At 60.6% G+C, this 117460-nt stretch overlaps 13 protein-coding genes across 17 annotated transcripts; 9 read left to right on the top strand and 4 right to left on the bottom strand.

The window, feature by feature from the left end:
* Nucleotides 1-434: 434 nt before the first annotated feature.
* On the top strand, nucleotides 435-20417 carry TCF7L1 (transcription factor 7 like 1; the record flags this gene model as incomplete). Its single annotated transcript, XM_080360395.1, has 11 exons — nucleotides 435-718; nucleotides 796-856; nucleotides 1771-1901; nucleotides 15377-15460; nucleotides 15585-15717; nucleotides 16277-16379; nucleotides 16612-16695; nucleotides 18218-18361; nucleotides 18439-18598; nucleotides 19081-19188; nucleotides 19917-20417. Exons 1-11 carry the CDS (start codon nucleotides 515-517, stop codon nucleotides 20415-20417), a joined length of 1713 nt encoding a protein of 570 aa, XP_080216521.1. The 5' UTR covers nucleotides 435-514.
* A 6161-nt stretch (nucleotides 20418-26578) lies between these two features.
* TGOLN2 (trans-golgi network protein 2) lies at nucleotides 26579-32949 on the top strand. 2 transcript variants are annotated; one of them, XM_080360402.1, is made up of 4 exons: nucleotides 26579-26813; nucleotides 27892-29153; nucleotides 29781-29864; nucleotides 32278-32947. In XM_080360402.1, exons 1-4 carry the CDS (start codon nucleotides 26756-26758, stop codon nucleotides 32395-32397), a joined length of 1524 nt encoding a protein of 507 aa, XP_080216528.1. In that variant the 5' UTR covers nucleotides 26579-26755; the 3' UTR covers nucleotides 32398-32947. The 2 variants fall into 2 exon arrangements, with proteins under 2 accessions (XP_080216528.1, XP_080216529.1); XM_080360403.1 differs by having other exon boundaries at nucleotides 26583-26813; nucleotides 30452-32949.
* A 4691-nt stretch (nucleotides 32950-37640) lies between these two features.
* On the bottom strand, nucleotides 37641-45489 carry RETSAT (retinol saturase; the record flags this gene model as incomplete). The annotated part of the gene is made up of 11 exons (XM_080360283.1): nucleotides 37641-38734; nucleotides 39288-39447; nucleotides 39723-39889; nucleotides 40164-40273; nucleotides 40448-40586; nucleotides 41511-41630; nucleotides 41714-41911; nucleotides 42299-42500; nucleotides 43501-43742; nucleotides 44283-44465; nucleotides 45318-45489. 11 exons carry the CDS (start codon nucleotides 45487-45489, stop codon nucleotides 38589-38591), a joined length of 1839 nt encoding a protein of 612 aa, XP_080216409.1. The 3' UTR covers nucleotides 37641-38588.
* Nucleotides 45490-45942: 453 nt separating this feature from the next.
* ELMOD3 (ELMO domain containing 3) lies at nucleotides 45943-54235 on the top strand. 4 transcript variants are annotated; one of them, XM_080360354.1, is made up of 10 exons: nucleotides 45943-46027; nucleotides 47889-47946; nucleotides 48213-48275; nucleotides 48512-48628; nucleotides 48752-48875; nucleotides 50150-50272; nucleotides 50924-51054; nucleotides 51506-51582; nucleotides 51665-51792; nucleotides 53288-54235. In XM_080360354.1, exons 1-10 carry the CDS (start codon nucleotides 46005-46007, stop codon nucleotides 53449-53451), a joined length of 1008 nt encoding a protein of 335 aa, XP_080216480.1. In that variant the 5' UTR covers nucleotides 45943-46004; the 3' UTR covers nucleotides 53452-54235. The 4 variants fall into 4 exon arrangements, 3 of the variants coding, with proteins under 3 accessions (XP_080216480.1, XP_080216479.1, XP_080216481.1); XR_013923396.1 differs by lacking the exon at nucleotides 45943-46027 and adding an exon at nucleotides 46599-46871 and having other exon boundaries at nucleotides 48512-48603; nucleotides 51665-51979; nucleotides 53288-53374; XM_080360353.1 differs by lacking the exon at nucleotides 45943-46027 and adding an exon at nucleotides 46599-46871 and having other exon boundaries at nucleotides 48512-48603.
* Nucleotides 54236-55488: 1253 nt separating this feature from the next.
* Nucleotides 55489-56622, top strand: ADRA2B (adrenoceptor alpha 2B; the record flags this gene model as incomplete). Its single annotated transcript, XM_080360282.1, has 1 exon — nucleotides 55489-56622. One exon carries the CDS (start codon nucleotides 55489-55491, stop codon nucleotides 56620-56622), a length of 1134 nt encoding a protein of 377 aa, XP_080216408.1.
* A 6875-nt stretch (nucleotides 56623-63497) lies between these two features.
* LOC308050263 (glycerol-3-phosphate acyltransferase 2, mitochondrial-like) lies at nucleotides 63498-75035 on the top strand (the record flags this gene model as incomplete). Its single annotated transcript, XM_080360281.1, is given in 22 exon segments — nucleotides 63498-63611; nucleotides 63697-63770; nucleotides 64478-64579; nucleotides 65425-65541; nucleotides 66845-66973; nucleotides 66975-67172; nucleotides 67260-67359; nucleotides 67430-67581; nucleotides 67699-67780; nucleotides 68460-68654; nucleotides 69700-69798; nucleotides 70502-70575; nucleotides 70853-70962; nucleotides 71198-71268; nucleotides 71977-72241; nucleotides 73124-73272; nucleotides 73362-73439; nucleotides 73520-73630; nucleotides 73701-73821; nucleotides 74656-74709; nucleotides 74789-74844; nucleotides 74919-75035. Coding segments are annotated over 22 exon segments (2568 nt in total).
* A 61-nt stretch (nucleotides 75036-75096) lies between these two features.
* On the bottom strand, nucleotides 75097-76658 carry LOC308050198 (oxaloacetate tautomerase Fahd2a, mitochondrial-like; the record flags this gene model as incomplete). The annotated part of the gene is made up of 7 exons (XM_080360206.1): nucleotides 75097-75232; nucleotides 75334-75421; nucleotides 75492-75600; nucleotides 75783-75942; nucleotides 76019-76078; nucleotides 76159-76375; nucleotides 76474-76658. 7 exons carry the CDS (start codon nucleotides 76656-76658, stop codon nucleotides 75170-75172), a joined length of 882 nt encoding a protein of 293 aa, XP_080216332.1. The 3' UTR covers nucleotides 75097-75169.
* A 509-nt stretch (nucleotides 76659-77167) lies between these two features.
* On the bottom strand, nucleotides 77168-81280 carry LOC308050262 (calsenilin-like; the record flags this gene model as incomplete). Its single annotated transcript, XM_080360280.1, has 8 exons — nucleotides 77168-77563; nucleotides 77958-78020; nucleotides 78165-78269; nucleotides 78348-78455; nucleotides 79699-79769; nucleotides 79864-79933; nucleotides 80024-80148; nucleotides 81184-81280. The coding sequence occupies 8 exons, from the start codon at nucleotides 81278-81280 to the stop codon at nucleotides 77168-77170; spliced, it is 1035 nt and encodes a 344-aa protein (XP_080216406.1).
* Nucleotides 81281-82945: 1665 nt separating this feature from the next.
* On the top strand, nucleotides 82946-84291 carry COX5B (cytochrome c oxidase subunit 5B). The gene is made up of 4 exons (XM_080360141.1): nucleotides 82946-83079; nucleotides 83185-83258; nucleotides 83802-83901; nucleotides 83979-84291. Exons 1-4 carry the CDS (start codon nucleotides 82986-82988, stop codon nucleotides 84089-84091), a joined length of 381 nt encoding a protein of 126 aa, XP_080216267.1. The 5' UTR covers nucleotides 82946-82985; the 3' UTR covers nucleotides 84092-84291.
* A 1310-nt stretch (nucleotides 84292-85601) lies between these two features.
* On the top strand, nucleotides 85602-89368 carry PURB (purine rich element binding protein B; the record flags this gene model as incomplete). Its single annotated transcript, XM_080360211.1, has 1 exon — nucleotides 85602-89368. One exon carries the CDS (start codon nucleotides 85602-85604, stop codon nucleotides 86628-86630), a length of 1029 nt encoding a protein of 342 aa, XP_080216337.1. The 3' UTR covers nucleotides 86631-89368.
* Nucleotides 89369-91910: 2542 nt separating this feature from the next.
* On the top strand, nucleotides 91911-96246 carry LOC308050184 (histone H2A.V). Its single transcript, XM_080360186.1, has 5 exons — nucleotides 91911-92100; nucleotides 94851-94928; nucleotides 95355-95468; nucleotides 95554-95683; nucleotides 95882-96246. The coding sequence occupies exons 1-5, from the start codon at nucleotides 91945-91947 to the stop codon at nucleotides 95941-95943; spliced, it is 540 nt and encodes a 179-aa protein (XP_080216312.1). The 5' UTR covers nucleotides 91911-91944; the 3' UTR covers nucleotides 95944-96246.
* A 1572-nt stretch (nucleotides 96247-97818) lies between these two features.
* Nucleotides 97819-102373, top strand: MAT2A (methionine adenosyltransferase 2A). Its single transcript, XM_080360352.1, has 9 exons — nucleotides 97819-97985; nucleotides 99352-99429; nucleotides 99512-99634; nucleotides 99710-99822; nucleotides 99902-100045; nucleotides 100124-100342; nucleotides 100418-100600; nucleotides 100676-100809; nucleotides 101121-102373. The coding sequence occupies exons 1-9, from the start codon at nucleotides 97895-97897 to the stop codon at nucleotides 101221-101223; spliced, it is 1188 nt and encodes a 395-aa protein (XP_080216478.1). The 5' UTR covers nucleotides 97819-97894; the 3' UTR covers nucleotides 101224-102373.
* Nucleotides 102374-102414: 41 nt separating this feature from the next.
* GGCX (gamma-glutamyl carboxylase) lies at nucleotides 102415-115841 on the bottom strand (the record flags this gene model as incomplete). The annotated part of the gene is made up of 15 exons (XM_080360279.1): nucleotides 102415-102567; nucleotides 102649-102844; nucleotides 102920-103067; nucleotides 103854-103984; nucleotides 104062-104231; nucleotides 105168-105319; nucleotides 105887-106018; nucleotides 107420-107682; nucleotides 109093-109256; nucleotides 110385-110491; nucleotides 110568-110646; nucleotides 111680-111845; nucleotides 113451-113609; nucleotides 114139-114363; nucleotides 115769-115841. Coding segments are annotated over 15 exons (2316 nt in total), but the record flags the coding sequence as incomplete, so codon positions are not given.
* Nucleotides 115842-117460: the final 1619 nt, after the last annotated feature.

Raw genomic sequence — 117460 nt, 5'->3', positions numbered from 1 at the left:
GGGATGCTGGGTGGGATGTGGGGACGCAGACGGGATGGGGGGACCCTGAACAGAATGTCAGGACCCCGGATGGGATGGGGCGACCCTGGATGGAATGTGGAGGCCGCGGGTGGGACATGAGGACCGTGGGTGAAACGGGGGAACCCTGGATGGGGGGTCGCTGGGTGGGATGTGGGCACCCAGACGGGATGGGGGGACCCCGGGTGGGAGGGGGAGACCCTGGGAGCCACGGCCGGACCCCGACGGGACCGGGCGCCCCGGGGAGCCCGCGGCCGCGCCGTCGGTTCCCGCCCGGCGGGTGCCCCGCGGGCAGCGGGAGGTCCCGCCGGGGGCCGGGGCCGTTCGGCGGAGCCGGCGGGGGCGCGGGGCGGTGCCGAGCCCTGCCCTGCCCCGCGGTGTCGGTTTGCAGCCGGGGCTCCTCCTCCCCCCGCCGCCCCGCGCATTCCCGACCCTCCCGGGCGGCGGCGGGGCCGGCGGTGCCGGAGCGGGGCGGGCGGCGGGGCCGGACCCCAGCATGCCGCAGCTCGAACCGGCGGGGGGGGACGATTTGGGGGCCCCCGACGAGCTCATCGCTTTCCAGGATGAGGGCGAGGAGCAGGACAAGGGCGCGGGGCGCGGTTCGGCCCACGGGGACCTGGACGAGCTCAAGTCGTCCCTGGTCAGCGAGACCGAGAACCGGGGCGGCGGCACCGGCACCGGCTCCGGCTCCGACTCCGAGGTGAGTCCCGGGGGTGGCGCTTGGGGACGGGGGGACGCGACCCCCGGCCGGCCCCGCTCACGGGCCTCTCCCCGCAGGCGGAGCGACCCCCCCAGCCCCGGGAAAGTTTCCAGAAGCCGCGGGACTATTTGGCAGAAGGTACCGGCTCCGTTCCCGGCCCCCCCGCCCCGGTTTGCTCCCGCTCCCGGTCCCCGTCGCATCCCCCGGGACCATTCGACACTTCGCAACTTCTTTGTTTCCGCCCCCGGCTGCGGGCGGGACCCCCCCGTGTCCTCCCCCCGTGTCCTCCCCCCGTGTCCTCCCCCCGTGTCCTCCCCCCGTGCCCAACCCTCTCACGGTGTCTTCCCTCCCTCCCCCCGGAGGAACCGGTCCCGACGCCCCCACGGGCCCCAAATCCCGCCCCCCCCGCGGTAGCCGGCCCCCAATCGTTCTCCTACGGATGGATCGGTGCCCCCCCCCGCATGGAGGAACCAGGGGCAGCCGGGGCCTTTTCGGGAGTGACCGACACTGGGTCCCCCCCCACAACCCGGACCCTCCTCCCGCAGTCGGGACCCCCCAGAACAACCAAGGACCCCCCCGCAAAGGGACATGGGCACCCCCAGAGTAACCTACCCGGGAGCCTCCAAATGAGGACCCCCCCAGTTGACATGGGCACCCCCAGAGCAACCTACGCGCCCCCCCCAAGTGGGGTGTCTCCCCAACAAACTAAGGACCCCCTCCAAGGGATTTGGGCATCCCCAGACGACCCCCCTAGGAGAACCAAGGACCCCCCCCAGCTGACATGGGCACACCCAGAGGGACCCCCTCAAGTGAAGACCCCCCCCCCAAACCAACCAAGGACCCCCCCAAGGGACTTGAGCACCCCCAGAGGCCCCCCCAAATAAGGACTACTCCCAAACCAACCAGTGACTCCCCCAAGTGACATGGGCACCCCCAATGGGACCTACCAGTGGGGAGGGGGGGCTCAGACCCACGATCCCCCCAGGCTCCCATCCTTACCTCCCCCCATATGAACATCCCCCCCTTCCTGACCCCCCTTCTTCTCTCCCCAGTGGTCCGACGCCAACAAGAGGGGGGGTTTTTTAAGGGCCCCCCCTACCCCGGGTACCCGTTCCTGATGCTGCCCGAGCTGGGCAGCCCCTACCTCGCCAACGGAGCCCTGTCCCCCGGCGCCGCCCGCACCGTAAGTGCCCCCCCGACACCCCCGGTTCGGGGATGCTCAGCCCCCCCAGCCCCATCCCGAACGGCAACGACAACAAAACCCCAGAAGAAACTGAGTTTATTCCCCCTTCTTTAAGTTGTTTTGCTTTGTCCCTTTAAGGGGGTGCACAGGGGGGGTGGGCTTGAGGAGGGGGAGGTTTTTTGGGGTGGGGGGGTGGAAACCTGACCCTGAGCTGCGCCGCTTTTCTCATTTAAAACTGCTCCTTTGGACTGGTTTAAAGCTCTTAATGGGCTGACATTGTCTGTCCCTCCGCGGCCTTTAGGAACTGATTGAGCAAATTGAGCGAGTGTTAGATGGGGGGGGAAGGAGAGAGGGATTCACCCCCCCAAACCTCCACAGCGGCTCTGTGTGCCCAGACCAGCCCCAGCACCCACCTGGGCCAGACTGTAAACCTGCTTTAGGATGTAAACCTGCTTTAGGATGTAAACCTGCTTTAGAGATGTAAACTTGGTTTAAAGATATACCTAGTTTATAAATATAAGCCTGGTTTAGAGGTGTAAGCCTGGTTTAGAGATATACCTAGTTTATAAATATAAACCTGGTTTTAGAGATGCAAGCCTGATTTAGAGATGTAAACCTGGTTTAGAGATGTAAACATGGTTTAGAGATGTAAACATGGTTTAGAAATGTAAACCTGGTTTAGAGATATACCTAGTTTATAAATATAAACCTGGTTTTAGAGATGTAAGCCTAATTTAGAGTTATAAACCTGGCTTAGAGATATAAACCTGGTTTAGGGATATACCTAGTCTATTAATATAAACCTGGCTTAGAAATGTAAACCTGGTTTAGAGACATAAACCTGGCTTAGAAATATAAGCCTATTTTAGAGATATAAGCCTGGTTTAGAGATGTAAACCCGGCTTAGAGATATACCTGGCTTAGAAATATAAACCTGTTTTAGAGATATAAACCTGCTTTACAAACATCAGCCTATTTTGACAATATAAACCTGATTTAGAAACAAAGGACTCCACACCCAGCCCTTCCCTGCCTCAGTTTCCCCTCTGGGTATGGTGGCACCTGATGGTTTTCAGCTCGGGCTCTGTAGGAAGCTGCGTTGTCCTATGGGATATATATATATATATATATATCAATAGAGCGTGGCAAAGGTTGGTGCGACTGGGACGGGATCATCCCGCCTTCCCGTGTATATTTAGGGTTTGCTTTATGGGAAGCAGCTGGTTCGAAGGGTCGTTGTGTGTCAGTCCCGGCCGGGGGGGTGGGTTGGGTGAAACCCCCACGTTCCGATAAAGGTTTTATTCCCAATTTGTCACTTTTTGGGGGTTGCTGTGTTTTGGAGACGATGCGTGACTGGGCACGATCCAAACGCCAGCGAGGAAGGGGGAATAATGACCAGGGTTGGGATTCAAGAACGGCTGCTAACGATGGTTTAATGAAGCCCAGGAAGGGGGATTAATTAAAAGGAGCTGGTGGGTTCGGGGTGTGGGATGAGCCTGGAATTGGGGCCGGATCGGGGCGTTTCTGTGCCGAGCAGGGGCGGATTTGGGGCTTCGTGGGTGCTCATCATGTCCCAGAGCAGCCGGGGGGTCCTGGAGCCCCGTTTTGCCGTGTCCTGTGGTGAACAAGCTCAGGAAAATCCCCTTTTCCATGAGCTCCTGAAGGATCCACCGGATCCCGGGACATCGTGGTGCTGGTGAGTCCGGAGCGGGTCCGGCCAGGCACAGCATCCTTGATCCTGTACCGGGTATGGCATCCTGGATCCTGCTTGGGATCAATCCAAGCACAGCATCCTTGATCCTGTATTGGATTGGGCCATTCACAGCATCCTCAATCCCGTATGGGATCCACCCAGGCACAGCATCCTCGATCCTGTATTGGATCGGGCCATTCACAGCATCCTCAATCCCATATGAGATCCATCGAGCCACAGCATCCTTGATCTGTACCAGGCACAGCAACCTGGATCCCGGATCCATCCAGGCCCAGCATCCTCAATCCTCTATTGGATCGGGCCATTCACAGCATCCTCAATCCATATGTGATCCACCCAGGCACAGCATCCTCGATCCTGTATTAGATCAGGCCATTCACAGCATCCTCAATCCATATGTGATCCACCCAGGCACAGCATCCTCGATCCTGTATTGGATCAGGCCAGTCACAGCATCCTCAATCCATATGGGATCCATCCAGCCACAGCATCCTTGATCTGTACCAGGCACAGCATCCTGGATCCCGGATCCATCCAGGCCCAGCATCCTCAATCCTGTATTGGATCGGGCCATTCACAGCATCCTCAATCTCATATGGGATCCATCCAGCCACAGCATCCTCGATCCTGTATTGGATCGGGCCATTCACAGCATCCGCAATCCCATATGGAATCCATCCAGGCACAGCATCCTCGATTCTGTATTGGATCGGGCCATTCACAGCATCCTCAATCCCATATGGGATCCATCGAGCCACAGCATCCTTGATCTGTACCAGGCACAGCAACCTGGATCCCGGATCCATCCAGGCCCAGCATCCTCGATCCTCTATTGGATCGGGCCATTCACAGCATCCTCAATCCATATGTGATCCACCCAGGCACAGCATCCTCAATCCTGTATTGGATCAGGCCATTCACAGCATCCTCAATCCATATGGGATTCATCCAGGCACAGCATCCTCGATCTGTTCTGGGCACAGCATCCTCAACCCCATATGAGATCCATCCAGGCACAGCATCCTTGATCCTGTATTGGATCGGGCCATTCACAGCATCCGCAATCCCATATGGGATCCACCCAGGCACAGCATCCTTGATCTGTACCAGGCACAGCATCCTGGATCCCGGATCCATCCAGGCACAGCATCCTCGGTCCTGTATTGGATCGGGCCATTCACAGCATCCTCAATCCCATATGGGATCCATCCAGCCACAGCGTCCTCGACCTGTACCCGGTGGCAGCAAAACCGCCCGAGTTGCGCTTCCCTGGATCAAAACACAGGGAAACGGGGGCCCTCCCACCCCTCTGCTCCAAAACATCGCTACATACATTGATAAACCTGCGAAACAGCGAGAAATCGACCCAAAACGGTGCCTTCGCGCACCCCAAACCCTTCGAGTCGCCTCATCCTTGTGTGAACCCACCGGGTGCAACCGATGGATCCGCGTTAATTGGCTTCACTATTAGCTGGAATGTCTTAATTATTGTCATTTCTAAGCACGACCCTCAACTTTAGTGTTTTTCCCCCAACTCAATGTGATTTTTATGGCTGGGGGGGATTTTTTGGGGCTCCTCGAAGTCCGTGGAGGAATGTGCCGCCGTCTAATGATGGAATTGATGCTCGGAGCAGCGTTTCAACCCGATTTTCCCCCAAAATACACCCGGAATCGGGGACCCCGCGCTCCAAACGACACAAAAAACAGAGGCGGATCTGTCTGGGAGAGAAAAACCCATCGGCGCAACCTGCCAAGGAAAATGATGGAGATGCAGATTGTTTTTGGCAAGGCGGAGGGTGCTCGGGAACGCGGGCGGGACGGCGGCTCCGGCAGCCCGGGGGGGTTTTGGCGCCGTGGGGCGGAGGGTTTGGGGTTCATCGGGGTGTTTTGTGGCCGGGGGGGCTGTTTGATGCTCCGTGCGGCTCCTCCGCGGGATTGATTTGAGATTGATTTATTAGGGATTGATTTACTAGGGATTGATTTATTTGGGATTCCCCCCCCACAGCGCATATTCCCTCCCCCCCCCTGCAAATTTTCAGGGGGAAACCCCCCAAAAAAAGGCTTTTTCACACATTTTTTAGCTTCTTCAGCCGCCAGCCCCATCGCGACCCTCCCGTGCCTCAGTTTCCCCACTCAGACCCTGTCGAGCCTTCGCACACAATAGCCCCTTTATGTCTCCTCCTTAATTATGCTCTGCGGCTAATTACCCTGAGTTGTATTTCTTTCTTTCTTAGGGGGGCTCAACGAGCCCTCCAGGAGGTTCCAACCCCCCCAACTTCTCCCTCCTCCTCCCTTTTCCGACACGATTCCCAAATTAAAGCGATGAAGTAAGCGCTCCGGGCGACGCTCGTAAGGCCGGGGTTCGTTAAGGGGACTTAACGCGCATTCATCATCTTTCTGGTATTCTCAGCAGCTGCTTTTCATTAGATTTGATTTATTTTTGGGGTATTTTTTCGCTTCCTCGAAGCCGCTCGGGGAAGAGGAGCCCGGCCGGGAGCGCCCGGCGAGGAAGAGGAGGGTGAAGGGTGTGGGGGGGTCACACTCGTCCTGTGTCTCCTATTGGGGTTTGGGGAGGGAAATGGGGGGGGTTGGGGTGTGATGGGGCTGGGGATGGTACCCCAGGAGGAGGAAGAGGAGGAGGAAGAGGAAGGGGTGATGGTGATGTGCGGATTCGTGGTTTCTGTGTGTGCTGGGGGTATTTTTTTGGCTGGTTTTTGGTACAGGACCGCCCCCCCCCTCCCGGTGTCCCATGGGCGCTGGGGGGGTGCAGGACTCCACCATGTCCCATGGGTGCTGGGGGGGTGCAGGACTCCACCATGTCCCATGGGTGCTGTTGGGTGGTGCAAGACACCCCCATGTCCCATGAATGCTGTTTGGGGGGTGTGGGACTCCAGCAGATCCCATGGGTGCTGTTGGGGGCACAAGACTCCCCAATGTCCCATGGGTGCTGTTTGGGGGGTACAAGACACCCCCATGTTCCATGGCTGCTGTTGTGGGGTGCAGGACACCCCCATATCCCTTGGGTGCTGTTGGGGGGCGCAGGATGCTCTGATGTCCAACGGGTGCTACTGGGGGGGGTGGTGCAGGACCCCCAGGTCTCCCACGGGTGCTGCAGGGGGTTACAGGACATCTCATATCCCCCCCAAAACGGGGATGCTCTGGGGGGAGGTCACAGCCACTGGGATTTGTTCCACTGGGGCAGGGCTGAGCCCTTTGCACCCACTGGGACCCCCCAGCACTGGGACCCCCCCCGCCCAGCACTGGGACCCCCGGCGCAGCTGCGGGCTGAATGGAGCCATTCAGGCGCTGGAGGGGGCTGGGAGCCGGACAAACGCCTCGGGGCAGTGCCGAAAACTTGGTGCCGCAACTCGGGGGTGCAGGGGGCGACTTGGGGGGCTTGTCTGGCGCCACTCGGGGCTTGTATGGTGGGTAGGGGGGCGTGGGGGAGATGCTGGGGCACCCATGGATGAGGGATACTTGGGGCACATGTGTGAAGGATGCCTAGGGTGCTCATGGCATCCTTGGAGCACCCATGGGTGAGGGATGCTCATGGTTGAGGGATGCTCAGGGCACCCACAGGAGAGGGATGCTTGTGGTGCTCATGGGATGCTCAGGGTGCCCATGAGTGAAGGGTGCTCAGGGTACTCATAGGATGCTTGAGATGCCCATAGGTGAGGGATGCTTGGGGTGCTCATGGCATGCTCAGAGTGCCCATGGGTGAGGGATGCTCACTCAGGGTGCCTGTGGTTGAGGGATGCTTGGGATGGTCAGGGTGCTCATGGGATGCCCAGGGTGCCCATTAGCGAAGGATGGTCAGGGTGCTCATGGGATGCTCAGGGTGCCCATTAGCGAAGGATGGTCAGGGTGCTCATGGGATGCTCAGAGCACCCATGGGTGAGGGATGCTCGAGGTGCTCATGCTTGAGGGTTGCTTGGGATGCTTGTGGTGCTCATGGGATGCTCAGAGTGCCCATGGGTGAGGGATGCTCGGGGTGCTTGTGGTTGAGGGATGCTCAGGGTGCCCATGAGTGAAGGATGCTCAGGGTGCTCATGGGATGCTCAGGGTGCTCATGGGATGCTCAGGGTGCTCATGGGATGCTCAGGGTGTCTATGGGATGCTCAGGGTGCCCATGAGTGAAGGATGCTCAGGGTGCTCATGGGATGCTCAGGGTGCTCATGGGATGCTCAGGGTGCTCATGGGATGCTCAGGGTGTCTATGGGATGCTCAGGGTGCCCATGAGTGAAGGATGCTCAGGGTGCTCATGGGATGCTCAGGGTGCTCATGGGATGCTCAGGGTGCTCATGGGATGCTCAGGGTGTCTATGGGATGCTCAGGGTGCCCATGAGTGAAGGATGCTCAGGGTGCTCATGGGATGCTCAGGGTGCTCATGGGATGCTCAGGGTGTCTATGGGATGCTCAGGGTGCCCATGAGTGAAGGATGCTCAGGGTGCTCATGGGATGCTCAGGGTGTCTATGGGATGCTCAGGGTGCCCATGAGTGAAGGATGCTCGTGGTGCTCATGGGATGCTCAGGGTGCTCATGGGATGCTCAGAGGGCCCATGGGTGAGGGATGCTCGGGGTGCTCATGGTTGAGGGATGCTTGGGATGCTCATGGTGCTCATGGGATGCTCAGGACACCCCCGGACGGAGGTGACTTTGGGCAGAGCTCTGCAGGGTCCCGGCAGCGTCTCAGCACCACACTCCAGCCCCGGGACCCTCATCCTGCTTCCTTCCCACCCCGGACCCAGGGCCAACGTCCTCTGGTGCCTCAAATCCCGATGGGAAAAGCGATAACCCCGCAGGTGTGTTTGGGGGGGACACAAGGGACCCTCCAAAATGGCTCATCCCAGTATTGGGAACCGACATCTGGAGGAGATTATTTGGCCTGGACAGGGGGACACGGGGATTTACGGTGTGTTCCCAGGCTCTAAATCCCGCGGAACTGGGGTTCCCCCCCCAGTTATCCACAGGGAAGCGGCTCCTCACGTGGGGGGTGGGATGGGGGGGACAGGACGTTTTGGGGGTTTTTCCCCATTTTTGGTGGGTGTGAAGGTGATTTATTTGAGCTGGAAGGACACCCAGGCCCCTCTGTCCCTGTGTCCCCGGCCCCTGCCCTGTGTCACCCCCAGCTCGAGGGGATCAGGACCCTGATCCCCTTTTCCCCCTTTTTTCTGTCTTCCCCCCTTTTTTCCCCTTGTCCCTCTTTTTCTCCCCATTTCCCCATTTTCCTCCTTTTTCCCCTCATTTCCCCCCCATTTCCCATTTCTCCCCATCCCCATTTTTCTCCTCAATTACTTTTCTCCCCCATTTCTCTCCCTTTTTTTCCCTTTTCCCCCTTTTCTTACCCTCCTTTCCTTCCCTCCTCCCTCTCCCCTATTTTTCCTATTCTCCTATTTCCTTTTCCTGTTCTCCTTCCTCCCTCCCCTATTTTTTCCCCATTTTTGAGGACCCCCATCCCCCTTTCTAACATCCCCACATTTGCATCCCCAGCATCTCCCGCCGTTCATTAAACATCCCACAAAACCCCATTTCCCGCTGTGTCTCCCCGGCACGATTTGGGATGATTCGGGATGGATTTGGGATGATTCGGGATGGATTTGGGATGGGTCGGGATGGATTTGGGGGCGAAGGGGCCGGAGCGGGGCCGGGAGGGGGAGGGGCGGGCTGGCAGTGACCGGCAGCTGTGTAAACAGGCTGGGGGCGCGGGGGCCACATTCGGGATCATCCAGCCCCGAGATTTTGCAAAACCCTGGGAATTCGGGCTGGAAAAGGGGACGGTGGGGACGGGCAATTCAGGGGCACCGACCCCCAGAAGCTGCCCCAGGGATGGACGGGCATGGGAGGGGTGGATGGACATGGGAGGGATGGACAGATGTGGGAGGAGTGGATGGACATGGGAGGGATGGACAGATGTGGTAGGATGGATTGACACAGGAGGGATGGACGGACACGGGAGGGATGGACAGATGTGGTAGGTATGGATGGACCTGGGAGGGATGGGCGGACACGGGAGGGATGGACAGATCTGGCAGGATGAACAGTCACGGGAGGGATGGACGGACGTGGGAGGGATGGACGGACGTGGGAGGGATGGACGGACGAGGTAGGGATGGACGGACATTGGAGGGATGGATGGACGTGGGAGGAATGGACAGATGTGGTAGGAATGGATGGACCTGGGAGGGATGGGTGGACCTAAGAGGGATGGACGGATGCTGGAGGGATGGACAGATGTGGGAGGGATGGACGTTGCAGATGTGCCCACGGGATGTTTCTTTGGATGCAGGAGCTCGCCTGCAGGTTTTGGGGACGGGGCTGCGGCGGTGCCGGCATTGCCGGGACAGCGCCGGTGGCTCCCACGGGCTGGTCTCAGCGCAGAGGCTGCTTGGCCCTGGAAAAATGTCAGCTCGGGTCCCAAATGTGCCTTTTTTCTCCCCAAACGAGAGGCCGGTGGCCACTGAGCCTGGGGCTTTGAGCCCAGTGCCACCCTGTGCGGTCACACGGGGACGTGGGACACAGGGACACGCCGGGATGTGCGAGGTCAGGGGAGGCAGCGCCGGGATGCACAACCTTGGGACGCGAGATGGTGGGACACGCGACACCGAGACACGTGGCACTGGGACAGGATGTGGAGTTCTGGGACATGCGACCCATGCGATGCCAGGAGATGCGACGCTGCGACATGAGGTGTTGGGACATGTGGCACCAAGACACGTGACACTGGGACATGCGGTGCCAGGACATGAGACATCGGGACACACGATGCTGGGACATACAAGCCAGGATCTGAAGTTCTAGGACACGCGATGCCAAGACACGTGACGCTGGGACACGAGATGGTGGGACGTGTGACACCAAGACACTTGACACTGGGACATGTAACACCAGGATATGCAGAACTGGGACACGTGATGCCAAGAAACGTGACGTTGGGACATGCAGTCCGGGGACACGTGATGCCAGGACGTGATGTGGGGACGTGAGATGGTGGGACACGCAGCACCACGACACATGGTGCTGGGACGTGCGATGCCAGGATATGAAGCTCTGGGACATGAGGTGGTGGGACATACAACAGCAGGACACGTGATGCTGGGACATGCAACACCAGGATATGAAGCTCTGGGACATGTGACACTGGGACATGAGATGGTGGGACATACAACAGCAGGACACATGACATTGGGACACGCAACACCAGGATATGAAGTTCTGGAACATGCGATACACGCGATGCAAGGACACATGACACTGGGACATGCGATGCTGGGGCACACGATGCCAGGACATGCGATCCGGGGACATGAGATGTTGGGACATGAGACATTGGATGTGCAACACCAGGGTATGGAGTTCTGGAACACACGATACACGTGATGCAAGGACACAGGACACTGGGACAGGCGATGCTGCAACATGGGATGTTGGGACACGCCACACCAGGACACACAAAGCCAGGATGTGACGTTCTGGGACGTGCGATGCCAAGACGTGCGACGTTGGGACAGGCGGTGCCGGGACACCCAGTGTTGGGACACCAATATAAATCCCGCACACACGACACCCAGACAGACAACGCCGGGACATGGGGACACGCGATGGTGTGGCACGTGTCACCGGGACACGCGGCGCCAGCCAGGATGTTCCCAGCGGTGCTTTTCCGCTTTTCCCAGGAAAATCGGCTCGGGCGGGATGGAGCCCCGCGCGCGGAAGAGGAAATCTGCTCATTAAAGCCCCTAATTGGGCATTAGGGGATCCCGTGGCGTTCGCGCCTCCTCCCCGAGCACGGGGGCGAATCGCTGTCACCATCGGCACCAGCGTGGCCCCCCTGTCACCGCCACCCCCATCATCACCACCACCCCCATCATCACCACCACCCTTTCCTGCAGCTCCCCCCCACCGTGGAGGGGACAGACAGACAGACAGGAGCCTCCATTGTGGTCCCGCCGCTGCAGCGGGGAAGGGGTTAACTCGCCGCTTTTAATTGGGGGGCGGCTGGTAACGAGGAAGCAGAACTCGCTCTAATCTCTCTGGAATGTGACCGATTTTCAAACTATTTTCTCGGTTTCTTACCATCCCCGAGGTGCCGCTCGCGCGGTTCCCGCGCGCGGTGGGACGGGGGAGCTGTGTCCGGGCTGGGGCCAAGGGGAAGAACAAGGAGGGGGTGTCTTCATTTTTCCACATTACCACTGAACCGTTCGCCAGCCCCCCCGCCTTTGTATATTTTGAAAGGGTCCCCCACTCCCTCTCCCCTCCCCGGCCTCCCGACGCGGCTTCCAAATGAGAAGCAGCCTTTTATACGCGCGGCCCCGGCCCCCGGCGGCTTCTCCGCTTACAGAATAGCCCTGAAAGCCCCTTTGTGATGGGGCCGGGCTGGGGGGGCTGGGGGTGTCACCCGGCGCGGCCGTGGGGACGGGGGACCACGGCTGGGGGGGACACCGTGGGTATTGCCAGGTGATGGGGTGTCTTGGGGTGGTCATAGGGGTGTTGGGACACCTCGTGTGACACCCAAGTGCGGCCGTGGGGATGCTTGTGGCATCTTGTGGTGGTCATGGGGATGCTGGGACATCTTGTGTGACACCCAAGTGCGGCCATGGGGACAGTCAAGTGCACCTCGTGATGGTCACAGGGATGTCAGGACATCTGGTGTGACACCCAAGGGCAGCCATGGGGTCAGTCAAGGGCACCTCATGATGGTCAAAGGGATGTCAGGACATCTTGTGTGATACCCAAGTGTGGCCACGGGGACGCTTGTGGCATCTTGTGGTGGTTGTGGGGATGTTGGGATATCTCGTGTGACATCCAAGTGCGCCCGTGGGGTCAGTCAGGGCATGTTGTGATGGTCATAGGGATGTTGGGACACCTCGTGTGACACCCAAGCACAACCATGGGGACACTTGTAGCATCTTGTGGTGGTTGTAGGGATGTTGGGACATCTCATGTGACACCCAAACACACCACAGGGACAGTCAGGGGCATGTTGTGATGGGATGTCGGGACATCTTGTGTGACACCTAAACATGGCCATGGGGACAGTCAAGGGCATCTCGTGATGGTCACAGGGATGTCATGGCACCTTGTGTGACACCCAAGCATGGTCATGAGGACAGTCAGGGCATGTGATGGTTGTAGGGATGTTGGGACACCTTGTGTGACACCCAAGCATGGCCATGGGGACAATCAGGGCATGTGATGGTTGTAGGGATGTCGGGACACCTCGTGTGACACCCAAACATGGCCATGGGGACAGTCAAGGCAATGTTGTGATGGTTGTAAGGATGTCAGGACACCTCGTGTGACACCCAAGCACACTGTGGGGATGCCACTGTAATGGCACTGTGGCACAGCTGTGGGGATGTTGGAGACCTTGTCCCATGTGTCACCCTGGCACGGCCACGGGGACATTGGGGCACCTCGTACATCACCCTGACATGGCCACGGGGATGTTGGGGTGTCCTCTGTGTCACCCTGCCACGACAACAGGGACACCCTGTCCCTCACCACCGCCGTCCCCACAGCATCTCTGCACAACCCTCTCCCTGTCCCACGAGCCAGCAGCTCGGTGGCACGCGTGGCGGTGACAGTGGCGACAGGGGTGACAGCGGCTCTTTGGGACCAGCCCGGGGTTGTCTGGCTTCCCCACCACAGCAGCTCCGATCCCCTGAGCTGGAGGCGGCGGCAGAGCCGGCGCTTTGGGGAGCGGATCCTGCTGTCCCGGAGTGCACGGCGGGTCCTGGCGTGGGTGACGGGGACACGGGTGACGGGGACACAGGTGACGGGGACACAGGTGTTCCGAATGTGCTCCCGGTTCCTCGGTACCCACGGGTCCATCCCACCGTTGTCTCATGCACAGGCACCGGGATGCTGGAGCGTCCCACGGGGGTGGGACACGGGGCAGCGGGTTTGGGGTGAAGCCGGTTTTTGGGGGATCCCCTGTGCTGGCTGTGGCGGGAAGGGTTGGGGGACAGGGAATGCTCGTCTCGGTGGCATCGGGACAGTGACACGGCTGGGCGGTCCCCATGGGGTGCTGGGGGCCAAGGGGGGATACTGGCAATGCAGGATGAGGATACTGGAGTTGGAGGGGGACACTGGAGAAGGGGGGGGATGCTGGAGATGTACGATGGGGATACTGGAGATGTATGATGGGGATACTGGAGATGTACGATGGGGATACTGGAGCTGAAGCGGGGAGATACTGGAAGGGCAGGAGGATACTGGGGATGGAGGGGGTGATATTGGAAGCCAATGGGGGAGCACTGGAAATGCAGGGAGGAGATACTGGAGATGGAATGGGGGATACTGGGGATGGAATGGGGGGTGCTGGGGATGCAGAGGGGGATGCTGGAGGCTGGGGGAGGTGGCAGGCGATGCCGGGGGGTACGGGACACTGGGGGGGTGCAGGAGGCAGCGCGGGGGGGACGTGCCGGTCCGGCCCGGGAAGGGTTAACGCTCCCCAGCGCCCCCAGCGCCCCCAGCGCCCCCAGCTCCTCGCTGGGTTTTCCTCCCAGCTGCTGCGGCTCAGGAAGGTTCTCGCTGGGGGAAATTCCTGCGAATTCCTGCGCGCAGCTGCCGCCCGTCCCGGCCGCATTCCGAGCGCCGCGTCGCGGGACCTTCCTCCCCCCGCCGTCTGCTGGGAAATGCCTCCGGCCCCCCCGAAACACACCACACAAAGCACCTTTCTTTTCGGGGGCCAGAGCCAGGGAGACAAACCCGCGCGTCGCAGCCAGATTGAACCCCGGGACGGGGAAAAGCCCGAAAAAAGCCCTAAAAAAGCCCCATATTTACTGCCTCTCATTGCAGTGTGGGGGTTTGGTGTTGGTGTCCTGGGGACCCCCCGGCACAGGGACCCCCCAGGGATGAGCCCCACAGCTTGTGCTGGGCATCATCGTGGCCCAAAAATACTGGTTTTGGGGTCGCCGTGACCCAAAAATACCATTTTTTTGGGGTGGGGAAAGACAATGTCGGTGCAGAGGGGTGAGGAATTGTGGGGGGACAGGGGGCTCGTGGGTCCCCAGCAAGACAGAAACAGTTTGGGGCAGAATTTGGGGGTTTGGGGCTTTGCATCATTTGGGGCAGAATTTGGGGGATTTTCCACCATTTCTGGGCTCCATTGGGGCTTCTCAGGCTGAAAACAGCCCCGTGTGCCCCCCGAGCTCCCTTTGCCACCAGCCACAGTGTCCCCCGCGGGTTGGGGTGTCCCCAGTCAGTGTCCGGCCAGGGCTGGGGGGGCGTTTTGGGGATGGGGGGGTGTGTGGGAGCCAGGGGCTGTTTTGGGATCAGGATGTTTTGGGACCAGGGGGTGTTTTGGGCCTGTGGAGATGATTTAGGGCTGGGGGACTGATTTGGAACTGGGGGGATGTTTCAGAGCTGGGGGGTGTTTTGGGGCTCGGGGACTGATTTGGGACTGGGGGGATGTTTCAGAGCTGGGGGTGTTTGGGGCTGGGAGGCTGATTTGGGGCTGGAGGTGTTTTGGGGATGGGGGGCTGATTTGGGACTGGGGGGATGTTTCAGAGCTGAGGGGCTGATTTGGGACTGGGGGGCTGATTTGGGACTGGGGGGATGTTTCAGAGCTGGGGGTGTTTGGGGACTGGGGATGTTTCTGGGCTGGGGATGTTTCAGAGCTGGGGTGTCTCTGGGCTGGGGTGTCTCTGGCTGGGGGTGTTTCAGAGCTGGGGTGTCTCTGGCTGGGGGTGTTTCAGGGCTGGGGTGTCTCTGGCTGGGGGTGTTCGGGGCTGGGGGGTCTCAGCCCGCTCTCCGGCAGTACCTGCAGATGAAGTGGCCGCTGCTGGACGTCCCCACGGGCGCCACGCTCAAGGACAGCCGCTCGCCCTCGCCCGCGCACCTGGTAAGAGCCGCCAAACGCAGGGTGACGCGTCGCCCCCGGGACGCTGCCCCGCTGCCCACAGGATGGGTTTCGGGGCGGGGGTGGCCGTTGTTTCGCCCGCCCACGCGCCGTCGTGTCCCCGCAGTCCAACAAGGTGCCGGTGGTGCAGCACGCCCATCACATGCACCCGCTGACCCCGCTCATCACCTACAGCAACGAGCGCTTCTCGCCGGGCTCGCCGCCCGGCCACCTCTCGCCCGACATCGACCCCAAGACGGGTGAGCAGGGGAGGGGACAGCGGAGGGACCCGGGCGGTGGCGGCGCCACCCCGGGGTGTTTGCACAGCCCTGGGTGGGGGGATGTGACCGGGGATGGGGTGTCAGCTGGGGACAGGTTTGAGTGGGGGGACCCTGCAGGTGTCTGTTGTGGTTGTCTGGGCGTCTGCACCTCCAGATGGGTGCTCGGGGGGCGATGGGTGCTGGGAGATGGGGTGCTCAGAGAGAGGGGTTGCTGGGAGGGAAACGGGGTGCTCAGAGGAAGATGGGGTGCTCGGAGGGTGCTGGGAGGCAGATGGTGCTTGGAGGAAGATGGGGTGCTTGGACGAAAATGGGGTGCTCGGAGGCAGATGGTGCTTGAAGAAAAACAGGGTGCTTGGAGGAAGTTGGAGTGCTTGGAGGAAGATGGGGTGCTGGAAGGAGGATGGGGTGCTCAGAAGGAGGGTGCTGGGAGGAGGATGGGGTGCTGGGAGGGTGGGTGCTTAGAGGGAGATGGAGCGGTCAGAGGGTGCTCGGTCGCTGCCACGTCCGTGTTTCTAACCCCGCGTCCGTCCCCGCGCAGGAATCCCGCGCCCGCCGCATCCACCCGAGCTGCCCCCCTACTACCCGCTGTCCCCCGGCGCCGTGGGGCAGCTCCCGCACCCGCTGGGCTGGCTCGTGCCGCAGTAAGGATGCGCCGGGGGCTCCGTGTCCCCCCCTTGTCACCCCCATGTCTCCCCGCAGCCCCCTCCTCACCCTCCCCCTTTATCCGTGTCTCCCCCCACGAGCCCGGCGCGATGCTGAGGGTCTGCTGGGGGCCGGCATGGGGGGGACGCTATAAATTTGGGGAATGGGGGACGGAGGTTGGCCGGGAGCATCCCTGTGAACCGAGGAGGGACGTTGGCGCTGTTCCCACAGGCAGGGCCAGCCCGTCTACTCCATCCCCCCCGGCGGCTTTCGGCACCCGTACCCCGCGCTCGCCATGAACGCCTCCATGTCCAGGTGGGTCTGGGGGCACAGGGGACCCTCCCGGGGGTCCCAGCGCTTTGGCCGCTGCCTTGGGGTGGGTGAGGGGCTCCCAGCGACACCCCAGTGGCTCCAGGGGGTTGTAGTGGCCTCATCAGCCAAAAATACCCCCGGGGTGGAGATGGCGCTCACGGGTGATTAGGTCCAATGATTTTAATTACAGTTATGTTTAGAGTTGGTCTTTCTCCCATTTTGATGACGAAGTTGATATTAATTTGATTTTTTCCAATTAAAAGAAAAGCAAGACAAGCTAATGGTGCCATTGTGCTCGCCCAAATTTTTGCCACCGTTATTCCTCCTAAACTAAGCTGTTTCCCCGAAAATAAGACGGGGTCTCATATTAATTTCTGCTCCAAAAGATGCATTAGGGCTTATTTTCAGGGCATGTCTTATTTTTCCATTTATTCTTGAACAAAAATCAACATTTATTCAAATATAGTCATGTCATCACATTGTGGAGCATCACCATAACTCTGCAAACCCGCCCTGTCCATTCTGTTGCCAATTCGTTTTACTTTTTTACGTCTATTTAATTTGACTTTTTAATGAATTGTAACTAGGGCTTATTTTTGGAGTAGGGAGTATATTTTGAGCATCCTCAAAAATCCTGTGGAATCACACTAGGGCTTATTTTGGGGGTAGGTCTTATTTTTTGGGAAAAGGGATGACGGCTTTGGGCACAGGTTGTGAAACGCTTCCTGAAGTTTTTGTTCCATATTTTGGTGGCCTGGAAAACCAAGGGTGTCCCATGGGGGCTCAGGGCAGCGCTTGGGTTGGGTCTATGTGGCCATAATGATACGGAAAATCAGCAATTAGTGATAAAATAAGTCGATATGAATGAGGGTCATAGATTTTAGGCAATGGTACCTGGGGTGGGTTAGAAGGGGGTGGTCAGTAGGTCAGAGAGGTTCTCCTGCCCCTCTGCTCTGCCCTGGGGAGACCACACCTGGAATCTTGTGTCCAGCTGTGGCCCCTCAGTTCCAGCAGGACAGGGAACTGCTGCAGAGAGTCCAGCGCAGGGCAACAAAGATGCTGAAGGGAGTGGAGCATCTCCCGGGTGAGGAAAGGCTGAGGGAGCTGGGGCTCTGGAGCTGGACAAGAGGACACTGAGGGGGGACTCATTCATGGGGATCAATATGGAAAGAGGGAGTGTCAGGAGGACGGAGCCAGGCTCTCCTCGGTGACAACAATGGTAGGACAAGGGGTAATGGGTTCAAACTGGAACACAGGAGGTTCCACTTAAATTTGAGAAGCAACTTGTTGGGGTGAGGATGTCAGAGCCTGGCCCAGGCTGCCCAGGGGGTTGTGGAGTCTCCTTCTGTGCAGACATTCCAACCCGCCTGGACACCTTCCTGTGTAACCTCATCTGGGTGTTCCTGCTCCATGGGGGGATTGCACTGGATGAGCTTTCCAGGGCTCAGCACAACCCCTCACATTCTGGGGTTCTGTGTGTGACCCCGGGTTGCTGACAACCCCCGTCCCTCTCGTCCCACTGCAGTTTGATGTCCAGCCGCTTCTCCCCGCACATGGTCCCACCGCCCGCGCACGGGCTGCACCCCTCGGGCATCCCGCACCCCACCATCGTCTCACCCATCGTCAAGCAGGAACCCGCCCAGCCCAGCGCCAGCCCCGCGGCCACCTCGTGAGTGGGGGGACGGGACCCCCGGGGACGGGGAGCGTGTCCCCAGGGCTCCCGACCCACCGGCCCCGTCCTTGCAGGAAATCGCCCGTGGGCGTGAAGAAGGAGGAGGAGAAGAAGCCACACATCAAGAAGCCGCTCAACGCCTTCATGCTGTACATGAAGGAGATGAGGGCCAAGGTGGTGGCCGAGTGCACGCTGAAGGAGAGCGCCGCCATCAACCAGATCCTGGGCCGGCGGGTACGGCCACCACCTTGTCACCCCCAAAAGTGACGTTTGGCCCCGTCACCCCCGGCTCAGCCCCTCAGCACCAGCCCGGGAGACGAGGGGACTGGGGGGACCTGGGGGCGATGGGATGGGGTGGGCTGGGTGGTCACTGGGGTCAGCATCCTATTCTTGGGGTTTGTGGTGTCATTAGGGGGTTTGCAGCGTGGATTTGGGGTTTGCAGTGTGCATTTGGGTTTTGCAGTGAGACTTTGGGCTTTGCAGAATGGCTTCGGAGTTCACAGCATGGTTTTGGGGTTCTCAATGAGGTTTTGGTGTTTGCAGTGAAGTTTTGAGGTTCACAGTGAGGTTTCGGGGTTCACGGGGAGATTTGGAGGTTGCAGTGTGATTTTAGGGTTTGCAGGGAGGTTCTGGGGTTTGCAGGGAGGTTTTGGGGTTCACGGGGAGGTTTTGGGGTTCGCAGGGAGGTTTCGGGGCTCAGCGTGTCTGTCCCGCAGTGGCACTCGCTCTCGCGGGAGGAACAGGCCAAGTACTACGAGCTGGCGCGCAAGGAGCGGCAGCTGCACTCGCAGCTCTACCCGACCTGGTCTGCGCGGGACAACTACGTGAGTGGGACCGTGAGACCGGCCAGGACGAGCTGTCCCCTCCTGTCCCTTTCTGTCCCTTTCTGTCCCCTCCTGTCCCTTTCTGTCTCACCTGTCCCCACCTGTCCCCACCTGTCCCTTTCTGTCCCCTCCTGTCCCTTTCTGTCCATCCTGTCCATTTCTGTCCCACCTGTCCCCACCTGTCCCTTTCTGTCCCCTCCTGTCCCTTTCTGTCCCCTCCTGTCCCTTTCTGTCCCTCCTGCCCCCACCTGTCCCCTCCTGTCCCCACCTGTCCCCACCTGTCCCCTCCTGTCCCCACCTGTCCCTTTCTGTCCCCTCCTGTCCCTTTCTGTCCCCTCCTGTCCCCTCCTGTCCCTTTCTGTCCCCACCTGTCCCCTCCTGTCCCCACCTGTCCCTTTCTGTCCCCTCCTGTCCCTTTCTGTCCCCTCCTGTCCCTTTCTGTCCCCTCCTGTCCCTTTTCTTCCCCCCTGTCGCCATCTGTTGCCCCCTGTCGCCTCCTGTCCCTTTCTGTCCCCACCTGTCCCTCCTGTCCCTCCTGTCCCCTCACCGGTTCCTCCTCCCGTTTGGCAGGGGTGGGGGAGGTTGCTCTGAGCTCGGTTTTTGGGGCTGATCCGCCGCCACCAGCAGCTCCCACATCCCCCTGAGCTGCTCCAGGGCACCGTCTGCCCCGTTTCTCCTCCGCCAAGGGGGAGAAGAAACACCTAAAGGACCAGGTGTTCTGTTCCCAGGGCAAGAAGAAGAAGAGAAAGCGCGAGAAGCTGGCGCAGCAGCAAAGCCACGACGCCGAGAGTGAGTATCCCCCCCTCCAGTCTCCTCCGTCCCCCCGACCTCGGCCGCTCACGGCGTCCCCGTCCTCCGCAGCCTCTTCCAAGAGCAAGAAGCCGTGCGTGCCGTACCTGCCGGCCGAGAAGCCGTGCGCCAGCCCCGCGTCGTCGCACGGCAGCATGCTGGATTCGCCCGCCACCCCCTCGGCCGCCCTGGCGTCCCCGGCCGCGCCGGCTGCCACCCACTCGGAACAGGCGCAGCCGCTGTCGCTCACCACCAAGGCGGAGGCGAGGGCTCCGCTGGGCTCCGCCGCCTTCCTCGTGGGCAAAGCCGCCTCTTCTTCCTCCTCCGGCCTCGCCAGACCCGTCCCCTTCTCCTCCACGGCTCTGCTGTCCTCGCCTCCTCCGGCCATGCCCGTGCTGCAGACGCAGCCGCTGTCCCTGGTCACCAAACCCGCTGACTAAGGGAAAATTTGTCCCCCCTCGTCCTTGTCCCCTATATCCCCTCCCTGCTGTACGTTGCAGAAGCCACAATCAAGATTCGAATGCAGCCAAAACCATTATTGGTCAATATTTGACCCTTGCTGAACTCTTTCTTTTTCTGTAAGCAGACTCTGGAGGGAAGGGGCTTTCTGCTCGGAGCTGCTGCCAGCAGGCGACCTAAAGACCGTTTTTATTAAAAAAAGAGGAAAAATAATTAAAAAAAAAGAAACCCTTGATGGAAATCTCCGTGGGCAGGAGGAGCCGAGCGCCCGGCGCTGCCGCCGGCCCGGAGCTCCCGCACGGGGACACACCGGGGCCAGCGCCACGTCCCGGGGCGGCAGCAGCAGCGTCGGTACCGACCGGACCCCCCGGCTGCTCCGAGGAGCCGGGTCCTGCCCGCGGACGCGGTGTCGTGCCGGGGTGGGCAGGATCCGGGGCTGAGCCCCGGCTGGGGTGGGCTTGTTATTTTTCTCCTTGAATCCCTGTTATTTTTCACAAAAAAAGGAAAAAAAAAAAGGAAAAAAAAAGGAAATAAAACTACAGCTGCAACTCGCCGCGTGAGCGTGGTCCGTGGGGGGAGCGTCCTCCCGCCTGTCGCAGCGCTCCGGTGTCACCGTGTCCCCTGGGGAGGGGTTCCCACCCAGAGCAGCGCCCGGACGCCCCCAGCGTGGGCGCATTTTGGGGTGTCCGTCACAAAACAGGCAGCGTGCAGTTTGCTGGAGGGATACGGGGGTGAGGTGGAACCAGTGCAGGGGGTGCCCGAGGACTGGGAGTTACTGGTGCGTGGCTGCGCGATGCCCAGTGCCCGCATCCTCCAAACCGGAGATGGAAAGACAGAATGGGGTGAAAATGGAGCTGCACAAAAGCCACCCAGCAGATTTTCAACCGATGTGATGGTCTCAGTTGGTTCAACGCTTGAGCTCATGGAGACTCTCCCATCTCACTTCCCATTCAAAGTCACTGTTCTGTTTTCCGTTGCAGATCTAGTTTCAAGCTGCGCTTGCCCAAAGGTGATTTGGGTGTTTGTAGCCCCATTTTGTTCCCCTTCCTGAATTTCTCGGCCTGTTGCGATATCCCCGGACCCCGTTTGGCTTCTCTCCACTGCACTGGGGACAATGGTGTCCCCAGGCTTTTGCTCGTTTGGGGGACAAATGACACCTTTGCCTCCTGCGGTGACAATTTTCTTTGCTTTCCAGCACCGAGCTGGTGTGAGAAGCCACTGAGGATGGATCTGCAGGGACAGGGGACAAGGGACCATCTCGGTGTCTTGTCCTTAAGGATGGTGGCATTGGCGTTGACCAGATGTGCAAGACGAGCGTGTGCAATGGACACAGCGTCTGTAGATCCTGGCGGGTGACAACGTGCATCTGAGGATTCCTATGTCCATATTGCAGCTGGGCAGAAACACCAAAAGTAAAACCACAGCCAAGCGGTGCCTTGAGCCCTCGCGTGAGCACCAGGGACACGCTGGGGCAAACGCCGGCTCCTGTCACCACGTGAAAGCTCCAGGTGGACCCTGGAAGCGGTGACACCAACAGGAGCTTCTCCCGTCCAGCTGAGGATCATCCTCCGGGCTTAAATCCACGGCCTGGGCGCTCCCGAAATCATCTCTCAAAGGGGTCCTGGTTCCCACAGGGTGCTCAGTGGCCGCCACCAAAACTTCCAAGCGCGAGAAGGCGCCCGGAGCGTCTTTATTCACCATCGCACCCACGACAGCCCCGGCTCGGCAGGCGCTTCCGTTCCACACGCAAAACCGCTTCAAGTCCTTTCAAAGAACGAATTTGCACACGCGGTCGTGCGAGGCCCGGGAGGATTAACGTGTCGCCGCAAACGCGCGCGGCCGTCGTTTCAAAAGAAGCGAAACGCCGCTTTTTTTAATTATGATTTTTAGAAAGGCCATTCCAAGAAGCTGCGTTTTCTGCGGGGAACGTCTGGCTTGCACACAGCCGCCCTCCCCGACACCGGGAGCGGGCTGCGCACAAACCGACTCCCTGAATTAGATTTCATGGGAAATTAAAGGCATGAAGAGACCTGTCACAAGAATTAAAGTCTGAACCGGAGCCAGACAGCTTCAAACAGATGTTGGGCTTCAGCGGGAGAATATTTCTTTTGTTTTCCTCGGCGTTTTCCCATACCGAAAGGGAACATCTGTTGGGTGCTCTCGCGGTGCTCCTCAGCCTGGACGATCCGCTGCCAGAAGAGAAGCAACTGGCCACCAAAGCCCTCGTGGCTTTGACGTGTCTCTCTGGGCTCCAACAGCCACAATCTGAAGGAAGAGGTGCCAGAGCCTGGCCCAGGCTGCCCAGGGGGGTTGTGGAGTCTCCTTCTGTGCAGACATTCCAACCCGCCTGGACACCTTCCTGTGTAACCTCATCTGGGTGTTCCTGCTCCATGGGGGGATTGCACTGGATGGGCTTTCCAGGGCCCTCCAACCCCTGACGTTCTGGGATTCTGTGACAACGAAGCTTGGTTGAACCAGGTTGATCGTGGTATCTATGGTATCTATATGTCCTTCGTGCTTGCAGCGATAAGGCAAGAGGAGAACGTTGCGTTAAGACCGGTTAATTGGGAATTAATTCTTTTGCAGCATTTTTTGTGCTCTGGGAGCTACTTCGATAAAGGTCCTGGGGAGCTCTCTACGGTGTTGCCCTGTTACAATAATTTTCTTCTACAAACAAATGTTGTGGCTAAAGATTCCTGATCTTTCCTTTGGTTGTCCTGAGAAAGCGAAGTGGCTGCTGCTGGTCCCGGCTCCTGCTCTGTGGATGAGTTGGGTTTCTTTGTAGGGTGCATCCCAACCGCATCCAGCCACAGGGAGGGGTTGAAGTGCTGGACCCGCTTCTGGGGAGTTTATGGTGTTTCCAGCACTGGAAATTCACGTCAAGAAGTGGCAGGAGATGTGGCCGGGTGGGAAACCCAGGAGCTGCCGCATGGATGTGACACTGGAACTGGGAATGGACGGCTGCACGTTCATAGAATCACGGAATCAGTTTGGTTGGAAAAGCCCCTTGAGATCGAGTCCACCCATAACCCACCCCCGGCACTGCCCCATGTCCTGAGAACCTCGTGTCCGTCTGTCCAGCCCTCCAGGGCTGGTGACTCCAGCACTGCCCTGGGCAGCCTGTTCCAATGCCCCACAGCCCTTTGGGGAAGAAATTGTTCCCACATCCAACCTCAACCTCCCCTGGGCAACTTGAGGCCGTTTCCTCTGCTCCTGGCGCTTGTTCCTGGGGAGCAGAGCCCGACCCCCCTGGCTCCAAGCTCCTTTCAGGCAGTTCAGAGATCAGAAGGTCTCCCCTCAGCTCCTGTTCTCCAGCTGAACCCCCAGGTCCCTCAGCCGCTCCATCACATTGTGCTCCAGCCCCTCACCAGCTCCGTTCCCTTCTCTCCACTCGCTCCAGCACCTCAAGGGCTTTCATGAGGTGATCCCACCACCCCTGGGGCCGCCATTTTGTGTGCTGAGGTGATTTTGGTGCCGCCATTTTGAGCCCTGAGGTGATTTTGGTGCCGCCATTTTGAGCCCTGAGCTGAGGGGCCCAGAACTGCCCCCAGGATTGGAGGTTTCTCCTCCCCAGGTCCCAGCACAGGGACGGTCGCTGCCCTGGGCCTGCTGGCCACACCATTCCAGAGCTGGGTTTGGGAATGGGCGGCCATATCCTTGGGAAATGCACGTTCATCATTTCCAGCCATTCCTGCGGCGACATGATGTTCATTGCTGGGCAATGGCACCGCAGACGGGTGACACCGGACTCTTCACAGGGACACGATGTGCCTGCCAGTCCATCCTGCTCCAGAAACTGTAAAAGCAAAAGATCCAAAACCTTCCTTAAAGGGTGACATTTGTGCGACGAGCCCAGCCTGAAACCTGCATTCGTGAGGGTTTTATTGCCGGGAGCTGGCGAACGCCTCGTTAAGAGCGAACGTCTCGTTAGGAGCGAACGTCTCGTTAAGAGTGAACTAGTGGGACAGCATCTGGGAGCCAGCTTGATGCTTTCCCTGTTTTTGGAAGCCGGGTCGCTCCTGTCACCTCCGCCCGCTTAATTGCCGCCATGTCCACCAAACGCTGCCCCCTCCCTGGGCGCGCTGGCGAGCCGCTAATTGAAACGCCTAATGAGGTCCCCGGGGTCTCCTGCAGAGATGGAGCTAATTAAGGGCCCCTCCGCGGACTCGGCGAGCGGCAGCAAACGAAATTAAGGGTATTTTGAACGTGTTTTTTTGCGCGGGGCCGGGGGGGACGCACCAGATGTCCCGTTTCGGGGTGAGGCTCCCAGCTCCTGCCCAAGCAGCTGCTGCAGAGGCAGCGGCTACACTTAATACATTTTAATTAGCATCATTAAATTCTTCCATTTGCTAATTGTTTTCTCCTTTTGATCCTTTATCCTGCCCAGATTAGCCCTTGGGGGGCGCGGCAAGGCGGGGAACGAGATGGGGGATGCAGATGCTTCTGACAAGGTGAGGACTTTATTATCATCTTGATTAATATCTCCGAGCGTAGCGTTGTCACCGGACCTCAGGACGCCGCGCTATAAACTCCAGTTAAAACACTAAATTAAAAGCCAGATTTGTGTGTCCAGCCTGGTTTTTGGCCATTCTCAGAGAAAGTCACATCTCCGGTGTAGGAAACCACCCAAAACCTCGCTGAAGTTTGGGTATAAATGAGGTTTTATTTCACGCGACGCAGGACGAGCAGCTGCGGCCGCTTCGGGAAGGGACTGAATGGGAATTTCCTCCTTCTGCTTCCCGGTGGACAGAGATAAAAATCCTCAATCCTCCTCCTCTTCCTCCTACCGGTCTGTGTCCGTGTGATTGCGCCAAAGCCAACGCGACGTCCCCATCGTCCCAATCTGCAGGGGTCAGACAAGGTCGCTGGGCCTATTTATCACATTTTAGCCAAAAAAAGCTATTGAAGGAAAACCAGCCTGGCGCGAAGCACCGAGCGCTAAGTCGGTGTCGGCCTCGTCCTGGGTATTTTGGGCAGAATCCTGTTCCCAGATGCATTGTTGTAAATCCAGAGCAACTTGGCCGCCGTTCAGCTTCCAGGAGCGCGAGTGAAAGCGGGACTGGCCGGGCATGAAAAACAGCCTCGTTCGTCTGGTTTAAATCTTCTGTCTCCTCAGAAAGGCAGAATTGAGCTGCCGAGACCGCCGGGATGTATTGGATTGAATAGAGGATGGGAAAAATCACCCGCAGAATCCATGGCGCTCTGCGGCCACGTGGGGATTGTTCCCCGAAGTGCTGTCGCTGCGCGGGACTAGTTCGGTTTGCGTGTCAGATGATGACGTGATATTTTTCTGTGCTTTAGCGTTAAACGGACCGACCGGAGGAGGGAATGAAGCGGTGAGGTTGTCGCGGTCGTTCGGTGCTCAGCAGGTGACATGTCACGCATGGGACAGATCTGGTGGTGCCAGAGCACGGTCTGGAGCAGCTCAGCACCGATAAGTTCCTCCTGGGTGGAGATAAGGCTGTTCTTGACAAATCTATTGATATAAAAGGAAATTAGTGAGATAACAGCAAGGGGAGGTTGGGATTGTTGCTAATAAAGCAAATTGTGGAGACTTGACGGTGTAATCTCTGCACCTGGAAAACTGATGTCGAAGGTTTGGGCAGGACAAGCAGGGGAAAAGCTGGAGATCAAACTTTGTGGCAGGATGAGGGGCCCTGGCGTCCCTGACGTGGCGGGACAGACCCGCGCGAGGTCACTGGGCGGCAGTAACGGACCCCAGGAGCGCCCAGGAGGAACATCTGGAGCTTCTTGTTTGACCAAAGAGGGGAAACAGAACAGTCTTTAGTAGGTAAATCATCCCCAGAGGAAAGGGGTCGATGCTCCTCGGTGCCCCTGGGGAGCCAAAGCTGACGTTGTGCTGCCGGCGGGAAGAGCTGTGGGCGAAACGGACCCAAAACCGGGAGGTTTTGCATCAAAATGCTGCTTTAAACCCAAAGATGGGGCAGTTTTTGCTGAGGCAGCGGCCGGGCCTGGCACACACGATAGACCGGTAAGTCCCGCCCCTCATTTGCATAAACACAGCCTTTGATTTGCATAAGAACAGCCCAATTAGCAGAGCAAAGCCCGCCCTCCCCAAGCCCCGCCCCGATCCACCATAAGCCCCGCCCCAAAGGTCTGCCCCCGATTCTCATTAAGCCCCGCCCACATTCCGACCAAGCCCCGCCCCAGTCCCTCAGCCCCGCCCCTTCCCTCGCCTCGCCCCCTCGCAGCCGTTCCCGCCCCCTCCCCGCTCTCGCGAGATCTCCTCCCGGAAGTAGCAGCCGCCGTACGGAAGCGGGGGCGGGCGGGCCGGTGCGATCGTTGCTCTCCGGTCGCCATGTCGCCGCGGCTGCTCCTGCTGCTCTTCGCGCTCTGCGCCGCCCGCCGCGCCCAGGGTGAGGGGCCGGGACGGGTTGGCATGGGCTGGAGGGACGGGGTTGGGGAGGGATTGCGGCCGGGAGTACCGGGGCGGGGGATGCGGGGGTCGGCGGGGCAGGAGCGGCCGGGACGGCCCGGGATGGGGTCACTGAGGGGCCGGTTGCGCTGAGCCCTCGGGCCGGGGTGGGTCTGACGTGGGTTCACAGAATCCCAGAGTGTCAGGGGTTGGAGGGCCCTGGAAAGCTCATCCAGTGCAATCCCCCCATGGAGCAGGAACACCCAGATGAGGTTACACAGGAAGGTGTCCAGGCGGGTTGGAATGTCTGCACAGAAGGAGACTCCACAACCCCCTGGGCAGCCTGGGCCAGGCTCTGCCACCCTCACCGGGAACAAGTTTCTTCTCAAATTTAAGTGGAACCTTTTGTGTTCCAGTTTGCACCCATTGCCCCTTGTCCTACCGTTGTTATCACCGAGAAAAGCCTGGCTCCATCCTCCTGACACTCCCTCTTTCCATATTGATCCCCAGCAATGAGTCCCCCTTCAGTGTCCTCTTGTCCAGCTCCAGAGCCCCAGCTCCCTCAGCCTTTCCTCACACGGGAGATGCTCCACTCCCTTCAGCATCTTTGTTGCCCTGCGCTGGACTCTCTGCAGCAGTTCCCTGTCCTGCTGGAACTGAGGGGCCACAACTGGACACAAGATTCCAGGTGTGGTCTCCCCAGGGCAGAGCAGAGGGGCAGGAGAACCTCTCTGACCTACTGACCACCCCCTTCTCACCCACCCCAGGTCCCATTGGCTTCCTGGCCACAAGGGCCCAGTGCTGGCTCATGGTCACCCTGCTGTCCCCAGGACCCCCAGCTCCCTTTCCCCTACACTGCTCTCCAACAGCTCATTCTCCAACCTATACTGGAACCTGGGGTTGTTCCTGGGGTTTGTGGGGGCTCTTGTGGGGCGGGAGGCGCCAGGGGGCCCCTGTTGTCACCAGCCCGTGTCCCCCACCTGTGTCGCCTCTCGGTTCCCTGTCTCGCAGTTTCCTTCCCCTCGGGGCTTCACCAGCCGAGCAGGGACAGCCCTGAGTGACTCTTTGTTCACCGACAGCTGCACCGAGCCCGGATCAAGCAAACACCAACGGTGCCAGGGACGCCACGCAGAACGCAGCGAGTACCGGGCAGGAAAACCCTCCGCAGCAGCAGCCGAATGAGTCTGGAGCAAATGGAGAGACACACTCAGGGGTGAATCAAAAGAATGGGGAAGGCCCCGGAGGAGACGCGAGTAACACAGAGGTGACAGGTACGGGGGAGAAGAGCACAAGTGTGTCTGGTGGCAGCGAGACGCAGCAGGGCAGCCAGAGTAATGGTGGCCAGGGCAGCAGCACCAGCACCAGCTCCCAAACCAAGAATGGAGGTGGTGGTGCTGCCGGCAGCCAGGGTAACGGGCAGAGTGGTGGCGCCGGTAACGGAGGCAGCAGCCCCAGTGGGCAGGGTGACAACCAGAACACAGGTGACAGCCACAGCCCAGGCAACAGCCAGAGCCTGGACACCGGGCAGAGCACAGGCACCAGTCAGAGCAGCAATGAGAATGGCGAAGACAACAACCAGAATGGCGCCAGCCAGGGCAACGGCCAAGGCAGCAGCGGCACAAACCAGGGCAGTGACACCAACAACCAGGGCAGCAGCACCACGAACCAGGAGAACGAAGGCAGTAATGGCAATAACCAGAGCGAGAATGGTAACGGCGACAGCCAGACCACGAATGAGGGCACTGCCGACGATAAACAGGATGAGAACAAGGGCAGTAACACTGAGAAACAGGACAAGAACCAGGGTGGTAATGGCAATACCGTGGACAAGAACGGAGGTGCTACCAGCGATAACGAGGACAAGAACCACGGTGGTAACAGCAATAACAAGGATGAGAATGGAGGCACTACCAGCGATGACAAGGACAAGAACCAGGGTGGTAACGACAATAACCAGGAGGAGAACCAAGACGGTCACACCGATAATGACAACAAGAACCAGGATGGTAACGCCAATAACCAGGGCAGTGACACCGAGAACCAGGACAACCAGGGGAATCAAGCAGACTCGGAGGGAAATAAAAACACGTCACCGCAATCAGGTTCCTCCGCTGCGCATGGCAACGGCTATTCAGACAACACCGGAGGCTCCAAAGAGGAAGAGGATGTGGGTGAGGACGGCGGCGATGGCAGCGACGGTGCCTCCTTTACTGGGGAGCAGGAGAAGAGCGTCCCCTCCGTCCCCAGGGCCTCGGCCGAGAGCAGCCACTTCTTCGCCTACCTGGTGACCACGGCCATCGTCGTCGCCGCGCTCTACGTCGCCTATCACAACAAACGCAAGGTGAGCAACTGTGATCATGACATCCCCCCGGTCACCGCGTAAACCGGGACCCGCCGGGCCAAAGAGTCTTCCCCTTGCTCAGAATTTTCCCGTTGCCCAACACCTCCCGCTCACTGCGCGATGCAGGTTTGGTTAAAATGAATCCGAGCCTTTTCCCAGCAACTTTTGGGGTGGTTGTAACTAGAAAGGGGTCGAATCTCCGCATGAATTGTGTGGCCGTGGCTCTAGGAGTTATTCTCAGAGGTGAAAAGGAAAATACGTGTGAAGTTACCCCATGTTTTTGCACCAACATGGAGTTTTTTGTAGCAGGTTGCAGATTTGTCCTTAAATAGCCCTATGCAGGAGGGAGGCAGCTCAAACGGCGTAACCGGCGTTTGCTGGTTTTGGTTTTTCCTCCTCTAAAGCTCTTTTTGAGGTAGGAAAAGAGAATAAATAAATTCTTATTGTTTTGCGTGTTAGGCAAACCTTATTATTTGCATTTCTTTGTTTCAAGTGTTATTTCAAATGAAATTGCGTCATTAGGAGGGGGGAGAAGCTGCTAGTTAGAAATCGCCTGTGTTTAAAGTGAGAAAAAGCTGATTTATTGGTTTCTGTCCCCACATTTTGTCCCCGTTTCTCTCTCCCAAGATCATCGCGTTTGCGCTGGAAGGGAAAAGGTCCAAAAGTGGCCGACGGCCCAAATCTGGCGATTACCAGAGACTGGATCAAAAGGTAAGAAATGCCCCCAAACGGCTGTCGTGGGGCCCGGTATGTATTATAAACACAATATATCGGCCTTTCACGTTAGGAATGGTCACAAAACCCCAACTTGGTTGATATTTTTCACTCTTGGTCTAGAAACAGGGATTTTTTCCCCCAAAATGGAAGCGCTAACACTGAAAAACAACAGTAGAAATAACACGGGGCTGAAGTTTGAGTCTTGAGCTCTGAATAGTTTCTCGCCAACTCAAATGACTTGTTTTAATTAAGTTTTTAGTGGGAGAAGGGTGGGATTTGCAGGGAAATTCCTTCATTCTGCCCCTTGAAACTTTTTTCACCCCTTGTCCTTGAAGTCAGAAGCATCTGGGATTATTTTGTGCAAGAAGAGGATACAAATGTCGCTGATATTTGGGGAATTTATTCCTCGTTGGGAATTCCCTGACGTGTCCATGAGATGCAGCGAAGCAGCTCGGCCGGTAGAAAAGCCTCATTTTTCAATTGAAATCTCATCACAAACCCTCAAACCCCGACGCTTTGTCCGAGTAGAAAACCAACACCGAGCTTTCAAATCATTTAAACCTTCTTTATCCCCTTTCCAGATCTAGATTCCTCTTTGGAAAGCCAGCGGGATCCCGGTGGCTGGCGATGAAGACACAGGAGCGCTGGGTCACCCACTCAACGTTCGGGTTCAGACACCAGGGGGGAAAGGGGAAAACGCTTTTGTTTTGCACCCGCACCTTGATAACGTTCAACTCTCACTTCTTGAAACGCTTTTCTCCTTCCCCACCTGCTGAAGATGAACTTTATGTTCCACTCGGGCCTCCATGACACGGGAAGAACGAATCCCCAGCGCTCGGCGGAACTTTTGTGTCCGAATGAAATGAATTCGCCGTCTGCTGTACTGACAACTCCTCTTGAGGGGGGGGAACCAAACACCCGCCTGCGAAATGAGCCGCTTGACGTTCCCTCTTCCCCCCGTTGTATTTGGAGGCGAAAGTTCAGAGCGCGACTGATTGCACTAGTTGAAAAATGCTCACCGAAGACCTTCTGATTTAATTTGATTGGTTTTCTTTTTCTCTCTCCCTGTGCTGGCAACGGCGCTCGAGTTCAACGTCTCGATTCCTTTGCTGTGGACACGCTGGAGCTGCCCTTGGGTTGTAGCTTAAACCTTCCCCACCCGCCTCTTCTGCTCCGCTTGTGTCTTTTCGCTCCCAAACCCCCCGAATTCCGAGGTTTGCACTAGAGGTGATGGTTCCGATACTGTGAAGGGCAGGGGAGGTTCGATAAGCTTGAAATTGCCGTTGCAGACTCGGCCTTGAAAAATCGCTGCCCTGCCCCTCGCGAAACATCATTTTGTGGGTGTGTGAGATGTGCGGTGGCCCTGAAGCGCTTGCGATGAACAGAAATTGCGGCTTTTCAAATGCTTTCCTCAAAAATTGTGTTTGGAACCGCTGGCCGAGCCCCGGCGGGTGTTGCCAGCGACACAGCCGCCACCTTTTCCACCCATGAGTCCCCACGGGGCCATTTCTGCGCCTCCCCAGCAGGTGACAACACCAAGGGCTCGTTTTCCCACCAACACAACCTCGTTCTGCTCCCCGCTGCGATTTCGGGGAGTTTGTGGTTAAACGTCACACTCAACCAGAGCTGGGCCCTCCTGGTTGTATTTACACCTGCAAAACACCTCAATTCTCAAGTTACAAGTGTGAGATTGTTTTGATTTTTGTCATTCTACTCCAAATAAGCTGATTTGAGAGGGGGTGTTTCTCAAATAACCACCCACCTCCTGGCTTTTGTTGTCGTTTTTTTCCAATACGGGCAGAACAAAGTTGTTCCGAGGCCTCCGGAGCTCTTGGCACAGGCACCAACTCGCCACAGGAAGAACCTTTGACAAGGACAAAGACGGCAAAGCTCCAGCTGTGTTTTGATTTTTCCTAACACTTCATTCCCCACAAAAGAGGAGAAAAGGAGCTTGATGCTCTCCTAAACCAAAAATAAATACAAATCCTTTTTCCTGTTAAAGCACAAAGAGCAGAAAAAAATCTGCCTTTAAATAGCGTTCGCTGTTTCCATAGATAAACTTTTCCCATGCTAAAATTACTCACGGGAGCTATTTTGGAGAATGGGAGGGGGAAAGAGAAAGGAAAACAAGTCAGGGAGCAAAACCCTTGGGCTGAAATGTGCCTTGTGGAAGGGAAACGAGACTCAGCGGGTTCGGGGATCCTGCACTGATTTACATGCGGGGGGTGGGTTTTATTTAATGCCAGCGCGGGGGAAATGAATTCCACTACACGCTTCTGAGCCACACACACCGGAATTTTAGAGCGTACGCACTGTTTTCCTGCTTTGTCCTGTATTTTTTTTTAATTGAAAAATAATTTGTGAAAATTTTTTATTTCACTTTTCTATCTCGTGATGGTTTTCGAAGGCTTTTCGGTCTCTATCATCCCCTGGTGCGTTGGGAATCGGCTGCGATGGCACCACAGCGAGTTCTCCAGATGGCGGAGCGGGACCCTCACGCCTCAGACACCCTCAGGTTGTACTTTGAGGAGAGAAAGAGCCAAACCCGGGGGGTTTCCCCCCAGAAATCTCCTCCTACCCAGCAGCACATTCCCGGCGCTGCTCGCTGGAACTGCCCCAACTGGGTGAAACCTCCAGAGGTGACGCCACGTTGTTTGGTGGTTCCAGGATTTCGGTTCATGTGACGCATCTCGAAGGGGTCGGGGTGCGCGGAACCTTTTCCCTTTGGCCGCGGGACGGGTTCTAGTATCGACACGTGGGGTTTGTTGCCAAACTTGTGTACTTTTAGAGCAGCTGCCTCGCCGGTTTGAATCAGCAAATTGTTCTCTGCTGCAGTGCAATGCGAACTTTGAAGGATCAGAATTTTTATATTACTTTGTTTTTCATTTTTTTTCTGTGTGGTAAAGTCAATAAAAGGGTTGAAAAATTAAATAAAGCATTGAGTTTTCACTTCTTTTATGTATCTGGTGTGTGTTCTTCGCACGGTCTGCTTTGAAACCCGGCAACAGCAGCGCGGGTTTGTTCCTCTTTGTGCCAAAAAACGGCGGTTTAACAAAACCAGATGTATTTAAGCCAAGCATGGAGCTTTTTCTGCTCTGTTTCCACATGCAAACTCCGTCCTCGCGTGATTAATGCTGCAAGCGGAAAGAGCCGAGCCAGGCTGAGCGGATTTGAGAGGATTCCAGTTTGCTTCACGCTCCCCCAGTTCCTCCTGACCAGTTTGGCTCCTCGCTCAGACGGTAGCGAGCGGGGTTTGTTTAGGACCTGACGTTAAACCCGAGTTTAAATTGCTCTTTGGATCTCTCCTGTATTTCCCCTTCCACCCACAGGGAGGCTCTGGGGAGGACGCGGATCCCAGTGACCTCTGAGCACCAAACTGGGAGAAACTGGGACAGGCTGGGGCGGCACCAGGGATGTTGTGACCGGGCGCAAAAGGGGAGGAGGAGGTGGCGTGACCGGCAGCAAATGCCGCAGGCGCCACCAGGCAGCGTCTGCTGCTTCCTGCGCTGAAATAAACTTTCGCCTTTCCCCCATTTTTCTCTAAAAGGAGAAAGTCCAGCCTCGTGAACTCTCCTCCCACTTGGCCTCGCACCAGCGGCCGCAGCACGGCGACGAGAAAGGGCAGAGGCGCTTGTTCTGTGAGCGGGGAGGGTAAAAGAGGCTGAAATAGAGCAGAGAGCAGAGCTGGGACTGAGGGGTCGGGTTTGGGCCCCGCCGCTCAGGGCTCAGCGTGGCGGCACCAAAATCACCTCAGGGTTCAATGTGGTGGCACCAAATCACCTCAGGGTTCAATGTGGTGGCACCAAATCACCTCAGGGTTCAATATGGTGGCACCAAATCACCTCAGGGCTCAATGTGGCGGCACCAAAATCACCTCAGGGTTCAATGTGATGGCACCAAAATCACCTCAGGGCTCAACATGGCGGCCACAAGGACACTAAAATCACCTCAAAACACAACATTTGAATACTCCTCCTCCAAAAAAATAATTCCTCAGCAGTGGGATGTTAAACAAGGCCTGTGGGAGAGGAGCCAGGAGCACCCTGGGGTGAGGTTTTGGGGGGTTTTCACCCCAAAAATGAATCCCACAGCTGGGGCTGGTTCTGTTTAATCTCCTTATCAATGATCTGGATGAAAGGATCAAGTGCAGCCTCAGTAATGTCACAGATGACACCGAGTTGTGTGGAGTGTTGATCTGCTGAGGGCAGGCGGCTCCACAGAGGGATCTGGCCCAGCTGGATCAATGGGCCAGATTGTCTGAGGTTCAACAGGCCAAGTGCCGGGTCCTGCCCTTGGGCCACAACAACCCCATGAACGCTGCAGCTGGGGAAGAGCGGCTGGAAAGGCCCTGGGGGTGTTGGTGCCAGCGGCTGAACATGAGCCAGCGTGTGCCCAGGTGGCCAAGAGGCCACCAGCATCCTGGCTGGTACCAGCGCTGTGTGGCCAGCAGGCCCAGGGCAGCAACCGTCCCTGTGCTGGGACCTGGGGAGGAGAAACCTCCAATCCTGGGGGCAGTTCTGGGCCCCTCAGCTCAGGGCTCAAAATGGCGGCACCAAAATCACCTCAGGGCTCAAAATGGCGGCACCAGAATCACCTCAGGGCTCAAAATGGCGGCACCAAAATCACCTCAGCACACAAAATGGCGGCCCCAGGGGTGGCGGGATCACCTCATGAAAGCCCTTGAGGTGCTGGAGCGAGTGGAGAGAAGGGAACGGAGCTGGTGAGGGGCTGGAGCACAAGTGTGATGGAGCGGCTGAGGGACCTGGGGGTTCAGCTGGAGAACAGGAGCTGAGGGGAGACCTTCTGATCTCTGAACTGCCTGAAAGGAGCTTGGAGCCAGGGGGGTCGGGCTCTGCTCCCCAGGAACAAGCGCCAGGAGCAGAGGAAACGGCCTCAAGTTGCCCAGGGGAGGTTGAGGTTGGATGTGGGAACAATTTCTTCCCCAAAGGGCTGTGGGGCATTGGAACAGGCTGCCCAGGGCAGTGCTGGAGTCACCAGCCCTGGAGGGCTGGACAGACGGACATGAGGTTCCTAGGACATGGGGCAGTGCCGGGGTGGGTTATGGGTGGACTCGATCTCAAGGGGCTTTTCCAACTCAACTGATTCTGTGATTAAAATGAAAATTCTCTATTTTTCCGCACATGGAGTTGTTGGGTTGAGTCCTTGTCCGACTCTTCCCACAAGAAGATCAGAGCATCACTCCGCTCCATGTGTTTAGGATGGACTCCAAGAGCTCTTTGACCCCCTTGCCCACGTCCACCCTGTCCTGAGGGTGCTATGAAGGTCTCAAAACTCTTTTGTTCCTCCAGGTAGAGCAAACCAGGGAAGGACAAACCCTGCGGGTCCCTCGCTGGCGAGCAGCACCTTGAGCCTCCCGACTGCGCCGGGGTGACCGTGCCACACACCTCCCGCGAGCCAAAGTCCAGGAAGTGGCAAAATAAAACCTTCAATGAAAATTATCTGCCGCTGGGTTGGGCTCAGCTTATCAGAGCCGGATTACTTGGGGCTACACTGAGGAACAGCGATACGACGGGGTTTATCTGCAGGGCTGTTAGTGTGGGGGTGGCGTGGGGTTGCGCACGGGTGAAGGGTGAAGCTCAGCACGTTTTGGGGGAGATCTTTGCCCTCTCGAGCACTCGCTCCTTTGCTCACCCCAGTCCTGTCCCACAGACCAGGGACATCCCTGCGTTCTGCCCTTCAGGCTTTTTTAGTGACAGGGGGTTTGTGCTCTTGGTACCAAAGAGGTGATGGGAGGAAAGGACACGGAGTGAACCCGCCGGGTCCCCGCGGTGTCCAAACCCACCCGTCCCGCCGCAGCTGCTCCCCGTCCCTTTGCTCGCAGTGACCCAGTGAACTCCCACTGCTGGAACTGAGGGGCCACAGCTGGACACAAGATTGCAGGTGTGGTCTCCCCAGGGCAGAGCAGAGGGGCAGGAGAACCTCTCTGACCTACTGACCACCCCCTTCTCACCCACCCCAGGTCCCATTGGCTTCCTGGCCACAAGGGCCCAGTGCTGGCTCATGGTCACCCTGCTGTCCCCAGGACCCCCAGGTCCCTTTCCCCTACGCTGCTCTCCAACAGCTCATTCCCCAACTTATACTGGACCCTGAGGTTGCTCCTGCCCAGATGCCATCATAAAATCATGGAATCGTTTTGGTTGGAAAACTCCCTCAAGCTCATCGAGGTGCCCAGACTTTGGTTTTGTCGCCTTGTCCTGGGGACGTCCCCCACTGTCACCGCTCCCCAAACAGCGGCCAAGCCCTTTAGCCGTAGGAAATGACGCTGGGAGTGATTCCTGCTTGAAAAGATTTGTGTATTTACACAAGATTTGCAGAGCTCACGCTGGTGCTCGTCCAGGTGCTGGATTAGCTGCTTGCTCAGGGCTCTAATCCCAGCAGATCCGGACGTGTTTCCCATCCCTGCCGGGCACCTTCACACTCCCCATGCTTGAGAACCAGCTCCAGGGGGGTGGATTTTCCCCTCCTCCATCACCAGTTCAAACTGGGCTTCTCCCAGTACAAACTGGGCTTCTCCCAGCCCTTCCCTATGGGTTTGCTGTGCCCAAGTGTCTCACCGATGGGATCTGAAGGCGGCGTTTACTGATTTATCTACAACCTGGTGGTGTCTAGGGGGAATATTTGTTCCCAATAATGTCATGTATCATGGCAAATAATTTGGTTTTGCAGAGGGTTCAAACCATCAGGAGAAACGCTGCTGGTTGGAGACACTGGAATAAATGTGGGGTTGTTTCCTCAAGACAGGACACGTGGGTGATGAAAGGCTGTGAGAGGAGTGTTCGCAGTGAGGAAAAACCCGCAAAATTCGTGAAAGTGTGGAAAAAAGAGCTGGAGGGTTGTAGTGGGAAGGTGGGGAGTGACAAAAGGATCGAGCTCCCACATGGATGCAGGAAAATTCACAATTAAACCAGATTTATACTGGCTGCAACATTAAGCCTCATGCTTGTGTCACTCTCGTTCTGGTAAAAAAAGGGCTCAGATTATCACCCATCAGCTCTTATTACCTGGATAAAGATTTGGGATATTTTGGGCACCGGATACTTACCTGAGGGTAAAATATAGAATAATCCGGATCAGCTTAACTGCCTTTTGAGTAGCAGCCCAACACAAACCACTTTAGCCTGAGGCTGGAGGTGGTGCTCACAAAGTCCTCCCTGTGCCACAGCCAAAACAAGGCCTGGAGCGTCGATTCGGGGTGTCAGGGGGGAGCCCAGAGTGAGAGGTGGGAAAAAATGCGCCAGGGGAGGTTGAGGTTGGATGTGGGAACAATTTCTTCCCCAAAGGGCTGTGGGGCATTGGAACAGGCTGCCCAGGGCAGTGCTGGAGTCACCAGCCCTGGAGGGCTGGACAGACGGACACGAGGTTCTCAGGACATGGGGCAGTGCCGGGGGTGGGTTATGGGTGGACTTGATGAGCTCGAGGGGCTTTTCCAACCAAAGTGATTCTGTGATTCTCTGCTTTATGGCACTATTTTCCCTTCCCTTCCCTTCCCTTCCCTTCCCTTCCCTTCCCTTCCCTTCCCTTCCCTTCCCTTCCCTTCCCTTTGTGCCAACCTAGTGTGTCAAAAATCAACCTCCTCATCCCCCGACCCCACATCACACGGTCCAAACCACAAATGATTCTTCTGATTTTATTGACTCCTGGTTTCACACGATTCCCCCACCTTGGAGAAGGCTTTGATGATTTTCACGAGCTTATCCCCGCAGACAGAAAGGTTGGATGTTTTTAATCACTAAAGGAGGGAGTGCTTGCACCATCACACATCGCTGGGTGTTGGGGGGATAAAGCAGCACCAAAATATCATCAGCATCACAGGGCACCCTGATCCTGCTGCTCTCTCTACAAGGCATGACTTAGAGAGCACCACACAGCTAGCAACCACCTTAAGCTGCTTCTAAATAGCTTTAAACCTGGCTTAAATCCCTGATCTTGGTGTAGAGATCCACTTACTCCACCGCCCGTTGAGCCAGATCCTTCCTGAGGGACTGTGGCCATGGGCACCTTTGTTAAAATACAGCGATGGGGCTGAGATTGGGGTGATTTGGGGATTATTGCCCCTCGATTAAACGCAGCTGGTTCCCGCCCAGCAGGGCTTTACCAAACCTGCCTGGACAGGCCCGTGCATGGTTTCGTCTCAGGGAGGTGCCACAACCCCTGGGGCTGCCAAGTCCCACGTGGAGTTTCATGAGCCCAACAAAGCTTTACAAGCCCAAAGTCACCATCTGAGAGGGGGAAACCACCCCTGGGAGGCTCAGCCCCCTCAGCCCAGCAGGTCTGGGGGATGCAGGTGGAGGTTGATGTTCTTCTGATGGTTCATGTGGCCCTCGGACACTGGTGGGGATCAAGCGACCACGGGTGTTGCTGCTGGAAGCTGTTGGGTTTTGCCTTCTGGTGGTTTTGGGGTTGTTTTGACTTCTCTCCTGCCCACAGCAGCTCTTGGATCCCCTCATCCCTACGCCAGGAGAAGGGGTTTGCCCTCTAAAGGGTGTCCAGGGGTCAGCAGTGGACATGGCAGTGGAAAGAGCTCTAGGTGGGTAAGGTCCAAGGCAAGCGAGCTGGGAAGGGGAACAGCGTCTTCCTGGGCTGTTGTCTTGGCTTTGTGTTAGAGCAGGACATGCTACGGGTCATTGAGAGCGGAAAATAAGGCATTGGGGATGACCTGGGGGGAGCGGAAGGTCCTGGCCGGTGGGACGCCAGGTGTTAGTCCTTCTTCGAAGACTTGGCGGCATCCGTGCGCCTTTTCAGCCACATCAGATCGATGTAGATGTTGCGCTTGAGGACGGCGCTGGCGCACATGAAGGCCCCGTGCATGGCGCCCATGAAGCCGGCCACGCTCATGTCTTGCCCTGGAAGACAGTGGGAGGCGGCGATGGCCACAGCCGTGGTGGGGACCAGTGAGCAGCCCACGGTCTGTGTCCCCAACTGACACTCAGTGCTGCTGGATGTCACCATCCCCAGCCACCGCTGACCAGCCCCAAACACTGTTCACCAGCCCCAACCACCACTGACCAGCCCCAACCACTGTTGACCATCTCCAACCACCATTGACCACCCCCAACCACCACTGACCATCTCCAACCACCACTGACCATCCTCAACCACCACTGACCATCCCCAACCACCACTGACCATCCTCAACTACCACTGACCATCCCCAACCACCACTGATCATGCCCGATCACCGCTGACCATCCCCAACCACTGTTCACCACCCCAACCACCACTGACCAGCTCCAACCACTGTTCACTGTCCCCAGCCACCACTGACCATACCCAACCACCATCCACCTCCCAGCTGCTCCTGTGACAACCCTTGGGTCTGACTGAAGGTTTTCTCCCCCATCTCCTGCTGCCCCAGAGGTGTCCTCATGCGAGAACATGGTGTCTGGATGGTGGTACCTGTCAGGTAGAGGTTGGGGACATCTGTCTGTGGCCTCAGGGTGGAGATGGTCTCAGCCTGCAGGCGGGCGATGTTGTGGTCCATTCCATAGAACTCCCCCTTGGCGCTGGCAATGTAGTGCTGGTTGGTGAGGGGTGTCCCTCCGGAGATGTACTCGATCTGGGGGGGTGACAAGGGGACAACATGGTCAGGCATGATGGGGTGGGGTGTCTCATGCTCCAGAACGCTGTGTTCCTGGGGTACAGGCTGGGCCAGGTTTGCTTGAAGACCTTTGCTTGGTGGCTCTGGCCAAGTTTAGTGCCAGGATGGTCCTGGAGAACCATCGGAACCCCCTTGCACCACGTGTGGTCAGGAGGCAGCGGTGATGGGACGGGGCTGGGTAGACGAGGCCCAAGAGAGGAGCTGCAGGCCCCGTGAACCCCGGGTTTCCTCACCCTGTCCTCGATGCGAGGGTAGAGCTTGAAGACGGCCTGCATGATGACGTCCACAAAGGCCTTCTTCAGGTCCTCGTAATCATCTCCCCGCTTGTTCACCTGCTCGTCCTTCCACTCCTCGAACCACTTGTATTTGGCGAAGGTCAAGATGGAAATGGTGGATTTACCTGCAGCGGGACAAGGTTGGGCGGTTGTCCCTCTGTCCATCCGCATGGCGCCGTTTTGCTGCCACAAACCCAAACCTCCCCATGCAAACCCCCGTGTGGCCCCAGGTCTTTGTGGTCCCATGTCCTTCATCCAGTTGTCTTGGAGGCCACTTCCCACGAGCAACCTCCTCAGTGGCTTTGAGGAGAAGCTCCTCATTTGCAGCCAGCAAAAGAACCAAAACCCAAGAGTTCTGAAGCCGCTCCCAAGCGCATGTGGTTGAGTTTCAGCCTTTACCTGGGTGCCTCGTGTCCCAGGTGGGGTCCTTGGCTGATGGGCAGGTGATGAAAATGAAAGGGATGAGCTTGGCGGCTTCTTCTCTGGAAGCGCTCAGGTAGCGATTCATTCTGCAGAGAGATGCAAGGGTTTGAGGTGGGATTTGGTGAAAACCTTCCCCTGAATCATTGCCACAGCTCAATGCCCACCCGGCCAGGACCTGCCCAGAGCATTTTCTGAGTCACCGCCCAGGAATTCATCTCCCTACGCTTAACGAAGCACGGCTAAGTTGAAGCCAAGCCTACATTTCATCCAGGTCGTTTCCTAGGTACAGGTAGTAGTTGGTGGCCTCCAGCCCCAGCTCCTCCTTCGAACCGTTAAGACCCACGAAGACGCTGAAACCCCCTTCACCGTGTGTCACCAAGCGAAGCTGAGACTGGATCCCTGCAAGATGAAGGGGAAAATCAGTATTTTTTGAGGTCCTCAGCTACAGGGACACGGTTTCTCCTAGAAGAAGCCCCATTCATATCTACGTTGGCTTGTAGAACGGATTTATCTCGAAATGCACAGTGTGTGTGCTCAAGGGTTGGGACGGCAACTCCTGCAAACTGCAAGGATAGCGGCAGCACCATGATTGCCTGGAGGGGCTTTAGGGGACATGTGGCTTGAGATTTTGCTGTATTTAATTACTTTATTGGGTTCGAATGCACTGCAAACGTTGAATTATTGTAGACCAAGACTATATCATTGCCCAGAAAGCTCTTCTCAGCTATGTCCCTTCCTACCCAACCATGTCCCCTTCTACCCAACCATGTCCCCTTCTACCCAACCATGTCCCCTTCCACCCAACCATGTCCCCTTCCACCCAACCATGTCCCCTTCCACCCAACCATGTCCCCTTCCACCCAAACATGTCTCTTTCCACCCAACCATGTCCCCTTCCACTCAACCATGTCCCCTTCCACCCAATCACATCCCCTTAAATCCAACTGTGCTCCTTCCCAAGCGAACCGTGTCCCTTTCCACCCAACCATGTCCCCTTCCACCCAACCGTTCCCCTTCCAAAGCAGGAAGGAGCTTTCATGGCACCACCAAACACAACTTTAAGTGGACATTTCACCACCTTCCACCATTTTTGGGGCACTCCGCTGGGGTGTTTAGGGAAATCACACAGCGATTTGCTCATTTTATAGCCAGTTTCAGCAAACTAATTTCATTTTGATTGAAAACCCTGTGAAGAAACGTGTGGCCTTTGGAATGTCGTGAAAAAAGCCACTGTTTTTTGCTGATTTCTAGCAAATAATTATAAAGAAGTCGCTTTTTTGACGTGGCGTAACCCCAACGAAACCCAACGCTGCCGCGTTTTACCGGGTAGAGCCCGCGCCTCCGCCGGCAGGAGCCGTTCGTAGGTATTGAAGATCCCGGCGTCCGAAATGATAACGGGGGCATAGATATTCACCAAATCTTGGCCTTTCTTGACGCTCACACCTGGAATGGAAAGGCGGGGGGTTATAAAAGCAACGCGGCGGTCGGGAGGAGATGTGGATGCCCCATCCCGCGCCGGCGCTCACCGCAAGCCCTGCCCTGCGAGTCCAGGAGGATCTTCTGCACCGGCGCCCGGCCCAGGACGTTCCCACCGGTTTTGCGGATGACGTTGATGGTGTGGAAGGCGATTTCCCCGCTCCCCCCTTTGGGGTACCAGGCGCCTTGGAGAAAGTGGTTGACCAGGATGCTGTGCATGGAGAAGGACGTCTTGGAGGGCAGAGTGCCTGGAAGAAAAGGGGCAGAATAAGGTGGATTTGTGGCAAATTGTGGTTTTGTGGCTTATACCGAAGTTTTTAGGGCAGGGAATCACAGAATCATAGAATCATTCCAGTTGGAAGAGACTCTCAGGGTCATCAAGTCCAACCATGCTGGTGAGGAACAACGGGTGATCAGCACATGGAGGAGCAGGGACAGTGACAGACATGGTGGCTGGTGGCATGAGATGAGGTTCTTAGGGACGCACGTTGGGTCAATGGCTGACGTGGCCTGGTTGACGTGACCAGCGTTGGCCAAACGGTTGGACCCCATGACCCTGAGGGGCTATTCCAACCCCAAACGGATTCCATTCTCATCCCTAAGGAGTTTTAACGTCACGTCCCCGGGTGACCTACCGTAGGTGGGGAAGATGTAGCAGAGGACGGCTCGGAGCTCGGGGTTGGTGGTCAGTCCGTCCACCACGTCGCGGAGGCTGCGCGTGGCCAGGTGGCAAAAGGGGACGAATCGCGGCAGCAGCCCCGAGCGGCACAGCAACCCGGCCAGCGTGCGCGGCAGCGCCTTCAGCACGTTCAGCACCGTGGCCCCGCGGCTGGCGCTCTGCGGAGGGGACGAGGTTGCCACCGAGCGGCCACCCCCAGGAGGAAGGTGGATGACCCTGGTGTGGGCTCAAAAAATGCTCCAAAGTGGCTTTTTCGCCTTAAATTTACAGCGGAGAGGCGACAGCATCTCTGAAGTGCTGCATCTCGGGGGGTTGCGGGCAAGGGGAGCGACTGTTCACCCCAAAATACACCCCCTGCGGCGGAGGCACCTGTGCCAGTGTGTACTGGCAGCTGGCACTGGGAGCTGGCACGGAGTACTGGGAGCTGGTATCTGACACTGGGAACTGGTACTGAGTACTGGGAGCTGGTGTTCGGCGCTGGAAACTGGCAATGGGAGCTGGTACAGGGTGCTGGGAACTGACACTGGGAGCTGGTACCGAGCACTGGGAGCTCATACTGGGCACTGGGAGCTGATGGTGGGCACTGGGAGCTGATGGTGGGCACTGGGAGCTGATGGTGGCACTGGGAGCTGATGGTGGGTGCTGGTTGCTGATGGTGGCACTGGGAGCAGGTGCAGAGCACTGGTTGCTGATGGTGGCACTGGGAGCTGATGGTGGGCACTGGGAGCTGACGGTGGCACTGGGAGCTGGTATCTGGCACTGGGAGCTGATGGTGGCACTGGGAGCAGGTACAGAGCACTGGGAGCTGGTATCTGGCACTGAGAGCTGGCACTGTGCGGCGGTTCCAAGGCATAAATTAATTAACGCTAATTGAGCAGGGCTTGCTGACAGTTCCCATCACTCACAGGGAGCAGCGAGAGCACAATCCCAGGGACCACGACTCTCGCGGGGAGGGGGTTAAAACTGCAGGTGGGGGGTTTTGAGGCAGAAAAGGGAGATTTTGGGTGTCTCTCAGCACTTTTGTGGCCAGGCTGCGCCACACCGTCATTCTCTGCAGTTACCCAGCGCCGGGGGGGGTGTGTAGGGGGGAATTTCTCCTCCCCACACAACCCCACAGAGCCAAAACCCCCTCCCATCCCCTCCCCGCACCCCCCTCACCTGCACCAGCCGCTGGAACTCATCGATGGCCGCCTCCTCCCCGGGAAACTGCTCCTTCAGACCCTGGTAGAACTCCCTCTTTCCCGAGTAGATGCGGTAGGTCTTGGCGCTGCCGGGCTCCCCCAGCACGATGGCGTCGTAGACGTGGGGCAGCCGGGCCCACTCCAGCTGCCCCTCGGTGAGCTGGTCCAGCATGAACCGCGTCAGGGAGCCCTCGTGCATCCGCCCCACGTAGTGGATACCTGAGAAACGCGTTTGTGCTGCGGTTTATTTTGTGTTATCTTACACCCCGGGGTGCTCAGGACCTGCCTCTTGTTTCTTCACCTCACCCCGGGGGGGGAAAGGGAAGAGCCGGGACACACACGTCTCCCACTCTAGGTCAAGGGGGAAACGAGCGCTCGCTTGGGGCTTATTGAGCGGCTTTTAGGGGTTTTCTTACCCATTAATATATTTCCTGTTTTATATCGTCGTAAATAATTAATCCCCAGCTCAAGTGGCGCACAAAACTGGACTTTGTGTGGCCAGAAGGAATTTGCCAAGGGAGATGTGCGCTGGGTTACACCCCCTGTACTGGGGGGGTTCTATAGGTGATTCTATAGGGGTGTGACAGCACCTCGGATTTGGGGCGTGTGTGTGATATAACATCACCCGTGCAGAAAAAGCGCTTGTATAACACAACCCAGGGCGCGGGCCGGGGACACCCACGCTGGGTTTGGGGCGCGATTCCCCCCCCGCCCGGCGGCTGAGCCCCCCAACCCCTGCAGCGAGTTGTTGGCCGTTACCGGTGTCGAACTCGTAGCCCTTCTCGGTGAAGGTGTGGCAGCAGCCCCCCAGCTTCCCGTGCTGCTCCAGCACCAGCACGCGCCGGCCCGCCTTGGCCAGCAGCGCGGCGGCCGCCAGCCCCCCGATGCCGCTGCCCACCACGATGGCATCGAGACCCTCGGGGACTTTATCTGCCGAGAAAACTGCGGGGGGGGTGGAAACAGGGGAGTGGGAGAGTCAGCGGTGGGATGTGGTACCCCCCGAGTGGGACCCCCAAGATCCTGCTTAGGGGTGATGGCACTCGGGGGGTGATGGCACCCTGGGGGGGTCATAGAGCCCCAGGGGCTGATGATGTGCTGGTGGAGGAGATGGCACCCTGGGAGGTGATGCCACCCTGGGGGGGGATGTCACTCTAGGGGGGACATGCTGCCCCATGGGGTGACACTGCACTGGGGGGGTGATGCCACCCTGGGGGGTGGTGCCACGGCAGGGGGGGGATGTCACTCTGTGGGGGACATAGAGCCCCAGAGGCTCATGATGTGCTGGTGAAGGAGATGTCACCCTGGGGGGGATGTCACCCTGGGGAGCTGATGCCACCTTGGGGGGTGATGCCACTGTGCTGAGGGGTGATGCCACCCTGGGGGGGCGACACTGCCCTGGTGGGTGATGCACCCCCCCCAGTGAGTGATTCCCCACAGTGGGTGCTGCCCCCCACCCCAGTTAGTGATGAGCTCCCGGTGGTGCTGCCCCCCAGTGGGTGACGCAGCCCCAATAGGTGCTGCCCCCCCGGGTGAGTGATGCCCCCCCGGTGGGTGACGCAGCCCTAGTAGGTGATGTCCCCCACACCCAGTCAGTGACACCCCCAGGTCAGTGATGTCCCCCCGGTGGGTGCTGCTCCCCCATCAGTCAGTTCTGCCCCCCGGTGGGTGCTGCCCCCCCATCAGTCAGTGCTGCCCCGGGGTCAGTGCTGCCCCCCCATCAGTCAGTGCTGCCCCGGGGTCAGTGCTGCCCGGCAGAGCTCCGGGATCCGGGGTCCCGTTCCCGGGGTCCCGTACCTGTCTTCACCACGGTCCTTCTCACCGCCTTGTCGGTGACGATGGGGGCCGGGGGGCGCCGGGCATCGGCGGTGAAGGGGCTGGGGCCGCTGCCGGTGCCCCAGAGCAGCCGCAGCAGGAACAGCAGCAGCAGCAGCAGCGCCAGGAACAGCAGCGCGCCCGGGCCCAGCATCGCGATCTGCCCGCCGAGCGGCCGCGCCGGACACGGCACCGCGGGGGCGGGGCCGGGCGGGGGGCGGGGCCGGGCGGGGGGCGGGGCCGGGCGGGGGGCGGGGCCGGGCGGGGGGCGGGGCCGGGCGGGAGGCGGGGCCGGGCGCTGGCGGCCCAGAGCGGGCACCGGCAGCTGGTACCCGATACCGGGAGCGGGCACTGCACACTGGAGGTGGTGCCGAGCGCCGCGAGCTGATACTGGGCACGAGGAGGTGGCGCTGGGAGTTGGCACTGAGCACCGGGAACTGTTATCTGGCTCTGCGAGCTGCTGCTGAGTACTGGGAGGTGGCACTGGGGACAGGGAGGTGACACTGAGTACTGAGAAATGGCACTGAGTGCTGGGAACTCTTATCTGGCACTGGGAGCTGGTGCTGAGTACTGGGAGGTGGCACTGGGCACTGGAAAATGGCACTGAGAGCTGTACAGAGTACTGGGAGGTGGCACTGGGCAGAGGGAGGCGACACTGAGTACTGAGAAATGGCACTGGGAGCTGGCACTAGGTACTGGGAGGTGGCAATGGGCACTGGAAAATGGCACTGGGAGGTGGCACTGAGCACCAGGGGGTTGACACTGGGCACTGGGAACTGGCAGCGGGCACTGGGAGGCGACACTGAGTACTGGGGAATGGCACTGGGGACGGAGACACGACACTGGGAGGTGGCACTGGGAGCTGGGGGTCAGTACTGGGAGCTGATGTCTGACACTGGGAGGTGGCACTGGGAGCTGGGGGTCAGTACTGGGAGCTGATGTCTGACACTGGGAGGTGGCACTGAGCACTGGGAGCTGATATCGGGCACGGGACACTGGGCTCTCGGAGCTGGCGCTGGGCACTGGGAGCTGCTGGCGGCACTGGGAGCTGGTCCCGAGCGCTGGACGCTGGAACCGCCACCTGGCCCGCCCAGCAGCCCTGCCCGGCCTAAGCGAGCGGCCGCGTTCCCCGCCGTTTGACCCTCCCGCGCCGCCGTCGTCCCCCAGCGCGGTGCCTGCCGGGAGCTGTACTCCCGTGTGCCGGGGCCCGCGGCGCGGGCTACAACTCCCAGCATGCAGCGCGGCCGCGCCTGCGCACTGCGCGCCGGGGAGCGCGGCGGAAGGACGGGCCGGGGGGCGCCGCTTCCGGCGGCCGCGGGGTCAGCGGTCGGCGGGGCAGAGCGCGGAGCGGCCCGGTCGGGACCGGGAATGGGCCGGGAACAGCGGGGCCGGAGCCCCCCGGGTCCCCCCGGCTCCCCCGGTTCCGCCGCCTGAGGCTCCGCCGCGCTCTCCCCGCAGGCCATGAGCGGCGCCGCCGCGGGCGCGGAGCGGCCTGAGCAGCAGCAGCGGCCCCGCCCGCCCGGCGCGGCGCTCCCGGTGCGTGTCCCCGTGTCCCCGTGTCCCCGTGTCCCACACCCCGCACGGTGTCACTTTATTTCTCCATTTCTGGCGCTATAAAAGGGTCTTTCGGGATAACGAACCCGCTCCTCGCGGTACCGGGGCCGGTGACGCCACCGGAACGGGTCTGGGGGGGGGGGAAGGGGCTGAGGGACCAGCTCAGGGGTTCGGGGGCACCCCGCGGTTTGGGGGCTGTCCCCACGGGTTCTGTCTGTCTGCCCCTGGGGGTGACAGTTCTGTCCATCTGTCCCCACGGGTGACAGTTCTGTCTGTCTGTCCCCACGGGTGACAGTTCTGTCCATCTGTCCCTGTGGGTGACAGTCCTGTCCATCTGTCCCTGGGATGACAGTTCTGTCCATCTGTCCCCATGGGTGACAGTTCTGTCCATCTGCCCCTGGGGGTGACAGTTCTGTCCATCTGTCCCTGTGGGTGACAGTTCTGTCCATCTGCCCCTGGGGGTGACAGTTCTGTCCATCTGTCCCTGTGGGTGACAGTTCTGTCTGTCTGTCCATGGGGGTGACAGTTCTGTCTATCTGTCCATGGGATGACAGTTCTGTCTGTCTGTCCCTGTGGGTGACAGTCCTGTCCATCTGCCCCTGGGGGTGACAGTCCTGTCTGTCTGTCCATGGGGGTGACAGTTCTGTCTATCTGTCCATGGGATGACAGTTCTGTCTGTCTGTCCCTGTGGGTGACAGTCCTGTCCATCTGTCCCTGGGATGACAGTTCTGTCCGTCTGTCCCTGTGGGTGGCAGGTCTGTCTGTGGGGTGACAGTCCTGTCTGCCTGTCCCTGGGATGACAGTTCTGTCCGCCTGTCTGTAGGGTGACAGTTCTGTCCCTGGGATGACAGTTCTGTCTGTCTGTCCATGGGGTGACAGTTCTGTCCATGGGGTGACAGTTCTGTCTGTGGGGTGACAGTTCTGTCCGTCTGTCCCTGGGATGGCAGTCCTGTCCGTCTGTCTGTGGGGTGACCATTCTGTCTGTCTGTCCCCGCTCAGGTCTCAGCCGTGGGGCAGAACCGGCTCCTGCAGGTGCTCGTTCAGGGGGACCCAGCGGGTGAGCAATTCCTTTGGCCCCAGTCCCGCGGGGGTTTTTTTGGGGGGGGAAAACCCTGGGGGGCCCAAATTGACCCTGATGGTCCCAGCACGGGGCCGATGGGCAAATCCAGCTCCATATCGATGAAACCTTCACCTCGTTTTGTCCCAAATTCACCTCGCAGGGGACTCTGGGGGGGAAGTTTTCCCCAAAAAAGGGTAAATTCTGCCCTGGGGGGAGGGAACACTCCCCCCCCCCCGGCTCTGACCTCAGTTCTGTCCCAGCAGAGCCCAGTGAGGAGCTGCAGCGAGCGCAGGAGCAATGGGAGGCGCTGGAACAGACCCAGGCGGGTACGACTTGGGGGTCAGCGGGTTGGGGGGCATTTTTTGGGGGGATGGGAGACCCACAGTCACCCTGTTGCCGTATGACAGTGGGAGCGACCCCCCCCCACCGCACCGGCCGCTTTGGCGTTGGGCGGGAGCTCGTTTGGACACCGAGAAGCTGCAACGTGGGGGCACCTGTGACACTGCGGGGGGGCACAGGTGACACCGGAGGGGGTTTAACACCATCCTCTCCCTCCCCGCAGGGCTGGGGGGGCCGTTGGCCGCTGCCCCCCCGCCAATCTCCTTCCAAGAAGCGCTGCAGTTCTTCCAGAGCGCCGACCTCTCCCAGTGCAGGGTACGGCCCCGGGGGGGCCCTTTTTGTAAGTAGGAGGGGGCAGCGCCGCCCAAAACACCCCCCGCGCTCCCCCCGTTTCCTCCCACCCCCCTCCCAGGACTGTCCCAAATGGTATTTTGGGTGTTTTTTGGTGTGTTTGTCCCCGCAGCGGCAGGCGCGGGTGCCGGGGGGGGCGCGTGGCCTGGCCGCGCTGCTGCGCTGCCTCACCGGGCCCCCCCGGCTGCGGCGGCGGCTGCGGGAGGAGCGGGAGCTGGTGCTGGCCATGGCCAACTGTGAGTGACATGGGGACATGGGGACCCCCACGTGTCCCGGGGGGTGCGGGCGCCACGGGATATGGCACCAGGGGGTGGGGTTTTATACCAACGGGGGGTTTATTACATTCCAAGGGCTGTTTTTTAGGCACCAAGGATGAATTTTTGGGTTCCAAAGGGCTGGATTTTGGGTTCCAAGGGGTGTTTTTAGATGTCAAGGGGTGTTTTTTAGGCACCAAGGATCAATTTTTGGCTGTCAAAGGGCTGGATTTGTGTTTCCAAAGGGTGCTTTTAGATATATTTTGGGTTCCAAGGTGTGTTTTTAGGTATAAGGGATGTTTTTTAGGCACCAGGGACTCATTTTTGGGTGTGAAAGGGCTGGATTTTGGGTTCCAAGGGGTGTTTTTAGATATCAAGGGCTGTTTTTTAGGCACCAAGGACCAGTTTTGGGGTGTGAAAGGGCTGGATTTTGGGTTCCAAGGGGTGCTTTTAGATATCAAGGGGTGTTTTTTAGGCACCAAGGACCATTTTTTGGGTGCCAAAGAGCTGGATTTGTGTTTCCAAGGGGTGTTTTTAGATATCAAGGGCTGTTTTTCAGATGCAAAATGATAATTTTTAGGTGCCAAGGGCTGTTTTTTAGATGTTGAGGGATGTTTTTGAGATACCACGGGTGTTTTTTAGATGCCAAGAGATGTTTTTATGTGCCAAGGGTTGATTTTAGATGCCAAGGGCCACTTTTCTAGATGCCAAGGGATGTTTTTTAGGCACCAAGGACCATTTTTTGGGTGCCAAAGGGCTGGTTTTTAGGTTCCAAGAGGTGTTTTTTAGATGTCAAAGGGCATTTTTTAGGTGCCAAGTGGCATTTTTTGGTGCCATGAAACATCTTTAAGATACCAGGGCACCTTTTTAGGTGCCGAGGGGTGTTTTTCAGATGCCAAATGATGCTTTTTAGGTACCGAGAACCAGCTTTTTAGGTGCCAAAGGCTGTTTTTTAGGTACCGAGCGCTGCATTTTACCTGCCAAGGCAGATTCTTAGGAGCCAAGTGCCATATTTTAGATGTCGAGGGCTGTTTTTTGTGCTCCAAGCGCTGGCATTTAGATGCCAAGATGCATTTTCTAGGTGCCAAGTGCTGCTTTGCGGTGCCGAGGGGACGTTTGTTAGATACCAAGGGCTGGGTTTTAGGTTCCGAGGGGTGTGTTTTAGGTTCCGAGGGGTGTTTTTTAGGTTCCAAGGGGTGTTTTTTAGGCACCAAGCGCTGTTATTCACCCTCTGGGGGCTGTTTTCTCCCCTTCAGGTGCCCTGGATGACAGCGAGTGGGTTCACATGCGCATCCTCCAGACCATTTACACGCAGCTGACGCGCTCCCGGCTGAGCTGCCCCCGCTACGGCCCCCACTGGGAGGAGCTGGGCTTCCAGGGTCAGAAAACACCCTAAAACCATCAAACCCACCCAAAACCCACCACCCCATGTCCTAAGAACCTCATCTATGGGTATTTTAAACCCCTGCAGGGATGGTGACTCCAGCACTGCCCTGGGCAGCCTGTTCCAATGCCCCACAGCCCTTTGGGGGAAGAAATTACCCCATATTTCCAACCTCAACCTCCGCTGAGGCCGTTTCCTCTTCTGGCGCTTGTTCCATTAAGACCCCTCATTAGCGAGCGCTCTCTGCGCCTAATGAGCTGTCTCCGGGGTTTATTAATGAGACGCTCTGTTGAGAAAAACAACGCGATTAACGATTAACACCGTCACGCGCCGTGTTTTCAGCCGCTTGGCCGGCGAGGTAAATAAACCGGGTTTAAATGAGGCCTAACCGCCCCCCCCGGCTCCGGGATGCGATCAGCTCCTGCTCCTCTGTCCTAACACATAGAACTGGTTTTAAACATCAATTCGCACACCCCGCGGTGGGGAGAGCTCAGAATTCCCAATTCTGGAGAAATGTGGGGAGCGCTCGGTGACGTGTCCATTTGTCCCCACCAAAGCCAATTCCTCCCCTCTTTTTCCCCTCCACCCGCGATTCCTCCGCCCTTGGGGACACGGGGGGTGACAGCGGCTGCTCCTGCCCCCCCAGGCGCGGATCCCGGCACCGACCTGCGCGGGACGGGGATGCTGGGCCTGATGCAGATGCTGTTTTTCGTCCTGGACACGCAGACGCTGCCTCTGGCTCACGACATTTTCAAACTATCGCAACACGAAACTCAGGCAGGTCCTCCCCGCGCGGGATCGACGCCGTTTTGGGGAAAAAGAAGCGCAAAAACCTCCTCTTCAGAACTAAGGCTTGATTTTATTTTGCCCAAAGGCTCCAAGTCTTGGATTTATTCCGGGAATTGGACTTTTTCTCACATCTTGGTGCAGATTAGAGATTCATTTGCAGGTTCTCAGCTTGGAGCTGAATTTACATGGGTTAAAAGTTCTGGAGAAGCGGGTGAAGCGTGATGTGAAAATGCAAGCGAGTGGAGCTTGTTTCCTAAAATTTAGCGTTTTAATCTCAGCTATAGTTGGGTTTAAGCCTGGATTTAAGCTGGGCTTGCCCCGCAGCAGCCTGGATCAGTTGTATTGCTATTCTGCCGTCATCGTCCCACGCGTTTGGGCGGCAGAAAACAGTCGGAGGTTTTGATCCGTCCCGGTTGCTCTGACGCTCCTTTTCTTGCAGAACTTCCCGTTTTGCCTGATGTCCATCAACATCACCCGCATGGTGGTGCAGGCCCTGCAGGAGGACCGGCTCTCCAGGTGAGATCCGCTCATTCCGGGCGAAATTCGGCCGGTTTTGGGGTCTCCAGACAGCGGCTGAGCTGTTTTCCGCGGTTTCCAGGGTGTGCAACCGGCGGCAGGAGGTGATCGCCGTCATCAACGACCTCTACGCCGCCGCCTTCCTGCAGCTCTACCGCGTATGGAAGCAGCAGCACAAAACCATCGCCGACTCCGCTCCCCTCCTCCGAGGTGACATCTCCCCGTCCTCGTCGCCTTTGTCCCCATCCCCAAGAGGGTGACGCCCCAACAACCCCCAAATGTTCCTCGTTTCACCGTCACGCTGAGTTCTTCAACTCTTAATGCCCGTGGGGTGGTTTTTACCTCAATTTTGTGTCTCAAAGATGAGCACGTGGCGCTGGGAACGTCCTGTGTTGTGGTGGGTGACGAATGGGGACATTTCTCACTCCCCGGGTGGGTTGTGTAGGGTTACACAGAACCACAGAATCCCGGAATGTCAGGGGTTGAAGGGCCCTGGAAAGCTCATCCAGTGCAATCCCCCCATGGAGCAGGAACACCCAGATGAGGTTACACAGGAAGGTGTCCAGGCGGGTTGGAATGTCTGCACAGAAGGAGACTCCACAACCCCCTGGGCAGCCTGGGCCAGGCTCTGACACCCTCACCCCAACAAGTTTCTTCTCAAATTTAAGTGGAACCTCCTGTGTTCCAGTTTGAACCCATTACCCCTTGTCCTACCATTGGTTGTCACCGAGGAGAGCCTGGCTCCATCCTCCTGACACTCCCCCTTTCCATATTGATCCTCATGAATGAGTCCCCCCTCAGTGTCCTCTTGTCCAGCTCCAGAGCCCCAGCTCCCTCAGCCTTTCCTCACACGGGAGATGCTCCACTCCCTTCAGCATCTTTGTTGCCCTGCGCTGGACTCTCTGCAGCAGTTCCCTGTCCTGCTGGAACTGAGGGGCCACAGCTGGACACAAGATTCCAGGTGTGGTCTCCCCAGGGCAGAGCAGAGGGGCAGGAGAACCTCTCTGACCTACTGACCACCCCCTTCTAACCCACCCCAGGTCCCATTGGCTTCCTGGCCACAAGGGCCCAGTGCTGGCTCATGGTCACCCTGCTGTCCCCAGGACCCCCAGGTCCCTTTCCCCTACGCTGCTCTCTAATAGGTCATTCCCCAACTTACACTGGAACCTGGGGTTGTTCCTGCCCAGATTCAAGACTCTACACTTGCCCTTGTTCTATTTCATTAAATGTTTCCCTGCCCAGCTCTCAGCCTGTCCAGGTCTCTGATGGCAGCACAGCCTCCAGTGTCACCACTGCTCCCAGCTTGGTGTCATCAGCAAACTTGCTGACAGTCACTCTGTTCCCTCGTCCAAATAATTTATGAATATATTGAATAACACAGGCCCCAGTTCTGACTCCTAGGGCACTGCACTAGGGTTTGTAGCAGAGCTGTAGGTGGTGTGTTTATCGTTAATTAACCAGCGGGGTTATTACATCCCGATGTCGCCACGGCTGCAGTTTTCCCCCGGGGTGTTTTTTGGGGCGCTGTGGTGGTGCTGAGCTCATCCAGTGGGTTTCACACAGAGATTTCCACGATGGCGACTTCGGCGCTTTGCCGCGACCCAGAAATAAAACCCAGATCCAAACCTCGCACCACAAGCGTGTTTTACCCTCGACACTGTCCGGGTCTCGCCGTCCCCCCTCATCGCTGCTCTTTCCTCCCCAGAGCTGGAATTATCCACCAAAAGGAAACCGAAGCAGCTGCTGAGGGCCCTGCAGACCTACGTGAGCCTTCGGCCTCGCTCCTCACCCTCCGAGGCCGAGGAAATCAACTTCACGGGCATCTGCGATCCGCACATCGAGCTGGAAGGAGACGCCCGGCTGGTTTGAGACACATCGGGGGGCGCTCAGAAGCCACCGTCACCCCCCGCAGAGGCGGCCGGTGCAGAGCGGGGACGGGTTTGGGAGCTGGGGACACCACCACAAGTCCATTTGTTTGGCTCAGAACCCCCCAAACGGTGATGCAGTCCTTCCCTGCGAGTCCGCGGGAGCGAATGCGGAAAACGGGGTTTGAGGCTGGTGCGTCCGTCTGTCCGGACTCCGCGCGTCTGTCTGTCCTCAGCCCGAATACAGAGCCCAATGGTGGCTCCTGAATGGAATCGCGACTCCGGCAGCACGCGGGGGGGCAACACCTTTAATTTGTCCCATGGCTGGGCAGGGGGGCTGCTCGTCCCCCCCCGGGTGTCACTGTGAGCGTCACCACCTCCAGGTTGTTAAAAAGAGGGGGGAAAAGTGGCTTTTCTTGCCACAACGGTGACTTTTGGACTTGGATTCGCTGCTGATCCCTGCAGGGAGCGGGGGGGGTGGGTTCTGCCCCTCCCTGCCTCAGTTTCCCCCTTTGTGAAACCAGTTCCAGCCCCGGGTGCCACGTGGGGACGAGTGACAGCGGTGACAGCGGCTCCGGCCCCGACGTGACAACCAGCGGGTGCTTAGAAACGCTCCAAAAGCACCTTCAGGCCTCAAAAAGAGAGGAAAAAAGGCAAAAAAGCCATGATTTGGTGCGTTTGAACACGAGGAGCTGGGGGACAACAGAACGATGTGTCACCGAGCGGCTGCTGGGGGCCGTGACCCCCCCCGAAACGGTGACACCGCCCCCAGCTGAAAACACCGAATAAATGGGTAAAAAGGGTCCTGGTGATGTGGGTTTTTTCTCTTTTAATCCTGAATTATCGTGTAAATGATGGAAGGAGTGGGGAACAAAGCCCCCTTGGGGTGTTTTTGGGGGGTGGAGAGCGAGGCCTGGGGTCCCCGGGGAGGGGGAGGATGGGGGTGCTGGGGGGACCCACAAACTGGATGGGGGGATACAGGTACCGGAGAAGGGACATGGATGCCCGGGAGGGATGTGGGTACCAGGGGAGGGATGCAGGTGCCGGGGGTGGTGTTGGTACCCGGGGTTACACGGGTACCGGGGAAGGGACACGGGTGCCCGGGGGTGGCAATGTGGGTACCGGGGGGGGATGTGGGTATGGAGGGGGAATTTGGGTACCGGCGGGATGCGGGTACTGGGGAAGGGACACACATACCCGGGAGGGACACGGGTACCAGGGGGGGACCCCGGAGCGGATCCCGGCCCCGCCAACGGCCTCGTTGGTGTCCCCCCCCGGTCCCGCCCCGGAGCGGTGGTTCAGCCCCTCCCGTGCCACTTAAAACCCGGCGGAGGCGGCGCCGGCGGCGCAGAGACCGAGAGCGACGGGACCGGCGGGACCGGGACTGGGACCGGGACGGGAACGGGGACGGGCGGGGACGGGCAGCGCAGGTACGGGCGGGCAGAATAAGGGGGGCGGGCAGGGGAGGGGGCGGGCAGAGGTGCGGGCAGAGGTGCGGGCAGAGGCACAGGCAGAGCTACAGGCAGAGGTGCGGGCAGAGGCACAGGCAGAGCTACAGGCAGAGCTACAGGCAGAGGTACAGGCACAGGTATAGGCAGAGGTTCAGGCAGAGGTACAGGCAGAGGTACAGGCAGAGGTGCGGGCAGAGGTTCAGGCAGAGGTACAGGCAGAGGTTCAGGCAGAGGTACAGGCAGAGGTACAGGCAGAGGTGCGGGCACCAGTGGGGACCGGCAGGCAGGGAACAGGCAGGACAAGGGTGTGGGCAGGATAGGGGCACAGGTGGGGACACGCAGGCAGGGACACAGGCAGGGGTCACACAAACGGGGATACACAGACAGGGACATACAGACAGGGACACACAGACAGGGGCACACAAACAGGGACACACAGACAGGGACACACAGACAGGGACACACAGGCAGGGGCACAGGCAGGGCAGCCATCCCCGCAGGCAACATGACAAGTGCCCCCGCCGTCCCCCAGCGCCCCCCAACCCCGTCCCCCCCGGGCCAGCCCTGAGCCCCATGGGGACAGTGGCACCATGGGGGGCGCGGCGAGCGGGTACTCGGCCGCGGCCACGGCCGCCATCGCCGCCACCATCACCTTCCTGGTGCTGTTCACCATCGCGGGCAACGCGCTGGTGATCCTGGCCGTGCTGAGCAGCCGCGCGCTGCGGGCGCCGCAGAACCTGTTCCTGGTGTCGCTGGCGGCCGCCGACATCCTGGTGGCCACGCTCATCATCCCCTTCTCGCTGGCCAACGAGCTCCTGGGCTACTGGTACTTCGAGCAGACGTGGTGCGAGATCTACCTGGCGCTGGACGTGCTGTTCTGCACCTCGTCCATCGTGCACCTCTGCGCCATCAGCCTGGACCGGTACTGGGCCGTGAGCCGCGCCGTGCCGTACGGCGCCCAGCGCACGCCGCGCCGCGTCAAGTGTGGCATCGTGGCCGTCTGGACCATCGCCGCGCTCATCTCCCTCCCGCCGCTGGTCTACAAGGGGGGCGAGAAGGCGGCGGCGCCGGGGGGGCGGCCGCAGTGCAAGCTGAACGAGGAGGCCTGGTACGTGCTCTCCTCCAGCATCGGCTCCTTCTTCGCCCCGTGTCTCATCATGATCCTCGTCTACCTGCGCATCTACCTGATCGCCAAGCGCCGCTCGCGCTGCCGAGCTGCCAAACCGCCGCGCTCGGGGGCGCCGAACGTCACCCCCGCGCCCGGCGCCGAGCCCCCGGCCACCCGCCCGCCGGCAGACAGGACGTCGCTGCTGAGCCCCGAGGAGCCCCCGGTGACCCCCGGCCCCACGGCCGCGCCGCCCGGGGGACGCCCCAGGGACACTTTGGCCACCGGGACGGGGCGGGTGGTGCTGGCGCGGCGGGCGCCGGCGTTGAGCGCGTGGCGGCGGAAAACGCAGCTGAACCGCGAGAAGCGCTTCACCTTCGTCCTGGCCGTGGTCATCGGCGTCTTCGTCCTCTGCTGGTTCCCCTTCTTCTTCCTCTACAGCCTGGGCGCGCTCTGTCCCCAGCACTGCAAGGTCCCCGACGGCGTCTTCCAGTTCTTCTTCTGGATCGGCTACTGCAACAGCTCCCTCAACCCCGTCATCTACACCGCGTTCAACCAGGACTTCCGCCGGGCGTTCCGCCGCCTGCTCTGCCGCCGCCGCGCCCCGACGCCATGGTGAGGGGCTCCAGCGCCCCCGTCCTCCTCCTCCTCCTCCTCCTCATCCCGTGGGTTCGGGGGGTTTGAAGTCCCACCCGCAAAAGGGACAACAGGTTGTTTTCCCCACCCCGCCTGCTCGTGCCAGATTTCCCACGGGGACACGCAGCGCCGCATGGTCCCACGGCGTGGGGACACCCCGGTGACCCCCGGCCTTTTAACAATAAAAGATATTTTGTAATAGGAAAAGAAACGTCGCTTTTTGTTAAGGAGGGGGGTGCGGGGGGGTATTTGTGTCCCCGGGGACCGTTGGGGACGGGAGCCGCGGCCGGGACGGGTGGCCGGGGACCGTGCGGGAACACGGTGTCTGGGAGGGGACGGTTATTTATGGCAGCGCCGGGAAAGGAATAAATAATGGTAATTAGGGAAAAAAGCCCCAAATGACCCCAAAGAATAAATCTCAGCAGCTGTCAGCCCAGGGGACATTGAACCTGACAGGGGATGTGGACAGAGCCTGGGGGTGGGAGCACCATGGTGGGGGATTTGTGGGTTGTGGCACATATTGGGGTGTTGTGCCCCACACCAGGGTGACCCACACCAGGTATGGTGACCCACACCGGCATGTCGTGACTCACACTGGGGGGTTGTGACCCACACTGGTGCACCGTGACTCATGATGGCACATGGTGACCCTCACCAGCAGCCAGTAACCCACACCAGTACGTGGTGACCCACACCAGTGTGCAATAACCCACACCAGTGTGCAATAACACACACCAGTGTGCAATAACCCACACCAGTGTACAATAACCCACACCAGTGTGCAATAACCCACACCGACATACAATGACCCCCACCAGCACACAGTGACCCACACCAGTAAACAGTGACCCCCACCAGTACCAAGTGACCCACACCAGCATATGGTGACCCCACCAGTACACCACACGCCACCCTGCGCTACCACCCCACAGCGTCCTCATGGCCAGGGGACATGCCCAGGGACATCACACCCGCAGTGGCAGAGTCAGCCCCACCTCCCACCCCCCCTGTGAGGCTTCACCCCCCGCTACCCCAAACCCCCCGAATTTTGGGACAGTGGTTCCCAGCCCAGCTGCTCTGTCCCCCTCGTGTCTGTCTGTCCGTCCCGCGGCCGCTGGCCCGTCCCGGCGCGCTGGGAGGACACCGGGGTGGGAGAGGTCGTGTGAACGCGGCCGCGGCCGTGGGGCTGCGCACGCCGAGCCCCTGGCCCCCCGCCAGCAAGGCCCCGGGGGGCTGGACCCACTCTGGCCTCTGCCCCACATCCCCCTGCAGCTGCCGCTGCCCCACAGCTGCTGTGTGACCCACTGCAGGGGGGAGACGTGGGGCTGGGGGTTTTGGAATGATCTTGTGGGGTTGGGCATGGGGCTGGGGGGCTCAGAATGGTTCTGTGGGGCTGGACATGGTTCTATGGGCCTGGGTACAGTGTTATGGGGCTGGGCATTGTTTTGTGGGGCTGAGCATCATCCTGTGGGGCTGGACATGGTTCTATGGGGCTGGACATGGGGATGAGGGTCTGAGCACGGCCCTGTGGGGCTGGATACAGTTCTATGGGACTGAGCATGGGCCTGTGGGGCTGAGTATGGTCCTATGGGGCTGGATACAGTTCTATGGGTCTGAGCTTGGGCCTGTGGGGCTGGGCATGGTCCTATGGGTCTGAATATGATCCTGTGAGGCCGGGCATGGTTCTATGGGCCTGAATACAGTTTTATGGGGCTGGGCATTGTTCTATGGGGCTGAGCATCATCCTGTGGGGCCGAGCATAGGCCTGTGGGGCTGAGTATGGTTCTGTGGGGCTCGGCATGGTCCTGTGGGTCTGGACACGGTTCTATGGGTCTGGATACAGTTCTATGGGTCTGGTCATGGTCCTATGGGGCTGAACATGGTCCTATGGGGCTGCATATGATTCTATGGGGTTGGGCATGTTCTTGTGGGGCTGGATACTGTTCTGTGGGGCTGAGCGTAGTTCTGTGGGTCTGAATATGATTCTATGGGGCTGGGCACAGTCCTGGGGGGCTGAACATGGTCTCATAGGGCTGGACATGGTTCTGTGGGGCTGGGCATGGTTCTATGGGGCTGGATACACTTCTGTGGGGCTGGGCACGGCCCCACAGGACCAACCTGTCCCCAGTGGGACCCGACACCCCCCGACACCCCCCGTCCCCCAATAATTCCCCCCTAACTCCCCCAAAACCCGTTGCCATGGCGATTCCTTCATTCCCCTCCCCATATATTCAGCTCCGCTGCGCAAAAATTGCCGCAGAAATTTGTGCAGGGTGAGATTTATGGGTTTTTTGCCAGGAAATATGTCAAAATAGGTTAAAACGAGTCAAAAACGTGACAGCGGGGGGGTCACTTCCCCTCGGTGACCCCCGGTGACACTGCGGTGCCGCCGACCCGCCGGGCCTGGCGTTATCGCCGCTGCATTAATTGCCAGCCCCTCGTTAGTGCTGGAGAAGCAGCAGCACGGGGAGACTAATTAAGCTGAAATATTAATTACCAACATCCCCCCACCCGGGTGCTGCTCCGGTTTGGAGCCAAAGGCCCAAACTGGGCCCAGTATGAAGGCGCCACCACAAACTGGTGCGGGAAAGCGCCCTTGGGAGTTCCCGCCAGGCCTCAGCCTTCAGACCTTCTCATTAACACCCGTTAATTACGAGATTAAACGCCATAACAACACCACACATGCGCCAAACCCCCTCGGCGCCGTCACCCGGGATGGTCCCCCCCGCGAGGATTTGTTGTATTTTTAGAGTTTTGACAAAATTTGGCCACTTTGGCCGAGGGGATGAAGGCCAAGCGCCAAGGCGGGAGATTATTTCTTCCCCGGCGGGGGGGTTAAAAGCATAAAAATGCGTGTTCCCCCACTCAAATATGTAAAAACAAGGAGCTGGGAATGGCAGGGAAAGCGTTTTGTTTGGTTTGGGGGTTTAATGGCAGCGCGATAAGCGGCAGGAAGGGAGATACGGTCACCATGGCCACCGGGGGGGCGAAGGGTGGCGCTTTAAATATGGGAAAATAAGCCTAAAAATGGGGCGTTCATGAAATCGGCCCCTTTGGGGGATCATTGAAGGAGTGACGGTGTTTTTGGGGCTCCACGGGAAGCAAGAGAAAAGTGAGGAAAAGACCCTGAAATGGAGATAAAGTGGGGAAAAACGCGAGAAAAAGCGCAAATGGGGATGGTTTTGGAATATATTTGGCCAAAATGCCACTGACCCCCATTTCTCACCCCCCAAAACCCCCAAATCCCTCAGGTATCGCAACACCCCCCCCCCACCCCCCGCCTCCGCTTTCCCACCAAGTAAACACGGTTCTGCTTTTGTTTTCTTTATGGTTTTCTTTTCTTTATTTTCTTTTTCTTTATTTCTTTTTCTTTCTTTTTTTTTTTCCTTGTATTTTCTTTCTTTCCCTTTTTTCTTTCATGTTTTCTCCCATTTTCCATGTCTGTTTCTCCCCTTTTTCCTTGTCTGTTTCTCCCCCTTTTTCCTTGTCTATTTCCCCCCCTTTTCCTTGTCTTTTATCCTTTATTCTTGTATTTCCCCCCTTTTTCCTTGTCTTTTTCCCCCCTTTTTCCTTGTCTGTTTCCCCCCTTTTTCCTTGTCTTTTTCCCCCCTTTTTCCTTGTCTGTTTCTCCCCCTTTTCCTTGTCTGTTTCCCCCTTTTCCTTGTCTTTTATCCTTTATTCTTGTATTTTTTCCCCCTTTTTCCTTGTCTGTTTCTCCCCCTTTTCCTTGTCTGTTTTCCCCATTTTCCTTGTCTTTTATCCTTTATTCTTGTCTTTTTTCCCCCTTTTTTTCTCATATTTTTCCCCCTTTTTTCTTGCATTTTTTTCTTATATTTTTCCTTTCCCTTTTTCTTCTTTTTACTATTTTTTTCTTGTCTCTTTTAATTATTTTCCCTCATTATTTCCCAGCCAGAGGACGATTAAGGGATAAACGCTCTCAGCTGCACTTAAAGCCCCATTTGCTGTGCCAGCCCCCGGGGAGGTGAAAAATGTCACCTTTTTGGGGGTGTTTTCAGGCAGATTCAGCTCTTTGGGGCTCCCCCCTCGGTTCATTGCTGCTTCCTGGAGGTTTTTGGGGTGACAATGTGACCCTGGGGGTGACAGGGATGGGGAGCAGGGGAAGGGGTGATGGCCGTGGGGGTGGTGGGGACTTGGGGTGGGTTTGGTGTCCCCAAGGGTGATGGGGACATGGGAAGGGGTGGGGAAGCTGTGGTGGGGCTGGGACAGGTGTCCCCAAGGGTGATGGGGACATGGGTTGGGGGGAGTGATGTTCATGGGGGTGACAGGGACGTGGGATGGGGCTGGGGTGTCCCCAGGGGTGACAGGGACCTGGGGCTGGTGTCCATGGGGGTGACAGGGCTGGGGACAAGGGGTGGTGGGATGGTGTTGATGGGGGTGACAGGGACATGGGAAGGGCCTGGGGATGATGTCCCCAAGGGTGACAGGGACCTGAGAAGAGGCTGGGACCCTGGGACGGGCTTGGGGCTGATGTCCCCAAGGGTGGTGGGGACCAGGGATGGGGGACTGATGGTCCTGGAGGTGACAGGGCTGGGGACAAGGGATAGGGGGGTGGCGTTCATGGGGGTGACAGGGACATGAGAGGGGACCCCATGATGGGGCTGATGGTGCTTGGGGTGACAGGGACCATGAGATGGGGCTGATGTCCCCGGGGGTGATGGGCACCAGGAATGGGGCTTTGGTGGCCCTGGGGGTGACAGGGACCGGGGAGGGGACCCCATGATGGGGCTGGGGCTGGGGCTGGGGCTGGTGTCCCCAAAGGTGTCGGGGACCTGGGAAGGGGGTTGGTGGCCCTGGGGTTGTCAGGGACATGGGAAGGGACCGAGACCCTGTGGTGGGGCTGATGTCCCTGGGGGTGACAGGGCTGGGGACAAGGGATAGGGGGGTGGCATTCATGGGGGTGACATGAGAGGGGACCCCATGGTGGGGCTGATGGTGCTTGGGGTGACAGGGACCATGAGATGGGGCTGATGGTGCTTGGGGTGATGGGGACCAGGGATGAGGGTGGTGGCCCTGAGGGTGACAGGGACCGGGGAGGGGACCCCAAGACATGGCTGCGATGTCCCCAAAGGCGTGAGCCGCGGTCCCCGCGCTGACAGGGCAGCGGAACCAAGGCCCTGGTGTCCGGGGTGCGGGGGGACACCGCGGGGGACACCGGGGACAGGGCGGCCCGGCCAGGCCCGGCCCCCGGGCGGCTCCGGGGCGGAGCGGAGGGACCGGCCGGGCCGGTGAGCGCGGGGCGGGGCGGGGGGCCTATAGACCCTATAGGGTGTGTGAGACCCCCCTAGAGACCCTATAGGGTGTGTGTGACCCCCCTATAGGGTGTGGGGCCTGTACGGGCTGTGTGACCCCCCCCATAGACTCTATAAGGTGTGTGGGGCCTGTATGGGATGTGTGACCCCCACATAGAATCTATAGGGTGTGTGGGGCCTGTATGGGATCTATAGTGTGTGTGGGGCCTGTATGGGATGTGTGACCCCCACCTAGAATCTATAGGGTGTGTGGGGCCTGTATGGGATCTGTAGGGTGTGTGGGGCCTGTATGGGATGTGCGACCCCCACATAGAATCTATAGGGTGTGTGGGGCCTGTATGGGATCTGTAGGGTGTGTGGGGCCTGTATGGGATGTGCGACCCCCACATAGAATCTATAGGGTGTGTGGGGCCTGTATGGGATGTGTGACCCCCACATAGACTCTATAGGGTGTGTGGGGCTTGTATGGGATCTATAGTGTGTGGGGGGCCTGTATGGGATGTGTGACCCCCACATAGAATCTATAGGGTGTGTGGGGCCTGTATGGGATGTATGACCCCCACATAGGATCTATAGGGTGTGTGGAGCCTGTATGGGCTGTGTGACCCCCCTATAGACTCTATAGGGTGTGTGGGGCCTGTATGGGATCTATAGTGTGTGTGAGCCCTGTATGGGATGTGTGACCCCCACCTAGAATTTATAGGGTGTGTGGGGCCTGTATGAGCTGTGTGACCTCCCCCAGCCCCTATAGGCCCCTCCCAGGCACCCAAACATTCGAAAATGTGACTTTCTGCCCATTTCTACCTCTTTTCCAGGACCCAGCGCAGCCGCTTGCTCTTGTCCCCCCTCCACCGACGTCCCCAGCACGTCCCCTCCACGGCCACGGTCGGTGACACCGGGGACAGGGACGGGCACGAGGGGACACCCCTCCCTCTCAATTTCCTCCCGCCTCTCTTATTTTTGGCTTAATAAACACCTTAAAACGACCCCATAAAATGGGGGGGGTGGAATTTACCCCCTCACCACTATTTTATTGGGGGGGTCCAAGCCGCCCACACCGCTGGGTACCCCCAGCTTGATTTTGGGGTTTGAGGCTGGTGAGGGGGGGTCTGCTCTGGGAATTTTGGGGCAGGCTGGGGGGGGGGCGGTTGGGTATAAATTGGGGGTTTTGGGTACAAATTGGGGGTTTGGGGTACAAATTGGGTTTTTCAGGTACAAATCGGGGATTTTTGGATGCAGATTGTGTGATTTAGGTACAAACCAGCATCTTCGTGCTGGGGGGGCCGGGGTGGGGTGTGGGTGGAAAATAATCGTGGCAGCACCGGAGCTCAGTGACACAATGAATTCAGATCCCAGGGGCTTTGGGCACGTTGTTTGCTGGGTTGTTGTGTTGTTTTACATGTTTTCACCTCTTTTTTGTGCTAAACCGCCTGTTTCCCCACCGGGGAGCTGGTCCAAAGTGGGGAGAGGGGCTCATGTCACCCCCCCGCCTCCCCGACCCCTTTCCTTCCTCCACAAACAGCATTTTGGGGTCAATTCCTCAACGTTTGGTATTTACGGGCTTTCTACCACCCTTTTCTCTTCTCAGATGAAAACCTGGGTCAGTGATTCGGGGCAGAAACTGGAGATTTTCATCCCTTTTTTGGGCAAATATCGGCCCTTGTCGGGGCGCTGCTGCCAGACCTGCACCCCTAAGAGCTGGGTAAAAGCTTGGGGGGGACCAGAGTTTGGGGACAAGGGGACAAACCCCATCCTGAGGGTCTCATGTCCCCTCCATCTCCCCACAGGACAATTTCTACCAGATGAACGTCTCATCCCTTGGTTTCCGCGACGCCATCCGGCTGACCGAGGAGGACACGCGGTAAGGCTGGCGAAATACTGCAAAAAAGCACCCTTTTTCCCCCAAATTTTACCTTTTCCCCCCAAATTTTACCCTTTTCCCAAGCTGTGGGATGCCTCTCGCCCCCTAATTATTTCGACGAGTTAAATTAATTAGATATTGAATGTCTGGAAGCCGCATTCCCGCACTTAGAGCAACAAGGGCCTCTGCCTCCTGCTGTGCTCAATCTGGGAGAATTTGGCCACAGAAGCGAGGATTTGGGGTTATTTCTATAGCTTTTCGCTATCTCGATGCTGCTGGGAAGAGTCCGGCTGGTTCCGTGCCAAATATCCGATATATTTGTCATTCCAGAGGTGCTGGAGCCCTTCGGTTCCTCTCCCCCTTTCGCTCCCTGGTGGTTTAGTGGTATTTTTGCGCTGTATTTTTGATTTATTTTTCACCCAATCTGGTCATTTTACTCCATTCTACCAAAAACCTCAATTATGTCCCTTTGGGGTGATTTTTAGCTTTAATTTAGGGGCTGGTTTGGAAGAAAAATCCCCAATTTTGGGGACATTTGCGTGCGTTTTTAGCCATCGCGGGTGTGATGCCGCGAGCAGAGTGACCCGGGGTGTCGCTCTGCCGGTGCCTCTGTTGTCCCAGCTGTGAAACGAGGAGGAAAATCTCAACATTCTTGCAAATTTAGTGCTTTTTGGGGGGTGCCTGGGGTGTCCCCATGTCCCCTGCAGGTACCGGGGCTGGCTGGTGCGCAGGGTGTGCGGGATCCTGGCGCTTTGGGGCCAGGATGTCCCCGACACCCCCAAGGACCTGGCGACCAGGATCTGCCACAGGTGGGTGGCACCGTCAACCCTGTCCCCGTGTCCCCTTTGTCACCGCAGCGAGGGGGTGTCATGGGGAGACTGGGTGAAACTGGGGGGACTGGGTGAAACTTGGGGACTGGGAGCACCATGTAGTGGGGGGACTGGGTCAGACTGGGGGCACTGGGAGCACCCCTGAGGTACTGGGGGCGACTGGGTCAAACTAGGGGGACAGGGAGCACCACGTAGTTGGGGGACTGGGTGAAACTGGGGGGACAGGGAGCACCACGTAGTTGGGGGACTGGGTGAAACTGGGGGGACTGGGAGCACCACGTAGTTGGGGGACTGGGTGAAACTGGGGGCACTGGGAGTGCCCCTGAGGTACTGGGGGGGATTGGGTGAAACTGGGAGGACTGGGTGAAACTGGGGGGACTGGGAGCACCATGTAGTGGGGGGACTGGGTGAAACTGGGGGCACCACATATTGAGGGGACTGGGTCAGACTGGGGGCACTGGGAGTGCCCCTGAGGTACTGGGGGGGACTGGGTGAAACTGGGGGCACTGGGAGCGCCCCGAGGTACTGGGGGGACTGGGTGAAACTGGGGAGACTGGGAGCACCACCTACCGGGGGCACTGGGTCAAACTGGGGACACTGGGCCTTCCTTGAGGAAGGGGCTTTGTGAGGGGACCCGCAGCACCCACATTTTGGGGTGTGGGGGGAACTGGCACTGCCGGGAGGTCCCACAGGTGACGTGGGCTCGTCAGGGAACTGTCACCCACCTCCTCATGGCTAATTAGCCGGCACAAAGCCAGTGCGCGGTAATTACAGGGTAATTACGGGGTAATTATGGATTTAACCCCCATGGCCCCGCTCCGCAGGGTGCGCGGTGTGTCCCAGGGATCCGGAGGGGCCAGCGGATCCCAGCGGTGCTGCAAGGAGGAGATCCAGCGGATCCTGGCGGGGATCCAGGCCCCGCTCGCACGGCCCCTGCTCAGGTCTGGGACCCATGCGGGGGATATTCTGGGATCCTTTGGGGGATGCACATGAATCCTTTGGAGGATATTCCTGGATCCTTTGGGGCATGTGCTGGGATCTTTTGGAGGATATTCTGGGATCCTTTGGGTATGCACATGGATCCTTTGCAGGATATTCTGAGATCTTTTGGAGGATATTCTGGGATCCTTTGGGTATGCACATGGATCCTTCAGGGGATGTGCTGGGATCCTTTGGGGGATATTCTGGGATCTTTGGAGGGATATTCTGGGATCCTTTGGGGGTCACACATGGATCTTTTGAAGGATGTTCCTGGGTCCTTTGGGGATGCACATGGATCCTTTGGGGGCTGCACATGGATATTTTGGGGATATTCTGGGATCTTTTGGCAGCTGCACCTGGATCCTTTGCAGGATATTGTGGGATCCTTTGGGGGATATTCTGGGATCTTTTGGGGGATGCACCTGGATCCTTTGGAGGATATTCCCAAGTCCTTTGGGGCATGCACTGGGATCCCTTGGGGGCTGCACATGGATATTTTGGGGATATTCTGGAATCCTTTGGGCCCTGCACTTGGATCCTTTGGAGGCTATTTTGGGATCCTTGGAGGGGATGCGCACGGATCCTTTGGGCATATTCTGGGATCTTTTGGAGGATATTCTGGGATCCTTTGGGTATGCACATGGATCCTCCAGGGGATGTGCTGGGATCCTTTGGGGGATGCACGTGGATCCTTTGGGCATATTCTGGGATCTTTTGGAGGATATTCTGGGATCCTTTGGGGGCTGCGTGCGCAGACACCCCCCTGCAGCTCCTGGGGACGATTCCCCACTTCCTTCCAGAGAGCTGGAATCTGACCCGGGATCGAGAAGGGGGAAAAAACCCCAAACACAGTGGGGCTGGAAATCCAAGCGAAGCCAAAGGGAACTTTTCTCTCATTCTCTCTCCGCTTTTCTTTCTCTCCTCCTGTCATGGAGCAATTGGCAATTAGAGGTCGCATCACAGCCTAATTGCTTGGCTGATTGAGCCAGAATAAAAGAACCTTCTGAGCAGCTTCAAGTATTTAAAGGGAAGAAAAAGCTCCCCGGGGGATCCGAGCGCTGCATCGTTCCCGGAACCAGCGCGGGAGGAAAATCACTCCGGCTTTTGTTGTCTTGTCACATCCAGCGCTAGCGGTTTAACTTAATGGATGATAAAGCTGTTTAGTGACATTTGAAGAGCTGCCTGGGTGGGGAAAGCGAGGCAGGGCGGGCTAGGGGGTTTTGGGGGGGTTCTCACTCTTCTCATTTGCTTCTTTTCCTGCAGATTTTGCGCCTGGGTTCTGCTCAAGCTGCTGAGCCGCCTGTTCCTGAGCGTCCAGCTCCACCGCGGGCAGCTGGCGACGGTGCAGGAGGCGGCCAGGACGGTGGGGACCCCCCGACCCGCTCGTGTGCCCCCCAAACCCTCCTGTCCCCCCGAGCCCTCGTCCCCAGCGTGACCGCTGCCCCATCCCCCAGCCCGACGTGCCGCTGCTTTTCCTGTGCGCCCACAAGTCGCCGCTGGACGCGCCGCTGCTGGCGCTGCTGCTGTTCTCGCAGGGGCTCGGGGCGCCCCGGGTGGCGCTGAGCGGGGACACCTGCACCCCCCTGCTGCGGTAAGAGCTCCCCCAGTTCCTCCAGTATGGCCCAGTTGCTCCACCGCTACATCAACAAGTGATCCCACTTCCCCTGGTTTGAGCCAGTACCCCCAGTTTGGTGCAGTTCCCCCACCAGTATGTCAATGGCTGCTCAAGTACCCCCAGTTTGGCCAAGTACCCCCAGTTTGACCCAGTTCCCCCAACAGTACGTCAGTGGGTGCTCCCAGTACCCCCAGTTTGGCCCAGTACCCCCATTTGACCCAGTACCCCACCAGTACATCAACAAGTGCTCCCAGTCCCCCCAGTTTGACCCAGTTCCCCACCAGTACATCAACGGGTGCTCCCAGGACCCCAGTCTGGCCCAGTTCCCCACCAGTATGTCAAAGTGGTGCTCCCAGTACCCCCGATTTGATGCCGTTCCCCACCAGTATGTCAAGGGGGTGCTCCCAGTGGCCCCAGTTTCCCCCAGTCCCTGCGGCAGGCGGTGCTGGGGACAGGGGGGACGCGGTGGGTGCGGGGGGTGTTATTCTATGGTTCCCCGCAGGTCTCTGCTCGCCCGCCTCGGGGGGGTTTTCCTGCCGCCGCGGGACGAGGCCGAGGGGCTGGCGGGGGCCGTGCTGGCCGCGGTACGACTGGGACCAGTTCAGCGCGGGTACTGGGGGCGCGGAACGACCCCCGAGAGCCCACAGTGCTCGGTGGGGGGATATGGGGGGCCGGGTGCGCGGGGTGGCCAAAGGAGGGACACGGCAGCTCCACTGCGGCCATGGGACCCCCAGTTTGGCTCAGTACCCCCATTTTGACCCAGTACACCCAGTTTGGCCCATTTCCCCCAGTTTAACAGAGTTCCCCCATTTCGTGGCTCTCACAGTCTCCCCAGTTTAACCCAGTCCCCCCAGTTTAACCCAGTCCCCTCAGTTCGTGTCTCTCCCAGTCTCCCCAGTTTAACCCAGTCCCCCCAGTCTGTGGCTCTCCCAATCTCCCCAGTTTGACACAGTCTCCCCAGTTTGACCCAGTCCCCCCAGTTCGTGTCTCTCCCGGTCTCCCCAGTTTAACCCAGTCCCCCCAGTCTGTGGCTCTCCCAGTCTCCCCAGTTTGACCCAGTCCTCCCAGTTCGTGTCTCTCCCAGTCTCCCCAGTTTAACCCAGTCCCCTCAGTTCGTGTCTCTCCCAGTCTCCCCAGTTTAACCCAGTCCCCCCAGTTCGTGTCTCTCCCAGTCCCCCCAGTTTAACCCAGTCCCCCCAGTTTAACCCAGTCCCCCCAGTTCGTGTCTCTCCCAGTCCCCCCAGTTTAACCCAGTCCCCCCAGTTCGTGGCGGAGCTGCTGCGCAGCCGGCAGCCGCTGCTGCTGTTCCTGGAGGAGCCCGCGCTGCCCCGGGTCCTGGCGCCCGCCGCCCGGCGCTGGCTGCGCCCCGTGTGCCGCGCCCTGAGCCAGCGCGCCGTGCGCGACGTGACCGTGGTGCCCGTGGGGATCGCCTACGATGTCACCCCCGGGGACACAACGGTGAGGGGACAGCACCCAAATGAGGGGATGGCACCCAAATGGGGGAACAGCACCCAAATGGGGGGATGGCACTTAAATGGGACGGCACCCAAAGTGGTGGGACAGCACCCAAGTTGGGGACAACACCCAAATGGGAGGGACAGCACTGAAATGCGGGGACAGCACCCAAATTGGGGGACAGCACCCAAATGGGGGGATGGCAGCCAAACCAGAGGGACGGCACCTAAATGGGATGGCACCCAAAGTGGGGGGACAGCACCCAAATGGGGGGGACGGCATCCAAATGGGGGACAGTACCCCAATAGGGGGATGGCACCCAAACGGGGGACAGCACCCAAACGGGGGACAGCACCCAAATGAGAGGGACAGCACTGAAATGGGGGGATAGCACCCAAACGGGGGGGACAGCAACTAAATGGGACAGCACCCAAAGTGGGGGGACAGCACCCAAATGAGGGGGACGGCATCCAAATGTGGGACAGTACCCAAATAGGGGGATGGCACACAAATGGGGGACAGCACCCAAATGAGAGGGACAGCACTGAAATGGGGGGATAGCACCCAAATGGGGGGATGGCACCCAAAAGGTGGGGACAGTACCTAAATGGGGGGATGGCACCCAAATGGGGGTCAGCACCCAAATGTGGGATGCTTTTGAGGTCCACATGGGTGCCCTTACGGTGCTCTTGGGGTTTTGGGGTGCCTTGGGTGCTCTTGGGGTGCCCCTGGGGTTTTGGAGTACTCATGGGTGCCCCCAGGTGCCTTTTGGTGCCCTTGGGAATTTTGGGGTGCCCCTGGGGTTTTGGGGCCCTCTGAGTGCCCAGAGGGATTCTGGGGTCCCCTGGGTGCTTTGGGGTGCAGCACCCAAATAGGGGGTGTTCTTGGGGTCCACATGGGTGCCCTTGGGATTTTTGGGGGTGCAGTGAGTGCTCTTGGGGTGCCTTGGGATTTTGGGGTGCTCATGGGTTCCTGTGGGATTTTGGGGTCCCTGGGTGCTCTTGGGGCGCAGCACCCAAATATGGGGGCACATCCCCCGTGTCCGCAGGCGCTGGGCATGTTTGGGATCCTGCGCATGGCCCTTGGGGCCGGACCCCGAAATCGTGGCTGCGCCCGCGTGGACTTCGGCCAACCCTTCTCCCTGCAGGTACGGGGGATCCCCACCGGATCCTGGGATCCACCCGATCCCAGGGGGTCCTGGATGGGGTGGTGGGGATGGGTGAACCCCAGGGGGGCATCCAGGGTTCTCTGAGGGATCTAGGGCTCTCAGGGGATCTCCTGGGGATCTCAGGTTCTCCTGAGGGTTTGGGGTTCTCCAGGGGATCTGGAGTTCTTGGTGGATCTCTTGGGCTCTCCAGGGATCTGAGGTTCTCCAGGGATTTGGGGTTCTCGTGGGGCTCTTGGGTTCTCCTGAGGTTCTCCAGGGGATCCAGAGTTCTGCAGGGCTCCTGGGTTCTCCTGGGGATCTGGGGTTCTCAGTGGATCTCCTGGGAATCTTGGGTTCTCCAGGGAATCTCAGGTTCTCCTGGGGATCTGGGTTTCTCTGGGGCTCTCCAGGAGATCCAAGGTTCTGCAGGCATCTGAGGTTCTCCAGGGATCCAGGGGATCTGGAGTTCTCAGGGGATCCCCTGGGGATCTGGCGTTCCCCAAGGGGATCCAGGGCTCTCCAGGGTTCTTCAAGGATATGGGGTTCTCTGGGGACCTCAGGTTCTCCGGGGTTCTCTAGGGATCTCCTGGGGATCTTGGGATCTCCTGGGGCTCTGGGGCTCTCCAGGGCTCTCCAAGGATCCCCGTTACGGGAAGCTGGGGGTGCTGGTCCCCAAGGGCTCAGCTCCCTGGCTTGTTCCCAGGAGTTCGCGGCGCAGGGCGGGTGGATCCATGCGGAGCCGCATCCAGAGGAGCCGCCGGGGGCACCGGGAACCGCGTGAGCACCACGGGGACCCCTCAGCCCCTTTCTTCACCTTTTTACACCCCATTTTCTCTCCTTGTTTTCCCCTCACCCCCTTTTCTCACCCCCTTTACTCTTGGTCCCCTTTTCTCGTCCCCTTTTCTCACCCTATTTTCTCTTGGCCCCATTTTTTTAACCTGTTTTCTCCTCACCCCTTTTTCCACCCCGTGTTCTCACTGTTTTCTCCTTGCCCCCTTTTTTTCATCCCCTTTTCTCACCCCATTTTCTCGCCCGTTTCCCCCCGTTTCTCAAGCCCCCCGGGTGACAAAGCTGTGATTTGGGGTCCCAGCCCCACGGTGGCCGCTGCTCCGGAGACCGAAGAGGAGACGCTGGTGATGCGGCTGGGCCTGCACGCGCTGAGTGGTGAGGGGGCTGTCTGTCCGGCCGGCCGTCTGTCCAGCCGTCTGTCTGTCCATCTGTCCATCCATCTGTCCGGGCTGTGGGTCCCTTGGGATGTCACCAGCGCCCCTGGGGCTCAGGGGGTGAATCCCTGATGCCTGAGATCCTGCCTTTCCCTTCCCTTCCCCCTCCCCCTTCCCTCCCCTTCCCCTTCCCCTTCCCCTTCCCCTTCCCCTCCCTTCCCCCTCCTGTCCCACAGACACCGTGTCCTGTTCCGCTGTCACAGCCGTGGGGATCACGTCTGCGCTGCTGCTGCACAAGCACCGTGGGGTGAGACCGGGAATTTTCCACATTCCCCTTCCTCTTGGAGGAATTTTTCCTCCCCCTTCCTCCTTCTCCTTCCACCTCCTCCTTCCACCTCCTCCTCATCCTTTCCTCTCTTCCTCCTTCCTCTTCCTTACTCTTTCCTTCTTCCCCTTTCCTCCTCCTTCCTTCCTCTTTCCTTCTTCCCCTTTCCTCCTCCTTCTTTCCTCTTTCCTTCCTCCTTTCTCCTTCCTCTTCCTTCTTCCTCCCCCTCTTCCTCCTCTTTCTCCCCTCTCCTCCTCTTTCCTCCTCCTTCTTCCTTCCTTCTCCTCTTTCCTTCTTCCTCATCCTTTTCCTCCTTCCTTCCTCCCCCTCTTTCCTCCTCCTCCTTCCTCTTCCTCCCCAGTCCCTCCTCCCTCTTTCCTCCTCCTTTCCTCCTTTCCTCCTCCTCCTCCTCCTCTTTCCTCCTCTTTCCTTCTTCCTCCTCCTCTTCCTCCTTCCTTCCTCCTCTTCTTTCCACCTCTTTCCTCCTCCTTTGCTCCTCCTCCTTCCTCTTCCTCCCCATTCCTCCTCCTCCTCTTTCCACCTCTTTCCTCCTCCTTTCTTCCTCCTCCTCCCTCTTCCTCCCCACTCCTCCTCCTCTTCCCTTCTTCCTCCCTCCTTCCTCCTCCTCCTTCCCCCTCTTTCCCCCTCCTGGCCGCTCTCCCTCCCTCCCGTCCATCCCGTCCCCCGCAGGCGGTGCTGCTGTCGCGGCTGCTGCGGGACTTCGGCTGGCTGCTGGAGGAGATCCTGCTGCGCCAGCGCGACGTCGGCTTCTCGGGGCAGCTGCGGGCGCTGCTGCGGCACAGCCTGGCGCTGCTGTCCCCTGGTGTCACCCTGCTGCGCCTGGCGCCGCGCGGGGACGCGCTGGTGCTGCCCGCGGGCTCGGCCGAGGCGCGGCGGGAGCTGCGCCGGCTCAGCGCCGCCGTGCTGCCCGTGTTCGCCTGCGAGGCCGTGGGAGGTGAGGGGACACTGGGGGTCGGTGGCACCAGGGGGTGGGGACACTGGGGATTGGTGACACCAGTGACTGGTGGCGCTGGGGACTTGTGACACCAGGGGATGGGGGCACTGGGGAATAGTGACACCAGTGACTGGTGACACTGGGGACTTGGTGGCACCAGGGGATGGGGACACTGGGGAATAGTGACACCAGTGATTGGTGACACTGGGGACCTGGTGACACCAGGGGATGGGGACACTGGGGGTTGGTGATGCCAGGGAATGGTGACATGGGGAATTGTGACACTGGGGATCGGTGGCACCAGGGGATGGGGACACTGGGGAATAGTGACACCAGTGATTGGTGACGCTGGGGACTTGGTGACACTGGGGATCAGTGATGCCAGGGGATGGTGACACCAGGGGGTGGGGACACTGGCGGTCAGTGATGCCAGGGACTGGTGACACCGGGGAATAGTGACACCAGGGATCAGTGACGCCGAGCACTCGGTGACACCAGGGGATGGTGAGACCAAGGAATGGTGACACCAGGGATCAGTGACACCAGGGACTTGAGGACAGTGGGGATCAGTGACACACAGGAATGGTGACACCAGAGATCAGTGACACTGGGGACTTGGTGACACCAAGGACTTGGTGACACTGGAGAATGGTGACACCAGGTGTGTGGTGACACCCGAGCTTGGTGACACGGGGCAATAGCGACACCAACGCCTCACACCAGGGATTAGTGACACTGGCGCTCGTTGACACGAGGGACTTGGTGACACTGGGGACTCCATGACACCGGGGATCAGTGACACGGGGGATTGGCGACGTGGGGGATGGTGACACCGGGGACTGGCGATGCTGGTGACCCCGGTGGTGGGTGGTGTCCCCACAGCCTGTGCCATCCGTGCGCTGCTGCTGGAGCTGCTGCCGTTCCTGGGGTCCAGCGCCGGGCGCTCCAGGATCGTGCTGAGCCAGGACGAGCTGCAGCGCAAGACGCTGGAGCTGCTGCGGCTGCTGCCCCCGACCCTGCTGGGGCTGCAGGTGGGGCTGGGGACACCGGGGGACACCGGGGGACACCGGAGTGGCAGCGGCACCCCCAGGTCACCTGTGCCCCCGTCCCCTCCTCCCAGCCCTGCCAGCCCCCCGAGTGCCGCAGCCACGACGTCCTGGACAAGCTGCTCCTGTGCGGGCTGCTGGAGGTCGAGGAGGTGGGTGACACCCCCGGAGAGGACCCTGCGGGGACAGGGTGACACCCCCGAGGTGCCACAACCCCTGTTTGTCCCCACAGCCCGAGGGCGAGCGCTGGGCCTGCGACGTGTCCCGCCGGCCCTGGGCCAGGATGGATTTCAGCGACAGCGACAGCGACGGCGCCGACGAGCTCCCCAAACGCTGCTTCAAGGTACCGGGGGTGTCCCCGAGCGGCCTCGGTGACGGGGACGGGCCGGTGTCACCTGCGCTTCCTCCCGCAGCTCAGCGAGCCCCAGGGCTGCCCCGGCTTCCTCCTCTTCCTCTGCCGCCTCCTCAGCCCCATCCTGGGGACGTTCGCCCGCGCGGTTTCGTTCCTGGAGCGGCCGCAGTGGCCCCAGCCCGGTGAGACCCCCCCGGGAGGGACAACGCTTCCCAACCGCCCCAGGGGCTTTTGGGGTGACCAAACAGCCCCTCCAGGGGTGGCGACTCCCCCGCTGCCCTACTAACCACTTCATACACCCTATTAACCTCCTCATACACCCTGCTAACCACTCCATACACCCTATTAACCACTCCATACACCCTATTAACCACTCCATACACCCTACTAACCACTCCATACACCCTACTAACCAGTTCATACACCCTATTAACCACTCCATACACCCTATTAACCCCTTCATACACCCTATTAACTACTTCATACACCCCATTAACCCCTTCATACACCCTATTAACCCCTTCATGCACCCTATTAACCACTCCATACACCCTATTAACCCCTTCATACACCCTATTAACTACTTCATACACCCTGTTTGTACTGCAAATAACCCAACAAGGGACATTGTCAACCCACATCTGTTCAAAACTCAACCACGCAAGCACATCATCCCATGCTCCTTGTCCTAAAACCTGAGCTCATCTCCGGGATCCTCTCCCGCAAGTCGAGTTTAACCCAAACCACGAGCCTAAAAATCGCAGTTAAACCCGGCTTAACCTGCCCAGGGGAGGTTCAGCCAGCAAAAACTGCTGATTCCCACCTCTAAAACCTCAGCCACTTTGCTTTTAAGCGATAATCGCAATTAACTGGTTGTAGGAGCCGTTAATCTTGGTGCAGATCGCAGTAAATAGCGGAACCCGCCCCTCCGTTCCCCTCCCGCTCAATCATCCCAACACCAACACGAGCAGAACGGGGGGTGGTGGCGTCTGACCCCCATTTGTGTCCCCCCCCAGAGGCGGTTTGTTTGGAGGCGCTGCTGCAGTTCCTGGCCGAGGGGGACGATGTCGGTGAGTCCGGGCTGGGGGGACACACACAGACCCCCCAGAGGGGCTGCGGGTGCTCCTGTTGGGGTTTCTCTCCCCACAGAGCCCCCCAGCCGCAGCGCGGCCCTCAGCGCCCTCCAGACCTTCAAGGACATGGGGGTGAGTGTGACGGGGGTCTCGCGGCCCCGTAACCCGGCTGTGTCCCCCCCGGTGACACCCGTGTCCCCACGCAGGTGCTGGAGGAGCTGAGGGGCCCCGCGGGGCCGCAGCTCCAGCTCACCCGGCCGTTCCGCGGCACCGCGGCGCGCGCGGAGCTGGAGGCCTTCGTGCGGCAGTTCCTGCAGATGTGACACGCGCCGGGGGTGACAATAAATTGGGGGTGACAATAAAGTGGGGAGGGAGAGGTGCCGACCCAGCTCGTGGCTTTATTGACCCCTGCGGGGGAAAATAGCGGCCGAATCGGGGGGATTTGGTGCCTCCGTCCTCACACCACCCGGTTGCAGATGACGCCCAGCTGCTCGATCTCGCACTGCACCTCGTCCCCACGCTGCGGGGACAGGGACACAGTGGCAGCCAACCCCCTGCCTTGTCCCCAGTGAGGGGGGGGTCCTCATGTTCCCGCTCTGCCCCCCCAAGCCCTTTCCCTACCTTAAGAAACACGGGGGGTTTCCGAAAAAACCCCACGCCAGCGGGGGTTCCCGTCAGCAGGATGTCCCCGGGGACCAGTGTGACAAAGCTGGGGAGACACAGGTGTCAGCTGCATCCCCTGGGGAGCGGTGACACCCCTGGCCCCCCCCTGCACGTACCGGGAGACCCAGGCGATGAGTTTGGGGAGGGGGAAGATGAGCTGGCTGGTGCTGCTGTCCTGCATCACCTGCCCGTTGACGCTGCAGCGGATGCGCAGGTTGTGGACGTCTGCGGGGACAGAGGGGACACGTCACAGCACGGGGGACACGTCACAGCGTGGGGGACACGGGGACGGCGGCGCCACCTCGGTGTCCCCCTTTGGAGAAAACACGGGTGATTCTGGGGGAATTCAGTGTCACACGAGTCCCCGTCCCCATCACGTCCCTGTGTTGTCCCCATCGCGTCCCCACCTGTCACAGCCTCCTTGGTGACCAGGGCCGGCCCCAGGGGACAGAAGGTGTCGAAGGTTTTCCCCAGCAGCCACTGCCGCCCGTTGCGCATCTGCCAGTCCCGGGCGCTCACGTCGTTGGCCACCGTGAACCCCACGACGTGGTCCATGGCCACCGACTCCTGCAGGGGACAACGGGGACCTGGTTAACCCGGGGTGGGGGCAGATGGCGGGGACAGGACAGGGACAGGGGGTCACCTCGATGTGCCGCCCCTTCTTCCCGATGACGGCGGCCAGTTCCACCTCCCAGTCCACCTGCTGCGGGGACAACACGGGGACTCGGTTGGGCTGCATGGGGGGGACACGGTGACAGGCGGGGGGGACAGGGGGGTCCTCACGCTGCTCTCCTGGGGCAGCTCGATGTCGTCGAAGGGGCCGGTGATGGCGCTGGGGAACTTGTTGAAGATGACGGGGTCGGCGGGGACGCGGGCGCCCTGCTCGGCGCAGTGGTCGCGGTAGTTGAGCCCCACGCAGATCAGCTTCTGGGGGTCCCCCAGCGGCGCCAGCAGCCGAACCCCGTCCCGCGGCACCCGGAACTGGCCGGACTGCAGCGCCCTGCGGGGCTGCGCTCAGCCACGGGGCTCGGGGGACACGGAGGACAGGGGGGACACGGGGAACACGGGGGACACGGGGCGGGGGGACACGACACCCACCTGTGCGCGGCAGCCAGGGCGGAAGGGCCGCTCTCCAGGAGGGATCTCATGGATCCCGGCAGCGCCGGTTCGGCCGCGCTCAGGTCAACCAGGGCCCCCCCCGGCGCCTCCTCCAGCCCCAGCCGGGGCTCGGCCCCCCCGGGCCCCCGGAACCGAACCAGCCGCATGGCCCCCGCCAGGCGCATCCCTGCGGGGAGCGGATCCGAGGGGATCCGGTGGGGATCCTGCGGCCGGGGGGTGGTGGGGACCCCCCCAGTGAATCTCAGAACGGGGAGGGAGGGGAAGGGGCAGATCCTGGCACACGGGGATCCTGCAGTGAGGGGGCACAGTGGGGAAGGGGGGAGGCAGATCCCCTGATCCCACACAGCCCCGATCCCAGGGATCTCCCCCCATCCCGGTCAGCCCCGATCCCAGGGGACCCCCGATCCCGCACGACCCCAATCTCAGAGGTTCCCCCCCGATCCCACGCAGTCCCGATCCCGAGGATCCCGCTCGTCCCAGGGGATCCCCCCAGTCCCGCACAGATCCCACAGGATCTACCCGCACCTTAAACCCGCTCAGCCCAGCCCCAGGGGTCCCTCGAATCGCGGCAGATCCCCCCCCGCACGCGCTCAGCCCGATCCCGGGGATCCCCCCCGAACCCATCCCGGGGATTCCCCATCCCGGGGGGTCCCGGGGGATTCCCCGCTCCCACCTACGTCACGTGAACGTCACTCCCCCCTCGCACGCGCTGACCCCGCGGCCCCGGCCCCAAGGTCCCCCTGCCGAAGCCACGCCCCCCTCGCCCCGACCAATGGGAACGCGGAGGGGGCGGGTAGGCGCCGCCAACGACGGCCGGTGGAGCCACCAATGAGAGCCCGCCGCGCGCAGCCACGCCGCCGGAAAGGGGCGGGGCAGCGGCGTTGCCAGGAGACGCGGAGCGGCCGCCATGATGGCGCCGCCGCCGCCATGACAGCGCCGAGGCCGCGGGCGGAGAACCGGGGGCGGCACCGGGACCGGGTTTGCCGCTTTTATTTGGCAGAAACACGCAGCGGCGGCGGCGGCGCGGCAGGAGCAGCGGGGGCAGCGGGGTCTGCAGGGGCAGCGGGGTCTGCAGGGGCAGCGGGGGCCGGGAGAGCGGCGGGCGTGAGGAGGGAAGCAGCACAAACCCCCCAAACCCCCCAACCCCCGCCCGGCTGCGCCGCCCGCGGCCCCTGAACCATCGCCCGCTCTCCGCACGCGGGACGCGGGGCAGGAGCCGCCGTTCCCGGGACAGGGACCGTGCGGGGGGCCCGCGGCCCCGCGTTTGTTTCCCTTCGGGAATAGAAACTGCGCCCCCGGAGGCCCCGGGTTAGATGATGCTCTCGAAGATCCGCATGGAGCGCACGATGTCCCCGTCCTGCGGGGGCGGCCACGGGTCACCCGCTGGCCCCGCGGCGTCACCCCCGGGGTGTTGAACGGGGGACACGGGACGGGGGGGCTGGGGGTGCCGACCCCCCTGTCACCTGCTGACACGTGTCCAGGAACTCGTGCAGGGTCACCACGCCGTCCCCGTCCCGGTCCATCTTCTGCGGGGACAGACGGGGGGTCGCGGGGACGGCGCTTGTCCCCCGTGACCCCCGGGGGACGCGCAGAGGGGACACGGAGGGGACGGCCCTTGTCCCCCGTGACCCCGGGGACACGCGGAGGGGACGCGGAGGGGACGGCCCCACCTGGAAGAAGATCTCCAGGTGCTCGGCGGGCGCGCTGTCCCGCAGCGGGGGGCGGGTGCTGCGCCCCAGCATGGCGTAAATGGACTTGATGACCTGCAGCATCTCCTGGGAGGGACAGAGCGGGGACAGGGTGACAAACCCCCCCAGTGCGGCCACCTCCGCCGCGTCCCCACGCAGTGTCACCTCCTTGGTGACGCAGCCGTCCTTGTTGAGGTCGTAGAGGTTGAACGCCCACTCGAGCCGCTGCCGCACCGTCCCCCGCAGCAGCACCGACAGCCCCACGGCGAAGTCCTGCCGGGACAGACCCACGAGTGGCACCGGCACGCGTGGCCACAACCCACGTGCCCCCCCCCCCCATCGCCATCGACCGCGGGACGCGCAGGAGCCTGTTAGGTGCTTTTCCCCCTATTGATCCCGTTTCTATTCCGGCTCGGCGCTATTTTTACCGGTGGTGAGCGCGGAGCCGGCTGTGCCGCAGTGCCGGGAGCGCTCCGCACCGCTCCCGGGGACGCGCCAGCATTCTCCCCCAGCCCTTTTGCCCGGCATTTCCCAGTATTTTTCCCAATGTTTTTCCCAGTATTTTTCCCAGCGTTCCTAATGTCTTTCCCAGCATTTCCCGGTGTTTTTCCTGGTGTTTTTCCTGGTGTTTCCAGGCATTTCCCCCTCATTTCCCACTAATGTTCCCAGCATTTCCCCATGCGTTTCCCCATATTTCCCCAGCATTTTTCCTGGCATTTCCCAGTATTTTCCACAGCATTTCCCAACGTTTTTCCCCCTCATTTCCCCGCGTTTTTCCCCTCATTTCCAAGTGTTTTTCCCAGTGTTTCCCCGTGTTTTCTCCCATGTTTTTCTGCTCATTTCCCAGTGTTTTTCCCAGTGTTTCCCCGTGTTTTCCCCCATGTTTTTCCGCTCGTTTCCCAGTGTTTTTCCCAGTGTTTTTCCTGTTGTTCTTCCCAGTGCTTCCCAGTGTTTTTCCCCGTGTTTTCCCCCTCATTTCCCAGTGTTTTTCCCAGTGTTTCCAGTGTTTTCCCCAGTGTTTTTCCGCTCATTTCCCAGTGTTTTTCCCATCGTCTTTCCCAGTGCTTCCTGGTGTTTTTCCCCCCGTGTTTTTCCGCTCATTTCCCAGTGTTTTTCCCAGTGTTTTCCCCAGTGATTTTCCTAGTGTTTCCCGGTGTTTTCCCTGGTATTTTCCCCCTCATTTCCCAGTATTTTTCCCTGTGTTTTTCCTGCCATTTTCCCCATTGCTTCCCGGTGTTTTTCCCTTCATTTCCCAGTGTTTTTCCCTATATTTTCCCTGTCATTTTCCCCAGTGTTTCCTGGTGTTTTCCCCAGTGTTTTTCCCCTCATTTCCCAGTGTTTTTCCCATCGTCTTCCCCAGCGCTTCCCGGTGTTTTTCCCCGTGTTTTTCCCCTCATTTCCTAGTGTTTTTCTCATCGTTTTTCCCGGTGTTTCCCAGCATTTTCTCCCTCATTTCCCGGTGTTTTTCCCGGAGTTCTCCCCGCTGTTTCCCCCCCGTTTCCCGTCGTCCGCTCACCTGGAAGCACAGAGCCCCGTCGCGGTCGGCGTCGAAGGCGTCGAACAAGAAGTGCGCGTAGGCGCTGGCGTCTGCAGGGCCGGGGCGGGGGGGACACAGCCAGACCCGGTGACACCCCCAGGTGACAATTCACCCTTTCCCCCCCCACACCCCCTCCCCACTCACCGCCTTGGGGGAAGAAGCGCGAATAAATCCCGGTGAAGGTTTCCTCGTCCACGAGGCCACTGGGACACTCCTGTCGGGGACGTCAAGCGCCCGGTGACCCCGAAACCCCCGTGTCCCCGCAGCGGGGGGGCCGCTGTGTGCCCCCCCCCTCCGCACTCACACTTTTGAAGCCGCGATAAAGCGCCTGCAGCTCCGCTTTGGTGAATTTGGTCCGCGCCAGCAACTTCTCCAGCTCCTCCGGTTGGTGCCGCGCGGCCGAGAGCTCCAGGTCGGTGTCACCGGCATCTGGGGGACACAGAGACCCCCCCCTCAAAGACCCCCATCCCAGGAGACCCCCCCATGTCATCCCCACCCCCAAACCCCCCGATGCGGCAGCGAACCCCGAATTCCCTGGGGAGGGAGGGAAAGCGCCGGGTTCCCCGTCCCAGGGGGTTTTTGGGGGGGTTTCCCCGGGAGGTGCCGCTGGCAGCACCTTCCTGGGGCGCAGAACATCCCGGAGCCGCTAATGGCGTGGCGGGTAATTAATAAATGATGCCTCATTAATAATTAAGTATTAATAAATGATGCCTCATGAATAATTGCAGCTCGGGGAGCCCCCGCGGAGCCGCTCGGCACCGAGCAGGAACTTGGGGAGGGGGGAAATGGGGGGTAGGATGGGGGATCCGAGACTGGGGAACCCCCCAAAAAGCTCGGGGTGGTGCTGGGGGGGGGAGCTGGGGGGGGAGAGGGCACTTGCAGCTCATTTTGGGGGGTTTGGGCACCCCAATGTTCAGTTTTGGGGGCATGGAGGGGATTGGAGGTCTATGGTGTTGCACCTTTGGGGGCTTGGGGGTCAATGCAGGACTTGGGGTCCCCCTGTGTCCCATCTCAGGGGGGGATTGGAGGCCCCACAGGAGGGTTTGGGGGGGTCATTTGGGATGGGGGGGTCCCCATCACCTCTCTTGGGGGTTAAGGAGGGTGCAGAGACCCCCCCAGTGGGGGTTTGGGGCTGTGTGGATGGGAGTTCCCTCCCTGGGGTGTTTTTGGGGGGCCCAGCCCCCTCAGGAAGGTCAGAACAAGGCTGGGCCGTGACGCTGCAAATGCGGGGGGGTGGGGTGGGGGGTCCCTGCCCCCCCCACCCTAAATCCCCCCCACACCCCCAAAACCCCCCTTGCACCCCCAAACGCTCTTCCCCCCCCACAACCCCTATTTCGCGCCCCCAGTGCCCATTTCCAGGCCCAACGGGTCCCATACCCAATGCGGGGGGGGGCAGGATGGGGCCACCCCAAGTTGAGGAGGGGGCTGTAATTAATGAACAGAGGTTAATTGGGGGGGTTTTACCTTCGGCGGAGATGGGCTCCAGGATGCCGAACTGCTTGAGGACGGCGATGAAGAGCAGGACGAGCACGGCCCCGGCGCACAGCTCCATGCCCTGCATCCCCCCCACCCCCAGAACACCCTCCGCGGGACCCCCGCGCCGGGGGGGGCACCGCAGGGGGTGTCACCGTCACGGCCGGTGCCGTCCCGGGCAGCGCAGCGGCGGGTGCGCCGTCCGGCCGTCTGTCCGGTCGTCCTGCCGTCTGTCCGGTCGTCCTGCCCTCCCCCCTTGGCACGCGGCCCCCCCGCCCCGCACCCTCACCACGAGTTCCTTATCTTTTCTATAGGGCTTTTTCTTTATCTCCCCCCCACACACAAAGGGCAGCGGGTGCAGCACCCATGGGTGCCCCTGACTGCCCAACCGGGGGTGACGACCCAGCGCCGGCCTTAAAATTGGGGGGAAAAATATTGTTGTGGTCCCCCTGCCATGGGAGGAGCGGGGGGCACGTCCCCCCCTACTGCACCTTGGGGGGTGTTTGGTGCTCGCGGGGCAATTAGTGACGGGGGTTAATTAACGCGGGGCGGCTAACGAGCGGCGCGATCGATGGGGATGAGTAAGCAGCAGGAAGGGCTCCCCTGGGACACGTGGGGAACCCGAGGCGTGGAGGGCGGGGGGGTGTCGCAGCCCCCGGGGTGGCACTGTCCCCCGGGGGTGTCCCAGCGCTGTGGCACTTCTGTCCCCATCGCCCTGGGGACGTCTGTCCCCTGTGTCCTGCGGTGGCCTTGTCCCCAAGGCCCCAGTGATGTCTGTCGCCTTCCCTTTGGGGATGTCCTGTCCCCAATGGCCCTGGGGACACTGTCTCTGTCCCCCCAGGACTGGCCTTGTCCCCATGACCCCAGGGACATCTGTTCCTGTCCCTCTGGGGGTGTCCCTGTCCCTACACTCCCAGGGACATAGTCCCTGTCCCCGCAGGAGTGGCCTTGCCCCCAAGGTCCCAGGGACATCAATCCCTGTCCCTATGGGGGTGTCCTGTCCCCAGTGGCCCTGGGGACACTGCCCCTGTCCCCACAGGAGTGGCCTTGCCCCCAGGGTCCCAGGGACATTGGTCCCTGTCCCTCCAAGGGTGTCCTGTGTCCAGCGGTCCTGGGGACACCATCTCTGTCCCTTTGACGGTGTCTCTGTCTCCAAGGCCCTAGGAACATGGTCCTTGTCCGCCTGGGACTGTCTTGTCCTGTTGGTCCCTGGGACACTGTCCCTGTTCCCCAAGGGTGTCCCTGTCCCCAGGGCCCCAGGGGACACTGTCCCTGTTCCCCAGGGGTGTCCCTGTCCCCAGGGCCCCAGGGGACACTGTCCCTGTTCCCCAGGGGTGTCCCTGTCCCCAAGGCCCCAGGGGACACTGTCCCTATTCCCCAGGGGTGTCCCTGTCCCCAGGGCCCCAGGGAACACTGTCCCTGTTCCCCAGGGGTGTCCCTGTCCCCAGGGCCCCAGGGGACACTGTCCCTGTTCCCCAGGGCTGTCCCTGTCCCCAAGGCCCCAGGGGACACTGTCCCTATTCCCCAGGGGTGTCCCTGTCCCCAAGGCCCCAGGGGACACTGTCCCTGTCCGCCAAGGTGTCCCCTCCCCATCACCCCCCACCCCGTGGTGACCCCCGGGGCTGCACGGAGGGGCGGGGCCAGTTGCCAGTGGGCGGGGCTTCCCTCCCAGTGGGCGGGGCCTCTTGCTAAGGGCGGGGCGCGCCCACCGCCCAAGGGGCGCGGCTCAGCCACACCCTCGCGCGCCGCCACTTCCGCCGCCGCCACCGGAAGCGCCGCTCGCCGCCTCCGCCATGGCCTCAAGGTTACTGCGGGTGAGCGCGGCCCTGCGGCTCCTGCCCGCGGCCTCGGCCCGCAGCGCGCCCGCCCGCGGCCTCGCCGTGCCCGGTGAGCGGGGACACCGGGGGCAACGGGGACACCGGGGACAACGGGGAGGGGGCGGGATGGGGGGGCGGGGCCGCGGCCTCCCGGAGTGACCGCGCTGCCCCGCAGGCGACCTGGCCAGCGATGAGGAGCAGGCGACGGGCTTGGAGCGGAAGGTGATGGAGGCCATGAACAAGGGCCTGGTGAGTGCGGGCGGGGGGTGACCGGGGCTCGAGCTGGGGGCTCAGGGACAGGGTGTCCTGGGGGGGCGGGGTCCGGGTGCCCCCGGCTCGGGGAGCAGCTGGGGGGACCCCTGGGAGGGTGTGTGTGGGGGGGGGGCTCAGGGACAGGGTGTCCTGGGGGGGGGGGCAGGGTCTGGGGGTGTCCCCTCCGCCCGGGGGCAGCTGGGGGACCCCAGGGTGTCCCTGAACGCCACCCACTCAGGGACACGGTGTCTTTGGAGAGGGAGTCAGGGTTTGGGGTGCCCCCCCAGCTCGGGGGGATCTGAGGGGCAGGGTCTCTTGAGGAGGGGGACACAGAGTCTTGGGGTGTCCCCCCCACACAGGAGGCAGCTGGAGGGACCCCAGGGTGGCCCTGAGTCTCCCCCCATTCAGAGACAGGGTGTCCTTGGTGGGGCAGACAGGGTCACTCAGGGAGACCCCAGGGTTGGGGGGGGGGGGGGGGGCGGGGCTCAGGGACAGGAGGGATTTGGGGGTGCCCCCCACTCACCTTCCCACCCCCCTCAGGACCCCTACAGCATGTTCCGGCCCAAGCGCTACGCGGGGACCAAGGAGGACCCCAACCTCGTCCCCTCCATCACCAACAAGCGCATCGTGGGCTGCGTCTGTAAGTGCCCCGCCCCCCCGATGTCCCCCCGTTCCCTCTGTCCGCCCGTCTGTCCCACCCTCCTCTCCCCCCCCCAGGTGAAGAGGACAACAGCTACGTCGTCTGGTTCTGGCTGCACAAGGGGGAGGCCCAGCGCTGCCCCTCCTGCGGCGCCCACTACAAGCTCATCCCCCACGAGCTGCCCCACTGAGCCCCCCGGATTGGGGGTGGGGGGGAAGAGGGGGAGCCAGGGTCACACCGACACCCCCCTCCCCCAGCACCCACTGGGGGTCCCAGGGTCACACTGAACCCCCCAGCACCCACTGGGCATTTTTTGGGCTGAGCGGAGCTGCCCCCCCCTCGCCCTGCTGTGTGTCCCCCCCTCATAAAGACTTTGTGTGGACACCCTGAGTCTGTCTGTGCGGGGTAGGCAGCAGCACCCATGGGTGCAGGGAGGAGGGGTGTGTGGATTTAAAGCATCGTGAGCAGGGAGGGGACATGGGGGGACCCCCCAGGGGGTGCTCATGACCTTGGAGCAGGATTTGGGGTGGGGGGATCCCCTGTTCACTGTCCCTGTGCCCTGGGGGAGGCAGGCTGGGTCTGTTGGGGGTTTGGAGGGTCCTCTGGTTGGGGGGAACCTGCTTGGGCTGGGGGAACCCCATCCCCAAAATAAACCCCTCTGCACCCCAGGGGGGTTGGTCCATCCCTGTGGGGGGGTGGAAAATTCTGGGGTGCGACATTGGGGGTGTCGGGGGCTCCCTGAGGTCCTGGCACCCACATCTGCCCAACCGCCCCAGCAGTCCCCGATGTGTCACTGTCACAGGTGACAGGGTCACTCAGGAGTCTCCCCCATGGTCACTCGTGTCCCCAGGGTCAGGGTGGGGTTGAGTGGGCACCAGGTCCCCGTGGTCCCAGAACCCCTGACAGTGGCTGCACAGCCTGTGGGTCACCTGTGGGACTCTGGGTGACACAGATGGGGACACCCCTCCACCCCACAGCTCTGGGGGGCTCGTGACACTCTGCAGGTGCTGCCACTGGTGGCCCCACGCAAGTGTGATGGCCGAACCTCCTGGGTGACGGTGGCCGGGGACCTGCTGGAAGGTCCTGCAGTGTCCCCAGGGGGTCCCCAAGGGGTTCCTGGGGGCCCTGCGCTGTCCCCAGTGGGTCCCAAGAGGCTCCACAGTGTCCCCAGATGGTCCCAGAAGGTTCCCCTGAGGTTGCAGGTTCCCTCGTGTGGCCCCTCCCGCCGCTGACGTTCTCGATGACGCCAGGCAGCCCGGCCATGACGTCATTCGCCGCTCCAGGCGGGAGGGAGCGGGGCTCTGGGCCTCTTCGCCCGCCGTCCCCGCGAGCGGCCAATGGGAGCCGCCGGCGGCCGTGACTGACAGGCGGCCGGTGACGTCACTGCGCTTCAGGGAACGGCGCGCCCGAGGGTGGGGGGGGCTGCGGGGCGGGACTCGGCGGGGGCGGGGCTTAGCGGAGGGGCAGGGCTTATCCGGGAGCGCCCCGCCCACGGCAGAGGGCGCGCGGGGACGCGGCGGGCGGGGCCTCCCCCGCCCCACGTGACTCGGCGGAGAAGGCGCCAGCGGCGGCGCGGCCCAGAGTGCGGCGGTGACGTCACCCCTGTCGCAGAGGGGCGGGGCGGGGGCGCGCGGGGCCGCGCGCCGGAAGCGGGGCGGCCGCGCGCGGAAGGGCCGGCGCGGGGCGGGCGGGCGGACAAGATGGCGGATGGGGACAGCGGCAGCGAGCGCGGCGGCAGCGGCGGGTTCGGCGCCGCCCGCGGAGGAGGCGGCGGCGGCGGCGGCGGAGGGAGCGGCGGCGGGGCCGGGTCCGGAGGGGGGTCCGGCGGGGCGGGCCCGGAGCAGGAGACGCAGGAACTGGCCTCGAAGCGGCTGGACATCCAGAACAAGCGCTTCTACCTGGACGTGAAGCAGAACGCCAAGGGCCGCTTCCTCAAGATCGCCGAGGTGGGCGCGGGCGGCTCCAAGAGCCGCCTCACCCTCTCCATGGCCGTGGCCGCCGAGTTCCGCGACTACCTGGGCGACTTCATCGAGCACTACGCGCAGCTGGGCCCGTCCAGCCCCGAGCAGCTCGCCCAGGCCGCCGGCGCCCCCGGGGAGGACGGCGCCGGTGCCGGCCCGCGCCGCGCCCTCAAGAGCGAGTTCCTGGTGCGGGAGAACCGCAAATATTACCTGGACCTGAAGGAAAACCAGCGCGGGCGCTTCCTCCGCATCCGCCAGACCGTCAACCGCGGGCCCGGGGGGCCGGGGGGGTTCCCCGGGGGCCCCCCCGGGCTGCAGAGCGGCCAGACCATCGCGCTGCCGGCGCAGGGGCTGATCGAGTTCCGCGACGCCCTGGCCAAGCTCATCGACGACTACGGGGGCGAGGAGGACGAGCTGGGCGGCCCCGGGGGCGGGGGGCCGGGCGGCGGGGGGCTCTACGGGGAGCTGCCCGAGGGCACCTCCATCACCGTGGACTCCAAACGCTTTTTCTTCGACGTGGGGTGCAACAAATACGGCGTTTTCCTGCGGGTGAGCGAGGTGAAGCCCTCGTACCGCAACGCCATCACCGTCCCCTACAAGGCCTGGGCCAAGTTCGGCGGCGCCTTCTGCCGCTACGCCGAGGAGATGCGCGACATCCAGGAGCGCCAGCGGGACAAGCTCTACGACCGACGCGCCGGCCCCCCGGGACCAGGCAGCGGCAGCGGCGCCGGCGACGACTCCGACGGCGACGACGTGGACGACGACTGAGCCCCGAACCGCAACGCCGGCCCCCCCATCCCCATCGCCCCCAGATCCCCCCCCCCCCAAAAACCCGCTGCCGGAGAGAGAGGAACCGGCTCGACCGCGACGCCAAGCGCGTCCCCTCGTCACCCTCTTCGGGGGACACACACACACTCACACCCCGGATCCATCTCTCCGACGCGGTGCCCCCCCCCACCACCAAAAAACCAGCATCTGGCACCGCACCGGGGCCACCAAACCCTCACGGGGGGCGACGGAGCCAAGGGGGGACGGAGCCGCGAGCGGCGGCTTCGGCAGCGAGCGCTGGGGCGGGGGGGCTGCACCTGGACCAACGGCCGCTCTCTCTTTTTTTTTCCCCCCTCTATTTTCCTTTTTTCTCCCCCTTTTTTTTCCCCCTTCTATTTTCCTTTTTCCCTCTATTTTCCTTCCCCCCGTTTTCCAGATTATTTTTTGGGATGCAAACCGCTCAACTCCAGGCACCCAAACCAGAACCCGCCCGCCCCCCCACCCTCCCCCAGGAACCAGGTTCCTGCAAATTAAGGAAAACTTTCTCGGTTTTGCTGATTTCTTCTATTCTTATATCTCTCTCTCTATTTTTCTCCCCCGGGGGGGGTGGGGGCAGCGTGGCCGGTTGGGCACGAAGCACAAGGAGAACCCGCCGGGACGCACCGGCTGCCCCTTCACGCCAAATAAGGCGGCGCCGGCGAAATCACTGTATCGCTTTGGTCCCTTATAATCATTGACTCCAAATTTGCCCTTTTTTCCTCTCTTTTTTTTTGCTTTTCCACCCCCTCCTCGCCGCCCCGGCGGGATCCGCACCCCCAATCGATTATTTTCAGGTTATTTGGGGTTTTTTTCTTATTATTTTTTCCTACCTGGCCACTCCGGCTCTGCCGCCCCGGCCAGCGGGTCCCTCAGCGTCGCCTCTCGCATTAAATGGATTTTTCCGCTCTCAAATCGTCTTTTTTTTTTTAAAAACCTTTTGGTTTTTTTGTTCTTTAATCAAACCAGGTCAATCCTGCCCTTTCCAAAACGTCTTTTTTTCCGCCGCGTTATCCCAGGAACTCTGAACCGATCGGGGTTCGTCGCTCGTCATTCCAAACTTGCAGCTTCTCCAACGCCTCCTCCACTTTTAGGACTTTATGTTTTAAATTAACTCTTTCCGCTGGTTTTTTCGGGAGCCGGCGCCCGCCGATCTCCGTAATTTATTCTCGCGGATCCGTCTCCCCGAGGAACCCGCGGGCGCCGCCGTCCGTCCATCCATCCATCCATCCATCCATCCCGCCTCCGTCGCTCGTTTTTAAAGGGATTTTTAACGTGATTTTTTTGTTTTAAATGTTCCATTTCTCCCATTTTTAACCCCGTCGCCGGGACCGGCGGTTCCGCACTCACCACGGGAGCAATAGTTTGATTTCCACGTCCGACCGCGGCCGTACTGTAATTTCGTACCCTCAGGCAGCTCTTATTCCGTGACGTCCTGCTGGTCCCACCGCGGTTCCATTCGCACCTTCGGTTCTTTGCCGCGGAAAAACAACAAACCCCCCCCCCCCAAAAAAAAAGACGACAAAAACAACAACAAAAAAGCCGCGGAAGGTTCCGGATTGGGAGAAGACGCGGCCGCAATGGACTCACCGGGAGCACCGACGCAGGCGGCGCCTCTCCTTTTATTTTTGAAGAGGATCATATATATTAAAAAAAAATACATATATATATATATTCTTTTTTTTTTTTTTTTGGCTGAATTGCGGGAATTTAGCCTTATTTTCTACTCTAGGGTAGCGGCGCCGTCGCCGCCGGTCCCGTTCGGTTCTCAGGAGCCGCTTCGGAAATAACACGGAAGATGAAAAAAGGCAAAATATGCCAAAAAAAAAGAAAAATAAACCCATAAACCGCGGAGCCGGAGCCGCGACCGGACCCTTTGTCTCGCCAGAGCCGCGGATCTGGGACAGAAACCTCCGGCACACGGTGCGAGAGTCGAGGTGTCGGGCAAAAACCACCAAAAACCATCAGAAAACAAGAGAAAAAGGCGAAAAGGGTTTGGAAGCTTTTAACCCAGTGGCAGCTGAGGCGCGGGGGGAGACGGTTGATTTGGGGGAGTTTTGGGGGGTCTCGACGCGGCGTCGCCAAAACCGGAATTCGGCAGCGGGTCGGTGGGTTCAGTTCTTCCCGTATATATATATATATATATATGTATATACACATATGTGTGCGTGTGTGTATATATATCAGATTTGGTTGGGTTTTTTTTTTCTGTAGAAAATGGGGAAATTGCTTTTTTTTTTTGGTTTGTTTCATTTTGAACCGGAAGGGGGAAAAACAATCCCAAAATTCTTGGAGCTTCCAGATTTCTGTTGCCCCGCGAGGGACGGTTTGAGAGCGCGACTTCTCGCTGTACAAAAAGAAAACCTTGTAAATCTTGTATAGCGCCCCAAAATCGATGTAAATACCCAAAAAAAACGTCCGGGCCGGGAGCCGTTGGCGGCTCCGTGAAAAGTTCAAACCGCTGCAGTTTCTTTTCCGCGCCCCCCAAGAGAAAAATCTGGAAGAAATGAGAATTTTCCTGCTGTAGTTTCAGCTGGTTTGGGGGGAGGCGACTGGTCCCGGTGCTGCCGGGCCACGGTGATGGCGGTTTCTTGTGTTGGTGATAAAACCACCAACCCTCGCCGGCTTCTCTTTTAAAAAAGAAAAAAGTTTTAAAAAAAAAAGGCAAAAATAGAAAAAATATGGAAAAAAAAATAAAAGAAGCGGGAGCGAGCGATGACGGTACTTGAGCTGATGCAGGGGGATCTCAGCGGATATTCCCGGTGGGAAACGGAACCGGCGCGGCGGCGGCGGCTCCGGGTGCTCGGTGCGGTTCTTGTGGAGCCGGTGCTGCCCGTGAGATCCAAATAATCCAGGTGCCGGGATGGAGCTGGGAGAGGAACGGCCGGTGAGGAGCGCGGTGGCTTCGCACCGCGGTGGCGGCGACCTCAGAGTCCCCGCGCTGGCGTTTGGCATTGCCGGCGGCATCGAAACAAGAAGCCACGAGGATTCGACGCAGCGCCCAAGAGCGGCTCTTGCATCCCTGGCTCCGCGCTGGAAACATCGCTCAATAAACCATCGGTAAATAAACCATCGGCGCAGGAATGAGCCGGATCCAGAACTGTCGTTGGCCAATATCTGCTGAGAGCCCCAAACGTTTCACCCCGAAAGTACCTTGAAGAAAGAAGAAAAAAAAAAAGAAAAAAGTTTTATTCCTCTTATTTTTTTAAGAAAAAGAAAAAATACAAGCAAACCATGCACTTTAGGCGGCCCAGCGCGGGGCTGCCGGCGCCCGGGGGGGCCTGTCCCCCCCGTCCCTTCCTCTGCGGCCGGCGGGGCGGTTTCGGGAGCCGCCGGGGAGCGGTTGCCGCCGGCGGGTCCTGGATTTGACCACTAGCGAAGACGAACGCCCGACGTGACGAACTCCTCATGCTCCGAGCACTCCTCACCGTAGCAGATTTTTGCAAAATGGAGTTTTACAAGGTCTATATTTAAAAAATTGTATGTTTGTAACAAATAAAAAGTATGCGGAAAAGTGAATGAAAAAAGCCCGCCCGGCCCCGGCTCGCTCCTTGGGGGGTGTCATTGGTTTGGGAAGGGGTTGTCACCACAGTGCGGATGGGGACACGGGTGTCCTGAGGGGTTGGGGGAACACACGCGGGGTCCCCAGAGCCTGGCGGGGGGTAACCACAGGGAATTTGGGGACACGCGTGGGGTCAGGGGGTGTGGGGGGCACAGGGTTTGGTGTGTGTCATGGCTGGGGTTGGTGCGTGCGGTGCCACCGGCGCCGCAGCCCCGCGCCGCATTGAGCTCTGCGGCTCCCTGCGGGCACGGGCTCATCTGAGGACACAGGCGGCAGCCGCTGCGCATGAGCCATGAGCCGCCACCGCAGCCGCCGCCACCGCCTGTCCCCGTCACCGCTGCCACCGCAGCCAGAACCCCCTCCTGGGGGGAGCAGATCTCCTGGCCCCTCCATGGGGACCCTGTCACACGCATCCCTTGGATGCCGGGGTGGCAGCTGCTGCGAGGGCGCTGGGGGTGGTGGGGACAGCTGGGGGGCCCAGCCACGCTGCAGGCGCCTGTGGGGCAGCTGGAGCAGCCGGCCGAGGGGGTGGGAGCAGCTGTGGGGTCACCCGAACCCCCCATGGCAGCTGCAGCAAGGGGGGGGGGGGGGTGTGCCCTAAACCCCCTGGTGGGTGCTGAGGGAAACTGAGGCGCGGGGGAGCCAGGGGGATGGTGACAGCGCCCAGTTGTCTCCCATGTCCCCTCCCCACTCCTCCTGTACCTGCTCCGTCCTCTCCCCCCCGGCTCGAGGGGCCGGGGGCTCCTTCACCATCCTGGGGCCTCCCAAAGCTGCTCCTGTTCATCACTCTAAAATTGCTCTTCTAAAATTAACCTCGTCACGGAAAATCGGGTTTAATTCGATGCTGGAATCGTCTCATCACGAGAAATGAGGAGCTTTTATTTCCCGTGATGTGCTCTTCCCTCACGCAGCACCGACCCCAGCACAGACTGGGAATTTTGGGGGCTTTTTTGGGGGCCATATTTTATCCCCGTTACTCACAATACTTTTTGCCTTTCAGCTCCAGCCCAAACACCCCGGGGCTGCCAGGACCGCCTGTGCTCCCTCCCTGCCGCTGCCCTTCGTATACTGGACAGGACCAGCCTTTATTTCTTTTTTTTTCCCTAAAAAGCACACAGGGAAGGTCTCAAAGGCACCACTTGACTGAGCCTCAGCAGCCCCTGGGGGTTCCTCTCACCTCGGGGCTGCCCGCGGCTGGGCCAACTCATTTGTAACCCGGGTTTAAGTCTTTCTAGGCTGCACCCAAAACCCCCACCGGGCCGGGGGGCGATGACGGGGAGCCGGGGTGTGCGGGGCGGGAAAGCCCCGACCCACGGGACCCGCGGAGAGCGGCCCGGGCCCCGCCTGCACCGGCGGCGGCGCGGAGCGAACCGCCCGCCCCCCCGGCCCCTCAGCGCCGCGATTCCCCCCCCCAAGCTCCGCGCAAACAAACAACACGGGAGGCGGGGGGAGAGAATGGGCGGGAAAGGGTTCTCTCCTCCCATTGGCTGCGCGCGCTGTCTGTCTGCCCATCACCGCCCCTCGTGGAAGGCTCGGATCTTTCTATTGGTGGATGGGCACGTCACTCCGTCGCAACCGCCCACAGGCTCGATCGCCGGGCACGCCCCCCGCCCTCACCCCTGCGTGCCGTGTGCAAAGGAAAAACAGCCGTTAAACGGGCCGCGGGGCGGAGCTAGCGAGGGGGTAAGAAAGGGCCCCGCGATTGGCGGCAGCCGGATGTTCAAACTAGTATGGGATGCCTTGATTGGCTCGGACCCGCCGCGGCAGGCCGGGCTCCCTCCTCGCGCTCGGGCGGGTTATTGTCTGGCGGCTCCTGAGGCGGCTCCAGCGCGGACTCGGGACCGGAGCTCAGGAGGCGGCGGCGGCACCATGGTGAGAGGCGGGGGCGGCGGCCGGGGCCGGTCCGGCTCCCCGGGGGGCGCGGGGGGGGCTCTGGGACCGGTACCGGAGCCGCTGGGGGGCAGGGGCTGGGCGGGGTGGCCTGGCCGGGGCCTCCGGCCGCGGGCCCGGCGGTGACAGGGGCGGCGGGGGGCGTGGAGCCGCATCTCGGGGTCGCCAGCGGCCGCCGCTCCGCTCGGAGAGACGCCGGGCGGGCGGGGGGAGCGGAGCGGGCAGCTCCGGCCGGGCTGTGTCACCACCCGTGACCTTGGGCACGTCTCGCTCCCCGCGCGGCCCCGCGGGGGCCCTGGGGTCTCCGGTGGACGAGCCACCTGGAAACGCGCCCAAAACCGCTTCCCCCTCCCCCCCCCCCCCCCCCCCCGGCCGCCGTTGTGTAACCGAAGCGTCTCGCCGCTTCTCTCTGGGTGCGAGGCCCCCCGGGACGGGCTTTGTGGCGCTGCCCGAGGGTTCGGCGACCCTCGTTCGCTGTCAGAGCTTCCCGCGGGTGCCGCGATGTCATCGGCGCCGCTTTCTGAGGGAAACCGCCGCTGTAACAGCTGCTTTCTGTGCTTATATATTTTAAAAAGTTGTTTGTGGAGTAAGGAAGCAACTGTCAGGGTGTAGAAGCTGCCGAGCGAGGAGCGGGACATCTGTCAAGCACCAGCCGCCTGCCCCGAGGAGCCTTTGGTTTCCATGTTTTTGGCTCTAACCGACGTCTCTGGGTGCGTTTGGCCCTTGGCAGAGCTCGCTGGTGGCTTCCCAAGGAAAATTCTGATCCCATGGGAGGAGAAAACTGGAGTTTAATTCTCCCTGGTGCTTCGTGCGTTCGGTCCGAGCCCTGAAACCTGTGGAAGTGTCAGCTGGAGGGTCTGTAACTCGTTTAGGAGGTTCCCGAGCAGGGGATAAGGGCCTGGGTCGTTAAGGGTTAACGAGGAAATGCTCCGTGAGATTATGCAAAAGAGAACTTGCACTCAAAGATATCTGGCGATTTGGAGCAGGAGATAAAAAAGTCGCTTTTTGAAGTGTCTCAGTCTTATTTGAAGTAATAAGAAGAGTCTTTAAGCCACTCGAGTGCTGCGAGAGATGCAGTGTGTTAAATCCAGCGAGGTTTTGGGATGGGAAGGAGACATCGCGTCCCCTCCAGATGAAGAAGCAAATCGCTGCTGTCTCACCTGTGAGTGAGAGAGAAGGAAATTCCCATGTTAAGAGAAGGTGCCGATCTCGGACCCTGATCCTGCTGGGAGCAGCTTGGCCGTGGAACCTGTTGCAGCGTTTCCTCTGCGGAAGGTTTAGATGTTGGTGAAGATGGAAAAAAACCAACCCCAAACCACCTTGGGACTTCCACTGCGAGACTTTTCTTCCCTCTTTTTAGTGAAATAGCGTGTAAAGAAGCATCAGGCAGCAGCTGCCGGCTGGAAAACTTGACAGAGAAGTGGGAAAGGTCACAGCTGGGGGATCAAAGCCCTCGCTCTGTTATTTCTAGAGCGAAGAAACATCCCCAGATCCTCCTTCCCGATTTTTTGAAGTTTTACTGTGTGATATTTTCTTCTGCTAAATAACTCCTGACGCTTCACCATGGCAAAGGCACCGTCGAGTCGGCGCTTTAAAGTATTTCTGGACGCTCCAAATCATCCCTCAGCCGCTTTCCTGCCAAAAACTGCTCCTAAAGACGCTCCTTTTACCGCCTCTAAATTAAATATTTTCCTCTTGCGATTTATTTTCTTTGCAGCGTTTAAGTTGGAGCCGGTTAACTCCCACCTCGCTGGGACGGGACGTGGATCTTGGACGTCCCTGCATTAAGCTGGCGTTGTATTTTAAGGATTAATTGACTTAATTAGTGTCACCTCAGCCTCCTGGGGATCTTGGGATCCTGTGGTTCCTTCCAAACAAGAGGGAAGGGCAGGCGGCAGCTTTCAGCTCCCTCACAGCGAGACGTCATTCCTTTTTAGATGGGAAAGGGGATTTTGGGATCAATATGTGGTGTAAAAATGGGAATTCTATGTTTTCAGCGTATTTTTGGGCTGTACGGCGGCTTCTCTGCTCAGTTTCAGGGGTTATAGTTGCTGTTGCTTCTTAAATGAACCAGATTTTTGGGTTGGTAACGTAATTTTTTTGCCTGGAAGGTGCAAGTTCATTCTGACTGGCTGCTCTTCATTAGAAGTGGCTCTCATTAGCGAATTAGTGACGTCATGGCTTCTTTCAAAGAAATCGATTCGTTGAAGGGATATTAAGGCGGATGCAAGAGATCCCAACAAACCTGCGTTCGGTGCTTCCTCACTTCTCTGTGGCTTCCAAACTCTCACACTCTGGAGCTTCAGCAGCACAATTTTCAGTCAATTCACCATTTTTGGGACTTTCTGAGAAGTTTTTGCTCACAGCAGGATGGGAATTGCCCTTGAATCCCACAAATTCCCCCGTACAGAAGCGTCTGTGTCAGCGCCCGCTTCAGAGCGGAGAAAATGCCTCTGGAATCAAACTTCTCACAACCACGTTTTTTGGGGCTGTTTTCCTCGTTTGGCGTTTTCTAGACAATAATGGGAATATAATGATAGCGGGAAAGGAGAATAAGTAATAAAGCAGCCATCGCACCCCTTGAAATCCCCTCAAATTCGCCTCATTTTGGGTCATTTGAGAGGCCATAAAGTTTCCCGCAGCAGCAGAGAGTGTGTTTGGGCCTGGATTACAGTGCAGTAGATCTCTCTGGATAATTGCAGTTAATTAACAGGCGCGTTTCTCCCTCGCAGGCTGGCGGGAAGGCGGGGAAGGACAGCGGGAAGGCCAAGGCCAAGGCCGTGTCGCGCTCGCAGAGAGCCGGGCTGCAGGTAATCCCCGATTTCTCCAAAAAGTGTGATTTTTGCAGTCAAATGGCCCCTTATGGGAGGTGGGTTGCCCCAAACCTGCTGATTTTGGGGTGAAAACTGAATATTTTGGGGGGTTGTGTTGTTATTCTGGAGCGACGAGGAGCTCTGAGCTGTTTGTTCCCACTTTGTCCTGGCTCAGGCACAATCCATCTCTCCTCTAGAGCAGGTGCAAGAACTGATTTCTATAATTAATAATATAATAATAATTATTAATAATAATATGGTAAATTCCACGAGTGGATCGAGTCGGTTCTGTATCTCATGTCGAAGCCGTAGCCGTGCAGGGGGGGCGGGAAGCGCTTGGACCAAAATCAGCGATGCGGGGCCTAATTACACAAATATCCAGGGGGCTGTAGGTGTTAACGAGGTGCTGTTAATTACTCCCAGTTCCCCGTGGGCCGGATCCACAGACACTTGAAGACTCGCACCACCAGCCATGGGCGAGTGGGAGCGACCGCGGCCGTTTACAGCGCCGCCATCCTCGAGTACCTCACCGCCGAGGTGGGTCCTGCGCCTTCGTCCCTAAAAACACCCCCAAAAAAGTGGTTTTCTCAGGATTTTGAGTGTTTTCCCCAATTTTCGGCAGGTGCTGGAGCTGGCGGGCAACGCTTCAAAGGATCTCAAAGTGAAGCGGATCACTCCCCGTCACTTGCAGCTGGCGATTCGCGGGGATGAAGAGTTGGATTCGCTCATCAAAGCCACCATCGCTGGGGGAGGTGGGTATCATTTTAGTGAGAAAAGGGGAAAAATAAGGCAAAATGTACAGGAATTTGGTACTGGAGCAGCAGGGCGTGATCTGTGGAGCGGGAGGAAATGTTATCGCGAAACTCTGCTGGGATTTGAGGATTTTTTTTACGGGTTTTTTTTGGGAAATCTCTGAGGATCTTACGCGAATCCTCCTTTTCTGTTTGCAGGTGTCATCCCTCACATCCACAAGTCTCTGATCGGAAAGAAGGGACAACAAAAAACGGCGTAGAGAGGAAAACCAATTAAAATCGGCCCGCTCCCTCCCGTCGTTGTACCGTACCCAGGACAGAAGAAATCTTGGGGAACCGTGGAAATTTTTTGTTTTTTTAAGGAATAGTTCAAAGGAAGAGCATAGACAATTGACTGTAGAGAGGAGAAAATGTGGGTATGGGGTTTAGATTCCAAGTTTTGACACAAAGTTGTACCTTGTCAGGCGGCAGTGGTTGGTTTTTGGTGGTCGAGGGCTCGGCTGCTCCCCTGGGTTTTATACAAAAATGGAACGGATAAACCATTTTTTACAAAAAAAACCAAACACCTCTCCTGTGGTGCTGGGGAGGGGAAAGGCCCCCGAGGGCTGTACCGGACCCCCGGTCAGCGGGGGGGGGCCCAGCGGGCCGGGGGAGGTGATAACGGGGAGGCCCCCCCCTCCGCCCAGGAACGGGTCCGCAAGTGCGGGCCCGCGCAACATGCAAAGTAGGTCCCGCCCCGTATGCAAATGAAAAGGGGCGGTGCCGCCTCGTATGCAAATAAGCGAGGAGGGGGCGAGGTTTCCCCGGGGCTCCGCCCACTGCCCCCACATGTCCGGGGTGTCCCGGACGTGGGTGCCCTTCTGTCCTGGGCACTTAGGGGCCCCAGTTGTCTGTCTGTCTGTCCTGGGTGTATGGATGCCAGGTGTCTGTCTGTACTGGGGCACTGGGTGTCTGTCTGTCTGGCCTGAGGAGGTGTATGTGGGTGCTGGGTGCTTGTTGGCTGTGGGCATCTGTCCGTCCGGGGTAATGGGGTGTCTGTTTGAGGCGTCCCAGCTGACCTGGGCATGTGGGTCCTGGCTGTCCATCTGTCCTGAGCACTTGGGTCCCCAGTTGTCTGTCTGTCCTGGCATATGGGTGTCAGGTGTCTGTCCAGAGTATTAGGGTATGGGGTGTCTATCTGTCCTGGGCACATGGGCCCCAGCTGTCTGTCTGTCCTGGTGAGGGGGCTCCTGGGCCCTTGTCGGCCCTGGGTGTGTGTCTGTCCCGGACACAGGGTTGTCAGTGTGTCAGCTGTCCGTCTGTCCGGGCCCTGCGCGGTCCCTGCCCCACGCCCCGGCTGTGCCCCGGGGAGCTGGGGCGGCTCCAGTGCTGGCAACACCAGCGCCCGGTTGCATCAGGTGCCAGGGGCCACAGGCCGCCTGCCCCGGGTGCGGCCTCAGCCCCGCCCCGCCCCGCCGGCCGCCGCGCCCGGGCGGCCCCGCAGCCCCGGTACCGGCTGCTGGCCGGGCTGCCCGCTGCCCCCGGCTGTGCAGCTGCCCCGTTATCACAAGATGGCGGCGGGAGGCGGCGGGATGGGGCAGGAGGCGGCGGGGGGGGCTGGGGGGGCGGCGGCGGGGCCGTGCGGCGGCCCGGGGCGCGCGGCGGGGCGGGGGCGGCCGGTGGCGAAGGCGGCGGGGCCCGAGGGCCGCACAATGGCGGGACCGCTCAGCGCGCAAGATGGCGGCGGCAGGGAGGGGCCGTCCTCGTCGCCCGCGGGCGACACACCACGCATGCGTGCGCTTGCCGCCTCGCGCCGCCGGGCCGCGCGGAAAGCTCCACGCGGCCACGCCGGGGGGAGCGGCGGGAAACGCCGGTTCCCGCCCGCCTCGCCGCGCCTCGAGGGAAGGCGGGACGGCTCTGCCGCCCTCTGAGACCCGCTCGCTTCCCGGCTGGCCGCCGGGGGAATCCGGCAGCCGCGGCGGGGATGGCCGCGCTCGGCGTTACGTAACGCATCTCCCCCGCCGGCCGGCAGTGGTTGCGTCGCCCCGCCCCCGCGGCCCGTTCGGCGCCTTCTATTGGTAGGAAGAGGCAGCGGGGCGGGGCGAGGAGAATATAAATGGAGGCTGGGCGGCGGGCGCCCCACTCAGTCCGTTCCGGCCGTTACCGAGTCCCGCCGTCGCTGCGCTCCCGCCTGCCCGCGTTCCCGCCTGTCGCCGCTCCGCCTCCTCAGCCATGAACGGGCAACTCAACGGCTTCCACGAGGTGTTCATCGAGGAGGGCACCTTCCTCTTCACCTCCGAGTCCGTGGGCGAGGGGCACCCAGGTGCGGGCCGAGGCGCGGCGGCGAGCGCGCAGGCGCGGCACGGCGGCGCGGGGCCGCCTCCGGGCGGGCGGGGGAAGGAGGGGGGGGGGGAGAGGGGAGGGGGCGCGCCCAGGGGGTGGGGGTGGGGAGGGGTCGGACAGGTGTTGGGGGGGGCGGTGATGCCACCGGGCGCGCGCAGCGCGGGGTCGCGCGAGCCGCATTGCGGGCCCCGGCGCGCACGTGCTTCCCGCGTGGGGCGGGCGGGGGCGGGGGGGGGGGGGGACACAGCGCGACACGAACCGGGGATGGCGGGGACGGGGGGGGTCGCACCGGGTGACGCAAGGACGGGGGGGGCCGGGGGCCGCCGTGACTCAGCCGTGACTAAGCAGCTCCCGGAGGGCGGCGGGAACGGGGCGGGGGGGAGGGGGGCGATGTGTCCCCAGTTCCCCCATCGCCGCAGGTGCCCCCCCGGGACACTGGGGCCGTGACAGGCCTGGAGGAGGGACACCCCCGGCTCGGGCAGGCACTAGTGGGGCGCCGCCCTCCGGGCACCCCGACCCCCCGATGGGGATCCCCCGTGTTCCCCCAGCTCTGGGCACCCTGAGCTCCCCCCACCCCGGGGGTCCCCAGACATGTCCCCGCTCAGCGGGAGGGTGGGGACCCCATGGGCGCTGTTGGGGCCCCTCGGGCTGTGTCCGACCCCCATCCCTTTGTGCTCACATGATGTGTGGACCGCTGCTCGCACCCCCTGCCCGCACACCCCAACCCCCCATCCTGCTCCATCACCCCCACCCACAACACCCACTGGCGTCACCAAAGCACCTTTGGGGCTCCCCCTCCACATTGAAGGACTCGCCGCCCCCGAGATCACGCGCTGGGGCGAGGGACAGGAGTTGAAAGGTCCAATCCTGCGCTCTTTCACCCTGAGCCGCAGCCGGCGGAGCCGCCTTCCCCATCCTCCCCTAAATCCGGCCTGAAAGGTCGCGGCCAAGGACGGCGGCGGCGCCCGGGATGCCGCTGATTCACCGCCATGGCCCCCAGGGAGTGCGGGAGGGGGCTCTGCTGCTCCCAGAATAACCCAGCGCAGAACTGGGGGGCTCTGGTGGTGTGGGGGGGGTGCCGGTGCCTGTCGGTGATGCCGTAGGTAGCTGAGCCCAAGCTCTGACCCGGCTGTAACTGGAGCTTAACTGGGAAATGCCTGGAATTCCAGGCTAATAACCCGGCGCGGCAACAAGGCGAGCGCTGTGTGCACCGGGAGCCTCGTGCCGGATCCCGGCTTAGCGCAGCCCGGCGGTGCCAGGGCCGGGTGCAGGAAGGAAGGGCCGTGCCGGTCCGTGCCATTCTGTACCGTTCTGTGCCACCCTGATGGCCGCTGTCCCCTCCCCAGATAAAATCTGTGACCAGATCAGCGACGCCGTCCTGGACGCGCATCTCAAGCAGGACCCTGATGCCAAGGTGGCCTGTGGTGAGTGGCTCCCCGGGGACACGCAGTGACAGCGGCGCCGGGCTGGTGACGCCGGCGCTGACGTCGTCCCCTTTCCCATCAGAAACGGTGGCGAAGACGGGGATGATCCTGCTGGCCGGGGAGATCACCTCGCGCGCCGCCGTCGACTACCAGAAAGTTGTGCGGGACACCATCAAGCACATTGGTTACGATGACTCTTCCAAAGGTACGTGCCGGGGGTCACCTGCTGTCACCGCGGGGTTTGTCACCTGCACTCACCGCACCCCCTGTCCCCCCTCAGGCTTCGACTACAAGACATGCAACGTGCTGGTGGCCCTGGAGCAGCAGTCGCCCGACATCGCCCAGGGTGTCCACCTGGACCGCAGCGAGGAGGACATTGGTGCCGGTGACCAGGTGAGTCCCCGCAGTCCCTGAGACGCCAAATTCAGCCGCAGGGACCGCGGTGTCACCGTCCCCCCTCCCTGTGCCGCAGGGGCTGATGTTCGGCTACGCCACGGACGAGACGGAGGAGTGCATGCCGCTCACCATCGTCCTGGCGCACAAGCTCAACGCCAAACTGGCCGAGCTGCGGCGGAACGGGACCCTCCCCTGGCTGCGCCCTGACTCCAAGACGCAGGTGAGGACCCTTAAAACGCTTCATTGTGTCCCCAAAACCGCTCCCTGGAGCCTCCTGACCCCGCGGTGTCCCCGGCAGGTGACGGTGCAGTACATGCAGGACCGCGGCGCTGTCATCCCCATCCGCGTGCACACCATCGTCATCTCGGTGCAGCACGACGAGGAGGTGTCGCTGGACGAGATGCGGGATGCCCTCAAGGAGAAGGTGATCAAGGCCGTGGTGCCGGCCAAGTACCTGGACGACGACACCATCTACCACCTGCAGCCCAGCGGCCGCTTCGTCATCGGTGGCCCCCAGGTACTGGCGCCGCTCCCGGGGCCGCGGGGCCAGCGCGGTGCCGGCGGCGTGGCCGTGACGCTTTGTCCTTCGCAGGGAGACGCCGGTTTAACCGGCCGCAAGATCATCGTGGACACGTACGGGGGCTGGGGGGCCCACGGCGGCGGCGCCTTTTCGGGGAAAGATTACACCAAAGTGGATCGCTCGGCCGCCTACGCCGCGCGCTGGGTGGCCAAGTCGCTCATCAAGGCCGGGCTGTGCCGCCGGGTGCTGGTGCAGGTGGGTGTGGGGGGTCCCCGCTTCCCGTGGTGTTTTGGGGGGGGCTCTCCGGGGTTAACCGCTGCCCCCCCGCAGGTCTCGTACGCCATCGGGGTGTCGCACCCCTTGTCCATCTCCATCTTCCACTACGGCACCTCGCAGAAGAGCGAGCGGGAGCTGCTGGAGATCGTCAAGAAGAATTTTGACCTTCGCCCCGGGGTGATCGTCAGGTAACGGGGTGTGGGGGGCGCGCACAGGCAGTTGGGGGGCCGGCGGGGGCGGTGGCAGCGTTTGGGGGTCCCCAGCCCACGGTCACCGCCCGGTGCGACTGGAACCGGCCCCGCGAGGAGCAGGAAAAAGCCCGAGGATAAAGCGCTTTGGGGCGCGGACGGGGGTGAGTATCCGATTGGAGCTTCTCCGGAATTCATGGGGTGGGGGGGGAAGCTCCAAAACCGCCCTCTGGGGATGGGGAGGGGGCAGCAGGGACGGGGCGACCGCGGCCGGGCCCCCCGTTTGTGACCCGCGCCCCGTTGCGTTGCAGGGACCTGGACCTGAAGCGGCCCCTGTACCAGCGAACCGCCGCCTACGGCCACTTCGGCAGGGACAGCTTCCCCTGGGAAGTGCCCAAAAAACTCAAATATTAACACAAAACCGCCTTGTTGGGGCTTTTTCCCCCCATTCCCGCGGGCGTAGGCTACAGAGAAGCTCGCGGGCTCTGGGGGAATGAGCTCCTGGCCCCCCCCTTGTGTCCCCCGGCCCCCGTTTTTCTCTCTTCTGTCTGTCTGTCCCTGGTTTCGGTTGCGTGGGGACCACGCGCTCGTGCCTCTGCCCGCCCAGCCCTCCGGCTTCTTTTTACACAAAAATCCTCGTGCGACGTCTGAGCTCAGAGATGACAAAAAGCCCCCCCGAGCGCTCCCCCCCCCCCGACCCCACTGTCCCGCCGAGGCGGGGGGCGGGGGGGACACATTTGGGTCCCCCCTTCACCCCCCACCCCGGGATCTCGCTGGTGCTGGTTTTGTTCTTAACCCACGTTTTAAACCTCTCGGAGGACGCACGTTTTTTAAGGGGGGGGGTGTTAAAACCTCCCCCCCCATCCCGTGCAGGTTTGGTACTGGAGGAAACATTTTATGGTTATTTTCTAAGCAAGCCGAAGTGACTCCAAACTGCACAACCCCCCCCAATTCCCACCTCGGCGCCGTGGGGGGGGGCGGCGGCTCAGCCGAGTGTTCTCGACGTATTTTTGGGGGGGAGGGGGAGATTTTTTGGGCCCTTCATACTTGAACGTTCTTGTTTAGTTTTGTTTTCTAGCGGTGTATTTATTGTGTGCTGAGGCGCGGGGTGTGATACAGAGAAGCCCCCGGGCTCAGACGGCAGCTCTGGATTTTCCAGAAAGCCCCCCCAGGACCCCCACCCCCCTCCAGCCGCTTTCCCCCCCCCACCAGGAGGCTCAAAAAGCCTCCAGATTGGGGTAAAAAAGGGGGAAACGGGGTTTTTGGGGCCGCCAGCCCCGGGACGCGGCGCATTTGGCCGGTGTGGTACAGAGAAGCCGGCTTGTTTACTGCCCGTCCCGGGGGGGCCGGCGCCCCCAAAACGGCCTCGGTTGGGGTTTGGGGTGATGGTTCAAAGGGCTTTCTCTTTATTTTTTTTTTTTTTTTTAATTTTAATTTCTTTCTTTTAATATTTTTCTGGAGGTTTTATTACATTTCATTTCGATCTCACCAATTCCAAAAAAAGAAACCAAGTTGAAAAAAACTTAATAAAACTGCTGGGTTTAACCATAAACCTGCCTGAGGTTGTATGTGCGTTGGCTTAAAAATGAAGGGGTTTTTGAGGGTGTTCAGAGCTCGGGGGCCCCCCCGGCGCCGTCCTCGGGCCGCCCCTCGTCTTCCTCACCGCGCCAGTTGGCGAACGTCACCTCCCGCGCCAGCTGCTCCAGCGGCGGCCGCCCCAGCGCCAGGTTGCGCAGGGAGATGAGCGTCATGAGGGCGCTGCACAGGGACGCTGGGTGAGTGATTTGTGATTAAATTAAGGGGAGGGGGGGAAAAAAGGGGGTGATTTTGGGGGCTGACCTGCGTCGGAACAGGTAGAATTTGCGGCGGAGGAAGCGCAGGAGCCGCGGCGCCAGCCCGGCCTCGCGCCGCCGGTTCTGCTGCTCCAGCCGCTGCTCCCAGCGCAGAAACGTCGTCACCAGCGGGTCCGCGGTGACCCCGTTGGGAACCGGCTCCCCCAGCAGCGGCCGCAGCTCCGGGGGCAGCGGCTCCGTCTCTGCGGGGACAATGGGGGCTCAGAGGGGTTTGTTTAGGGAGGTGCGGGGGGGTCCCCGGTTCCCCCCGCGCTCACCGGTGCCGTTGCGCAGCCGGTCCCGCAGCTCCCGCAGCCGCGTCAGGTTGCGCTCCAGCGTCACGGCCGTGGTGTTAACGTACAGGTACATGTAGCACGAGGGCTCCGGGGACACCGTGTGCACCTTGTGGTACTGGCCTGCGGGCAGCTGGGGACATGGGGGGGTCAGCAGACTTTGGGGACCCCCCCGAGCCCTCTGTGTGTCACCTGTGCTGTCACCTGTGTCCGCTTGTACAGGGAACCGCTAAGGTTCTGCTCCACCAGCACCTCCTTCACATCACCCTTTGGGGACCCCCCCCAACACATTTTGGGGATCTCCACAGCACCCTTTGGGGACACAGGGGGCTCAGCAGACTTTGGGGATCCCCCAGCCTCCCTGTGTCCCCCCTCACAGTGTCACCTACATCCCATCACAAGAACTGCTGAGGTTCTGTTCCGCCTTCACATCACCCTTTGGGGACCCTCAGCAGCTTTTGGGGACCCCCCACAGCACCCTTTGGGGACACAAGGGGGTCAGTAGACTTTGGGGACCCCACTCCCCTGCCCAGCACCTTTTGGGGACACCCCATGTCCCCCTCACAAGTGTCATCTCCATCCCATCACACAAGGAGCAATTGATGTTCTGCTCCACCAGCCCCTCCCTCAAATCACCCTTTGGGGACACTCCAAGAACATTATGGAGACCCCCCCAAAAACCTTTTGGAGACACAGCGGGGGGGTCAGTAGACTTTGGGGACCCCCAGAGCACCTCTGGGGACCCCCCAGCCCCAATTTGTCCCATACGTCCCATCACACAGGGAGTGTTTTGATGTTCTGCTCCACCAGCACCTCCCTCACCTCACCCTTTGGGGACACCCCCAGAACCCTTTGGGGACACCCCCAGAACCCTTTTGGGGACCCTGGCAGCACTTTTTGGGCCCCCCCGCGCTGTCACCTGCATCCCGTCCCCCTCGCGCAGGGAGCGGTTGACATTCTGCTCCACCAGCTCCACCAGCACCTCCCCGCGCAGCACCCGCAGGCTGGTGTTCCCCAGGTCCTCGCTCACAAAGTTCTCCAGGTGCAGCCCTGGGGGGACGGAGACACAGAATAAGGGGTTCAGCCCCCCCCCCAGAATAACCACGGACCCCTCCATGACCACATACCAGGGAAATCTGCGATGAAGACGGCGTCCGTGTGTCCATCCAGCTGGCTCTCCAGCTCCTGCAGCCGCTCCCGCCAGGGCGACAGCTCCAGCAGCAGCGGCAGCACCCACGGCGTGGGCACCCACGGGGACCAGGGCGCCTGCACCACGTCCACGTGCGGGTCCACCAGCCTGGGGATACATGGGACATCACAGGATCACAGTGTCAGGGGTTGAAGGGCCCTGGAAAGCTCATCCAGTGCAATCCCCCCATGGAGCAGGAACACCCAGATGAGGTTACACAGGAAGGTGTCCAGGCGGGTTGGAATGTCTGCACAGAAGGAGACTCCACAACCCCCCTGGGCAGCCTGGGCCAGGCTCTGACACCCTCACCACGAACAAGTTTCTTCTCAAATTTAAGTGGAACCTCCTGTGTTCCAGTTTGCACCCATTGCCCCTTGTCCTGTCACTGGTTGTCACCAGAAGAGCCTGGCTCCATCCTCCTGACACTGCCCCTTTAGATATCTGTAACCATGAATGAGTCCCCCCTCAGTGTCCTCTTGTCCAGCTCCAGAGCCCCAGCTCCCTCAGCCTTTCCTCACCCGGGAGATGCTCCACTCCCTTCAGCATCTTTGTTGCCCTGCGCTGGACTCTCTGCAGCAGTTCCCTGTCCTGCTGGAACTGAGGGGCCACAGCTGGACACAAGATTGCAGGTGTGGTCTCCCCAGGGCAGAGCAGAGGGGCAGGAGAACCTCTCTGACCTACTGACCACCCCCTTCTAACCCACCCCAGGTCCCATTGGCTTCCTGGCCACAAGGGCCCAGTGCTGGCTCATGGTCACCCTGCTGTCCCCAGGACCCCCAGCTCCCTTTCCCCTACGCTGCTCTCCAACAGCTCATTCCCCAACTTACACTGGACCCTGGGGTTGTTCCTGCCCAGATTCAAGACTCTACACTTGCCCTTGTTCTATTTCATTAGGTTTTCCCTGCCCAGCTCTCCAGCCTGTCCAGGTCTCTGATGGCAGCACAGCCTCCAGTGTCACCACTGCTCCAGCTTGGTGTCACCAGCAAACTTGCTGACAGTCACTCTATTCCCTCACCCCCCCCAGAGCCCCCCTGGCCCCCCCACCTCTGCTGGAATCGCTCGTTGATGGACACCCAGATGTCGAAGTAGATGCGGGGCTGGGACACGTTGTAGCGCGGGAGCAGGCGGCTCAGGCACGTCGCGTATTGCTTGAGCATGTCGGCGTGGTCCTTCCAGCGCCGCGTCTGCGTGAACACCTGCGGGCCGGGGGTCCTGAGCCTGGGGGGGACGGGGGGGGGGGCTGGGGGGGCTTTATCCATATTTGGGGGTCTGAGGGTGCTGTGATTGGGTTGGAGGGGCTTTTGTTGGGCGCTTAAGGCGGTCTGGGTGCCCCTGTTTGGCCTGGGGGGTGATCTGGGGGGGGGCTTTGTATACAGTAAGGTGTTTTTTTTGGGGGGAGGGGGAGTTTGGGTGACCCTGTCCAAGCTGGGGGTGCCCAGGGTGGGGGGTTTTGGGAGTGCCCTTGTGCAGGATCAGGATGTTTTTAGGGGTCCCCACACAGGGTGGGGGTGCCCGGGGAGGGGGGGGGGCACTTTGGTGGGGGGGTCTTGGTGCCCCACCCAGTCTGGGGGTGTTTTGGGGGGGGTCTCTGTCCAGATTCAGGGGTTTGGGGTGTCTGGGTGACCCTGCCCGGGCTGGGGATGATTTGGGGGGTTTATGGGGTCTGGGTGACCCTGTGCAGGCTGGGGGTGTTTTGGGTGGTATAAAGGGGTCTGGGTGCCCCTGCTCGGCTGGGGGGGGCTCGGGGGGGGGTTGGGGCTCACCCCTGGTTTCAGGTACCCCTGCTCCCCCGTCACCCCGTCCCGATAGGTGATCTTGACGTGCTGGTGGGAGCGCGAATGAACCATCATGTCCCACGAGTAGCCGTAGAGCCCGTTGGTCCAGTTGTTGTAACCCTGGATGGGGGGGGACACGACACATTGTGGGGGGTGACAGCGATGATAAGGGGATGGGAACCCCCCCTGTCCCCCCTCCTTCCATCACCCCTGTGCCCTCCCCAAATTACACCCCCAAAATGCCCCCATCCCATGACCTAAGAGCCCCCGTATGTCCCCAAAAATGACCCCCCCAACCCCCAAATGTCCCCCACGTCACCTAAAGTCCCCCCCCCATCCCCAAAGTGGCACCATGGCTCCAAAAATTCCCCTTAAATGCTCCTCAGGTCCCTAAAAACACACCCCACATCCCCCCACCAAATTACCCCCCCATCCCCAAAATTAGCCCCCCATGTCCCCAAAATTACCGTAACTGCCCCCATGTCCTCAAAAATGCACCTAAAATGCTCCTCAGGTCCATGAAAACACCCCCCACATCCCCAAAATTACCCCTCCACCCCCAAAGTGCCCCCACCATGTCCCCAAAATTACTCTAAATGTCCCCCATGTCCTCAAAAATGCGCCTAAAATGCTTCTCAGGTCTCCAAAAACACCCCCCACATCCCCCAAAATTATCTCCCCCATCCCCAAAAATTACCCCCCTATGTCCCCAAAGTGCCCCCCCACATGTCCCCAAAATTACCCTAAATGCCCCCCATCCCATAAATGCCCCTAAAATGCTCCTCAGGTCCCCAAACACACCTCCCACATCCCCCAGAGTTACCCCCCTCCATGTCCCCAAAGTGCCCTCCCCATGTCCCCAAAGTGCCCCCCCCATGTCCCCAGAGCACCCCCCCCATGTCCCCAAAGCGCCCCCTCAATGCCCCCAGAGCATCCCCCCGTGTCCCCAAAGCGCCCTCCCATGTCCCCAAAGCGCCCCCCCCGTGTCCCCAGAGCATCCCCCCATGTCCCTAGAGCATCCCCCCATGTCCCCAAAGTGCCCCCCCCATGTCCCCAAAGCGCCCCCCCCATGTCCCCAAAGCGCCCCCCCCATGTCCCCAGAGCATCCCCCCATGTCCCCAGAGCGCCCCCCCATGTCCCCAGAGTGCCCCCCCCATGTCCCCAGAGCATCCCCCCATGTCCCCAGAGCACCCCCCCCATGTCCTCAGAGCACCCCCTCAATGCCCCCAGAGCATCCCCCCATGTCCCCAAAGCGCCCCCCCATGTCCCTAAAGCACCCCCCCATGTCCCCAGAGCACCCCCCCATGTCCCCAGAGCATCATCTCATGTCCCCAAAGCGCCCCCCCAACGCCCCTAGAGCATTCATCCCCTCATGTCCCCAAAGCGCCCCCCCCATGTCCCTAGAGCATCCCCCCATGTCCCCAAAGCGCCCCCCCCATGTCCCAAAGCGCCCCCCTCATGTCCCCAGAGCACCCCCCCCATGTCCCCAGAGCACCCCCCCATGTCCCCCCCATGTCGCACTGGGGTGACGAAGTGCGAGTAGGGCAGGAACAGCTGCTCCAGCACGTAGAACACGGTGAACGCGGCCGCCAGGTGCTGCCGGGCCCGCAGGGCCCCCCCGGGCCCCCCCCGCGGGCTGTAGCAGCAGTCGGGGCTGCGCTGGGGGGGCCGGGCGCTGGGGAGCCCCCCCCGCAGGCACGGGGGGCAGCGCTGCAGCAGCCGCCGGGGCCAGCAGGGCCGGCAGAACAGGCTGCTGCTCAGCAGCATGGTGTACGGGAACATCCCTGGGGGGCGCACAGACCCCCCCACGGGGGGGCAGGGGGAGGTTAGAGAGGGGGTGGTAGGGGGAGGGTCTCTGTGCAATTTAAGGGGGTTTTGGGGGGGTGTCTGTGCAGATTATGGGGGTTTAGGGGGGTCTACATGCAGATTATGGGGGTTTGGGGGGGGGTCTCTGCAGATTATGGGGGTTTGGGGGGGCCCTATGTGCAGATTATGGGGCTTTGGGGGGGTCTATGTGCATATTATGGGGATTTTGGGGGGCTCTATGTGCAGATTACGTGGGTTTGGGGGGGTGTCTGTGCAGATTATGGGGGTTTGGGGGGGTCTACATGCAGATTATGGGGGTTTGGGGGGGGGTCTCTGCAGATTATGGGGGTTTGGGAGGGTCTCTATGCAGATTATGGGGGTTTGGGGGGGTCTCTATGCAGATTATGGGGGTTTGGGGGGCTCTATGTGCAGATTATGGGGGTTTGGTGGGGGCCCTATGTGCAGATTATGGGGGTTTTGGGGGGGTCTCTGTGCAGATTACGTGGGTTTGGGGGGGTGTCTGTGCAGATTATGGGGGTTTGGGGGGGTCTCTGTGCAGATTACGTGGGTTTGGGGGGGCTCTCTGTGCAGATTATGGGGGTTTTGGGGGGTTCTCTGTGCAGATTATGGGGGTTTTGGGGGGGGTCTCTGTGCAGGTTATGGGGGTTTTGGGGGGGTCTCTGTGCAGATTATGGGGGTTTGGGGGGGGCCTCTGTGCAGATTATGGGGGTTTTGGGGGGGTTCTCTGTGCAGATTATGGGGGTTTGGGGGGGGTCTCTGTGCAGATTATGGGGGTTTGGGGGGGGTCTGTGTGCAGATTATGGGGATTTTGGGGGGCTCTGTGCAGATTATGGGGATTTTGGGGGGAGTCTGCAGATTATGGGGATTTTGGGGGGATTCTGTGCAGATTATGGGGATTTTGGGGGGGTCTCTGTGCAGATTATGGGGGTTTGGGGGGGGTCTGGGTGCCCCTGTCCAGGTTGAGGATGTTTCGGTGGGGTCTGGGGGGGGGGGGGGGGGGGGGGTTTGGGGGGATTTAGGGTGTCTGGGTGCCCCTGTTCAGCCTGGGGTTGCTCTCTGGGGCTGGGGGTGTCTTGGGGGGGTCTGAGGTTGCTCTGGGGTTCTGGGGGGTGTTTGGGGGGCTCTGGAGGTGCTCAGGGGGGGTGAGGGTGTTTTTTGGGGGTCTGGGGTCCTCAGGGGGGTCTGGGGTGTTTTTGGAGGGTCTGGGGATGCTCTGAGTGGTCCGAGGGTGCTCTGGGGGCTCTGAGGGTGCTCTGGGGGGTCCGAGGGTGCTCAGGAGGGTCTGGGGTGGTTTTGGAGGGTCTGGGGATGCTCTGGGGGCTCCGAGGGTGCTCTGGGGGCTCTGAGGGTGTTTTTGGGGGTCTCACCGATGCTGAAGAGCTGGGAGTTCATGGTGTGGAAGTAGGTGGTGAGCAGCAGCCCCAGCGGGCGGGAGGCGTCGAAGAAGAGCAGGAACCCGGCGGAGAGATCCAGCGCCAGCCCCCCCCCGTGCACCACCAGCCGGCTGGTCAGCGCCTCCGACAGCACCAGCCTGCGGGGGGGCCTTCCTCAGCACCGCCCTCCTCATCCTCACCCCCCTCACCGCAGCATCCACAGGGCTCAGCAGCATCCTCAGCACCCTGACCTTCATCAGGGCTCCTCGGCAGCATCATCACCTTCATCCATGCTGGCATCCTCAGCAGCACCATCCTGACCTCCATCACAGCTCCTCATCCTCATCCTCATCATCCTCACCTTCATCCATGCTGGCATCCTCACCCTGACCTTCATCACGGCTCATCCTCACCCTCATCATCCTCACCTTCAGCCATGCTGGCATCCTCAGCAGCATCATCCTCACCTTCATCAGGGCTCCTCATCTTCATCATTATCACCTTCAGCACTGCTCAGCATCCTCACCATCAGTGCCCTCATCCTCAGCATCATCACCACCTTCCCCAGTGCTCCTCACCCTCCTCATCCTCACCTTCATCAGTCACCTCCTCCTCATCATCCTCATCATCCTCATCAGTACCTCAGCAGCATCGGCATCATCACCTTCCCCAGTGCTCCTCATCCTCATCTTCCTCATCCTCACCTTCGTCAGTTCCTCAGTGTCATCATCGTCATCCTCCTCAGCAGCATCATCATCTCCTTCCTCAGCATCCTCATCCTCACTCTCGTCCTCATCATCACTATCTCAGCATCAGCATCATCTTCCTCAGCACCCTCCTCAGCTTAAGCTTCCTCACCCCCACCCTCCTCATCCTCATCAGTGCTCAGCATCATCATCATCATCCTCACCTTCATCAGTCACTTCCTCCTCATCATCCTCATCAGTACTTCAGCAGCATCAGCATCATCACCTTCCCCAGAGCTCCTCATCCTCATCTTCACCTTCATCAGTTCCTCAGCATCATCATCGTCTCCTTCCTCAGCACCCTCATCCTCACTCTCCTCCTCATCATCACTATCTCAGCATCAGCATCATCTTCCTCAGCACCCTCCTCAGCTTAATCTTCCTCACCCCCACCCTCCTCATCCTCACCCTGTCCCCATCACTCTCCTCATCTTCACCCTCATCCTCACGCTGTCACCCTCCTCATCTTCACCCTCTTCACCCCCACCCTGTCCCCATCACCCTTCTCATCTTCATCCCCCCCCCCCTCCTCCTCCTCACCGGAAGGGTGCGAAGAGCCAGTGCCGGGCCAGGCTGTTCATGGAGTAGCCGCCCACCCAGTCCGCGTCCAGCTTCTTCAGCCCCGCGATGAAGTACACGATGAAGATCTGGGGGGCACAGCGGTCAGGGGGGGCACAGGGGACCCCGGCGTCCGGGGGGGGGGGGGGACACAGGGGGACCCACCTGCGCACGCAGCAGCGCGTAGTTCCACAGCGGGACGTGCGCGTTGCGCTTCTGGGGACGGAACAGCCCGTCCACGGACCTGCGGGCACACGGGGGGACGTGGGGACAGGACACGGTCACCCCAGGGACACCGCAGCCCCAGGGAGACCGCGGCGCTGCGGGGGACACCAGGGTCACCTCACGGGCACCCCTGGGATGCGGGGGACACCAGGGCCACCCCATGGTCACCCCGCGGATGTGGGTGACACCGGGGTCTGTGCCACCACCCCATGGGGACCCTGGTGCTACAGAGTCTTTGTCACCCCACGGGGACACACAGCCAGGGGACCCTGGTGCTACAGGGGACACTAGGGCTTGTGCCACCCGCTGGGGACACAGACCCAGGGGACCCTGGTTCTAAGGATATTGGGTCCTGTGCCACCCCCTGGGTGACCCGCGCCATGGTGCCCCAGCCTGTGCCACCTGCCAGCCCCAGTGACACCGTCGCCCCCTACGTGTCCCCCCACCTCCCCGTGCCCTGGGGACATCCTAGTGACACCCTGGTGACACTGCAGGGTGGCAGTGGTGATGCCGATGCCCACTCATATCAGTCTGTGCCCAGCAGCGCCAGCTGGAACCTGTCCCCCCATGTCCCTGTCCCAGCTCTCTGTACCCTGAGGACCATGGGGACACCTCGGGGTGGCAGTGGTGGTGCTGGTGACACCCATGGTGCCAACGCCCACTCATATCAATCTGCGCCCATCAGCACCAGCTGGAACGTGTCCCCCAACGTCCCCCCCATGTCCCCGTGCCCTGGGGGACCGTGGGGACACCCGGGGGTGCCAGTGGCAGTGCCGATGCCACCCACGGTGACAGTGCCCACTCACACCAGCCCGCGCCCATCAGCATCAGCTGCAACATCTCCCCCTGTGTCCCCCCAGCTCCCTGTGCCCCGGGGGACCCTGGTGACACCCTGGTGTCACTGCAGGGTGGCAGTGGTGGCGCCAATGCCCACTCGCATCAATCCGTGCCCACCAGCACCAGCTGGAACATCTCCCCCGTGTCCCCCCGTGTCCCCGTGCCCTGGCCCCCCATGCCAGCCGGTGCCACCGCGGTGGCCGTGCCACACGCACCCGTATCGGTCGGCGCCCAGCAGCGCCAGCTGTGTCCCCAGCAGCCCGTACAGGTACGAGTGGTTGTTCCAGGAGCTCTTGTCCAGTAGCAGCACGTACCAGTAGGGGCCCAGGAAGGCGACGCAGCTCAGGCGGTACCAGCACCCGGCCATGATGCCCAGCGCCCCTGCGGCACCCGCCACCTGTCCCTGTCACCGTCCCACGGCCCCAGCCCTCCCTGGTTCGCCCACCCGCGTCCCAGCGCCTCCCGGTCCCCGTCCCCCACCCCAGTGCCCGCCCTGGTCCCATCCCCTGTGCCATGGCGGTGTCTGTCCCCACGCCGACACTGGGGACTGTCCCTGTCCCAGCGCCACCTGTTCCCAGCCTGCCTTGGTTCCTCTCAGCCCTTGTCCCCAGGGCCCAGCTCGGTGACAGCCCCACCACAGTCCCCGTCCCCATTCCAGTCCCCGTCCCCGTTCTCCCCACTGCTGGTCCCCACCGTGGCTCCTGTCCCCACCCCGTCCCTGTTTCTATCCCTGTGTCACCCCCTGCTTGTCCCCATCTGTGTCCCCACCCTTCCCTGGTTCTCCTTCGGTACATGTTCCTGTTCCCATCCCAGTCCTTGTCCCCAAGACCATCCCAGTCCCTCTGTCCATCTCAGTCACTGTCCCCACGCCACTGCCCATCCCTGTTCCCATTCCCACCCCAGTGCTGGTCCCCATGGTGGCTCGTGTCCCCATCCCACCCCCGTTTCTGTCCCAGTGCCACCCCCTGCTTGTCCCCATCCTTCCCCACTTCCCTTCCTGGTCCCTGTCCCCACCTGTGTCCCCATCCTTTCCCAGTTCCCCATCCTGGGCTCTGTCGCCACCACAGCACCCACCCCTGTTCCTGTCCCCATGTCCCTTGTGGCCACCTTGAGGACCTCGAACCCAACCTGGGGACCCTGTGCCACCTTAGGGGCCCTGAGCCACCATGGGGACCTTGTACCCAACTTGGGGACCTTGTGTCGATCCATTTTGGAGACCCTGTGCCACCTCATAGATGCTGTGCCCACCCTGGGGACCCCGTGCACTCCTTAGGGGTCCTGAGCCACCCTGAGGACCTTGTGCCCAACTGGGGGACCAAACACCCAGCCTAGGGATCCTGTGCCCATCTTGGGGACACTGCCTCCTCAGAGATGCTGTGCCCACCTTGGGGACCCAGCACCCAGCCTGGGGACTCTGTGCACTCCTTAGGGGTCCTGAGTCACCTTGAGGACCTTGTGTCCATCTTGGAGACCCTCTGTCACCTTGGGGACCCTGTGGCCACCCTGAGGACCTTGTGCCACCTTGGGGACCACTCCAAGGACCTCATGCCCAAGTAGGGACTTGGTGCCACCTCAGGGACCCTGCGCCCACCATGAGGACTCTGTGGCCACCTTGAGGACCTTGGACCAAACTTGGGGACCCTGTGGCCACCCTGAGGAGCCTGTGCCACATTAGGGGCCCTGTGCCACCCTTGGGACCCTGTGCCAACTTGAGGACTTTGTGCCCACCCTGGGGACCCTGTGCCCACCTTCAGGACCTTGTACCCAACTTGGTGACCCAGCACCCAGCCTGGGGACCCTGTGCACTCCTTAGGGGTCCTGAGCCACCTTGAGGACCTTGTGTCCACCCGGGGTGAGTTGTGCCCAACTTGGAGACTGTGTGACCAACATGGGGACCCTGTGCCCATCCTGGGGATCTTGTACCCAACTTGGGGACCCTGTGCACTCCTTAGGGGTCCTGAGCCACCTTGAGCACCCTGTCCGTACCCAGGAACATGACCGCATACAGCAGGTACATCCAGTCGAGGGGCAGCGGCTGCAGGAACGGCAGCAGCGGGAACCGACAAACCTCCAGCCCGTCCAGGAAGCGCCGGTCCAGCTGCGCCAGCCCCCGCTCCTGCGGCACGTCCAGCGCCATCAGCAGCCCTGGGGACGGGACGAGGGGTTGGTGACCCGCACGGGGACCCAGGCGTCCGGCCGGACACCGACCCCCACCCCCGGTCTCCGCCTCGGCCTTTGCTCTGCTGCTGACGTGTCACGGCCCGGACGCCTGGGTCCCTGGCAGATGCCTGGGTCCCCTCTGGATGCCCAAGTCCCTCCGGACGCCTGGGTCCCCCCCTGGACGCCTGGGTCCCCCCCTGGACATTTGGGTCCTCTCTGAATACCAAGGTCCCCCCAGGACGCCTGGGTCCCCCCCAGTGACACCCCCTCGGATGCCTGGGTCCCCCCAATGGCTGTCTCTCTCCCGGACGCCTGGGTCCCCTCTGAACACGAGGGTCCCCCCAGTGGCATCCTCCCGGACGCCTGGGTCCCCCGGAATCCCCATCCCCCCTCCCAAGGCTCCTGCGCTCCCCGAGCCCGGAACTGCCGGTGACCCCTGGTGACCCCCGGCCCCCCGCCCCGCCCCGCCAAGGCTCCCGGTGTCCCCGGTGTCCCCGGCGCCCCGATCGCTCACCGAAGGCGGCCCGGAATGCCCCCAGCCCCGCGGGGTCGGTGGGCCGGTGCAGCAGCCGCACGAACCGGTCCCAGCGCGTCAGGTCCCGCAGCTCGAAGCCCAGGAGGCGCCGGGCCAGCCCGGGCTCGGTACCGGGGCCGGTCTTGGGGTCGGTACCGGGCGGTGAAGGGCCCGGGGGCGGCCCCGCCGCCTCCCCCCGCTCCGGCCGCCTCCGCCGCGCCGAGCCTGCGGGGTCAGAGGTCAGGGGTCAGGGGTCACACCGCCCCGAGACCCCCGCCCCGCTTCGTTCCCTCCGTACCCTCCACCGCCGCCATCGCGCCGGCCCCACCCCCCTGGAATCACGTGCCACCTCAGGGCGTGGCCACCGAGCGGCATCGCCCATGTCTCCTCTTAACCCCGCCCACACCTCCCCGGCCCCGCCCCTATCCCTCCTTGACCACGCCCACACCTCCCTGGCCCCGCCCCTATCCCTCCTTGACCCCGCCCACACCTCCCCGGCCCCGCCCCTATCCCTCCTTGACCCCGCCCCATTCACTCCTGGCCCCGCCCACATCTCTCCCGGTCCCGCCCCTGTCACCCCTGACCCCGCCCACACATTCCCGACCCCCGCCCACAACCCCCTGGCCCCGCCTCTGTCACCCCAGACCCCGCCCACACCTCCCCGGCCCCGCCCCTGTCACACCTTGACCCTGCCCACACCTCTCTGGCCACGCCCCCCTGACCCCGCCCCCCGCCGGTACCGCCGCTCCCGGAAGCCCCGAGGGGGCGGGGTCACGGGGCAGCGGCGGCGGGAGCGGGACCGGCCATGGTGGGACCGGGACCCATAGGGGCAATGGGGGGACCATGGGGGGCTGGGGCTGGGCCTGGGGCTGTGGGGCGGACACGGGCACCTGTGGGGCGGGCAGGGCGTGTCCATGGGGGGTATAGGGGGTGCCCAGGGGCATATGGGGGCCTGGGATATATATGGGGGGACTGGGGGGACATATGGGGGCCTGGGAGACATTATGGGGGGCTGAGGTACATTTGGGGGGGCTATAGGGTGCAGAGGGGTGCCCAGGGAGCCTATAGGGTGCTCAAGGAAGTGCCTGTGGTGTGTGTGGGGTGGACACGGGGCACCTATGGGGTGGTCACGGAGTGTATAGAGTGTGCCCAGGGGGCATATGGGGGGGCTGGGGTACGTATAGGGTACATATGAGGTGGCTGGGGGGTGCTTGGGGAAGTGCTCGGGTGCATATGGACACTGTTGGGTTCTTGGTGTTGGTATGGGGGACATATGGTGTGCCTATGGGATGCCTATAGGGTATACGTGGAGTGCCTGGGGAGAGTCTATAGGGTGTGTGTGGGGTGTCTGGGGTGTTTATAGGGTGCATATAGGGTGTACATGGGGTTCCAAGGGGATGTATTTAGTGGCTCTACAGGGTGTATATGGGGTGTCCAGGGGATGCCTATGGGGTATATATGGAGCACCTACGGGGTGTCTATAGGGTGTACACAGAGTATCTATGGGGTGTCTGGGGTGTTTATGGAGTGCCTATGGGGTGCATATGGGGTTCCCAGGGTTTATCTATAGGGTGTGTATGGGGGGCCCATGGGGTGTATAGGGGGTCCCCATAGGGGGCTGGGTGCCCACCTGACACCTGCCCTGCGCTGGCAGGAGAGCGGCGGGACGGGCGGCACCGTGCCGGGCGGCACCAGCGGCGGTGACAGCGGTGACAGGGCCAGCGGGCGCGTGCGGGCGCTGCAGCGCGAGGTCGAGGGCGTCACCACCATCATGACGCGGAACGTGGAGCAGATCCTGGCGCGGGGGGAGAACCTGGAGCGGCTGCACGACAAGAGCCAGGACCTGGAGGCCACCGTGAGTGTGGGGACACCGGGGGGGCACAGGGTCCCCACGCTGGGCACAGGGTCCCCAGAGTGGACACAGGGTCCCCACATTGGGCACAAGGTCCTCGAGGTGGCACAGGGTCCCCACGTTGGGCACAAGGTCCTCAAGGTGGCATAGGGTCCCCACGTTGCGCACAATGTCCTCAAGGTGGCCACAGAGTCCCCAGGGTGGGCACAGGGTCCCCACGTTGGGCACAAGGTCCTCAAGGTTGCACAGGGTCCCCACGTTGGGCACAGGGTCCTCAAGGTGGCCACAGAGTCCTCATGGTGGGCACAAGGTCCTTGTGGTGGCACCAAGTCCCTGCTTGGGCATAATGTCCTTGGAGTGGGCACAGAGTCCCCAAGATGGCCACAAGGTTCCCAAGGTGGTCACAGCATCCTCAGGATGGGCACAGTGTCCTTGAGGTGACACCAAGTCCCTCCATGTGCATAAGGTCCCTGGAGTGGGTACGAGGTCCCCAAGGTGGCCACAGTGTCCTCAGGGTGGGCACAGGGTCCCTGAGGTGGCATCAGGTCCCCAGAGGGGGGACATGGGGTTGTGGGGCACCGGGTCCCTGAGGGGGCACCAGGCCCAGCTGGGCACTGGGAGTGGGGACATGGGACACTTGGGTGGCAGTGGGGTGTTCCTAAGGGTGACAATGGGGGTCCCCAGGGCAGCAGGGCTGTCCCCAGGGTGGCAGTGGGTGCCTCTGGGGTGACAACAGGTGTCCCTGGGGTCACCGTGGGTATTTCAGGAGGGCAGTGGGGGTCCCGGAGGTCACAGCAGATGTCCCCAGGGTGGCAGGGGGTGTCCCCACATCTCCCTGAGCGGTGTCCCCACAGTCGCAGCACTTCAAGGTGACATCGCAGAAGGTGGTCCGGCGGTACTGGTGGAAGAACGTGAAGCTGCTCATCATCCTCGGCCTCGTGGGTGTCATCATCCTCATCCTCATCATCCTCCTGGCCACCGGCACCATCCCCACCTAGAGCCACCCTGTCCCCACCCAGCGCCAGCCTGTCCCCCAGCCGGGACCCCCCCAGTCACCACTGTCCCCTGAGAATACAGGGGTGACAAGATGTGTGGAGCTGCATGTGTGCGGTGTGGGGACACAGGGGGACAGGTGTGGGGACATGGAGGGGGACAGAGGGAGGGACACAGGGGAGGGTACGAGCGGGGACAGGCATGGGGACATGGAGGGGGATACAGGTGGGGACAATTATGGGGACATAGGGGATATGAGTGGGGACACAGGACAGATGTGGAGACATGGAGGGGGGGACAGAAGGGGGACACAGGGGAGGGTATGAGTGGGGACAGGCATGGGGACACACGGATATAAGTGGGGACAATTGTGGGGACATAGGGCATATGAGTGGGGACACAGGACAGGTGTGGGGACAGTGGAGGGGTGTGGAGACACAGGGGAGGGTATGAGTGGGGACAGGCATGGGGACACGT

This window comes from Nesoenas mayeri, assembly GCF_963082525.1.
Source record: "Nesoenas mayeri genome assembly, chromosome: 27".
NCBI classification, from domain to species: Eukaryota; Metazoa; Chordata; class Aves; order Columbiformes; family Columbidae; genus Nesoenas; species Nesoenas mayeri.
The sequence above is the reverse complement of the archived record's forward strand: the minus strand, read 5'-3'. Positions and strand labels throughout refer to the sequence as shown.

Coding starts and splice junctions, on each gene's coding strand:
- ELMOD3 (XM_080360353.1), top strand. CDS start 46,797: ATGAGCGGCGCCGCCGCGGGCGCGGAGCGGCCTGAGCAGCAGCAGCGG. Junction 47,947..48,212: donor CGTTCAGGGGGACCCAGCGG/GTGAGCAATTCC, acceptor CTGTCCCAGCAG/AGCCCAGTGAGGAGCTGCAG. Junction 51,793..53,287: donor CTCCGCTCCCCTCCTCCGAG/GTGACATCTCCC, acceptor TTTCCTCCCCAG/AGCTGGAATTATCCACCAAA.
- TGOLN2 (XM_080360402.1), top strand. CDS start 26,756: ATGTCGCCGCGGCTGCTCCTGCTGCTCTTCGCGCTCTGCGCCGCCCGC. Junction 26,814..27,891: donor CGCCGCCCGCCGCGCCCAGG/GTGAGGGGCCGG, acceptor GTTCACCGACAG/CTGCACCGAGCCCGGATCAA. Junction 29,154..29,780: donor CCTATCACAACAAACGCAAG/GTGAGCAACTGT, acceptor CTCTCTCCCAAG/ATCATCGCGTTTGCGCTGGA.
- MAT2A (XM_080360352.1), top strand. CDS start 97,895: ATGAACGGGCAACTCAACGGCTTCCACGAGGTGTTCATCGAGGAGGGC. Junction 100,343..100,417: donor TCGTCATCGGTGGCCCCCAG/GTACTGGCGCCG, acceptor TGTCCTTCGCAG/GGAGACGCCGGTTTAACCGG. Junction 100,601..100,675: donor GCCGCCGGGTGCTGGTGCAG/GTGGGTGTGGGG, acceptor GCCCCCCCGCAG/GTCTCGTACGCCATCGGGGT.
- LOC308050184 (XM_080360186.1), top strand. CDS start 91,945: ATGTTCAAACTAGTATGGGATGCCTTGATTGGCTCGGACCCGCCGCGG. Junction 94,929..95,354: donor CGCAGAGAGCCGGGCTGCAG/GTAATCCCCGAT, acceptor AATTACTCCCAG/TTCCCCGTGGGCCGGATCCA. Junction 95,469..95,553: donor TCGAGTACCTCACCGCCGAG/GTGGGTCCTGCG, acceptor AATTTTCGGCAG/GTGCTGGAGCTGGCGGGCAA.
- COX5B (XM_080360141.1), top strand. CDS start 82,986: ATGGCCTCAAGGTTACTGCGGGTGAGCGCGGCCCTGCGGCTCCTGCCC. Junction 83,080..83,184: donor CCGCGGCCTCGCCGTGCCCG/GTGAGCGGGGAC, acceptor GCTGCCCCGCAG/GCGACCTGGCCAGCGATGAG. Junction 83,902..83,978: donor GCGCATCGTGGGCTGCGTCT/GTAAGTGCCCCG, acceptor TCCCCCCCCCAG/GTGAAGAGGACAACAGCTAC.